This window comes from Paramisgurnus dabryanus, chromosome 19, assembly GCF_030506205.2.
Source record: "Paramisgurnus dabryanus chromosome 19, PD_genome_1.1, whole genome shotgun sequence".
NCBI lineage: Eukaryota > Metazoa > Chordata > Actinopteri > Cypriniformes > Cobitidae > Paramisgurnus > Paramisgurnus dabryanus.
This window is the reverse complement of record NC_133355.1, coordinates 24,529,040-24,650,469: the sequence shown is the minus strand read 5'-3', so window position 1 is coordinate 24,650,469 and position 121,430 is coordinate 24,529,040. Positions and strand designations below refer to the sequence as shown.

Sequence of the window (121,430 nt, the reverse complement as noted above, 5' to 3'; positions counted from 1 at the left end):
GTAGAGTGTAAAACATTAGTTTAAGCAAAAATCACCTCTCCGCGACAGAAAAACTTTATCAAACAAACATAATTTTCGAGACATGAATATAAAACTAGTCCATCCTATATATATATATATATATATATATGTACACAATATCTTTTCAGAAGTATTTAACTTAAAAGTACTAGGCTACTAATCTCTACAATGGTAACTTGTAAAAAAGTGAAGAATATAAATCAGAAAATTTAGTGCATTATTACATTAAACGTTATAATATAACACAATAATATTCAACAATTAGATTTATAGTGAAAAGATCCCCAAAATAGCACCTATAAGCTCGCGTTTGAGAATTTTATGTTTACATGAGTGGAGAGATGAAGCTAGGAGGTTACGGTTTCACTCAGAGACCCGCCGCCTTTGGTAAGTACATTTTAATATGCTACAGATGGACGTCTGTTATAGTAAAATTACCATAGAAAAAGTAGTAAAATTACTTTAGTAAATACTGTAGTGTTTTTGAACCATACTATAGTAAATGTACTACAGTAAACTGTATAAAAAATACTATAGTATTTTAAAGTAAACTAACTATAGGAAATAAAGTAAAATTACTCTAGAAAATACTATAGTATTGAACCATTCTTTAATAAAGTAAACTGTATTAAAATACTATAGCAATTTATGGTTGTGTTAATGACGGGTGGTAGAGGATAGTCAGTCAGCCTCCTTAATGGTAAAGATCGAAAACTGCTCTAGACGCATTCATACTTACCTGTGAGAAAACACAAAAATATGAATAAATGTTCCACTAACAGAACTGTGGTATACTAACAACATCATAAATAAATGTGGTACCTTTAAAGTTTTTGTGTGTGAATGATGGTTGGTTGAGAAAGTCAGCCAGTCTCCTCAATGGTAAAGATCCAAAATTATGCTGGACGCATTCGTGCTAACCTGGGAGAAAACAGACAAATATGAATTACTTTTCACTTTACAGAACTGTAGTATGCTCACAACATAATAAATGTGGTAACGTTACCTTTAAAAGGTTTTATGAGTGAATGGCCATCCGTCAGTCCTTACTGAGAGAAATTCAAATTTGCGCGGGAAACGCTTGTGCTAAACAGTAAGAAAACTCACACACACACATATGAATTAATTTTCCATTGAAAGAACTGTGGTGTACTCACAACATAATAAATAAATGTGGTAACGTTACCTTTAAAAGGTTTTATGAGTGAAAGGCCGTCCGTCAGTAATCAATGAGAGAAATTCAAACTTGTTAATTACCACAATGAACCAAAGCCTTATAATACAGGTAAACTAATATGCATTAATACATTATTAATTACAGCAATAGTAGTCTGTAAATTAATACAATTGCTAAATAATGAGTTAATAATGGTGTGCCTTAACAAGTAAAGTCACAACATAATGATATATTTGCAAACCATTAGCTAATGATTAATTAATAATTAATGACCATCACTAGAGTTTATAAAAGTTCGAAACGATCGGTTTGTGTAAAAAAAACGAATGGTATTTACATGATTTTTTGCCTCTAATACAACACTATCCAGAGCAACACGTGCATTCACTTCACCGTCTTATTCATCTAATGTTTAATGGCGGGTTACGAAACACCTTCATAGGTGCATACTGCCACCTACTGTATTGGGTGCACGGCATGAGGGCGCATATAAACTATACGGGGCTCCCGATACAGTAGGGGGCAGTATGCACCTATAAAGTTGTTTCGTAACCCACCATTAAACATTCGATGAATAAGACGGTAATGTGGGGTTAGTGTTTTATTAGAGGTAAAAAATTATATAAATACTGTTCGGTTTTTCACAAAACCGATCGTTTCGTGTCTTAGGACATCGATGTGTCATCATGAGCCGCAGGGTTTAATTTGGATTTGTTTGTGCATGTTTTATTTCTCTATCAGTTTGTTACCACTTTTACGACTGTCAGACTGAAACGGTTGGACTTAAAATTTCACATTTGTGTTATGTATTAGCACGGGTGCCAGATTAACACAGATAACTTTGCGGTATCTGAAAGTGTTGTCTAATTTTGATCAGTCTTCTTTTTCCAGTATATGAATATATGCCAAAAACTATTTATAGCATGACATATGTCACTAATATATGTGACATTAACTTATAAGTTGTCATATAGAGGGGATATATTATATTATTTAATTTTATATTATTTAAAAAAAAATGTTTTAATGTTGTGTTTAAATGTAGTGTGTTATGGAAATGTGTTTTTGGCAATGTTTTTGAAAACCAGTGTTAAATAAATAACTTTTATAAACTTTTATAAATTATTAATTAATCATTAGCTAATGGTTTGCAAATATATCATTATGTTGTGACTACTTGTTGAGGCACATCATTATTAACTCATTATTTAGTAATTGTATTAATTAACACACTACTAATGGTGTAATTAATAATGTATTAATGCATATTAGTTTACCTGTATTATAAGGCTTTCGCTCATTGTGGTAATTAACAAACTAATTAACAATATTAGTTAATAAAAGAAGTGATGATGGAATTAATCCACAATTACATATTTAATTAATAACAATTCATATATGAACTAATATATTAATCAGACAGACTCTTCATTAGTTGCTAATGAGGTAATCATTAATGAATAGATTAGATAATCATTAGTAATACATTAATTAAGTATTATCTGTGCATTAGTTAAGCATGAATTCATGCTGATTAGTGCACCCTTATTGTAAAGTGTTACCAATTTCTCTAACCGAGACAGTAAAAAAATGAAGAGTCACACCAAACAACATGTTTTTTGAAGTTTAACGATTTTTTAAAAAGTTTGAAAGAGTTTAGTGCTTACCTGTTAGCTCTTCATGTCTCCTAGCTGTTGCTTGCTGCTCTGTGAAACTCCGTGAGAGATGTGAGGGAGGGGCGCGTGTCAAAATTAAAGCCCATTATTTACTTCAGGTGTGTGTGAGGGAGAATGTGTGATTCAGTACTTATTCAGTTTAAGTTCATTTTTAATGTATTACTTATTATTAGTTTTTATTAAGTGAAATTAACTTAAAAAAAATAAGTTTCTTTTTTTAAAGTCATTTATAAACCAGACAAAGGAAGGCTTAGAACACCTCCACTTACAGCAATGAATATAATATTTAACCATCAGAAAAATCATATTGCCAAATCTGATATTGATGAATCTATATTGTCAATCTAAAAGAGTATGTGTGACAGTAGGAATATTATCCATCTTAAATGACAACCAATTATGTATCTCAGACCAAAAGCTGTTAGATACGGGATAAGTTAAATAAACTCATTTCGTTTAGTGACTTACACTGTCAGGTTTTACAGTGTATAGTATACTACAATACACTATAATTTACTGTAGTAAGAACTAAAGTATACTTACTACAGTTTATCAGTTTAGTTAATACTATGGTATGTGTAGTAAATACTATAATATACTATAATTTACTACAATACACTATAGTTTACTGTAGTAAGAATTAAAGTATACTATGGTATTTACTACAGTTTATCAGTTTACTATAGTTAATACTATGGTATTTGTCGTAAATACTATAATATACTATAATTTACTACAGTTTACTATAGTAAATACTAAAGTATATAACAGTATTTTTTCATGTGGGATATCTGGTATGTTTTGATAAAAAGTGCAATTTGTTTTTTTCCCTCCCAAATGTTTAAACTGTGGTTACGACCTGTGGTTACACACACACAGTAATTTACAGCAGTGCCAACCGAATTCTAACGTTACTACAGTACAAAATTAATTTACACCCGCAAAATGCAGGTAATAGTGACCGCGTTTTCAGAAACTCTGCAGTGTGTACATAACCGAACTGAGTTGTTGATGAATTATGTAATGTGCATCATGGACATGACAGGTCTCTTTTCTGAAAAAAAGCCTAAGTTAGAAGGGGAAAAGTTTTCTGTATGACCGACCGGTGGATAAAATAACAGAGGCACAAACGTTACTAGGGTTGCCAAATCTTGCATTCAAAAAGCGAACAAGAAAAATCCCATTTCACCCCAAATAAATCCAACTGCTTTACCTTAAACTTTAAAATATTGTGATTGGCACTTTTTCCACTTTAATCACACCAAAACCTTCATCGTTTCACGGGCCAAAACCCTAAGCGGTTAAGCGTAATTTATGTAACTTTAACGTTAAGCTAAAAAAAAGACGTGAACCTGGCAACACTGCAAGACACCTCACAAATGTGTACAACACACAACGCCAAGACGGAGGTTTATGGCAAAACATAACGCTGTAATATTACTTTTGGTCAAAACAGTGAATTCGCCACACGAGCAGGCAGAACGTTGCTATGGTTATATATATAAACTTTATTACAGGCTCTAGGCCCAACATCATGACATACAACATAACAGAGGGAATAAATACATACACACATAAAAACATACTTTGATTCATGAGAGTCTTAACAGGCACCCATACCAATGTTTCCACAAATATGATTGATATCTAACTGAGCTGTACCTGGGGCTTGTGAGCATCACTATAATACAATTTTGAGACTCATCAAGTCTGGACATGAACTTAAACATTAGGTTCCTCAAGAGAGCCTGTAAAGTGCTTAGCCCTGAGTCACAGAAGAGCTTACTTGCACTGCTACTCCTGGGCTTGTTCAGAAGTATCCTCAGGCAGTCATTATATGCTACCTGAAGTTTGCGCATGGTCTGCTTTTTGTATCTGACCCACAATGGGGCTGCATAGATAGGGGTGCAATATGCACGAAACAAGCTCACTTTCACATCATCAGAACAGTGATGGAATTTCCGGACTAACATATTTGCTTGAACATACAACATTCGTCTGTGCCTATACATATCTGCATCATCTTCCATCCTGTCAGTGATGATGTGCCCAAGATATTTCGTAGAGTTAGATACACAGAGGGATTGCCCTGACAGGTAAAACATTGGAAAATGTATCTTCTGATCCTCCTTGGCCCTACATATCAATACAACACTCTTTTTTGCATTGTACTGTACATCAAACTCAACCCCATACTCAGAGCATATATTTAACAGCTGCTGTAACCCAACAGTGCTAGGGGACATAATAGCCAAATCATCTGCATACATCAGATGGTTTAACAGAGTGTTCCCTATCAGACAACCTGTCTTACACTTCCCTAACTGATTCGACAGGCTGTCCATGTATAGGTTAAACAAGGCTGGAGACAGAAGCCCCCCCTGCCTTACTCCATTGCCTACACTAAAGGATGAGGATAGGCTGTTTCCCCATTTAACTTGCATATGTTGTTTGGCATACCAGTAAACCAGGATACGTATGATGCATCCAGGCACACCCCTAAGCTTGAGTTTAGTAAAAAGCTTATGGTGATTTACCCTGTCAAATGCCTTGGAGGCATCAATAAACCCTAGAAATATTGTAGATCCCTGCCTTCTGTAGGATTCAACAGCTTCTTTCAAGGCATAGATACATAGATCTGTACTGTGCTTGGCCTTAAAACCAAATTGATTTTCTGTCGTGTAAATGAACTCACTCAGTCTATCTAGTAGCATCTTTTCTAACACCTTTGAAAGAATGCTGGCTAAGGCAATGGGTCTATAGTTGTCCAAACTCCCTATTTTACCTGCCTTATCCTTAATAACCGGCACTAATGTGACTGTCAACATGTTGTCTGGCAATATACCATGTGTCATCAGCCCTGTAAAGCAGATGGACAGTAGAGCTGCTACCCTGGGGCTGGCTAACTTAAGGTGCTCCGCAGTGATGTTATCTTTACCACTAGCTTTGTTATCAGCTAGTTGCTCTATAACATGATAAACCTCACTGGGAGTAAAATTAATTACTTCCTCATTTAACTTGCCCACACAATAAGGCTCACTTTTAATACAATTAAACAGAGCTGCGTAGTGCTGCCTCCACTGCTCTGCTATATTGTCTCCACCAGATACCCCTTCAATGTGGCATGGCAGTACTGCTTTGGCCCTATTTGTAACTTTTACCTCTTTCCAGAAGTCAGTGACATTGTTACCAAGCAAGTTTTCAGCCATAGAATGAGCTCTTAAGGCTTGCTCATGCTTCCCAACAAAGCGCACTGCATATTTATATCTAGCATTTGTAAGTTTCTTATGCTCTAATTCTGGCCCCTGTCTGGGTCGACCGGCTATAACCCAGGCTCTATGAGCTGTCTTAGCGGCTTCCTGATGGGCAGCTACATACTTTGTCCAACCAGGCTTGGTTTTCTTAGCCTTTCTGGGGTGAGTGTGTAGAGGTCTACTGGCCTCATATATAGCACTCACTATACTATTGTACATTTCACATAGATCATTACAGTGAGTATCATCATTACAGTTAATATTTGTACATAAAATAGCATTCATGGGTAGCTGTACTTCCCTTAAGAGAACATCTGTTCTCTCACAATAAAACATGACATCCTCTTTAGATTGTTTAGCCCAATTCACTTTGACCCCATTGGCGCCATCTACTGTCGATCTGCTGCAACCAGGTAGGTTATCAACATTTATTGTCATAGAGACAGGTAAGTGATCAGTGGTAGTCAACCCATACATAATTTCCACTGTCTCCAGACTATCATGGGCATCAGCTGTACAGATTACATGATCCAGCCAAGATGTTGTGTGCCATGCTTCACTGATGTAAGTATAACTATCTACAGGCAGAAATTTCTTGCTGGAAAGAACCAGTTTACTGTCATGACAGAACTGCATCAAATGCTGACCAAAGAGAGATTTGTCATCAGAGATGTCTGCATTTAAATCACCCATCACAAATATATTTGCATATGTACATTCCTTAATATAAGAGTTTAAAAATGCCAATCTGTTCATATATTCATCTTCATTTTTATAGCAGTCATATGGGGTATAAACATTTAAAATAATAAAAACATTCATATCATGCATAACTTTAATTGCAATACACCAGTCCACCTCTAATCTGATAATACTGATAATTGGGTCATATTTCTTGCGCCAAAGAATGGCCACACCTCCAGGTATTCTACCACGTACCATTCTAGTGCTTAAATCCGTTGTGGACTCTCCTGCTCCATGGAAATCAATGTGTATAGAATTGAGTTTATCAAGGTCCTGTTTAGCTAAAAATGTCTCTTGCAAGCAGAGAATATCTGTGGTCTCCAGTAGCTGGTCAACAACAACACGACGTGCTCTGTCCCCAGCAGTCTGTCCTAGGCGCAAGCCTCGTGAGTTGTATGACACCACTCTGATCACCATCACTGTGGCTAGCACTAGGCATCATGTACCCCAGCCCCCATTAAAGGCACATTCATCACTGCCACTGGCCCACCTGTAGACTTGGGTTTGCGTGATTCATAAAATCGCCGCACAAAAGTGCCTTCAGGCCACAGCTCTGGATTATACATTTCACCCACTTCTTTGCACTCTGCAGTTATTTTAAATGAACTGAACCGGCTTTGTACAGTTTCTATCTTTTGACAAGTTACTTCACGCCCAAGTTTATCTTTCATGTAACTAGACAAAGTCTCAGAGTCTAAATCAGGTGAGAATTTTGTTACAAATACACTCACCAGCTTAGATTTAATGACTTGGATGTTTCCAGCAGAACCAGTCCCAACAATGCCACCAATTTTCTTCCCTTTGGGAGGATGCAGACGTGGTTTGGCCTTAACTGAAGCATTTTCAGGGACCTTTTTCCAATGGCTGTTGGTCCTCTGAACGAAGTTCCAGGGTGGGGTAGCTGCCACGTCACTCCACGTGACATGAGGGTCTCCCTTTGCAGTGCTGTTTGGCCCATCCAGGCCCAAGGAGGAACTCTCCACCTTCTGCATCGAGTCTTTCTTACTGGTCTGGCCCTCCATGCCAACTTGGGTCTTCTCACAGACCTGTGGAGTAGACGATCTCTTACTTGTTACAGGCTTGTTGGTTTGGAAAGTAGGCCCTCTCTCCAGATTTGGTCTAGGCTGCTCAATAGCACCCATGCGTTGATTTATGTCTGCGGTGATAATCCGCAGATCGTTACAGGTGTTTGTCTGCAAAGCCACAGCCTGTTTCATGATGGTAATATCTGCACCTAGTTGTTCAATCTTCCCAAGCAAACAGGAAACATCAAGGCTGTTAAAAGTCACAGGTGGTAGTTCATCAAGATGGTGAGAAACAAACCGAGGAACATTTTCACCAGCTTCATTAAGAAGCTTAAGGCAATTCCTTACATTCTTTGAGTCTTTTTGCAGCCCAGTATGGGCCACAAGCTTACGAGTAGTACCTGGGCACAGTTCAAATAGCAGTTTGGTGGAGTTTGTAATCCATTCTGATCCAAAATGATCCACAGCCATCAAAACAATCTCGTCCTGTTTCACAGTTTTGATTTTAATAGAAAGAAAGTTTAAAAACTCATCTTCCACAATCACTTTTCCTGTATCTGTGCGGTAGATTTCAGGTTTTGTTCGAACTCTACTTCTGGTTACTTCATGGCATTTTCGGGAGTGAGTTTTGTTATGGTTTTGTTCCGTACAAACATGAAACGATCATTAAAATTTTAGGGGATTCACTCACGCATTTAAATGCGGTTGTCACTTCCGAAAGTTTGCAGTGTGTACGAGAATGGTACTTTATTTTGTTGTGGGCTTTTACTCTTTTGGTACAACCATCATTCTAGGGGTTGGACAGACCAAATTCAGAGTTCGAGCTGTAAAGATTGGTGAAAAATTGGTCAGACTATCTCAGGGGCAGAGTGGCAATCGAGAGAGTCGGGACTTTTCCCGGTGGGCCGGTAGTGTTTTAAGGCCGCGAAGGCCGGTCTGATAATAGCCGTGCTCTCAGTCTTTAGTCGTGCACTCCGGCCACACTAAAAACTATTTATCATATATTTAATATGCTTCAGCGCTCAAAATGTATCTGACCGCATCGCTCTCTCTTTCAAGCCCGTCTCCCCTGGAGTTCTATCAGCCAATCAAAAAAAAGAAAAGAAAGAGGCTTCACAATAGCCAATCAGAAAATAGCACTGTTGTATCTGGGTAAGATTTAACGCAACAACCAATAAAAAAGCATAGCCTCGCACACCCATCGAGGAATGGAGCTCCGAGCATCACTTTGAGCAGCACAGTCTGATCTCCTGTTTTAATGTAACAACAAATGCACAACTTTCACACAAACAATGACAACTTGACTGCTGTTAGAGAATGTTTCCCAGAAAATCAGCATCAGTTTTTCACGAGTGTATGTAACTTAGCCAACAGTTTACAGCCTGTTCATTGACAACACCTGCTCAGAACACGCAAGTTGCGTTATATTTTCGTTATCACACGATGACTGACATTTTGTCACATAAAACATCTCTCTTCAAACAGGCTTAATAATTTTATAAGCAACTGCTTTGCAACCAGAGTAAGCTTAATCTTACCTAAAACTAGGGAACTGTTGTTGACTTTAAGATCTTTTAAATAATAGTTATTACACTTGGTATTTCATGTTGTTGTGCAGTCATTTTATTGTAATTTTAGATTTCAGCATTTGCTTATTTTTTTTTTTGACCATGGAGGGCTGGTGGTCTATGAAATTTCCCGGTAGATTTTTGGGTCCCACTCCGCCCCTGGACTATCTCACAAAGTAACCTGAATGTGAGTGACAGGAATGGACATTTTAATGGTTGTTTTACTTCTGACACGGTAAAATGGGAAATAGTGAAATGCTAACATTTGAATTTTAAACTGGTAAAAAATAAATTTATGTAATTTAGGGTCAGATGTAAAAACTAAGAACTTATAGAAATGTTACTACATTGTTGTATTTTAAGATTATTTGCTGCCATCTGCAAACCCCAATATGTCAAAGAGATTCAGTCATTTTTACAAATCTTTAACATATGGGCAATTAGGCATATTTTGCAGAAATCATGTTTCCTTTAATGTTTGCTTGTGTTTGGTCGTTCGTACAAAATGTATACTGTGATGTGGTGATAACTATGGTTATGATTTCTTTATTAAGGCTAAATCATGTTTATTGTTAAAAAATTCCTACTGTTAGAACTGGTTTGACATTCAAAGCCTTCATCTTTGTGGATTGTATGAGTACATTTAGATTTTTTCAGTTGTCAGACACTTCATTTTCCATTTACATATATATGTGTGTGTGTGTTTTAAATATATTTCAACTATCAGATTTCTGTGTGGGTTTCTGCTTATCTGTCTGTCTACAGTATCTGGGTTTTATATTCAGTTATTGTTCTTAATCACGCATGTACAGTGCACCTGTGAAAATACGGAATGCACAATCGTGTTTTTACCGCTCATTTACATGATGCGCGGTTTGTTTAAACCATAGACTAATAGACGTAGTGTCTGTGAAGTCACCCAAAGGTTTCTGAAGATTGTTTTTGAAGCTTAAAAGGATAGTTCACCTTAATATTTAAATTCTGTCATCATTTATTCTGCATGTTGTTCTAAACCTTTATGAATTTCTTTTTTCTGATGAACACAAAAGAAGATAATTTGAGAAATGATGGTAAACACACAGCAGATAGTGACTATTGACTTCTGTAGTAGGAAAAATATTTTGTAAGTATTGTGATAAATGATAAAGAAAATGTTACGGTTTTCAAAGAGGGAACCCAAGTGCAGACAGAGGTGGATGAACACAAACACTTTATTAAGATAAACAGAAAACAAAGGCCCACGAGGGAGCAAAACAACATAAACAGGACAACTAATATGACAGAATAAACACTTGACAGGAAACAAGACTAGACTAAGACACTAAACTGGAAAACTTCACAATAAACTGACAGAACACTTAATCTACAAAACACTGGATATGACTAGACTTACTTTGACAGAGTATACACAGGCATGAAGCAACAATGAACAAGCACAGGACAACAAACACAAGGACCTTAAATGGGGGAGAACTAATGACGACAACAGGTGACATGGGTTAACCAATAAGGATGGCAAGGGAGCGGGGTAAAAGAGACAAGACACAGGGAACACGTGGTCTAGTAAAACCAATACTAAGACCACGTGAACCCACACAAAACATGGGTCTGTCATGATTCTGCCACAAGACTAGATTAAACAAAGGACAAGATGGCAGAACCATGACAGAATCCCCCCCTAAAGGAGCGGCTACCAGACGCTCCCCAGGGGAACACTAGACACGGGACAAGACAGACTGACAGACAGACAAGAACCAAGAAAACATGACAAATAAACACAAGGGCAGACAAGAGTACACTACAAAGGGGTTGGGATGACATAATAAAAACAACAAACAAGGGAGGGGGGGCGGAGGCAAAACAGAGTTCATTTGAGGAAGTCCAGGTAGGGTGGAGCTGGGTGGGCAAGGGGTCTTGGGTTCAGGGGTAGTGGAGGGCTTGGGACGAGGAGTCCGGGCAGGTTTGGTGGGGAGCTTGGAGGCAATAGGCTTGGTTGGGGATGCAGGCTGGGAAAGGGGAACAAAAGGAGGCAAGGCAGGGTTCCAGGGCGTGGTAGGGATAGACAAGGGAGCAGACGGGGGCGAGCCAGGACTCACTGGGTAGGGGAGAGAGTTCAGGGAGGACATGGAGACAGTGGCAGGGGAGGAAGCAACAGAGGGAGCCAGAGAGACAGGGGGCGCTGCGGCCGGCAGCGAAGACGAGACAGGGACCGTGACAGGGGGCGCTGCGGCTGGCAGCAGAGACGAGACAGGGACCGTGACAGGGACTCGACTCCCACGAGACCCTCTGCTCTCGTTTTCCTCTGAGGTCAGGGGGCTGGGCAGAGCCTGCAAGAACAGGAGTGGAGAACGCTGGGTCCTCCAGCGTCAGAACTCCTACGGTGAGACCCTCAGGTATAGGAGGCAGAGGAAGTGAAGGCGCCGCCCTAGCTGAGACCCTGGGCTCCGGCCGGTTACCGATATAACGCACCATGTCCTTGAAGCCCAGGGGTCTCAGCATCCTCATCTCACTGGGAGTGAGAGGTTCGTTGAGGCATCGATTAAAAATTGTCTTTAACTCGTCCTCAGTGAAGATAGAGTCTCTTGCTGCTTGCAAGAAGTCCACCGCGTAGGGTAAGACCTCGGCCTCCAGACGATGGGCTTGGCGAGCTCGCTCAGCCGGGTCAACTCTGTCTGCTGGGTTAATTGGTGGCTTGTTCATTCTGTTACGGTTTTCAAAGAGGGAACCCAAGTGCAGACAGAGGTGGATGAACACAAACACTTTATTAAGATAAACAGAAAACAAAGCCCCACGAGGGAGCAAAACAACATAAACAGGACAACTAATATGACAGAATAAACACTTGACGGGAAACAAGACTAGACTAAGACACTAAACTGGAAAACTTCACAATAAACTGACAGAACACTTAATCTACAAAACACTGGATATGACTAGACTTACTTTGACAGAGTATACACAGGCATGAAGCAACAATGAACAAGCACAGGACAACAAACACAAGGACCTTAAATGGGGGAGAACTAATGACGACAACAGGTGACATGGGTTAACCAATAAGGATGGCAAGGGAGCGGGGTAAAAGAGACAAGACACAGGGAACACGTGGTCTAGTAAAACCAATACTAAGACCACGTGAACCCACACAAAACATGGGTCTGGGTGAAGCTGAGGTTGCTGGTTGCTGAAACCACACCCCCTAGCTCGACAGTGGCTGTTCAACCTTCACATATGGCCACCCCAAAATTCACCTCCCTCACAGCTGTCATGAAGGGTAAAATTAGCTATATACACCAAAATCACTTCTTGTACCAGGCTGTAAATATTTTATTTTCTAGTGTAAAGTTGGGCATTTTAACATGGGGGTCAATGGGAATTGATGAATTGCAGTTTAAATCGCGACTTCATCAAGTCAAGTGCCAAACGTGTCAGCACGACTCCGTTGAGTCCGTCCCAAATGTGTCGGCACGACTCCGTCAAGTCAGTCCCAACGTTGGCGACGCGGCTCCGTCGAGTCAAGTGCCAAACGTGTCGGCACGACTCCGTCGAGTCCATCCCAACTTTGCCAACGCGACTCCGTCGAGTCAAGTGCCACACGTGTCGGCACGACTTCGTCGAGTCCGTCTCAACATTCAACTTTGCAGACGCGACTCCATCGAGTCAAGTGACAAACGTGTCGGCACCACTCAGTCGAGTGCATCCCAACGTTCAACGTTGCCGACGCTACTCCGTCGAGTCAAGTGCCAAACGTGTCGGCACGACTCCGTCGGGTTTTTCCCAACGTTGCCGACGCGACTCCGTTGAGTCAAGTGCCAAACGTGTCGGCATGACTCCGTCGAGTCAAGTGCCAAACGTGTCGGCACGACTCCGTCGAGTCCGTTCCTACGTTGCCAAACCGACTCCGTCGAGTCAAGTGCCAAACGTGTCGGCACGACTCCGTCGAGTCCGTTCCTACGTTGCCAAACCGACTCCGTCGAGTCAAGTGCCAAACGTGTCGGCACGACTCCGTCGAGTCCGTCCCAACTTTGCCAACGCGACTCCGTCAAGTCAAGTGCCACACGTGTCGGCACGACTTCGTCGAGTCCATCCCAACATTCAACTTTGCAGACGCTACTCCATCGAGTCAAGTGACAAACGTGTCGGCACCACTCAGTCGAGTGCATCCCAACGTTCAACGTTGCCGACGCTACTCCGTCGAGTCAAGTGCCAAACGTGTCGGCACGACTCCGTCGGGTTTTTCCCAACGTTGCCGACGCGACTCCGTTGAGTCAAGTGCCAAACGTGTCGGCACGACTCCGTCGAGTCAAGTGCCAAACGTCCGTCCCAAAGTTCAACTGGCCGACACGACTCCGTCGAGTCCGACTCCGTCGAGTCCGTCCCAAAGTTCAACTGGCCGACACGACTCCGTCGAGTCCGACTCCGTCGAGTCCGTCCCAACGTTGCCTCCGTCGAGTCAACTGCCAAACGTGTCGGCACGACTCCGTCGAGTCCGTCCCAACGTTGCCGACGAGACTCCGTCGAGTCCGTCCCAACGTTGCCGACGAGACTCCGTCGAGTCAAGTGCCAAACGTGTCGGCACGACTTTGTCGAGTCCGTCCCAACGTCACGTTGCCGACGAGACTCCGTCGAGTCAAGTGCCAAACGTGTCGGCACGACTCCGTCGAGTCCGTCCCAACGTCACGTTGCCGACCAGACTCTGTCGAGTCAAGTGCTAAACGTGTCGGCACGACTCCGTCGAGTCCGTCCCAACGTCACGTTGCCGACGAGACTCCGTCGAGTCAAGTGCCAAACGTGTCGGCACGACTCCTTCGAGTCCGTCCCAACGGCACGTTGCCGACGAGACTCCGTCGAGTCAACTGCCAAATGTGTCGGCTCGACACGACTCCGTCGAGTTTGTCCCAACGTCACGTTGCCGACGAGACTCCGTCGAGTCAAGTGCCAAACGTGTCGGCACGACTCTGTCGAGTCCGACCCAACGTCACGTTGCCGACGAGACTCCGTCGAGTCAAGTGCCAAACGTGTCGGCACAACTCCTTCGAGTCCGTCCCAACTTCACGTTGCCGACGAGACTCCGTCGAGTCAAGTGCCAAACGTGTCGGCACGACTCCGTCGAGTCCGTCCCAACGCCACGTTGCCGACGAGACTCCGTCGAGTCAAGTGCCAAACGTGTCGGCACGACTCCGTCGAGTCCGTCCCAACGTTGCCGACGAGACTCCGTCGAGTCAAGTGCCAAACGTGTCGGCACGACTCCGTCGAGTCCATCTCAACGTTGCCGACGAGACTCCGTCGAGTCAAGTGCCAAACGTGTCGGCACGACTCCTTCGAGTCCGTCCCAACTTCACGTTGCCGACGAGACTCTGTCGAGTCAAGTGCCAAACGTGTCGGCACGACTCCGTCGAGTCCGTCCCAACGTTGCCGACGAGACTCCGTCGAGTCAAGTGCCCTACGTGTCGGCACGACTCCGTCGAGTCCGTCCCAACGTCACGTTGCCGACGAGACTCCGTCGAGTCAAGTGCCAAACGTGTCGGCACGACTCCTTCGAGTCCGTCCCAACTTCACGTTGCCGATGAGACTCCGTCGAGTCAAGTGCCAAACGTGTCGGCACGACTCCGTCGAGTCCGTCCCAACGTTGCCGACGAGACTCCGTCGAGTCAAGTGCCAAACGTGTCGGCACGACTCCGTCGAGTCCGTCCCAACGTCACGTTGCCGACGAGACTCTGTCGAGTCAACTGCCAAACGTTTCGGCACGACTCCGTCGAGTCCGTCCCAACGTTGCCGACGCGACTCCGTCGAGTCAAGTGCCAAACGTGTCAGCACGACTCCGTCGAGTCCGTCTCAACGTTGCCGACGAGACTCCGTCGAGTCAAGTGCCAAACGTGTCGGCACGACTCCTTCGAGTTCGTCCCAACGTCACGTTGCCGACGAGACTCCGTCGAGTCAAGTGCCAAACTTGTCGGCACGACTCCGTCGAGTCCGTCCCAACGTTGCCGACGAGACTCCGTCGAGTCAAGTGCCAAACGTGTCGGCACGACTCCGTCGAGTCCGTCTCAACGTTGCCGACGAGACTCCGTCGAGTCAAGTGCCAAACGTGTCGGCACGACTCCTTCGAGTCCGTCCCAACGTCACGTTGCCGACGAGACTCTGTCGAGTCAACTGCCAAACGTGTCAGCACGACTCCGTCGAGTCTGTCCCAACGTTGCCGACGAGACTCCGTCGAGTCAAGTGCCAAACGTGTCGGCACGACTCCTTCGAGTCCGTCCCAACTTCACGTTGCCGACGAGACTCCGTCGAGTCAAGTGCCAAACGTGTCGGCACGACTCCGTCGAGTTTGTCCCAACGTTGCCGACGAGACTCCGTCGAGTCAAGTGCCAAACGTGTCGGCACGACTCCGTCGAGTCCGTCCCAACGCCACGTTGCCGACGAGACTCTGTCGAGTCAAGTGCCAAACGTGTCGGCACGACTCCGTCGAGTCCGTCCCAACGTTGCCGACGAGACTCCGTCGAGTCAAGTGCCAAACGTGTCGGCACGACTCCGTCGAGTCCATCTCAACGTTGCCGACGAGACTCCGTCGAGTCAAGTGCCAAACGTGTCGGCACGACTCCTTCGAGTCCGTCCCAACGTCACGTTGCCGACGAGACTCCGTCGAGTCAAGTGCCAAACGTGTCGGCACGACTCCGTCGAGTCCGTCCCAACGTCACGTTGCCGACGAGACTCCGTCGAGTCAAGTGCCAAACGTGTCGGCACGACTCCTTCGAGTCCGTCCCAACGCCACGTTGCCGACGAGACTCCGTCGAGTCAAGTGCCAAACGTGTCGGCACGACTCCGTCGAGTCCGTCCCAACGTCACGTTGCCGACGAGACTCCGTCGAGTCAAGTGCCAAACGTGTCGGCACGACTCCGTCGAGTCCGTCCCAACGTCACGTTGCCGACGAGACTCCGTCGAGTCAAGTGCCAAACGTGTCGGCACGACTCCTTCGAGTCCGTCCCAACTTCACGTTGCCGACGAGACTCCGTCGAGTCAAGTGCCAAACGTGTCGGCACGACTCCGTCGAGTCCGTCCCAACGTTGCGACGAGACTCCATCGAGTCAAGTGCCAAACGTGTCGGCACGACTCCGTCGAGTCCGTCTCAACGTTGCCGACGAGACTCCGTCGAGTCAAGTGCCAAACGTGTCGGCACGACTCCTTCGAGTCCGTCCCAACGTCACGTTGCCGACGAGACTACGTCGAGTCAAGTCCCAAACGTGTCGGCACGACTCCGTCGAGTCCGTCCCAACGTCACGTTGCCGACGAGACTCCGTCGAGTCAAGTGCCAAACGTGTCGGCACGACTCCGTCGAGTCCGTCCCAACGTTGCCGACGAGACTCCGTCGAGTCAAGTGCCAAACGTGTCGGCACGACTCCGTCGAGTCCGTCTCAACGTTGCCGACGAGACTCCGTCGAGTCAAGTGCCAAACGTGTCGGCACGACTCTTTCGAGTCCGTCCCAACGTCACGTTGCCGACGAGACTCCGTCGAGTCAAGTCCCAAACGTGTCGGCACGACTCCGTCGAGTCCGTCCCAACGTCACGTTGCCGACGAGACTCCGTCGAGTCAAGTGCCAAACGTGTCGGCACGACTCCGTCGAGTCCGTCCCAACGTCACGTTGCCGACGCGACTCCATCGAGTCAAGTGCCAAACGTGTCAGCACGACTCCGTCGAGTCCCTCCCAACTTTGCCGACGCAACTCCGTCGAGTCAAGTGGCAAACGTGTCGGCACGACTCCTTCGAGTCCGTCCCAACGTCACGTTGCCGACGAGACTCCGTCGAGTCAAGTGCCAAACGTGTCGGCACGACTCCTTCGAGTCCGTCCCAACGCCACGTTGCCGACGAGACTCCGTCGAGTCAAGTGCCAAACGTGTCGGCACGACTCCGTCGAGTCCGTCCCAACGTCACGTTGCCGACGAGACTCCGTCGAGTCAAGTGCCAAACGTGTCGGCACGACTCCGTCGAGTCCGTCCCAACGTCACGTTGCCGACGAGACTCCGTCGAGTCAAGTGCCAAACGTGTCGGCACGACTCCTTCGAGTCCGTCCCAACTTCACGTTGCCGACGAGACTCCGTCGAGTCAAGTGCCAAACGTGTCGGCACGACTCCGTCGAGTCCGTCCCAACGTTGCGACGAGACTCCATCGAGTCAAGTGCCAAACGTGTCGGCACGACTCCGTCGAGTCCGTCTCAACGTTGCCGACGAGACTCCGTCGAGTCAAGTGCCAAACGTGTCGGCACGACTCCTTCGAGTCCGTCCCAACGTCACGTTGCCGACGAGACTACGTCGAGTCAAGTCCCAAACGTGTCGGCACGACTCCGTCGAGTCCGTCCCAACGTCACGTTGCCGACGAGACTCCGTCGAGTCAAGTGCCAAACGTGTCGGCACGACTCCGTCGAGTCCGTCCCAACGTTGCCGACGAGACTCCGTCGAGTCAAGTGCCAAACGTGTCGGCACGACTCCGTCGAGTCCGTCTCAACGTTGCCGACGAGACTCCGTCGAGTCAAGTGCCAAACGTGTCGGCACGACTCTTTCGAGTCCGTCCCAACGTCACGTTGCCGACGAGACTCCGTCGAGTCAAGTCCCAAACGTGTCGGCACGACTCCGTCGAGTCCGTCCCAACGTCACGTTGCCGACGAGACTCCGTCGAGTCAAGTGCCAAACGTGTCGGCACGACTCCGTCGAGTCCGTCCCAACGTCACGTTGCCGACGAGACTCCGTCGAGTCAAGTGCCAAACGTGTCGGCACGACTCCGTCGAGTCCGTCCCAACGTCACGTTGCCGACGCGACTCCATCGAGTCAAGTGCCAAACGTGTCAGCACGACTCCGTCGAGTCCCTCCCAACTTTGCCGACGCAACTCCGTCGAGTCAAGTGGCAAACGTGTCGGCACGACTCCTTCGAGTCCGTCCCAACGTCACGTTGCCGACGAGACTCCGTCGAGTCAAGTGCCAAACGTGTCGGCACGACTCCGTCGAGTCCGTCCCAACGTTGCCGACGAGACTCCGTCGAGTCAAGTGCCAAATGTGTCGGCACGACTCCGTCGAGTCCGTCTCAACGTTGCCGACGAGACTCCGTCGAGTCAAGTGCCAAACGTGTCGGCACGACTCCTTCGAGTCCGTCCCAACGTCACGTTGCCGACGAGACTCCGTCGAGTCAAGTGCCAAACGTGTCGGCACGACTCCGTCGAGTCCGTCCCAACGTCACGTTGCCGACGCGACTCCATCGAGTCAAGTGCCAAACGTGTCAGCACGACTCCGTCGAGTCCCTCCCAACTTTGCCGACGCAACTCCGTTGAGTCAAGTAGCAAATGTGTCGGCACGACTCTGTCGAATCCCTCCCAACGTTGCCGACGCGACTCCGTCGAGTTAAGTGGCAAACGTAGCAAATAATTTCAACTAAAATGTGGTTAAAATTTTATTAACCCGTTTAATCCCACATTTTTTCTTGGAATTTGAATACATGCAATTTACTCCTTAGACATCCCTAACACACAAACTTTATACCTTCTTTGATTTTATGTTGGTTAAGTTAGTGAAATATAAGGTTTTATACTCGGTCCCAAAAGTGACCGGTAGGAAACTATATTCGGCCTTTATTCAAATTAATTGAGACATATTTACATTAGAAACAGTGTGTTATACTACCGGTCACAATTGTAACCATTAAAAAATCATCAAAATATATCTGTAGTAGACCCCACCTACAAAATTTGATAGTTCTATTTGTTAATTAAGATGTTTTACTTCTTTTTGTAGTAGTCTGAGGTAGATATCTTCTTCTAGATGTGCAAGCAGGAAGATTTTTGTTGTTCCTTTATGCCCCGCCTTTTTGAAAAGCGACTATTTGTACAAAGCTCATCATTTTGAAAAAGCGCTGTGTGACCAGATTGCCAGATATCCGGTGCGTTATGATTGGCCGAATACCTCAAGTGTGCAAACGGAAATTTGACACGCCTTACCTTGTTTGGAAGAGACCTGGCAACAGGACCTGGCAACGCTGGTGAAAGGAGATAATATTGTCTTTACTACTTTATCAATACGAGCCCGAATCTGATTTAAAAAATGCAGATGAACAAGCTGATTGATTAAGCCAGAGCGACTAGAGCAGAACGTGAATGATCTGTAAGGTAAGGATATTAAAACATAAAGCCATGTCTGCATTTGTGATCGTAGAAACGACAACCAATAAGTGCTACTCTACACTGCCCAAAACTCTCACTTGAATCGTCAGTAGGAATGTTTTTAAATATGAAAACATAGGCTTCTTACAGACTGTGAATCAGAAGAGCTCGAGTGTTCTTGCAAAGTTGGAATTGCTCCACTTTTTAAACAAAGCCTTTGTGCACATCCAGTCCTCCAGTACTCTCCCATGTTCAGGAAACAGTCCTAAGTAAAATGCAAAGCACATAATCAAACATTTAAGCTTTATTGTTTTGGAACAGTGTTGTAAATAAAACTTAACCCATTTCTTATTGTTTCTTCTATTGAAAAGCCAAACAAAGTAGTTTGCCCTTTGCAAGGAAAACCACAGCATCTCCAAGACATGGCAGCAGCAACAATACTACACCTTCTTTATTTGTGTATACATTAGGGCGGTGTTATGCAAATGTTCCCTGCAGTATGACATCCAACGTCTTCACTTTTTAAAAGATCTTTTTGGGTTTGAAACTTAATATTTGCAAATGTACAGGTCTTCTATATGCACAGACAGCTTTTAACACTCTAAAGAGAAAGGAAAACATTAAATTATTTTAATGCATTCTTTGGCACCTTTAAGCTTGGCCGTGCACAGACAGTTTGAGGGACAGTGGCCCAAACCAAAAAAGGGCTAACGTTAAGTAGAGGGGGGTGGTACTACTAAAATGTTTTTAATAAACATATTATATTTCATATATAGTGTGTTATAGATTACTAGCATAAGTGGTTAATATGTTATAAACCTCCTAATACCCAAGCTTTGGTTTGGCTTGCATTTTAGATTTCTTCCAGCTATTTGGGGTTAGAAAGAACCAATAAATATAATAACCAAATATTTTTCTTTCAACATGAAGCAGTGTAATTGATTACGTTTGTGTACAACAGGTTCCAGTTACACAGAATTAAGTATTATGCTGCAAAAAAAAAATGTATGTGGAAGGGTGATTCTCACGAAACCATTGAAACACCACGGCACTAATGATTTTAGCTCTAAAATGTGTAATATAGTAATATTAAAAAGCATCAGAATTAACACAATACTGTGTTCTACCTTGCACAATGTGTGATTTCAACATAAGAATTTATAATTTGTCAATTTTATCTCATTTTCTGTTGAAATTCTCATTACCGCAATGTGTCCGGCTGTGTTTGAACATGCGTTATGTTGTAATTTAATCAAATTAACACAAAAATATTTAGAAAAAAAAATAAATGGATGTTTTGCTAGACTACTTCAGATGACAGAAAAAATATTTACTGAATATTCATGTATAATAATAATGAAGAAAATTTCGGAAAATGATGTGTCCATGCCTGATGTTCTCATCCTCCGCAACACTTTTTGAGAACAGTTTAAGCACACATACAGAATTTTAATAAAGTTTAATTTTGAGTGACCAAGCACATGGACCAGTTACTTCAAGATGGCTATCAGGTAAGATCATTTTTTTACAGTTAATTTGAAATATTGTCTTGTCAGAATGCTAACATGACATTTTGATAATCATTACCGCAACAGATGCTTATTAAATGTTAATTTAATTAATAGAAGCATAATACTTTGATTTTAAATGCATGTGCAGAATCTCCAAATTATGTTCTTTCAGGTTTGTCATGTCATTTTGAAAATATGTCAGTGTTGATGTTTTCTGACTGTTGCAGTAATGAGATTTTTTAGGACACATTTTTAAAGTTATGTTACAAAAAGTGTTATATGATAAGTAAAAGTGTTTAAATTAATGTTCCCATTTACTCCAGACTTTGTTTTTCAATGTCTGGTGGGAAAAAAATAAATTTAAGCAATTTTTACATTTTCATGCTTGACATTTTTAAAACCAAGTTTTCGTGAGAATCACCCGGAAACACCATGTCTTAGGAGGTTAATATAAATATACTTAATAACAAGAATTAAAGTTTGACAAACTGCTAAATGTTCTATTATATAACTTACCAGCTGGCTTGGTGGAGATTTGAATCCAGTTGAAATGTTGATTTGCCTTTAGCGTCTTCCTTATCCCTCTGTCTCTGTCTACATTTTTGTAAAGGCATTGTTGGTTTGTTTGTTTGTTTTGTATCTACAAACTGGGCCGACAACAACAAATTTGGTGTTATTTAAATAGATCCCTACTGAAAAATCCAGCTAAGACCAGCATAAGCTGGTGAGCTGGTTTTAGCTGTTCTCCCGGCTTGGTTTTAGGTGGTTTTGCTGGTGTAGCAAGCTGTGTTTTGGTCACTTTTAAGCTGGTCTAGATTGACCAGTTTTTCCAGGCAGGACCAGCTTAAACCAGCTGCTGCCACATTAAACCAGCTAAAACCAGCTACCAGTTTATGCTGGTCTTAGCTGGATTTTTCAGTAGTGATATGATCGGGTACATTAATTTGATTAAACAAGCTTTGTAATTTTAAGTGTGGATTTTTATTGTTATTTGCTTGCAAATTTGTTTTCACTTTTAAAAGACCGAGAGCAAATCATTACTACCAAATTACTAATTCAGCAGAACGACAACTGAAGTAAATGTAATTAACCTACCTGTTAACGCATCGAACTTCGGGAACTGTCGTCTCTCCACTACAGATTGAGAGACATGCTGCGAAGCGGTCGGGAAAACACGAAGTGGATCATCGGAATCAGTGGATCTTTAGCGGAGCGGCTGAGCCACCTGACTGTTTTTCTTCTTACCATAAAATAAGCCAACAGAGTGTAAACATATCGGTTACTACAGTAACCTCGGTTTCCCTAGAGACCGGACGTTCTATGTGACATTCTATAATCAATTATGTCATCGTGTCACGAGACGGTGAAATCCCTTATAATTTCAGCTGTACACTGTTTGGTTTCTTTGAATAGATATACACTATTATATTTATCTGAGAATTCATCTCAAGACCCTCACAGATTGTATCTTTGTCAGCCATTGACCTACGTTATTTACAGCCATTGACCTAAATTATTTACTTGAAAAACACCCTGAGATTTAAGAAAACATTTTAGCATTTAGGTGTTTAACTTTAAAGACGTCGCTTTTTTGTACGTTTTAAAGTTTTTGTGAATGCCATTTTACATTGTTGATATTTTATTAGCTGTTATTGAATTATCATCTGGTAATTCTCTTGTATTGGTACATAAAACGCATCTGTCCATTGTCCATTTTGTAGTGTTGTGTATATTCACATGCAGATTAAACAAGTAAAATATATTTGTTAGTAAGTGTTTGATTTAGATTTTTTTATGTTAAAATGATTTATTAACAATTTTATGATTTATTTGTTTTTAACCCCCTGCAATTTCCCCATGGACCACCAGAGGTTCTCTAACCCCAGTTTGGGCGGTGCGCGCGCCGACGGCGGGAGGTTTAAGTTTACTTGGCTAGTAGCCTACTGTAGATCATAATGTGGCAAATTATATAGTTAACAGAATGGGAGACGGAAAACCCATGGCTTGTCGAAATCCAGAGAAATGTGTATGGTAAGGTAAATTATATAGTAGCGACTAGCGATTTCAATGTAAGCCATGGTGGAGTTTACGACGTCAAGCACGCGTCCACAGAGACCCATCCACGAAACGACTGACAGTGAAGGACCTAAAGAGCAATTTCTATTTTTTCGTGTCACCTGCCAAAACATCACCTGAGGCTGATATGGTAGATAGTCAAATGTCAAAATGATGTTCTCCAAAATTTTGTCAGGTAAATATCATCGCAAAATTTTGTGTGTGTTTGTGTGTGTGTGTGTGTGTGTGTGTGTGTGTGTGTGTGTGTGTGCGCGTGCGTGCGTGTGTGTGTGTTCTTTTACATTTAGTACTATTTTCTACTGTCTACATTTATGAATATTTCTACATGCATATCTACATTATATCAGTTATTGTGTTTTGTTAAAAGTTGATCTTATCAAAGCCTATAATTCTTCATTACACGACAGCTGAGTTTTTTTTTAAATTGTTAAAGTGGGCTAACATTACTTTAAAAATCAAAATGGCAACATCCTATTTAAAGAACATAATCTGTTTCTTATTATTTGCAGTCACAATTCTATAGTCATACAGTTTACTCAAGCAGGTGCTTTATGTAATGTGTGACATAATATGCTGCAAAGCAAACTGTTATTCTGTTAATGAAACTGTCTATATGACTATATGATGGTTTATTCTAGCCAGCACATGAATTAAACTTAAAACAATGATTTTTGTAGGTATGATCTGTCTGTCTGCTGCTTTAAATGGGCGATGAATCGGCTGTTTTTATTGCTTTATACAGTTTTCTGATGTCTACTTGTGATGTTTGTGTGGTTTTTACATTTAAAATCGTCAAAAACAATAAGCAGTACCCGGGTGAGGCTGAGCAAGTTCTGGGCGGTTGTTATCTCAGAATAAAATACCTTGGAATGTTGCGACTGGCCAATCAGTACCAAGCATTTAACAGTGCCATGTCATAATAATAATAATAATAAGATGAACGAGGTGTCCCCCAGTGAAACATGGAGAACTCTCTCCATCTTCCACGTTTATAGATGTACAACTTTGAGTAAAAAGTGAATCAAAGATCTGTTCTTTTTCACCTCATGTTTATGAATGTGTCTTTCCTGTTTAGAGATGGAGAAGGTGTGCAGATGTCAGCAGTGAACACGGTACCACTCAGCGCCCATATTCTCTTATCTCCAAGTCTAGTCCGGCACTTCAGAGACATGATAACATTGTCTTTAAAGGGCTGTTGCATGATTTTTCTTCAATAATATTTTGGGAAACCTTTATCTAAGCATTTCTTATCACCGAAAAACCATTTATTCCAATTGATTTCTCTCTGTTTAGTGGAGAGTTTGTGCTTGGCCCAGAAAACCAAGTGTGATCTCCAATACTCTGAGTGCACAGATGTTAATGGGACCCTGTACTGCCAGTGTCATCCAGGGTACATCAAAACGAACCTAGGAGACATGACCTGCAGAGGTACAGCATGCACATTTCTCATTTCACTTCTCAAGTTGACTACTTCTACACGGGTGTTGTGTCGAGTTACTGTAGACATTGGTGCCCAAATTTGCCACCTTCATTTTTTCTACTGATGTTTTTTTTAGACTGGGGAGATGGACTTCAGCTTGTTAATGGAAACTGTGTTGAGTAAGTATTTGATTTGTAAATGTGTTTAAAATAACTATTAATGTAAACATGAATTCAATTAAAGGTGCATTGTGTAACTTTTAGAAGGATCTCTTGACAGAAATACAATATAATATACATAATTATCAGTGGTGTATAAAGACCTTACATAATGAACTGTATTGTTTTTTTAAAAAGGAGCAGTTTTTATGTACACCACGTGTCCCCTTACATGGAAGTCGCCATTTTGCAAACAGACAAACTGTCCTATAGCGAGCGTTTTGTCACTACGTTGTCTCAGAAGATGACATGTTTGTCCTGTTGCGGCTACCGTAGCTTCTCTATGCATTTCAAAAGGGAAGGGTGAGCTGTGGACTGAGCCATTGGTTGCAATACACAATCTCACAGCTAGATGCTGCTAAAAATCTACACATTGGACCTTTGTGTGTCTCTTATTTTGAAGTTCTGTTTTGTCACCCATATTTTGTAGTTTTGTGTAGTTCTTTTGTTTCATTGGTCCATGTTCTTGATTGTTTCCCAGGTGTGTGTTGTTATCTTGTTTTCACCTCAGTATATATTGCCCAGTGTCTCGGTTGTCTTTTGTCAGTCGTTAAAAGTTTATGTAATGTGTTGGTTTCTGGTACTTTGGATTTCTTTTGTTTTTTGTCTTTATTTAATAAACCCTTTTGTTTTGATCCTCTACCTCAGCCTGCCTTCCTGCCAGCATTACACATATATAGAAAGTGTTATTGTACTTTAATATTTTGAATATTGATTTAAAATGTTACGAATTGTGGAAAATTCTGGAGAGGAAAACAAAGTTGAAATAAATGTATTAGCATACATTTTTAGAACAATTAATCAAGTAACTGTGTGCATTGGGAGCTGAAATTATTATTGCACTGAGATGACGGGAACCATTTTTTTAGCTAAAGAAAAGTGCCTTGGGGTCATTTTGACCCCAAGGGACTTATAAGGGTTAAGTGTAACACATAGATTCAGATTTTTATGATTTTTTTTCTTAAAAACACTTTGTGCTGTGGGCAACTTATCTTTATGTTTAAGAAAAATAATATAAAATGATAAAGAACTATTTATTCATGCACAAAAAACAATACATATATCTCTTATTTAACATAATATCAATGCATATATATAAAAGACATGACCGACAGTTGCAGAAATGAGTTTATCTCTGAAGGGTCCTGAAACAGCAGTGTACATAAATGGGTTTAACTCAACACTAACAAAAGAGATTGGTATGCAATTTATATCTCAGTGAAGTAACAAATCACTTAATTGGTTAAAATAATGATCAGCATAAAATATGATTTTATCTTTTTATAATTTAATGTCAAAATTGAAAGTGGGCTTAATGTGTACACTTACCTTAAGTTTAAACTAAATGGTTTATACCATCAGTTAATGGATAAGGATTTATTTACTTATATGACAGTTTGGACCAAGGATGTTTCATGTTAGCATATTTTTTCAGATACTGTTTTGTTTTTTTCAGACCTTTGCTCTCCTCCAAGTGTTGTGGAAAACCTGCCAGCCTTGACTCGTGGGCCCAACAAACAACGTAGCATTGTGCTACTGTATTCCGTCACCTGGATCCCGGACCACCACAAAAATTAACCGCTGTATATTTGGGACGTACATACATCAAGAATCAGAGTATGAATCTCAACCATGGTGACAATTAAATGAAAAACTTCATGCTGCAATGCATGCTGGGTATAAACAAATTACAAATCTGATCCAGGAATGCACTGCAGCAATTTTTACAATTTTCTTTGTCACCATGGTTGAGATTGCCTGGTAGGTGGCATTAAAGGGACACTTCACCCATTTGCATTAAGTTTTGTATAGTGTGACAATTATGACCACCTGCCTAATATTGTGTAGGTAGGTCCTGCTTTACAACTTTAGGTTGAATAAAGTCTTAAATTAAGACAAATCTTGGAATGTTTAACTCAAACTTAAATTTAAGTGGAATGTTCCTTTAACAATTTTAAAAAGTTCATTGATATATATATCTAACATGTAATTAAAGATGCATGAAAATTATTAATGGCACACAGCCACTCAAAACACTAAGCCATGTGCCATTTATTTTCTCACCACCACCCCATTATTCTACATTTTTACATCATGTCACAGATTTCTGAAAATGTTAATATTGTTGTCACTGATATACCTGATTTATGTCTACCTCAAGTTTTACAGGGTTTTTTTGTATTTCTGCAGCCTGTTAAAATTTTTGCTCGTATTTGTGGAATGAGGTTAATGGGGGCTGAAATGTTTGAAACACTGTTATTATTTATTTTTCCACACAATACAAGGTGTATAAGCCATGACTTGCTAGCTGCTCTTTCTTGCTGCCTTGAGTAATGAAGTATTAAATAAATTGATAAAATGTAAAACCAAGTGGTCTGGCCATTATTTTTTTGTGTTGTTTGTTATAGCATATTATGATTTAGGAGGGTGAATGGGGGAGGAATACATACAAATGTATAAATGGTTTATTAGTAAAATACCTAAATGCAATAAGTAAAACTATTACATACATTTTATTCATACTGGTTTCATTTACATAACTGACAGATATCTATCATATAAAGTTGATTTGTTTGTTTGTTTTTTTAGATTAAAAGTAGATGGATGGACATTTTACATGTAATCAAAATACATAAATCTTATGAATTAGGCCTAAATATTTTTTTGAGTGGTGTTTGAAACCAACCCAAAAGGCTTAAGGCTAATCCTTGACTAAAATACATGTTTGAGATGTCTCAACAGAAAATAACTTGCACGTACAGATCTTAAAATATGCCATTGATTTGTCCCAAAAAACACACCAGTAACATATTTTTAAGATGCTTAAACATCTTAATTTAACGAATGCCTAGTCCTGGCTTTAGCTAAACCTTGTCTGTAAAACCAGACCATCATGTCATAAATGGCACTGATTCGGAGAAATTATCCTTTTATTTTTTTAAGTATACAGCACCGTCAGAGAAATGGTCAGAATTTGTACCCCAACTGTCACCAGGACTGTGCCCTTTTAGAAAATACACCTTTGCACCTATACAGAGTTCATATTCCTATCTCAGAGGTAGATATCGGTACCAAACAGTGCATAGTATCTCAAATATGCATATTAGTATCTCAAATGAACATACTGGTATAGCAAATGTATACATATTTGTACCTAATGGTGCATCACTGCCCCAGTGACTGACAGATGGGGGGAACAAATTTTGACCATTTTGTCTTTTAGGGGATAGAAGGTCAGGTCTGCTGTCCACATCACACACTTTTAGAAAAAAATCACTTTGTAATCGCAATACGTAACCAAATTCATGTTTATTTTGGCTAGAAGTGGGTCACTCATAGCGGGACTATATTAGTTCACCTAGATGGTGACATGACAACTGTTGCTTGCTGGGAATTTACCATGATCATTAGGGAGTTCATAATTTACACTGCATACTTTGCAAAAGTTGTGCTGACCCTGCACTGGAAATGTTGTTCAGGTAAAAAGTGTAGAAACCTAATAATAATATTGATTGTATACTATGCCTTCACTCATTTTTCAGTGCCTTATCTAACACAGCATTATTCAATGGTTTTGTAAGAGCTCCTGTGCTCTGTTTAGTCAAGACAACAGTCATCTGGAGTGATGAGGTAACCTTTTCACTTCCTTATGAATACCACAAAAAGCCAACTAAACTGGTCGGTAAAACCAGTTGTCATTTCTTTTGTCCTTTAGGCGGTTGTCTGACTGTGTTTTGTAGCAGTCACCTGGATTGCGTGTGACTTGGCGGAGTTATGGACCGGAGTTTTGGTCTTTCACTTCTCTTGGCCCTCTGTTCAATTGCTCAAACCGCACAGGTAATATGATTTATCATATAACTTATGAATGTGACAATTACATGTCTAACTGGAAAACTTTTAAGTGATTAAACAACACAACACAGTATGTTCATAAATAAATCACACAATTAACTCTAATTTTTTAACTTGTTAAGCTGTGTTGGAATTACATAAACTTTTTTTAAATAAGGGGAGATCATCTACTATAGTTATCACTTGGAAATGTTGTGTTCAGAGAAAGGAAGTATTTCAGGATCTGAATCAAAAATACAATTGTTTGCAATCAAAAATGTAATTGTTTTCTCTGGCAGTGCTTTTATATTATGGTTTTAAACAGTTATGTTGTCAGTTCTGTTTTTCAAACTACAATGCCAACAACATATTTTTGTAATAGCTTTCTGGAAAGTAAACACAATAAAACCACAATAGCATATACATACAATAGTAAAACTAGATTCAGGAGTATTTCTAAGTGGTTCCGGCCGGGTTAAGTTTAAAGCAGGTGTGTTGCACAAGATCTCGGGTTGCCTATGCATAGGCAGTTGATGGGCCCCCATGCCCCACCCCCATAATATATTACAGACTTTTCAAGGGCCATCACTTCCTTTGGGGCTCTGGTAATCAGTACTGGTTTCACCCACCCCCAGTCTGACACCCCTGGTTTTAAGTGCTATTAGATGAACAATCAATTTGATATAATAAGAAGAAATTGGTCATTTTGTAACTACAGAGTGCCTTCTCACTTTTTATTAGTTTAATGTATCTATTTTATTTTATTTACCATTTATTTTACCAGGTGATGTCCCATTGAGATATTCAAATCTCTTTTGCAAGGTAGCCCTGGAGCAACAATTACACAAATTACACAGAATCACAGAAACAGACACAACAAACAATACAAATGTACAGCCACATATAAAACAATTTAAAACACAAAGGGGTCATTAAAAACATGTACATGTTGAATAAATAGGCATGGACCTTAAAACTTTGCAAAAACAATAAAGCTGGTGGTGGTGTCCTAAGACTTTTGCACAGTACTATATATAATTTTTTTTTAATAAAAACATTTTTTATGGATGTTGATAAGGTACATGGATGCAAAATAAACCCTTTTTAATTTTTATCTCTTCATGCAATATAAAGACATTGCATTTTATATCTTTATTCAATTTATATTGTGGAAAAATAACTAAAAACTCCTTGTGCTCCTGAATAACTCCTAATTCGCATTGCGTTAGGAGTGCAAAGGTCATGGGTTCAAACCCAGTGGACACACATGCTGATAAAAATTGAATACCTTGCAAGTTGCTTAGGATAAAAGCTTCTGCCAAATGCATAAATGTAAATACAAAATACATTTTAAAACAAACTCTTAACATTCAGTCAATGTAGATCAAGGAGACAGATTTACAATCTTATGGATTTACATCAAACGTCTCATCTACTGCCGTCTCCTCTGTTTTTATTTTCTATTCCATTTGTAGCTATAACTTACATATTTCTTCATCACATGTGCTCAGATCAAACCTGTGGTTGCTGATGAACAGTTGCTATGGGTCCAGGGTCAAACTGGAGAAGTCCACACCTTCAGGATTCCCCTGCTCACCTTCACTCCTCAGGGAAGTCTGCTGGCTTTTGCAGAGGCCCAGAAGATGTCGGCCAGAGATATCGGAGCCAAGTTCATAGCCTTAAGACGCTCCACAGACAGAGGTGTGTGAAACTAAGTTAAACTCTGTCCCGCTTTGAGAGTTTCTCTTCACCGACCATCTCTTCTTCACGCTGTCAGGAACCACCTGGTCTCCCACCTCGTTTATTGTGGATGATGGAAGTCTAGCAGATGGTCTGAACCTGGGTTCGGTCGTTGTGGATGAGGAGACCGGTGCTGTGATACTCATTTACTCTGTGTGTTTCCACCATTACCACTGCAAGACCTCCATCACAATGCTGGTGGAGAGTCTGGATGACGGTCTCACCTGGAGTCCTCCACGAAACCTTAACCCTCAGCTGGGGATCAAGAGTTTTGCTCCTGGGCCTGGCTTTGGTATACAGGTATTTCATTTACAGTTGCCATCCTTTTTTGAACGTCTTGTACCACATTATACATCACGTCAAATTTCTCTGTTTACATCCTTGATATGCATAATGCACATTATTTCAAATAAAATAATTGCAATAACTAATCTATGAAACTTAAGCTAGACAACCTGTTTGCAAATATCTAAGGTTCTTTAGGCTACAAAAAGATAAACCCGAAATGGTTCTGGTTGTAGTGTCATCCATTCCTTGAGATTTGAACCCGAAACCTTTACCAGTTGACAATGCTTGATGTTTTGGTCCTGACAGAAACGCTATCCTCCTGCTGTTGGGCGTTTGGTGGTGTGTGGACATGGGTCCATCGCTGGAGATGGCGTGTTTTGTCTCCTAAGTGACGATCATGGACAAACATGGAGATACGGAGCTGAACTCAAGAGTATTCCCTACAACCAGCCCAAAAAGAACCTTGATTTTGAACCGGATGAGTGTCAGGTAAGAAGAATAACAAGGTGTTCAATGCAAAAATGAACGCTATGAATCATTCAAACCTGTGTCGTGTCTTTGTTCAAAGCCGGTGGAGCTGGATGATGGTAGCATAGTGGTCAACGTGCGAAACAACATGAACTATCACTGCCACTGTCGTATACTTGCCCGCAGTCTGGACGGAGGCGAATCTCTGCCTGTGGAGGAGGTGGTGTTCGATACCACATTGGTGGATCCTGCGGTTGCAGCTGGAGCTTTACACAAGGATGGAGTCCTGTACTTCACCAATCCTGCCAATGCTACACGCAGTACGAAAATAAAAACACACTATTAGGAAACACTTATGCAGTGATCATGCAAACAAACCAGAAATTAATCAATTTCAGTAAGCTTTGCAAAGTACACTGACAGGAAAAATGGTCCCAAGCTGTCAATGGTGCAGTAATCTTTAAAAGGGTCTTAATATGTACCATTTAGTAACAGATATGTATGCATTTGAGGTACTAATATGAACTCTTTAGGTGCAAATGTGTACTTTTTGAAAGGGTAACATCTAGGGACCATTTTTTTTGACAGTGTATATTGATGTTTGGTGGCTTGGTGTTCAATCTTAACATTTTTGCTTGTCCCAACTCTTTAAAGTTGAGATATGAATGACTTCATTCCATATCATTGAAAATATAAACCTGGATTATCTACTTTTCACTTTAGATAGTAATTCATTTGTAATTCATACAAATTCCACCAGGTAAAAAACGTATTAACTGCCACGAAACAGGTTGGTTTTTCAGTTCACTTTCCACTTTTTCAGTTTCAGAAAAGTTATGATGAGAAATGTGATGTAGACGCAGAGATTTTAACAAATTGAACTTCGAATGTTACTCTTGGCCAGTGATTTGAAATGTAACCTTTACAAGCAGTTTTAGAGAGTTTAGTGTAGATAAAACCATTACTTCTAATCTTCTGACTTGTCTTTAAATCTTAGTCCATCTTTATATAGTCCACAATCACTTTATGTACAGTAGCAAGAATGGCAATAATCTTGAGACATGGCAGCAAACTCTTCTTCTTCTTTTTTTCAGGAGTTAACCTCACCCTTCGCTGGTCTTTGAATCACGGTAAATCATGGGTGAAAGAAACTTTAAAGATTTGGGCCGGGCCAAGTGGATACTCCTGTATGACATCACTTAAAGGCAACGAAACTGAGGATCAAAACTATATCTTCGTCATCTTTGAGAAAGGCCATACAGACTGCAAAGAGTCGATCTCCTTTGTGAAAATCAACCTGTACAGTGACCAATAGACACTGGGATGCAGCGCTTTTATATGAAAGAACAAAAAAGCAAGAAGAGGACAGAAAATGTTGTTATTATAGTGATGATAGTTTCAGAAAAAAAATTCTGCACCTTTGGTCATACATAGGTTTCATGTGCAATAATTTAATGATCTGTTATCTTATTATACCCTCATTGGGGGCTGAGCCCCCCTAAAATAAAAATCACAGAAACAACCCCACAACACAGGATAAAGTCTTCTACCACAGAAAAAGAATGTATTTTTAAAGTATGTAGACTTAAAAAAATTGTTGGAGTTAATACATGACAATTAAAAAGTACAATAAATTAAATAAGCTGTCCGGCTGAGGTGTTGGATTAATCAATGATGAGTCAAGTCAATTATTTGCCAAGCTTTTTATTTTTTTTATAAGAGCACTTCCTGTATTATCTGTCATAACGTCAGCTGATTCTGCATGACAGTCTCTCATGTGCTTTGACTGTGTGCCAAAGATATGACCGCACACAATCGTGTCTGGGATGTAAAACTTGTTTGTGCTTTTTTCGACATGCTCATTTAGACATAACACTGTTTCTCTTTTACGTGGAGGAATTCTCCTTTTTCAATATGAAGAGGACTAGATTCATTTTGGGAAACCTTGACTTTACTGAACTTACTGTGCTGGTTTTTCTGATTGTGGACCTGACAAGCTTAGATGCCGTCACGTTTAATGTAAAGGTAAAACTATGTGCTTCGGTGCTTACTTAAACTGGCACAGAGTGAATTCAATTACATTTTTCTTATAACATGTCGCTAGTCTTGTGTCACTAAATGTCTTATTTAAACAAATGCAGTGTATTAACAATATTTATCTGTTGGAGTAAATATAGGTGGGGTATTTTGTCATCATGTGTGACTGATGTTGTAACATATACTCCAAATGATTGCATCAATGGTATTCATACTAGTTTTTTAAGAACTCACTGCTGCTTTTTAGACCTGAAAAACCCTATCTCTAGGTGTAACGATAAATAGCGACACGTATTGATATGCCTGTCCAATATCGATTGTGGTGCGCAAAGATACGATATTATGCATGCACAGCTCTTTTATGTACGTTACTACTGCTCTTTGATCAATAAAACGTCCTTATTAATCTAAAATCACAGTGCTTTTGAGTCGTTTATAACATGCATTTGAAAAAGCAATACTCGTCAAATATAATCATTATACATATTCTTTATTATCATGAAAATACCTGAAACGGTGATATCCGTGTGTTATGCTTCTTCTTCTGCGCGCATTTTAAGTTTCTGCACGAGCGCGCCCTCTGGCTTTTGGATGTAGCGGCATTTTAGTATAATTCTCTAATTCACTGAGAAGCATATAAGTAAATCAATCGCACGATTTATCGTTACACTCCTAAAATAATTAAGCTGGTGCCACACAAAAATTAAAAGAGAGAAACATTAGCTGTGTCCCAATTCTAAGGCTGCGACCATACCTTAAATAGAGAGTAAAAAGAAAATACAAGAATTAAGGGCAATATCATAAAAATCATATACATGGTATCAAAAGATCAAGCAGCTTCATTGCACTCTAACCTCTCATTTTATCAAGGGCTTTGGATATACACTTTAAATCATTTTTGAAGTGGGAGGGATTTAAAGAATCTACATTTATGAATAAAATATTTGCCATTATTACAATGTTATTAAGCAAATAAAAATGAACACAGCAGTCTTTGGGTATTCCAAATAAGATAAAGTAAATGCAAAACCATCAACAACTACCTCTTTTTCTATCAACCAGTCCTAAACTGATATCCAGAAGATTTTGGAAAAATTGCATTAAAAAAGACAATGATCAATGTCTCAGAATGGCTAATGCAGAAAGAACAGGGGACAATTTTGAAGTGTGTTTCTTTTGCTTTAGGAGGAATACGAAAACTTAAGTAAGCTGTTTTAAGATATTTTAAAGTTTTCTTATTAAGTAAAGACCTTCCTCCGGAGCAATGAGGAAAGCAAGAGCTGAAACGTTTGCTCGCCTTGTCTGTTTTTATATTCACTTGCACTTTGCACTTTATAAATAAAAACTATGCTTTTGTAGACTTTTTGTAGACTTATTGTCACAAGTGGATCAGTGTGCGGTTAGCCACTCTCTTTACCTAATTACTCGTTTGGCTCCATGCACCTGAAGTACATGGACTTATAATAACTAAGTACACTTCTTTGGTTGGAGCGCTACATATCTTCCTTAGTTCCAAAGTTTTCTTATTATACATGCGATCTAACTTATTTCTTTTAACTTAACAGGGTTTTTAAGAAAACCTGTCTTATATACTTGTTAGTACAATGATCACTAAGGCTGCGACCTTCGAAGGACGTATTCTAAGACCGATAGCGCGACTGAAGACTAGTAAGGCTGTCCCAATTCGAAGGCTGCTTAAAATGAAGCCTCACCCCTAATTTACTCACCCCCATGTCATCCAAAATGTTGATGTATTTCTTTGTTCAGTCGAGAAAAAAATTATTTTGTGAGGAAAACATTCCAGGATTTTTCTCGATTTAACAAACTTTATTGGACCTCAACATGTTTCAGTTTCAACACGGTTTATAATTGCAGTTTCAATGCAGCTCTAAACGATCCCAACTAAGGCATAAGGGTCTTATCTAGCGAAATAATTGTAATTTTTGGCAAAAAACAAAACTATATATATATATATATATATATATATATATATATATATATATATATATATATATATATATATATATATATATATATATAAAGGTACTATTAAACCACAACTTCTTTTCTTGCACTAGCCGTGTGACATGCCAGCCCGACCTTACATATTGAGTAATCACGTTATTTCAGTTCTCTTCATGGACTTTCAAAGACCGAGTGCTTGTCTTCTGAGGTTGCATCCTTATGCTCTGTAATAATCACACTGTGCAAATCAAAACTTCGCAAAGTTCATAGTTCTGGAGGAGCTTATATAGGCAGTCTGATTGGCTGCAGGAGGTGGCGTGATCAGTCCCAGGTAAGTGGCATGATTGGAAATGTAGTGAACGGGAAAGACTAATACTCTGGTGAAGGCGCCCTCTGTCGACCGTAAGGATGCGAAGAGGCGGGTTCATTCATAACAACTTGTAGCCAATCAACAGTAAGACGCGTGTCTACTAACCGACATCGTTGCCTGGGTTGTGTATGTGTGGGGCGGGTCTATCAAAAGAAGGTCCAGATTCTATTGGGATAGGGGCGTGCTTGTTTAGGTGATATCAAATGTCAACATTGGCTTTCAGAGATCATGCACCCCACCTTTAACTTCCAGTAAAATTCAATAACAGGTTCTTTTAGAGTAGTTTATTTCTGATAACAAGCAAAATAAACAAGAAGTAGATTACCTTACTTCAAATCATATTTAAAAACTACACTAAGCTAACGTTACAGTGTAAAATGTGTACTATATAATGCATACAATGTTAACAGATTGGCTGATCCATGATCGCGGCCTGCACTCATTTTTGGTTTAAGGACACATTACTAATGCATTAACATTTGGCAATTTCCCAAATGTCTTTATTTGCCGATCTTCTCAATATTTATATTTATTGCAGATTTCAAATAGTTATATCTCAACCAAGTATTGTCCATCATAACAACCATACATCCATGAAAAGCTTATTCATTTAGCGTTTATAAGATCAATTTTAGCATGCAGGGTCACTTTTCTTGTCAGTTTACTGACCCTCGGGCCCTTCGAGATGTAATTGACATTGTTTCTTCAGTATAACAGTAAAGAAGATTTACTGAGTGAGGATCCCCATTACAGCTAAAAATCTTTTTGTACCGTTCTAATAAAGAAACAACGTCACCTTCATCTTGGATAGCTTGACATTATGCTGCCTGTACATTACATATTGAAAATAAAATTAAAATAAACGCAATATTCATGTAATATTTCGACAGCGTCACACTTTCATCTTATGTTTTTTTTATTTTAAGCTTTGTTGGTTTGTTTGTGTCTCTACGCAGAATACACAGATTGACCCTATTGTCATGGATGAGCAGATCCTCTGGATTGGAGGTGGGGCGGGTGCGGTACACACATACAGGATTCCTCTACTCACATCCACTCCTTTGGGAAGTCTACTGGCTTTTGCAGAAGCCCGGAAGACATCTTCCACAGATATGACGGCCAAGTTTATAGCTGTACGCCGCTCTACAGACAAAGGTCACTTGTCGTGAATGTCTATTGATTATATAGTTGGTTGTGAAAAATAAATTTACTGTACATGCATTTTCCTAAAAAATTATAAGCAGCTGATGATGGTGAAAGTAGAAACTGAGGCAAAATGAAAAACATTTATATTCAATTATTTCTTTGAAAGTTAGCAAATAATGCATGTTTTTATATGATACTCTTTATATCTAGGAGCAACCTGGTCACCAACATCTTTCATAGCTGACGACGGCTCACAGACCGACGGGGTGAATCTGGGTTCAGTTGTAGTGGATGAAGAGACTGGAGCAGTGATACTCATTTACTCTCTGTGCTTTTACCGCTATCACTGCAGCCCTCCTCAGACCATGATGACTGAAAGCCTGGATGATGGCCTGACCTGGAGCGCCCCACGAAACCTCAATCCACAACTGGGGATCCACAGTTTTATCCCTGGTCCGGGCTTTGGAATACAGGTTTGAACGTTTCTTTCGCCACTTCCCAGACAGCAGACAAATCCGGGCCGGATCCGCACCAAGTTCACAGCTCAGGCTTAGATCCGGCCAGTCATCTGCTGTCTGGGACTGGGTTAGATGAAGTGTTTATTTGAGAGAAAATAACTAAATGGCTAGTTTTAATAGGTGATTTGGGCTTGCCTAGTGCAAGGCTTCTCAAACTTTTCAGCCCACGGCCCCTAAAATAACGGTACCAGCGATTCCCGACCCCATATAATTCGATTCTGTTGTTACAATTATGGATAAAAAGTATGCTATTTCTAATTGTTAAAAAACATTTGACTTCGGAAATTTATCTCGCGACCCCAATGGGGGTCCTGACCCCTACTTTGGGAACCACTGGCCTAGTGGATGTAGTTACGCATTTTTAAAGCCTGTAAGGAGCATTTCATGAACTGAAACATTGCTTTCTGCTAAATCTTTCAAATCTCACTTCTGTTTTATCAAATCCCAAATTCAACCTAGATTGAATTATGATTATACATGCAAAAACCAAGAAAGTACTTCACCACAAAATGGCAGATTCGAATAGGCAAGAGTCACACATTTTTGACTCCTTTTTGAAGATCTTTGCTATGATGGTATCCACAGAAGCGTCATCCCCCTGCTGTTGGTCGTCTCGTGGTGTGTGGTCATGGTACTTTAGCTGGTGATGGGGTCTTCTGCATCCTCAGCGATGATCATGGACGTACGTGGAGAAATGGAGCTGCGCTAAAGAGCATCCCTTACAACCAGAATAAGCTAAATCTAGATTTCAACCCAGATGAATGTCAGGTATTGGCAGTCAGAGCAAATGTAGATTTGTTGTTGTAGATTTGTCAAACTTTTTTGTAAGGCTGAGATGTCATGTGTAGGTAAAAAAACACTTCCAGTTTCTACCCAGCCGCAGTCATTTTCAGATTGCTTTTTTGAAACTTCTGCTTCTCCTTCTTTCAAGCCCGTTGAACTAGACGATGGATCTATATACATCAGCGTGCGTAACCAGAACCACTATCACTGCCGCTGTCGCATGGTTGTGCGCAGTCTGGACGGAGGCGAATCTCTGCCTGTGGAGGAGCTGGTGTTTGATACCACACTGGTGGATTCTGCGGTTGCAGCTGGAGCTTTACAGAAAGAGGGAGTGCTGTACTTTACCAATCCTGCCAATACACATAGTAGTAAGAAAAACATTATCTATATCACGTTTGCAAAGGGCGTGGCCATGCATTTTTTAGATATGTTCAATGTATGATTACTGTCATTTGCTGATCTATACTCTATAAGGGGGCAAATGCATGTTTACCATATAACTAACTGCCTATGAGGCGGTTTCCCAGGAGGGGCTTATCAAGTCCCAGACTAAAATGCATGTTTGAGTTGCCTTAATTTAAAAACACCTTGTTTTGACATGTTGACATATATTAGTGCCATTGTCATTTTGTCGTAAGGTATGTTTGTTAAAACTACTTAAATGTCAAAAAATGCCTAGGCCTGGATTAATCTAAAACCTATCCGGGACACCGCCCCTGTATATTTGAACACTGGTGTTATGATGCTGGACATAAAAATTTTAATGTTGTGATATTAATTCAGTTTACTCATTTTCTTCAGGAGTTAACCTCACCCTTCGCTGGTCTCTGGATTATGGAAAATCATGGATGAACAATACTTTTAAGATTTGGGAAGGGCCAAGTGGATACTCCTGTATAGCATCACTTAAAGGCAATGAAACTGAGGATCACATCTATGTTATTTATGAAAAAGGCCAGAAAGACTATGCTGAGACCGTCTCTTTTTTGAAAATCCATCTGCACCGTGGACTGTAAATGATACAGTTCTTATGGTGGAAATTATAAACTGTATTCTTGTGCTGTTCACAATTATATGTATGCCAGTATAGTATATAGTGTTTTTTACTGACTTGAATTATGACTGTTGATAATGATATAATACATTATGATGAGTAAATATTTTTTTAAATGACTTTTTTAAATCTATAAGATGTTTTCTTTCTATGGGTTGCAGATTTCAACAATTAAGTTATAATTACGTTTTAGTGACTTTAATTTCAATAAAGCTGTTTTTTAATGAACAGATAATAATGTTATCTTAAATTGTGTCAAAAAACTGTAAAACATAAACTGTAACTGACTGTCATATAACACTCTGAACGACCGCATCAGATGCCATTTATCATTGTTGATTGGCCGAGGTGCTGCACGCCAAGTTGACTGGTATGGATTATGGTAGAATAAACAAGTTTGATATCTCCCTAATTAAAGTATTTCTGATCAATCTTACTATAAATCTGTATTGGGGGTCTGGAATTTTTTTAATATAGTCTTTTATGCCCAGATGGGGAAATCTGTTTGATATACACATACATTAAAACTGTTTTGACATTTTTTTCTTTATTCTTTGAAATGTATTACACTCTAAAAACTATTTGTTGAGTGAAGAACCATTACTTATTAAAAGGACATTAAACTTTTTTTTGAAAATATTCATTTCACACTCATTTTCCAGCTCCCCTAGAGTTAAACATTTGATTCTTACCGTTTTGGAATCCATTTAGCTGATTTCCGTGTCTGGTGCTAGCACTTTTAGCATAGCTTAGCATAATCTATTGAATCTGATTACACGATTAGCATCATGCTCAAAAATAAAGAAACAGTTTGATATTTTTTCTATTTAAAACTTGACTCTTCTGTAGTTACATCGGGTAACTAATTAACAAGAAATATGTGTTATATGAACTTAAATATTTGAGTTCATGTTACATTCTTTACTTAAAAATTTAAGTACATAAAACACAGTTTTTTTGTTAATTTTAAGTAAAATGATCCAAGTTGCGATTACCTAAAAAGTGTAATGCAAAAATGTTGCATATATATTTTAAGTAAATCCAACACATAATTTTTTTGTTAAATTACACAGAAAAGGGTTTAAATAGGGCAAATAGTTTTGACATATTTAAAAATGTGTATCTGTTTGATATACACATGTTATTAATTTATTCATTTTATGAATAATAATGGTAAAAATAAAACAGGATTCGTAAGTTAAGTTAGCTGCAGCCATAAGCTAATTAGTAAAATAAAGTTAAACACAATTTGCATTTAACCTGTTAACTTCAACCCCTACTATTGAAAAAAAAGATGTCATAGCCAAACTAAAATAGATATAGTTTATGAAGCCTTTCCACTAAAAAGCATAAGGTTGGTCTGGTCTCATTTGAAAGCAGACACTTGGAAGTGTATTAAGAAGTCAAAATGAATTACTGTCATAATGAAATATTTTGTTATAAAGAGCTTAACTAACTAATTAATTTTTAATAACTCCACAAAACATATATTACATATTTTTATGAAAAACTAACTGAAACTGGCCTTGGAGCTATCTAGAAATGCACTTCAGATAAAGCCACAGGTCTGATCGTTCTGTTTCAATTCTGAAGATGATACGTCTAAAACTCTAAAATTTTACAATCAACTCTAAAAACCAAAACTAAGTTACTGGGTTGATCTTTTTCACATTTTCTAGATTGATTGAAGCACTGGGGACCCAATTATAGCACTTAAACATGCAAAAAGTTAGCTTTTCATTATATATCCCCTTTAACACTTCATGATATTGGGACTGTGGACTCACCACAATGATATTCCCTGTTGTGATTATATGTCATGATTAAAAGTATTGAGTTACTTTAACATCAACATACAGTATACACTTTTCCATAGACAATGGCAGCAAAAAAGAATCAGTAAAGTATATTTTACAATTTTGTCCTAATAATAGTTTTAGTTACTGAACTTTACTTTTCACAAAATGTAACAATGTCAAACAGACCACTGCACTCTGCTGCCATCTTTTGACAAGAATAAGTAGATCACATGTTCATATCTGCAACGTTGATTTACAATAGAGAAATTTATGTTATCTCATTTCGTAGAAATGTCTGACTTATCCCCATTAATCCGTTAGCTATGAGTTTGCATGTTTAACTTATTGTTTGCAAGGAACTTATTGTTATGGCAATTATTGAGTTACTTTGTGGTAAATCACTTTAGTCTGAAACAAAAGAAGCATGCCCTGAATCCTTATGACAAATTAAATGGGTTTTGTTTGTTAATAGTTTTATTATAGTGTTTGGATTGCTTTAGTCTATACAGTAAGCAAGCAATAATTGGCTATGGTAAATTAGTGTCATTAGTCATCATTTTTGTATATTAGCTCATCATTGTGTTTATAAATGGATAACTACTACTAAACTAAAAAGCAAATAAATACCACAATGTGTTACAACTATAAATTACTAAATAATCACCTGCATCTATTTATTGCAATCTACTCTATTCTTCTATGTTCTATAATTTCTATCATATCTGTATTTAAGGTTTTATGCCTCCTCCTCCTCTATGCATAGTCAATAAGTGGATAAATTTGCTGTCTATTATATGATATTTAATAGCTTTGCATTGTTTGTGCAGTTGGTGTTTTTTTTTTTACTTGACTTCATTACTTTTACAAATAGTTTAGCTCTTGTGTCTTTAGCACTGGGACTTAAAATTGTGGTTGTATTATTATGGGACAGTGATGGTATCAAATGGTAATACTGTGTTTACATGGTGCACCAAAGTACTTCAAAGAATATGGTATTACAATGGTACGTTATGGTTAGGAAAAAATAAATATACTTTTATATGCCTACTTAGCTTACAGCGGGACAAACTAAATCATCTTTAATAATAATAAAAATAAAATAATAATAATACTTATTATTATTATTAATAAGAAGATATTATCCAGTTACACCTCTTCGTGTATGCATTTATTTTTATTCTGTCATTGAGGGCGTACTTCCTAGCAATGCGAATGAAATATATTAAAATGTTTAATCTCATTTGCCGTTCGGAGCTCATTATGTTAATTTTGCCCCGCCCCCGATGCGCGCATCCGCCCCTCTCTGCGCTACCATCCTCAGAAGCCGTTGACGGCTCTAATAGTGACGGATCGAGTCCCGCAATATTATTTTATTTTCCCCTTTTCATTTGTTTTGTGGAAAAAAGGAAAGGGAGTACAAGTAAGCCTCATTGCACACATCCGTCCTCAGCAATCCCCATCAAATCTCTTCAACACATAATCCTGTTTTGAGCTTTTGTACGAGCTTGTGCTAACGGTAGCTAGTTCGCGATTATTGCTAATAAATCTACGATACAACCTCGAGACAAGTCGGGACAAGACCAGGTTAGTAGCCGCGTATAATGCTCAAACGCGTTAATAAGCAGGTTTTATTTTGTTTATGACCATATTGTTGAGCTCGCTGTCCTGCTTTTAATCGGTCGGTGCTAATGTTAGCATGCTAACAGCGTAGCTTGTGTGTGTTTCACATCCTGATGAAGATGTATCGTGTTTTTAAGGTGTAGTTGTGAGGTCTTGCAGATTACCAGTTATTTGGGAAGTTTTATGTCTATGTTGGGTTGGTGCAGTTTGCCGAGATGGAAGAAATCAACGGCGCATGTATTGAGGTAGTCTACATGTCCGACAAGTGGTTTGCCTTAATGTAAAATAGTAGAGGTCTGGCGGATTTGTTTGGCTGAACATGTATTAAATCGTACCTCAAAAACCTTAAACCCATAATAAATATGCAGTTCGAGTTGTTAAATCGTCTCAAATCCTGATGCTAGTGTGCTTGTAGCCCTGGCCTCGGCACTTCGCCGCCGCCATTTTGTTTTGTTCTCGCCGTCAAATCCGCAGCATCAATTATACGGCGCATTTCTTTTAGTGTGTTATATATTTCACCTCCAGGTTTATCTGGAATATGCCTTGCGTTATTGGGCTTGTTTTAAATGAATTGTGACGAGGGGGCGATGTATATTATGAAACAGGTTTGCCCCCTCCTCCCTAAACGAAACATGGAGGCCTCGGTTATATGAGCCGAGTTAACCTGTAAAAATACACAGTTTATGGGTGTTATAATATATCAGAATGTGGTATTTATGATCAGATATCTTGCTGTACGTGTTGTTTAATAAACGACATTTAGGTTTTTGTGAAAACACGCAGTGTCCCATTACGCCACGGTCAGTTGGCAAAGCGTGTAAAATAATCTGTACGCAGCTCCTTATGTTGCGCAGGGATTATTTTACAGGATTTGCCCAATTGACCATCAATTGACATGTTTAGGACATTGAGTGTCTGTTAATGTTTTAAAAGAGAATATGTAAAGGTGAATTGAAGAAGGTGGTGTCTTTATGATGTTTTTAAATGTATGAACAGTTTTAGGTAAAAGCTTTTTTAATTTTCTCTGACAAACCTTTGCCACAATAGATGTTTTAGGGGAAAATGCATTTCTTTAAACAGTGTAAATACACTTTCAAAAGTTTTGCCATTTTGGTAAATGTTTGTCTTATTTAATGATTTGTGAAAATGACCATGGTGGATAATGTAAAGTTGCCACAATTTGAGTCTACTTCGTTAACTGTAGTAACTATGAATTTTTGTCGAAAGGTTCGGTTGCCGTGGTAACATTGCTAATGCGGCCTAAGACATTAGAAGTGTTGTGTTTAGGGTGCATTATGCTTTATGGATCCAAGCCTCATATTGAACCAAAACTTGTACATCAGGTCATCTGGTGATTGATCATGGCTTGGATATAAAAAAGTGGTATGCATGAGTCGGGAGATTTTCTGTTGTTATCAGCCTCCAAAATAAAAGCAGAGTTTTGGGATTTGCGTTAGCTGGAGTCCATAGTCTTTGTTTGTTATTAGTGTGAGACTTTATGAATTGAGAGTGAATTTTACTGGCTAGCATTAAAACACAGCCCTGGTGTTGCCATGGATGCAACTCCTCTCAAAGCAGAGACAGAGGAACATCATTTATAATGCATCACCATGGTAACCCCAGTCTGCTTTTCATGCTTTTTTTAATTTGCACAGCAATAAAAGTCATTAATGGCTTTTATTGATTACTCTTACTATATAAACCAGAAATTAATGTATTTTAATGACTGCAATCTTAATGTAGAGAAAAATGCTGTGTAGGAAAGTTCACTCTGCAATTCCCGTGTTAATATTCCTAAATCTTCACATGAGTATTTTTCTAGGTAAATAAGATTGGCCACCATTCAGAGCAAGTTTGGGGAGGCAAAAAAATCACAACACATTAGGCTGTGTACAGTATTACTGTATTTCCTATATTATGTCTCACTAGCTATGTTTTGAACCTTATGCACATAATTGGAATATCGCATGAAACATTTGCAAATCAAGCAGCTTTTTTCATCCAGTGGGCTTAAGAGAGCAAGATCATAAGAAAGTGTAAAGTCACTTACCTCATTCATCACACAGCTCTTTGGTCCTAGAAAATACACGTAAGATTGGCAGGCAAGCTTCTGTGTGAACGCAAACACATCCTGTAAATGTTCTAGGATCGCTCCCGGAAAGAGGATCTAGTTACATTGCCGTAAGATACCCGGTAAGCCCTCAGTGTGAATGAGATGCAGAAACAATGCAGTAAGGGGCGTGTTGTAGTGAGGACGTGCGTGTCATGGCAACATGAAGTTATGGTTCAGCTCTTTAAAACGAGGGTTTTACATGCAGATTAACGAGAAATGTCTGCAAACTGGACTTAAGCAGATATCAGGAGCTCGTCACTCTCAACGCTGAAGCGGAGATCATTCAGCATAGGGGTGGGCGATATGACCAAAATCTTCTATCACGATAGGATTAATTTTATATCATGATAACGATATGTATCACGGTAGAGTTTTTTATGTTTTAATAAGGTTTAAATCTTTAATACCATAGAAATGTTCATAATTCTCACAAAAAACATATACAAGCATAGAAAGAAGATAAAAACAAACAAAACTCAAGCTCTCTGAAGATACACAGTCAATAAGAATGATAATAAATAATTATGCATGTATGTATAGGCCTATATATATTTTTATTTAAGGTAGAAAAGTGATTTAATCAGGAGCAGTGAGAGATTTTTTTCTCAATGCTGTTTGATTAACACGAGTGACAGACAGGAGCAAAATTAGGTAACTTCCCCTTTAAGACCAAAGTCCGGATCCAATACACTGTTACACATGCGCTTTCTCTTTTAGCTGTTTACTTTCTCTTAAGACCTTACTGGTCGTGTTTATGATGATGCTTGCAAAGACGGGAATTTTGACGCATAATGTGTATTTAAGGCCAATAAAGCGGGAAAAATGCTCACGAGCTTAATAAGCAGAGGTCGCGCGACTTGCGCGCTCCTCACAGACAGAAAGAGCAGCGGTTGCGCGACTTGTCCGCTCCTGACACACAGAAAGAACGCACGCATACAGATCTGTTGTCTGTGTTTCAATGGCTTAAAATAACTTGTTTTAAAACTGCAGTGCTTAAATACGTGTACAAACGTTACGTTTTCGCGACCACACGCACAGGAGCGTGACGTGGGCACGTAACCTCGATAGAAACGATAGTCCAAAATCTCTACCGGTTGACAAATTTCTACCGGTTAATTTTGTCTACCGGTTTATCGCCCACCCCTAATTCAGCAACATAAAAATAGCGTGTTACACGCTCATTTAAGCGTATAATAAACAAAAATGCCCGCACGTCATCGCAAAATGATATATTGTTCAAAAACGTTTTTTTTTTTTTTTTTTTTATAAATGCACTTGAGAAATGTTTGCAAACTGGACTGAAGTGAGCTCGTCAAATATCCACTCTGAAGCTGAGATTATTTACCAGCATACTAGAAGAGCACGTCATGCGCTCCTTTATAGTCTTATCATAAACAAAAATGCATGCAAATGGTTTCTGGAGAGAGAAATAATGGATAATAACTTAAGATACTGCAGAGGAAAAAAACTTCCAAGTGCAGAACTTCATGTCAAGTGTCTTTCCAGGATATTAACGTTAACTGTGTGACACAGATTCAGGCAAATCATTGGCAGTGAACCAAATGAACCAAAAATCGGAACAATCCCATTTAAATCCTGGATGGATTTTCTGTAATATCTGTGTGAAAATGTCTACTTTATGTAACCATGTTTAAACACCTCAGAAAGCACAGACGTACATAAGTTTAAAGTGATCCTCCCTGTCATGTTTACACCATTTAATTCACCTATTCATTTGAATTCTGAAAGCAAGAAAGGCTTTATAATCGACACCCTTCATCACTTTTCCTCATCGCTGTCTTTTCACTTTCTGTCTCTCTGTCTTTCAGTCTCAGGATTCACCATACTCAATGAGCGTACAGCGCAATGTCAGAGCGCTCTGGGCAAACGGCAAAGGGGAAGGATGGCAAATCCAAGTATGCGTCTCTCAACCTGTTTGATACCTACAAAGGAAAGAGCCTTGAAGCACAGAAGCCTGTTGGTGAGTTTGTGCTGAAAAAAATTCTTGTATTTGTGTTCTCACCAACTCGATTAGACCAATATGTACCTTATTGGACAAATTTTTGTCTTGTTTGTGATTACTTGGAATATGTTTTTGGGGTTATTGTGCACTTTTCATCAATACTGAACATTGAAGGTGGTCTAAGCGAATTCACGTGTTTTAGGCCATAACATTTTTTTTTCATAAAATAAACATCTAACTATCTGCTAGCTGCCCTGAACACACTGTAAAAAACACGGTCTCTGTAGACAGCGCAGGCTCCACAAACTGCAACAAAAACAGAGTGGTCAAACCTACCACCACGAAACATAACAAAGTGTTCCAGCCAATAAACAACAAGAAGGATTTGGGAGTGGGTAGGGGTGGCACGGTTCATGAAAAAAATGGTTCTTGGTTCGGAGCGTGTGTGCGTCGCATGGTTCGGCGGTTCATGGCATGCACAATGTATGTAGCCTCGTGCCCTGTATGTGACCTCAGATCTCAGAGTGTGTTTCCCTTCCAAAGAAGAGGTGACTGGTGTGGAGAGTGAGTGCTGCAGGTCATGTTACGTGTAGAAATGGGAAGTGGGAGAGAAAAGGAAGCCTGACCGGAGTTGGAGAATGCGCCAGCGTCGTATAAGTTTGGTGTGTGAAATTTTTTTTATTTCATGTTACCTATGATGACAGCGGAAATAAAACAATAGATAGAACCGCAGTCTATGGGTTGAATGTGTTCGAACAGCCACAGGAGACCGCCTTCTCTCCGACCATTTATCTAATCTGAGGTACTGAACACAATGTTTTTACGTCTTTTCTGACTTCTGCCGGGAACATACGGTGAACAGCGCTATTTTTAGCCTTTTATTGATAAAATGAAAGCGGCTGATTTCTGCGTAGTTTCATTTTGCTAGCGTGTAAAAGTTGCGCGATCTTATTTCATAAATTGCTCCTCAAAGTAATCAGGACAGAAGTGGTCAAAAGTGGACAAAAGAGATGGATTTAAATATTACAGGTGTAAACGTTATGTTTCTCTCTCGTCCACATATTCTCTCTGCAGTATTTAAGCAGCCTCTCAGTGATAAACCTAAGAGCTACACTGAAGTTGGCAGTTTGATAAATGCAAGTTATCTTTGTGTGCTAAAAAGGCACATAAGTTCATGTAGATGGCAATACACATTTTCTTTTTTTGCCAAATAAATGTAAAGCATGTTGAAATCATCAAAGTCTTCCCTCTCAATCTCACCTGGCTTTCCTCAGAGATGGTCCCAATAATGTGCTTAAAGTCAAATTCAGTTTGTGCATGATTATGGATAATTAATACATTAATAAGATAATACATTTCTGGAGTGTTAAAAATTAAAAGAAAAAATAACAAGAAGAACCGTGCAGAACCGAGAACCGTGACCATAACACCATGATACGAACCGTGCCACCCCTAGAATGCGCTGCTTAATGCACAATGACCACGGACCCTCCTGATGATGAAAATGATGTCATGCGGACAGCGCATACCTGGACGTCCCTAGTATACCTTCGGCTTTAGAATGCCTTTAATTAGACTATTACTTAACAGTACTTAGAATGACATTTACTGATAGATACCCATAGTTTTGCTTCAAAGTATTGTGAAATCCAAGAATGGCATCTAAGGCCGTACAAACAAAAATTCTGTTGATATAACATTCCCGGGTATGTTTGAAATTTAAAATGTCTATTTATTTCCCATTTGCGTGCATTAACTCTGTTACCAGTAGGAGGTTTGTTGTTGTTGCTTTAATTTTAATGTTGTCCGATAGTGGGAAAAATGCTTTTATCTGCCAATACTGATTTTGCATCGATTTATTAGTGCATCCTAGGGATGGGATGGTATGAAAATTTTATATCATGATTATGATGACTGAAGTTATCACGGTTATCAATATTATCATGGTTTTGTTAAAATGAGATGGAAATGTTTGAAAAAAAATGATACACACTGAAAACATTTGATCAAGTTTTATTTTAGAAAATCACAATTGAATATTTCATGTCCCTGAAATTATTTCTGTCTAATAAGTTTACCGTGAATGAATTCAATACATTATCCCTTAATTCCTTCTTGTGCAAAAAACTATGTTGCATGTGCGCACCTGCGTCACACTGATTCTGTCTGGACAGGATTTACCGCAAGTTTTAAAATCACGGTAATTAAACACGGTTGTAATGATAATTACATTTTAAACCATAATACTAACCATCAGGACATTTGATCGTGGTTAATCGTGAAACCGGTAATCATCCCATCCCTAGTGCATCCCTACAAAACACATTTGTCCTCAAAATGTTATTACTCACTATTTTATAAACATACTCATTTAGGGCGCACTCACATTATCCAAACCGCGCTCGGGCGCGTGTGACCCCCAAAGCCTGGTTTGTTTGACTAGTGTGATCGCTCTGTTCCGCGCCCGGGCGGTTCACTTGGGCTCAGGCGCGGAAGGCTGTGGTGTGAGTGCAATCACGCCTGAGCGCGATTAAAAAGGTGAAGACGTCACACGTGACAGATCAACTAAGCAATATGATGACATGTGAGAGGGCTGTCTGTAATCGCGCACCAAACGACTCCGAAGAAAAAACACAGACTTATCATTACGGTGGGTTCCAGTGTTAAGAGAGAGCTTTACTTCCTGCTTTTTTCAAAATAATCGTATCTTAATGACGAAAGCACGCCCGGACTCGGGTCGATAAAAAGTACAGTGTGAGTGCGTGAACCTGTGGGAGTAGGGAGTGATTAGTCATTTTTCTGTCTGACTTTGGCTTTACATAAGTTTCTTTTCATTACACACAACAATTGCATAGCAGATTGGCAATAATTAAAATGTTTTGCACATTTCGGCTAGTGATAGACCGATATATCAGCCGGCCGATATTTGCGAGTTTTATGTGCATCGGCCGATATGTGGCTGCCATGTTCGCAGATTTCTTTCCACCATTATTTACAGACAGAGTGCTGGAAGCCTAACCCTAACCCATTGCAGGTCATATGACTAAAAACAACCAACCTTTCCATGACAACATCAAAAGATGGTTCCATAGCACCCTCGCCTGTTTTTACTATTTGTTAAATACATTTTTTTTAAGTTCTATGTTACTTTTTTAAATTGAGACTTGTAACATTTGGCATCATCATTGTGTCATTTTTATGATGTAAATTGAGTGAGCAAAAGCAGTATCGGCTCCAAATATTGGCTCAAGAAAATTGGCAGCCTGTATCGGTCATCAGCCAAGGCTGATGAAACAAAAATCGGCATCGGCACTGAATAATCCATATCGGTCGATCCCTAATATCGGCAGAATATATAGGCCACTGCAATATACTATTAGTAAAGTTTTATTTACACATACTGTATGCATATTCATTTAGATCTTTTTAGGACAAGGCAATGTGTGGTTTGTTCCCCAGTGAAAATCCGGTTAATATGGGTACAGATATGAAAGTGAGACAAAACAAAACATGTCCTCAGAAAGGTCATGACATGTAAAATAATCACAAATGTTAGTTTGTCACTGCTGGCTTGTCACCACGTCATGTATGATAGAGGTGGTGATTGCCATGATAATAATGTTGATATAAACAGTATTGTTTGTTTTCTCAGTGCTATGCATCTCTACTGTTATGTGTATCTTAAATCTTAGTTTTTTGAAGTTATATAATAGGATTTAATATTTGAAGCATTTAGGATTCATGAATTATTTTAAAATTATTGGCTTTAGTAGATTATGGAAAATCCACCTTGATAAAAGCTTGTTATGGTTACATTTATTTAAGGGCACCTATGGTCCAATTGACGTTTTTACATTTCCTTTAGTGTGTAATAGTACATGTTAACAATATGCAAAAGGTACAAACCCCAAAGTAAATGATGACGCCAGTTATCGTTTCCAGCGTAAATCCAAAGGATTGTAGGCAGCAGTTTAATTCCTGGGATTGGTGATGTAGACTGACATAATCGTAATTCCTCCCGCTTCGGAATCGGCCTGTAAGTTTTAGATTAGCTGGCAAATCAGGGATACAGCGCTTTTCAAATCGATGAGTTTTGTACAAAATCAGTGCGTTTCAGGAAGAGAGTGAAATGTGGAGCTACAAAAATGTACGGGTACGTGAAAAATAATGTGCAAAATACACAAAATAACGTTAGGGATGCACCGATAGGATTTTTTTGGGCCGATACCGATTTAAACAGACAACTTCTGGCCGATACCGATATTAAACACTTGTATACAATACTATACAGTTGGTCTATTAGCTAGTTTATTTCTGCATCAAATTATTTTTACCTGAACACGGATTGGATCTAATTAACATTCAACTGACCAACATAATAAGAGAGGCACAAATTAAGCTAAAACAAATATAATAAGACAGCATGACAACCTTCAAAGGTGGTTTTTGCTATTCAGCATTTATTTTATTAACGACATTAACTTATTTTTTTTTTACATATAATGGATTTCTTTATGCAGTTAATTAATAAACAATCGGTATCGGCCTTTCTCGTGCTATTGCCGATATGCCGATGGTTTCAAATTCATCAAAAATCGGCCGACAAATATCGGCGGCCGATACATCGGTGCATCACTAAATAACGTTGTTTTTAGCAAAGAAATAGGTGCACTTTAATGGTCTAGTCACTGAATGTGCTGAAAATTTATTGTATTATGATTTTCTTTAGTATTGGTTTTCTGCAATGACCCTCATGGTCCCATTTAGTCTTTACCCAGTGGAGCTAGGATTGTCTGGGGCAGTCCGTTAAATTGCCAGAGACTGACCTCAGACAGAGGTCTATTTGTAATCATAGTTTTCCCTCCACGCATTCCCTGCTTATGTTTTATTCAGTAGTTTAGCTACCAGACCTAAGCGGCTGTCCCAGTTTTTCCAAGTACAATTCTCCCAGTGCTACAGGCCCCAGAAACAAACAAAGGGTTGATAGTAAGCACAGATGTACTGACTGTTTGTAACTTCCAGCATTATCGCCAGCTACTAAATGTATTTTTAATATTTCTGTCATGTGTTGAATTGATATTCTTTTTTGTCAACCACTCAAAACAGATCCATGTAAGTTAAATTTGCATCATTCACTGGCCAGCTAGGCAGTTTTCGAGCATTCTGTGTGAAGGGATTTTTATATTCTCACAGTCTTCCCAGCGTAGTCTTGGGCCATGTTCCTCAAGAGGGGTTTATGTTTCCGCTTTTGTTGTTCATTTACCCACTCCTGTTTTTTTTCCTTTTAGTTGCCCCTCGTCATGGCTTACAGTCTCTTGGTAAAGTTGCCTCTGCACGGCGCATGCCCCCCCCTGCCAACTTGCCTAGTTTGAAGGCGGAGAACAAAGGCAACGACCCCAACGTCTCGCTCGTTCCCAAAGACGGCACAGGATGGGCAAGCAAGCAGGAACCAGCAGACCCAAAGAGGTACACCCAGGAACAAGTACACGAGCCTCCCTGCACTCCATGGCCACATGGGTTATTGCTTATGCCTGTTGCTTTTTGTGATCTTTTCTTAGTACCGATGTATTGTCAGAAGCGCAGCCGGAATTGCAGCAGCCTGTGGTCTCACAGACATCTGCACCGAGCGCGCCGAGAACACCCCCAGCTCAAGAGGTGACACGGCACAAACATGACACATATCCAACATCTAAAGTCTAAAATGTTTTAAGCCTGTACCATGTAGCTTTAGTTGACCAATGACATCAATAAACCAGTGAATATGTTGGGTCTTAAAGGTATAAAAATAAGGATTTTGTTGCTTTCAACATCAACCATAATTCTGGTACTTGACATTGGTCTTTGTCTGCTAGGCCCCACCTCCAGCTCTAGCCGCAGGGCCAAGGTCCTGGGCTCAGGCCAGTGTTACACATGGAGTACAAGGAGATGGTGAGTTAATTTGCTATGATATTGACTTTTTAAAAAGAAATGTGACAATTTGAATTTTTTTACTTCAAAGCTACACTAATCTTTTCACACTAAAAGTTTTTGACAAGAAATTGCTACCCTTTTGGGAAAATAATGAATGTTTGTGTATGAGAAGTCACCTCTGTAATTCAATACTTCTCATATATCAAGATTAATCCCCTCTTGTGGTTTCTTTACAGGTGGAAAGGGATCAAACCAACCATCGCCATTCTCTCGCGAGGAATTTCCCACCCTGCAGGCGGCTGGAGACCAGGACAAAGCTGGCAAAGAACAGGCCACTGCAGATCAGTGGTATGGGCCCGGACCAAGCCTCCGCCCCCAGAGTAAGCATGCTTGCCCTATTGTCCTTTTAGTTAGATTTGTAATTATCTCCTCATGCTTTACATTTACTCAAACAACTTCTTACTTTGTGTTCTAGACGTAACAAGTTGGCGGGATGGTGGGGGCCGGGCATTGGCACCCACCCTGGCTGGGGAGGGAGTTGCAGAGGGTGGTGCTGGGGGAATCATGGTGATGGAGGGTACTGGTGGGGCCCCTCCCATCCCTCAGCAGAATGCGTCCACCCTTGGGCAGCCTAGGACCGCCCCAACCAGCAACCCCGCACTTCCCCTTCCTCAGCCACCCATTGGTGGCATTGGTGGCCCTCAATTTCAGGCTTACAGAGGGATCATGCCTCCATTCGTAAGTTCGAAAATGTTTGTTCTTAGGGTTTTTCTTAGAGGCATAAGTAGGGATGCAGCGAATGTACAGCAACCAAAATGATTCAGCAAAATATGTCCAAAAACCACACATTTTCAACGTTGGGCTGAACAAGTGATAAGACCGAATATATTTTACCAACCAAAATAAACTTAAATGGACAATTTATCACATTTATATTTACTTTACTTATTTAATTTACTTTATATATTTGTGATTTAGACATGAGTGCGTGGATGTGGAAAAAAACATTGCACTACATTAACTTATGTCTTTGTTGTGTTTGCTCTATTTGTTTATTGCATTCTTGTTTGCCTTTTTATCTGTAGATGTATCCACCCTACTTGCCCTTCCCACCCCCTTATGGTCCACAGGGACCTTATAGGTACCCACCCCCAAATGAGGCCCCCAGGTAAGATAAACGAGCAATATTTATACATCTGCTTTCTTAAACAATGTTGTGGCGATCATCTAGTTCTTTTTAACCTTCTACTGATTTGTTTCTCGTTTTGCCAGGTTTGCTCGGTCACAGGGTGGAGTAGGGCCAGATGGACGGCCCCCTGGAGGACCCCGGGGTGAGGTGGTGAAACGCCCCTCCATCCTTAAGCAGGATGACCTGAAGGAGCTGGATGAGCTGGATCATGATGGAGATGAGGGCTGGGCTGGTAAGAAGTGTTTTATTCTACTGGCACAGTAAAGCAGAGCTGAATGTTTAGTTTGAGAAGAATTATCAAAACTAAAAAAAATTCTAATGAGAATTACTGGATTACTATTTTTAGGAGGGCTTAAATTATGCCGTGCATTTTGTTTTGAGATGGCAACTTAAGGAAAATAGTTGACTGATGGTATTACATACCTTTTATCAAGCAACCAGATTTTGTTATTAAAACCTTTGGATCCGTATTAATTGGTAACACCATATGGACAGAGCGCAACACGTCATAATCTGAAAAACACGCCTACCAGGGGGAAAACAATCTATCCGTTTCCATTGACTTTGTATTGCGTCAGGCTGCCTCCTTGTCATTTCTGGCTTATAACAAAAAAACAGAACAATGCCTAAAAGCTGCTGTGTGACAGGGAAACACAGAAATACGTTTTATAAGCTGTCGACCCCAAAAAACGAGTGTTTAAAGACACAAAAGTTAATACAGGCAACTTATCAAAGTACTATTATTATTAGAACTACGCCCAGTGAATGGGAACGTAATCGGCGACAGGGTATCCTAATTACCCCCTTATCTTCCACTTTTAGGCCAAAAGTGAAATACTTTAATATTTACAACTATTTGATGGATTTTTAAACTAAAACAATGGTGGGACAAGGTGTTTGAAAGCTGTTAGCTATATTAGCTACTGTAGCTAAGGCACTCGCAAACATAACGTTACTTCCTAGTTTTTTGCTTTATCCACGTTCTAACAAGTTGCATACTGTCAAAATGCTATAGCTTAGCTTGCAGAAATATAACACATAAAACTGACATTTGGATGTTTGACTTAACAGTGACAAAATGTTTACTGCAGATGTAGGTATACTTAGTGACAGGATCCCATAATGTAGCCATTCTTCTTGCTGATGCTTCACGCCTTATTGCCTTTATCCACTTTTGTTTCCTAAATGCTGGGTTTTACGGCTCGGTAGCTTATAAAAATGTAATTCTAGGTTTTTTAGCTTGTTATCTGTACACCCTGTCACACAGCAGCTTTTAGGCATTATTCTGTTTTTTTGTTATAAGCCAGAAATGACAAGGAGGCAGCCTCACACAATACAAAGTCAATGGAGACGGTTGGATTGTTTTCCCCCGGTGGGCGTGGTTTTCAGATTATAATAAATGAGCTGTGTCTCTATGTCTTTCACAAGATAAAATATTATTAAATCTATGATTCGTACGTACAACACCACTTCAGTTTACACAGCTTGTATAGAAATCCCAGACAATATGCAGCATTGATCACAAACAAACACTCTTTGAAGCTTTAAATTAAGAAATCAATTAAAAAATTCAGTAGGTTACCATCTTGCTATTGTTGACCTAAAATTGTACTTGATATTTTACCGCTGTAAACATGTTTACTTCACTTCCATAAACAACTTTGTTTGTTATCTCTGTTATGTGGAGACTTGCTCCTAAGGTCTTATCCTGTTGTTATTACTCTTATCTCTCTTACTCTAATACTCTTTATCTTGTATTTTATTGCTGAGTATAAAAGCTCTGCTCAAAACATTTTTTTACACTCATACTGCGTATGCAGGCACAAAGGGCAAATAAAACTTCTAAATTTTGATGGGTTGCTCTGTCCTCAGGGGCACAGGAGGAAATTGATTACTCCGCAAAGTTGAAGTTCAGTGATGATGAAGGAGAGGATGATGGGGAAGAGGAAAGGACTGAGAACAAGAATGGAGCCCAGTAAATTTTTTAATTTTCTCAAGCTTTTAACAGCTTTCTTCTATTTACCTTCTACAGTTATATACACTTAAGTTCTTTGTTTTGCTCTATCAGTGAGTCAAGGGAGCTGCAGAGATCCCAAGATGGACCTGCAGTTGTTTCACGTTCCCGTGCATCTGATAGTGGAGGGGATTCGCGCCGCACCCCTCCTTCCAGTGCTGATGACGGCTCTGTGCCCCCCTCCAGCAAGCCAGCCTGGGCCGAGGAGGGAGAAAGTAGCTGGGGCAGTCAAACAAACACAGGATCCTATCAGGTAAGAAACTCAAGGGTACCACTGGCTTGTGCAAGGTGATGTGCAGTCACTGTGAGGACAGGAAAATGCATGTGGCGTTTCCTGGATGACTCGCTGATTGATGCGTGTACCCATATGCAGGGGCGTAGGCCTGGACTGGGTGGTCCAAGGGAGCCACCCTCTCCCCCACCAGGGCCACATCTTGGACAAGGGCCCTACTCCTACTACCGCCAGGTACATGGGGGAAAGGGTCCAAGATGTAGGACAACAGCGATATCAAGCTCTAACATGAGCATGTTGGTGATAATAGCATTTTGGTTTAAATTAGTCTAAGGTTTCTAAACTACTACTTCCAACAGGATCGGCCTTCGAATCAGTCTGCGATCTCGGGCCCCACCCTGGCCCCACAGAAGCCCAGCAGTGCCCAAGCACAGCAGCAGTCGGGGACTGTGCCCGGTGGGCAGACTCCTCCTCCATCCAGTGCCTTGCACCCCCAGCAACAGGGCGAGGATGAGGATGAGACATGGCGACAGCGAAGGAAGCAGTCATCGTCAGAGATTTCTGCAGCAGTAGAGCGTGCTCGACGGCGCCGTGAAGAGGAGGAGAGGAGGATGCAGGAGGAGCGGCGTGCTGCCTGTGCAGAAAAGCTGAAGAGACTTGATGAAAAACAGCAGCAGCAACAGACCATAAAACCAAACTCCCCTTGTGATGTTCCTGCCAACAGTCCAAGTCCTTCCTTGTCTGCACCTGCCTTATCCCCAAATGTCAGTCAGCCATCATCCCCCTGTGTGGACCTTGAAGAACCTCCCTTGTTGTCCCCAAGTGGTGCAACATTAGGGTTTAACATACTTAACAGACAGAGGGCTGGCAGCAACAGCAGCCATGATTCCATCACAGGTTCGTTTCTTTTGTGTCTACAGTTTTTAACACTGGTAGTTTCTTGCATCTTTATTTATTCTTTGGACTCTTTTGGACACTTTTTAATGTTTAAAATGAGTATTGGTAATATTTTAGTATATATGTAAGTTGACTTGTAATATGGTTGTGATTTTTCTCTTCATTTAGAGCCTCAACAGACTCTACAGCCTCAAGCCACCCAGCATCAGCAATCCCCTGATGTCCCAGTGCCTGGGGATGGCAAAGAGGAACATGTAGTGGTTGGACCACACATCCGGAACAGTAGAGGTGCTGATGATTCTTTGAAGGTGGAGAGTGTTGGTGGAACAGGACGGCAGGGAAGTGGTCCACCTGGGCAAGGCTTTTCCAAGTACCAAAAATCACTTCCCCCTCGTTTTCAGAGGCAACAGCAGGTTGGTGTTCAACACCAGTTTATGTACTCTTTTGAAATTGCTTCATACACAAAATATATTGGTTGGACTTCTTTTTCCTCAGGTACTGAAATTAAAATCTGTACTTAAGTATATAACTTGTCTCATTTGTGAACAGGAGCAACTTCTCAAGCAACAACAGCAGTGGCAACAGCAGCATAACCAGGTTGCCCAAAATCAGCTTCAGCCTCAGAATCAGCAAGGCCCCTCTCCAGGGATCACCCCACAACCTGGCCCCAAACAGCCAACCCTTTACCCCCCTGGCTCAATGGGACGTCCACCACCTTTGCCCATGAACTTTGATCCTCGCTGGATGATGATGTCTTACATGGCCCCTGGTTTGATGCAGGGACGTCCTCCAAACATGGATTATTATGCTCCCGCCATGCATCCCTCTGGTTAGTAAATTAATTATATGGTTTGTAAATAGTAGAAAGTGTTGATGTCCAGAGATGATAATAACATTTTGTTTTAGGAATGATGAGTCGAGAACGTTCTGATTCTGGAGGCTCTGGCTCAGACCCCTTTGATAGGCAGCAGCATGGACCCCCTCATCCTCATCGTGGTACACCCCCCATGGATCCTAAACTAGCTTGGGGACCAGATGTTTTTCCAGGGGGCACTGAGGGCCGTGGTCTAAGCTCCCCATTGCGGCAGAAAGCTGTAGAAGAGGAGGATGTTTGCAAAGGTCAAAGGTAACAAGGATGTTTTAATATTTTTCATAAACTCATTGTTAATATTGATATATGAACTGAAGTAAAAACACATTATTCACATGCATTACTTTTTTATGTTTATAGAAGCGACACTCCTCCAGTGCGTTTGCGAGAGGGAGGAACAACTCCCATTCAGCCGTCAAGTGTGGCTCCCAGCTCTCCATCTGGCTCATCCAACCAAACCCCACCACCTATGGGAATTCAGGTTGGGAACCAGAGTGCTAGCCATCATACCCACCATCAGCCCTTTATGGGTGGGCGAGGAGGTTATGGCAACTACCCTGACAATGGATCCAGAATGGGCGCCCACCTGCAGCAAAGGGCAAGCAGTGGAGGGACACTGCATGGGTTTGGTCATCAGGAGGGAGGTCAGCAGAGCCAGATCTGGGGGACTCCTCATCCCCATTATGACCGTAATGGCCGTTCTGATCATTCAGCCTTAGAGAACAACTCGCATCTTCAACACCATGGTCCACCCCCTCACCCTTCACATTTCTCTTCTCATCCTCATAAGCAAGAGAATGGCAGGGAGAGAGAAAAGGCAGGGGAGGCTAAAAAGAGTGACCCTTCACCTCCACTCCATCCCCTCTCCTCGTCCTGCTCATCTTCATCGTCATCTTCCTCAGCTAGAGAAGATGCCAGTGGAAAGCAATCCCAACATAATCAAGCCCCACCCCAGTATGAGCATGACACTGGGTCTGCTCATGCTCCTGCAAGGAAACAGGACAAAATGGGAAATATGCACAGTCAGCCCCCACAGCAGCACCACCACCCTAAAACCAATTCTCGCAGCCGTGAACACAAAACTGAGACTCAGTGGGGCCCAAGGCCTGGTAGTAATGTGAGTGGTGGCATAAACCATAACAGAAAGACAGGCTCTGGAATGAGTGGGAATATTGAGGAACCCACAATTCAGGTGGCTGAGAGCAAATCCTCTACTCAGTCTGGAGATGGATTCACAATAAAGCGTGCAGGTCCTATTAAACGACCAGTGCTTAAAGATATGAAAAGAGAAGGTGGTGAAGAGGCAGGAGAAAAGACAACTGGAGGATCAGGTAAAGATAAAGAACAAGATGTTAGCCAGACCACAACCAAACAAGAATCTGGGGCTCAGGCCTCCTCAGTACCCAGTGGAAAAGATGATGCAGTTGGATTAAACAAACCCAGAACTGGAGGAAAGGAGCGAGGTAACACCGGGGGTACTGGTAAAGGGTCAAAAAATGGAGAAAACTCTGCCCAAAGTTCTGGCTATTCAGCTCCTCAAACTAAAAAGGATAGAGAGCGGTCTCCAGATAGAGGAAGCACAACTTACCATGCATCCTCATCCAGAGGAGGCCGATCAAGTCGTGGTAGAGGAGAGTTCTATGGCCGAGGCAGAGGCTACAGGGGCGCTTACAACGGGAATGCAGGTGGTGGTATTAGCCGTGGCAAAGCAGGTGGCAGAAGCAGCAGGGACTATAGGTCAGTTGCAAACAGTGGCTACCACCATGGAACTCAAGAATTCAAGCGGGAGGCATCCTCTGGCAGTGGTAGACATGGACATGGAGGTTCTCAGCCAAATCCAGGGCGTGCTAGAAACCGTAGTGAGACTCGAAGTGAAGGCTCTGAATATGAAGAGGTGCCAAAAAGGAGGCGTCAACGGGGATCTGAAACAGGCAGTGAGAGTGCTGGTAGTGACCTTCCTCATTCTGACAAAGAAGACCGTAAGTCTAATACAAAGACTGGCACCGGAGTAGAAAACCCTGCAACAGGTTCTTCTTCCTCTTCAGTTCCAACAAGAAACTCCCAAACTAGAGTCTTCACACCAAGGGGTGTGCCATCAAGACGTGGCAGAGGGGGAGGTGGGGCTGGAGGAGGTATGCATAGAAGTGGAGGTGGTTCTGGATCATCTGGTGTACATAGGTCTGGACCTGGCTCTTCTTCTCATGGCTGGTCTGCAAAGTCTGCCTCTGTGCGAAAACAACAGACATCTTCACAGCCATCCCCTCCTAAAGATTCAGGTCGTGGAGGTGAAAAGAAGAAGACTCCTGACCTGAATCAGTTTCAGAGTCAAACTGTAAATCCCTTGGCACCCAGTCCCACTGTGCCTACAACCGTCCAACAGGTTTCCACTGAAAATGGAAACGTTGGAGCACCAAGTAATGTCCCATCAAATTCCACTGGCTCTGTTGCCCAGACACATCCTGGAAGAATGGAAGAAGATGGAAGAAGTTTCCCCGACAGAGGATTTGACCGCCCACCTCGTCGTAGGCGTCACGGACGATCCCAACATCAGCAGGACAAGCCTCCCCGATTCCGCAGGCTGAAGCAGGAGCGAGAGAATGCAGCCCGAATCAATGGAGGAAGTGGAATTATTGAAGTAAATGCCGGACATCAGCAGCCTGCTTCACCATTGCAAAATTCCCTGCAAGAAACAAATAGCGCTCCTACTGCATCTGCAACAGCTGTCGCAAATGCAAACCACAGTGTCTCAGCATCGTCTAATAATAATAATAATAGTGGTCACGCTGGGGGTGGAAATCAAAATTTGAATACTCACCACCACAACCACCACCACCATCACTACCAGGGCAACTCCCAGTCCCACCCTCAGCACCATCATAACCATAACCCAGCAGGGGGGGCTAAATCTCCAGATGTCTCTAACCAGAACTCTGACCAGGCAAATGAGGAATGGGAAACAGCCTCTGAAAGCAGTGATTTCACTGAAAGAGAGGGTGGAGGTGGTAAATCCTATTCCTCCCACCATCACCACCACCACCACCATCATCATCCTTCGGGAAGAGGTGGTGGAGGCGGAGGTGGCGAAAGAGAGATGACGGCTAAAGAATTGGCCACCAACAAGAGAAGCTTCTCTAGTCAGCGCCCTGGAATGGAGAGGCAGAACAGAAGAGTAAATACCGGTGGCGGTGGAGGAAGAGGTCCCAGGGGTCCACCCAGTGGTGGTGGAGCTATGGGTGGACAAGGCAATGCTGGGGCCAATCGTGGTGAGAGGCGTGGCAACTGGCCATCTCCTAAGAACAGGAAGTGAGGTTTTTTTAATTTGGAAATGCATCCCTAATTTTCAGCCACTTTTTTTGTAAGACCTCATCATCCTTAACATGTTAACACTTTATTATTGTTAAAGATTAGTAACCAAGACCATGTTCACAGTCAGTCTAGCTCCCATGGTTTATTGCTTGTTTTTGTCCTGTTGTAAAAAATTCACAATCTGTGCTTTTTCACGTTCCCACAAATACTAAGCTCTACATATTCTGCAGCATTTTAATGGTGGCATCTGAAAATGCATTCACTCATAATATACCCATTTACGTTTGCATATACAAGCACAATGGCATCAACCTGACAAAGATGTGCTTAGTTTGTGTATACTGGGCATGCTGTGTTTATTTGTAGAATTGTGGCTTGAAGCGTATATTGAAGGCAAAGGTTGATACTTGTATATTCCCAATACTTAATTTTGGATTGGATATTATTTTTTCCCTTATGTTTCGAGTTCTGGTTTGTCCTTTACATCAAGTTTTTATTTCAACCCCCTCCCTCTGTGAAATACGAGGATATATATATTTTGCAAAACCAGGTCATTAAATACATTTTTAAATCAACCCCCCATTCATTTTCAGTTTTGAATTCTTACTGCTGTGCTTGGTCACCCAATACCATACTACTGCTTAGTACATTTGAATATTACTGTCATGCCCCCATTTCCAGAGTTAAGTTTTTTTCCCCTTTATTTTAAAGTCATAGGTCTTCTCTGCTCATTGCTTTGGTTGTTCCAATAGTTGCATTAGATGTTTTTGGCCTCTGCATGGAATTGTAGTCTAATAGTGCATACTTTTATACATTTATATTATTAGACCAAGTGATCTAAAGTGAAGGTCATTCAAAAGTTCCCATTCATTGATCACTTCATCTTTTGAGAGCTCTTAGCCTTACTGTCAGATCCCCATTAAGTTAGAGTTTATATTTTGTTGAAAGCATCCGTTAAAGATTTTCTTTGTCTTGCACTTACACCTTTGTTTAAAACTTCTTTAGATTGTTCAGTGTTGTGTGTTTCTTTTCCTCCAAATGTCATCTTTTTTTTTGTTGTTGACAAGGTGTCATACTGCAGTTCCGGGTTTTTGAACATCAAAAGTTAGTATTGTATTATTATATTCAGTTCTTTGCAGCTCTCTCTCCAAACCATCCTCTGCATTGTAAAATAACTAAGGAGGATAGACACAAGTCCCTCAAAACATGTCTCAGAATTACGAGCAACTTTCGCTCATATCCTTCAATGTACTAGTCATCACACAAGTCAATGCCAAGGAATATGTGGCCCTGTTTGAGTAGTGTTACAAAGTGAGACATTGGTTCGATGTGCAATATGCTTAAATTCAAACAAGTCTCAACCATCAACTCATTCTAATGGACACTAGAGAACATTTAAGTAAAAACGGATCAAAACATTTTTCCCCCCTCATCCTGACCAGCGTTTCTATCCTACTGGTAAAAGTTGGGGTTTGTTTTCTGGAAATGCCTTGATCTGATCGGTAGCTTTGAAATCATTTGTAGGGCTTTTGAATGATATGTATGTTTGAGTAGGGCATTTATAAAGTATGTGTGAACTTATCTCTGATCTCTACATGTAATGTGCTCTTTTGAGGTTAGAATGTGTTGTGAAAGGCAAACACAAGTCCTAATTGCCCAGTTTTTCGACACTATTAGGATGTTTATTTTATCTAGGACTTTATTATATACATTAAAATGTGTGTATATGTTACTCCAAACGAAGTGAAGTGGACAAAAAAAAGTTAAATCGTTCCTTTCTGTCTTCTAAGGAAATGAGACAGAATGGGTTTTACTTTTCGTACGGACGTTTTACCAAGCACGGTGACATCCTCAAATACAGCTTGGTTGATCTGTTCATTGGTAGCCATTTTCTTATAGGCTTCCGGTGCTGTTTATCATCCCTCTTAATCTATTGATGTGGTCACATTATATGTACCAATATTTCAATAAAAATGAATAGAAATGTGTATTCCTTCAGATACTCAGAGATTGTATTATACTTCTAAATATACCAAGGTACCTGAAGTTGTTATTGCTGTTCTAGCATCTATGGCTTGTTATTGGAACCTTGATATACACACGTATGTATATTGGTATGCATCTGAGTTTGTCTGCCCCAACTTACATTCCCACACACACGTGTTGCCATTTTTAAGTTCAAGGGAGCAATGTACAAGCAGAGAAGTGTCTTATAATAAAAATATACAGAGAAAAAGTTAAATAAAAATCTTTTGTTTTAATGGAAGATGTGTGGCTTGATTTTATTTCATTGTCATGATGTGAAATGTGTGAAAGTATTAATAAAATAATCATGAACATTTACCTTTAAAGCTTGCATAATAAAATCACAATGTATGTTTTTTGGCTTTCTGTATCAATATGTTAGGGTTATCTTTAAACTAATGCACTTTAACACGTTGAAGAAATTTGCTTTTAGAAGATGCAAGCATTCACAATTTACATTCGCACTTCTTCCAATACAAATCAGTGATTTTTGTGACATCTTTCTGCACTTAATCACTCTTAAAGTGATAGTTAACCCCAAAATGAAAATTAGCCTAGATTTTATTACCAAAGAGCCATAAGTGTTTGACTTATTTCAGCCAAAAACAGAGTTGTATTAAAGGGGACATTTCACAAGAATTTTTTAAGATTGCAGAATTTGTTGGTGTCCCCAGAGTACATATGTGAATTTTAGATCAAAATACCAACAGATAATTTATTAATATATCATGTTAAAACAGCCACTTTGTAGGTGTTAGCAAAAATGTGCTGTTTTTGGGTGTGTCCTTTGAATGAGCTGATCTCTGCACTAAATGGCAGTGTCGTAGTTGGATAGTGCAGATTAAGGGTAAGTATTTATCCTCTTCTGACATCACAAGGGGGGCCAAATTTCAATGTAATTTTTTTCACACGTTTGCTGAGAATGGCAAAACTAAGTAACTAGGTTGTTCTTTTTCACATTTTCTAGATTAATAAAAGCATTGCCGACGCAATTATAGCCCTTAAACATGGAAATAGTCAGTTTTTCATGATATGTGCCCTTTAAATAATACCCTGGCTCTTTTCAGCTTTTTTAATGGTATTGGATAGTGCCAAAAATAGTTATTAAATGTCTGCTTAGGTGAATTATATAACACTTATTGCGTGAACTATTCCTTTAACATTCCAGGCTATATGGGAAACTAAAGTTATTATGTATTTTAAAAGGGGAGGAGCTATAACAAATAAGGACCATTTATGTTTACAAAAATAGCCTTTTCTGTATATCTATGTAATATGTTTATTTATAATTGTGAAATCAATTACATGATGATGTTCATATATGTATATTTAGTAAAAAGCAAATAAAACTTTTCAGTAAAGGCAGCTTAAAGTGTTAAATTGACAGTGCCCCAGAAGGTTACATTACATATGAAAAATATTGTTTTCAATTATAACTAGTTTTGTCCAAAATATGAATTGATGTGGTGCCAAAAATATATTACTGCCAATTGATGACTTTCCTTATTCACTAGTATGGCTGGAGTTAGGATTAGCTAATCAAGCATCAGTTTCAAAGAGGGTAAGCGTAATCCACTGATCTATATAAATGACTGGATTGCGCATGACGTCACACTTGTGAAGCCACCGCGCCGCCATGTTGGTATACCCAAATGTTCTATTAAATCAATGGACGTTATCAGATTTTAATGATAAAATATCACTTTACTCGTCTTCGTTTTTATATGTGAATTTACCCTGTACATTATTACAACACAAACGTCCAAATCATGTAAATAGTTATTTACTGAAAGTTGTACATTTTGCGTTTTAATCAGTTATTATACATTCATCTTTATTACAGTATCAGATCAGCAGACAGACCGCAGCATATTTAGTATTAATGACAATTAACGTGCTCATTCTGAAATCTATATAAATAATCATGCTTTGTACCGTATGTGCATGCAATAATTTGCTAGTTTTAAATTATGTTATCTAAACTTACAAGTTACCTAAACTTATTTAGAGAAATAACGCTGACCGTCACAGTGTAGCTGAATGTCAAAAAAACTTTATTTATACCCGTGTCATTAACAAATGCAACAGACACACTCACCTTAACGGTTTTTTATAAATCCATTATCCTGCCCGATTAACACATAAACATTGCAAAAAACACCAGGATTAACAAATAATTAACGTACACATATCCTAAAAATTAACCTTGGGTTACTGATACGCTGTAAAGGGGGTAAATTTTGATCATGATTTTGAATGGAAGTCAATGACGCTCTCTGGCGGTTGGGTATACCAAGATGGCGGCTCGAACTCTGCGCTGGCTTCACGTCACGCAGTTACGTCAAGCGTTCTATGCGCAATCCAGTCATTTATATAGATCAGTGGCGTAATCCCTAAATTCGGCACAACACCACATTTCTTTAAAATGTTATACTTTTTCTACTTTTAAATATACGGGTAAGGTAACTATGGAAGCCGGGATTTGTTTATACTTAATATTAGGCACTATAAATGAGGAACATTTAAGTAAATGTTATTAAAAATGCTGACGTTCATTCGGTGTTTATTAGACACTACAAAAAACTACAAATCCCTCCAACCGAACTCCTGCAGCCGGAAGTGACCTGCCTTATGGTCACGTGATCAAGCCCGGAACACGCCAATCAGCGTTCGATTGTGTCGCTGCGGCTAACGTCGACTCGGGAGATCCTTGAGGTAACACGAATAAACGTTTTAATGAAAATTAAACATTTAACAGTTTAGATAGTTATCCAGTTTTGGCCTAGTTCTGTACATTTATTGCTAGTTTTATGAATAAAGACTCTTTCCGGTCGACAGATCTTTAGATACAGTTAATAATTTATTGCGGCCTAGTCTGACGTGTTAGCTAGAACCGATATGCTAAACCAATTTTGCGTTATTCCAGTACCATAAACAGTACACATAAATGTACATGTCTATTGTTTCCAAAATCCAATGTTAACGCAAAATCGTCTATATTCTTGGTCAAAATGTAAGTTACCTCATTATTTGAATAATTTATTGCTAAGGCTAGAGAGGATAACCAGCAGCCTATCTTAACATGCGCCAACACAGGTCGGGTCAATGTTTACGCGGCTCTATACTTTATATATATTTAACTATCGTAACCTTTATATTTCTTAAAACATAGTTTATTACCTGTAACGTATTAACATTGTTGTATGTTACCTATAGACGGTGCTTTATTTTGTAATGTTACTCTATTTCTCTCCCCAGTTTCCCAACATGAGTAGCTCCGAGGAAGTATCGTGGATTTCTTGGTTTTGTGGTCTACGGGGAAACGAGTTCTTCTGTGAGGTTTGTGTTAGTTTTTGGTTACAGCCTTTTCGTGTACATGTATTCATATACTGTTTCGTTATCACTTAAGTAAAGGGGGTGTATGCTCTCTCAATATTGTGTTGTATCTAAAAAGTAAGGGATAATTTATAGGCAGCATAAGTCTTGTATCACACTAAAGGGGCTTATTTCGCGATAACGACCGGCTGCCTGTACCTTATCCCGCTTACACCTTATAAGTAAATTATGGAACAATAAATATTGATTTTAAATATTTTACTAGATAATTGGCAACAAATGCAGACCTTTAACAAAATATTTCGGGTTTTAAGACGTTTAAATGCCAATAAGCACATTATTTGGTTTAATCATTTGTAAATATAATGATATTAAAAGACATATTTATATTATATTGTTTTATTTTATTGTAATATTAAACTGTAGCATCCGGTGTTTACCGTGTTATTTGTTTTGAGTGGTTGTTATCTGGGAATAACAAACACGCAGATGTCACCTTATTACTTATTACTCTTATCTGTCATCGTGCATTACAGGTGGATGAAGACTACATTCAGGACAAGTTTAATCTTACAGGACTCAATGAGCAAGTTCCCCATTACAGACAAGCCCTTGATATGATCCTGGATCTGGAACCTGGTCAGTAATGTTTTGATGTCACACAAGTCTTTTTTTCCTCTAAAAATGGGTTTATCAGAATGGTTTGTACTACCACAGATTACCACTGTACAAACAAGAAGACATGTCTTAAAGTCCTTGCTAGGGTTGGGCCATAAATTGCCTGCGATTTTTTTTTTCATGCGCATGTCATCAGTAAAGCTGGTTTTGTGATTAGTAGTAAATTGCCATCACCTGCTTTCAAATGAAGCTGCATTTACTACACAGCGCCGTATTTCACAGAGAAGCTTGGCAAAATCGCAATGATAATCGTGGATAAATCGCCTCCGATAATGAATGCGATTTTGCTTAGCTTCTTTGTGAAATACGGCTCTATGTAGCACATGCCGCTCCATCTGAAAACAGGTGATGGCGATTTACTACTAATCACCAAACCGGCTTTCCTGATGAGAATCGCAGGCGATTTATCACCCACCCCTAGTCCTTTCCTTAAACCTAATGCATAAATCTACCACCTCTGAAGGAAAATCAGTTTGTTCTGCTTATCTGCTATGTATGTATTAAGAGAGAACCTGTTTATTTTTTTCTTTGCTGCTTTCATCATTTGACGTTGACATTGTACCGCTAAACACTGTGTTTTTATATACCTATATTATGAAAAAAATTTATGATTTTTTTTTTAATGTAACAGATGAGGAGCTCGAGGACAACCCAAATCAGAGCGACCTGATAGAGCAGGCTGCTGAAATGCTCTACGGACTCATCCACGCACGGTACATCCTAACTAACCGCGGCATTGCCCAGATGGTACGTCTCAACTTGACCAATTTCTTATTTAATTTGTATTATTTCTAAGAGCATTGTAGCTGTCAGAATCAGTGCTGCATTGTGAGGATGTTTGTTTTGCTTTTTGATTTCAGCTGGAGAAGTATCAACAGGGTGACTTTGGCTATTGCCCTCGTGTTTACTGTGAGAATCAGCCAATGCTGCCCATTGGTGAGTATTTAGTGCATACTTTTAATCCTATGTTCTGTGCTTTTACTTCTCAATATGGTAAAAATATATTTGCTTAATCAACACAAACTCTGTACACTCTTTCCCTGCCATTCGTCAATTAATAATAATGAAAATAATAAAAAATGCTGGCGGGGAAAGAGTTAATGAATAAGCATTCATAGCAATGTTGTGCACAATAATGAATGCTTGGATAGTATTATAAGCCAAGGATGATTTTGGTGAAGCAAATGAAGCCTCTGTGCCAGTAACAGTCAAGTTGAGTGAATATGATGTCTTTTTTTTTTGTTTCCAGGGCTATCCGACATCCCTGGTGAGGCCATGGTTAAGCTATACTGCCCTAAATGTATGGATGTGTACACACCGAAGTCATCCAGGCACCATCACACTGATGGAGCCTATTTTGGTACTGGCTTCCCACACATGCTTTTTATGGTGCATCCTGAGTACCGGCCAAAGAGGCCCGCCAACCAGTTTGTGCCCAGGTTTGTGTTTTCTTTATTTAGCAACTGTCTACTGTTCAACTTGAATCTTCAAAATCTCCAAATTGCCTTTAGGTACACCGTATTGACTGCAAAGCTTAATAAGTTATTTTATTCTCTTGCAGGCTGTATGGTTTTAAGATTCACCCAATGGCTTACCAGCTACAGCTGCAGGCAGCCTCCAGCTTCAAGAGCCCTGTCAAAGCAATCCGTTAAGAACATGAAGACACGGGAGGGGGTGGGATCGGGTGGGTTGCGTGCGTGTCTACATTGTCCCACTCTTCTACTACAGTTTATACTAGATTTGACCGACACACATTGAAATGTGGAGAGAGTAAGACTGTATTACACACTTTGGGGAGAAACAAAAACCTTACCTCTGAGACTCTGTACGGACAATGGGGTGTTCCTTGTAAATCAATTTGAGTTCTTAACCTTAAGATAGAAATTAAAGTTATAATTAAAGATAGATACATGAATGTTGCTCTTGTAAGACGGCTCTGGTCATGTTTATTTTAGATCATCAAGGTCAAGTAATGCTACCATTCAATATTATCAGGAATTGATATGGTTGATGGGGTTGACATCATTCATTCCCCTCTTTGATTAGACCAGATATTTAGCTTACTTTAAACAGTTGTTGCATGGAAAGGCAGAACATTTCATTTAAGTATTTAGTTTTAATGATCAGTTTTGCATTCCTCTTCAGAAGAGAGGCGACCTGCTGAGTTCCTCCAGCATCGAGATTACTTACGAGAGATTTTACTACAGTAAAGGACGTTTTTATGTTCGGTATGGGCCCAGGTTTTCTTCCCTGTATTTTTTGTGAGTGCTTTGTTTTTGTGTGTTTTCCCCCTTTTTTCTTTTACAGCTGTTTAGGAACCAGGGTTCAGAATTCACAATAAATGTCTTTTCCTATAACTAGTGTTGGTGTTGTCCATGTCTGTAAGGGGTTTGAGAACATTAAAGATATTGACGCTTTAGGATATTTACAGACAGAAGCTTTTGAGAGCTTTTTAAGAATAATTAAATTCTCTGTGAATGTCATGAAAAAGCAGCATTATGTTATAGCATTATGTGTCCTATAAAATATTTACCAGGTGACGAAGTGTACGAAAATGCATGAAATGCATTTTTAATCTTTGTTAATGTTAGTTAATATATTTTTTTTTAATTGTTCTTGTTAGTTCACGGTGCAAATGTTAACACGGTTTTGATAAAGTATTAGTTATTGTTGAAATTAACATTAAAAAAGATTAATAAATGCTGTATAATTGCAGTTCATTATTAGTTCATGTTAACTAATTTTGTTAACTAATGAACCTTATTGTAAAGTGTTACCAAAATAAGTACTATAGCGCACTACATCACCACTGACCAGAATCATGTAGGGTTATATTATTTACTGTTGCGTGTTATGTTATTATTAGTTTGTAGCTTGCACGTATAAGCCCATATGCCAAAAAATAAATTTAAATATATACATTTTAAAGAAACTAATGCATAAATTTATTTTTAATTTTTAAAATATATTTTTAGTTTTATATAAAGTGTGTATAAAATGTATACGTATGTATAAAATATAAAAAAGTATATGTTTGCAGTTGAAAATATATTTAGTTTAAATCTTATGTTTGCAGGTTTGTTACATAAAAAGTTTTTTTTCTAATGCGACATGAATATAAATATTTTAAAATATATTAATTTTTTTAAATGGCCAAATATATTGGTGAAAAATACATTTTTGTAAACATACTTCAAAATATATTTCAGCACATATTTTTGAATGTTTTTTGTACATTTTAAATTATATTAAAAAAAATATTTTTTGCCAAATCCCATACTGGATTACATTTGAAAATTATTTTCTTTTTCATTCAAAAACGAATAAATTTGCCTGAAAACCCAAAATAATTACAATGAACATTAATAATCAATCAGTATATATTATATATATTTTTATATACACTTTTACTAGGCCTATTTTAGACTGATGACACATTCTGGCATTTTAGCACAAATATATTTTGCTGGTGAATCCAACAGTATTGGAATAAATAAAAAAACAGCCATTAGCAAGTCATTTCTCTTTATTAGCAAAGTTCAGAATTTCTTTCGTTTAGTATTTGCTTGTTTAGCATTAAATATCAAACTCAGCTGAACAGAGAACTTTAAAATGTCAAACAAATGACCTACATAATAAATCTTAAGGCAGAAGTTGTAGAAAACTTGACAACAACAATTTACTGTAGGCTATAAACTACAGCATCCATCCTGCACCCAAATGCCACCAACAGTTAAATACCTTAAGCGATTATGTTCAACCTATTTGTCACAATAGAGCTCATTTGCTTACTTTTGATGAACTAAAACATTTATAGAAAATAAGGCATCATGCCATTTGATCAGTTCAGTAGCAAATCAGTGGAAATTACCATCCAATGGCGTTGAATGACTGTATCCAAATAGACACAAATAAAAATAAATAGTCACATAAATAATAAACAACAATAATAAATGCAGACTGACCAGTAGTTGCACAGATTAAAAGTCAGTAAAGCTCATGCAGCAGATATTAACAATAAACATCAATGATAAAACACCAAAACAGGGCTATACCATAAATAAGTAACAGTCTATTTTCTATTAAGTGGACAAGTTGAACCTTATATTTTAAATAATACATTGTTTTCATTTCAAATTTTCTTTCAATTTAAAGTATTTTGATGGCTAAACTGATTAATCTGCGCTTCAGACTCTGGAGTCAAACTAAATTCACAATTTGTACATCATACACCCTCAAAAATAAATAAATAAATACATTTCATAAAAGCCTATTTATAATTCCTCCTTCACTCCATTTAGCACTAGGGAATTTGACGCCTCTCGCTTCAAAAAGTTGATGAAGTCTTTCACTTCACGAGCTCCCTGTAAACAAATCCATTAATGTAACAACAAAATGCAATAAAAAAATGATAAAGATATAATGATGATTCATGAACACAATTCATATGCGAGTTTAAATGAGTTCAAGCAACTTAAAAATATAAACGTTACAAGATACATAAATTGTACCTCATATCTCTTTGGCTCATCTTTCCGTCCAGCAGGGGCAAAATATATGGTGGGAAAACTGTAAAAAATAATAAAACATTACTTTTTGTGCTATATTATTGAGCACATAAGATTTGATGAGTGATGGTAAGATTTGAACACATGCCCTTGCACATCATAGCCCTGCGGGACATCATTGGCTGTCGCATCCATCTTGGCGATTACAATACCGGGATCACTGTATAGCTGAAAGACCAGAACGATTAGAAAAACGTGACATGATTCATTAGATAAAAGAGATCAAAGGTACCATGATGTTTCTGAGGGATTACCTGTTCTCCAAGCTCTTTATATTTGGGCTCCAGGTTTTTACAGTGGCCACACCACGGAGCATAAAACTCAATAAGGACGTCCTTCTCCGGATCATTTACTATCTCTTCAAAAGTATCTGCCACAACTACCTGTCCACAAACACAAGCTCATTGTACCATTTATAGTGATGCTGTTAATCTCCACAAATCAAAGTTGCACCACTAACCTTGACCGGGCCATCGTTTTTGGCAGGCGCAGGCTCTGATTTAATATAACGTTTAAGTCGCCCAGCATAATAGTCCTCTAGAAAACTCTCTAAAGACTTCCCGTCTCGTCTGAAGATGGATATATTTATAGTTAAACACAGAAAATTAAACGGATTACAGGGCGTTGACTGTAGCGACATAAGTCAGGACAGATGCTACAATTGAAGGACAGTCATTAAAAACAATTCTTTTTTCGAGGGCGCTCGATGCCAAGTTCGTCACAACATGTATGTAGTCCGTTATGTGTGTTGTTCATCATTTCAAAATATGTGTCCTGCACTTCACGTGTCTTGTCAAAATAAGTGCCTGCTACAGACGCGTCTAAAGGGTTTATGATAAAAGAGACGCTCGCGTTTGGCAGATACTCGCATAATCTCATGCGTAATCAGAGTTTACTGTTAAGGGAGTGTCTTGCGTGTACAAACGGTTTTGACGCGTGTGCAGCAGGCACTTATTTTGACAAAACACGTGATGCACATTGTTCACATGATGCAACAAACACATATTTTGAAAAAGCAAGCAACACACGACACTCCGAACACTCCGAATTTGCACCCCTCGGATGAGCAGTCACGAGCCGCCACTGTTACTTACGTAAACTCCACCCTCATGGTGTATTTGTGCCCGGTTCGTGTTCTGATGGTGACAAAGGGCAGCTCGGCTCCATCTGATGTCCCCAGACCAAATTCATCTTCAAGCTCTTCCAGAAAGTCATTACGGTTAGCCACCGAGTACAAAAGACCTTGAGAACTGCACTTCGATGCAACCTTTAATACTCTAAACATAAACAAGACAGAGAAAATCATATAGAGAGACAGAATGAACAGCTCAAATGTAAAAGATAAAGCAAAGGGAGACGACTCCGCACCGGACCTGCACAGGAGTCGCCGACTTCGGCACGCATCCGGCCCAGAGTGGTCTGTTGTATGAGTATACACATTTACCGACTCACCTGTTTCGCCAATAGTTTGAGCCTTTAGGATTGCGAAGGTAATCCAGGTCATAGTATGCAGTCAGCAAATCCCTCTTCCTCAAAGCATCCTTATTTTCTTTGGTCAGGTGGGGACAGAGTCCAAAACTGCAGAGCAATACTAATAATTACATTTCTTGCACTTATCTTATGTGATGGTGTATGTATGACGTGCATGTGTCCATATATGAATGCATAAGTCATGTTAAATTTCTCATGTGATGTGCATGTGTCTGCTCACATGTTATCTCGAATGAAGCGCCGCAGGCCTGTGATGGACAGGGATCCTCTGTGGTGCACTACACTCTCTTCAAACTTACTGCTCAGTCTCGGGGGTCTGAAGAGAAGCACAGACCTGTAGGGAAAAGCATTCCCGTTAATACACTCGGCAGTAAATGTTGCTCATATTCTCTCCTCCAACCCAGCCGTCAGAGTCAGAGCACTTTAGGCTAAGCCCTGTTTCATGTCTTTTCATTCAATTTCTTTTGAATGTTCGCTCTTACTCTGATGTGACGTCGTATTTGCGTCCCAGTTCGAGGTCTGTGGTGTGGGCAAAGCGGAAGCTGTCTCTCATTAAATTGGCTCCTTTAAGGAACTCGGCCAGTTGAGAGCTGTCACTCCCTGAGAAAAACCCTGAGAAACAGATGCATGAGGCTTGACAATCAGGTATAACTTTACATTAAATACATGAATACATTTTCTACAATGAATGATAAAATCCTGTGAAAACACCACACAATAAAGAGATTATATAATATACAAAAGCCAATCAATAAATCACCAATTACCAACTACACTGGCATCAAAGTTGTTAATGAAGTTTTCCAGGTCATATTCACTGTGTAAAGGGACAGAGTCCGGTCCTGCCTGTTTCTTCATATAGCTCACAATTCCATCTGCAAACATTTGGACACTGAATCCACAATCATGATAATAATACCACATGCATATTTCAACTTATAAACATAAGAAACACATAAAGTAAAGCGCACCGGCTGAGCGTGGCCCATCGTACGACGATGATTCATGTCCATTTCTGAATATTTTGAGCGTTGGGTATCCGGTGACACCATATTTCTTACACGTTTCTGTACTGGCAGTACAGTCCACCTGAACACAAGAATGTCACGCATCTTATAATCAAATATATTACTCAATTCATTCATCTTTATTCATGCACACCCCTAAAAGCCAATTTGATGCTTTATCAAATTTAAACAATAAACAGATAATTCATGAGTTTGCATTAACATGTAATAAATAGGTTGGAATGCTCCCCACTCTTTAACTGGGATAGATGTACAAGCAGAGAGGGAGGTGATGGGGTGGAGGAGGGATGCTGCAAAAACTGTCATTGTAGAGAGGTGAGTGACAGCTATAAAGACCGCTTCGTGAGAATTGGTTGGATTTCATGACCATGCCCCTTAAATAAATACCTAACTTTGTAAGACTACTCCAAGCAGTTTGCTAAAAACGGCAGCAGATCCTTTTTGGTTTGATAATTATGCTACATTTACATCTAAAGCATTCACCTTAGCCAGTGTTACTGTTCCCTTCAGTCGAGAAGCAGCACTTTCAAACTCTGGGGCAAGTTTCTTACAATGACCACACCTGCAAACAACAAAAAGAAAACAGAGAAGATAAATCAACTGCTGTAATAATGAGGTAAAGGATTCAGCAATAATACTAAACACTACAATCGACATATGGATAATAATGTACCTATTTTTAGAATTTTCCTAAAAATGATAAAGTTATGCTTATAAGATTATATATAAACATTTCATCAATTATAACAAGTATTGTGAAAATACAAAGCTCTTGCATCGGAAGTCAGCTGAATTCAGGTACCATGGACAGCTCACTATACCGGAACAACAATACACCGCACAATAAAAGCGCAGCGAATGCATGAGAAATGACATTCTTATTTATATTATAACACATAATGTTAAAATTTGCATCGCTATATTTATAAATGTATTATCAGTCACTCACCATGGAGCATAAAACTTCACCAGCAGGGTCTCGTGCTCAGGCGCGATGTAATCGAAGTCCTCGTCTTTGAGCTCGACCACATTACTCCGCGCACACAATGACGAGCTCAACATACACAGAACTAACACAAAATTGTTCTTCAGCATGGTTAGTGTGAATAACGTCATGACTGTAAAAACACAAAGTGAACTACAAAAGAATCGTATACGATCCTAACCGGGCGGTTTCTACCGTTCTTTGCGTGCCCGTGTAGGGGGCGGGATGAAAACGGAATGTGTCACGGAGGTAGGCGATGATTGGCTAGAATTCTACAGCTGATGAGATGTAAATCAGCCATTGGTGGATTTCTCTGTCACTCATAGCGCATCCCGCTGTGTGTTCCTCACGGAAGATTCTTTGTACTACTGTAAGTGTTTGAACTAAAATGAATATTGAGATAATGTTATAGTAAAAAACAGTTAAATAATTTATTGGTTACACTCCTCCACATCTGAATGCTATTATCCTTCAATTGTTTAAAAAAAAAAACATGAATAATTCGAACATACTCGTTAACAAAACAATAATAGACTCGCCTCTTGCTTTTAAGGCAAATGTATATTTTTCCAACAACAACAGAACAATGTAAAATAATTAAACAGCTATTTCACCATGAAGGATTTTTTTTTAAGTGCAAAATGTCTTCATCAAGATTCTTCCTCACAATTACACCCATATTAGAGTTCATACAAAATTCATATATAACACATAACATTGATTCTACAATACTAAATGATATTTGGCTTTGTTCAAGTATTTCAGGAAATTATATTAACACTGATGTCCATTTTTGCAAATAAATCAGTTCAGAAGGCAGGTCCAGCCTGCACTCATTTATAATCACAAGTTAAATAGTTCAGGTTTTTATTCTCAGTCTGGTTCATCTTCAATTGTATTGGGATGCTCATCTGTGTATGATGGACCTGTGTGATTTAACTTGCTTGATCTCTGGAACAACTTGATGAGATCTTGAAATCGTTCTGAAACCTACAAAGAAAAAAGTCAAAAGTATATCAAGGTTTCAAATTGTATATTTAAAGGGCACATATTGTACCCATTTTTACATTTGGTGTGTACATAGTATAACGCAAATGGCGTGTTCTGCGCAAATTGAGCATTGTTACGGGGAACGCGCAAGTTGAAAAATCAAAACTTTGGCGGATATTCGCGCCACGTTAACCAATCATGAGCTTGCTCTAGTAGTGACGTGATTACAGGGAGCAAGCGGAGTCGCAGAAGCTCCTCCCATGATGCGAATTTCTGAGTGAATGTCTTGAATAACTAGAATTTCAAGCGCGAATGAAGCGAGTAAACTCAAAATGTTCAAGCGCCCAAATACGAGCGAATAACACTTTTTTGCCGCCTCTACTGCGGCTGGTGTGAACACACAAGTTAGCGTGATTAATTTCTTCGAGACTTGATTTTGAGTTAAAATATGACATGGACCCAAATATTGTACAGCATGAGGTATTTATTTATTTTAGCCTGTAAATGTCAAAGAAAAGTGCTCAAACCTCAGTTGCCGTTTTGTTACCCAGCTGGCCTGCAATGGCACGAAAGGTTGCCATCCTGGCTCCTCTCTGCTGACAGGTGGTGAGTATAACACGGTCGGCCTCCCTTTGGTCACACAGAAAAATTTATTATAAACCATTATTACACCTCTAAATGTGTTGGCACACAACCAGCAAAGTGTAAACGAATAAAAATCTTTTTAATATTTAACAGACAAACAAAAGGATTAAAAAAGTAAAACAACATACCTTGTCCAGAGCACTACTTTTTTTCCATTTGGGGTATGTGAACTATTTTTGGCACATACTGAGGCTTCTGTGGTCCACTTCTTATCATCCGCTGAAGAATCTTCATCTGCCATTTTTTCCATCTCAGTGCACATAGTATTCTTTGCATTGAGCTTTCTTATTTCATTCATCTAAAAAAAGATAAATATTGAGGGTTAATGAATATAAATGCAAACTGAACTGCAAGGAGAGTTTCAATGATCTCTTCGTGTGATACCTGGAGATGTTTGTCTCTCTTTATCCTGCGTTTACTGGCGGTTTTGTTGTCTGGTGAGCGAGTTATGGTGGGGCAACATGGTTGGCTTCCTTTGGAGTCCTTAAGAGTCTGCACTGTGGACTCTGCATCACCATCATCATCATCCTCCTCGTCAGAGCACCACTGCACTTGAGGATGAAGCTGCCTAAAATATACCCAGAATTCCTCCAGCAAGTCGGTGTGATCATGAAACATCAACTTTATCTGTGCTTGAATCTGAGAAAAAGAGAATAAATGCAAATAAGTACTGCAAAAAATAGATGACAAACTCATCTAAAAGATAATTAGGAACACCATACTAATACTGTGTTTGGCCCCTTTTGCCTTCAGAACTGCCTTAATTCTACATGGCATTGATTCAACAAGGTACTGAAAGCATTCTTTAGAAATGTTGGCCCATATTGATAGGATAGCATCTTGCAGTTGATGGAGATTTGTGGGATGCACATTCAGGGCACAAAACTCCCGTTCCACCTCATCCCAAAGATGCTCTATTGGGTTGAGATCTGGTGACTGTGGGGGCCATTTTAGTACAGTGAACTCATTGTCAAACCAATTTGAAATGAGTCGAGCTTTGTGACATGGTGCATTATCCTGCTGGAAGTAGCCATCAGAGGATGGGTACATGATGGTCATAAAGGGATGAACATGGTCAGAAACAATGCTCAGGTAGGCCGTGGCATTTAAACGATGCCCAATTGGCACTAAGGGGCCTAAAGTGTGCCAAGAAAACATCCCCCACACCATTACACCACCACCGCCAACCTGCACAGTGGTAACAAGACATGATGGATCCATGTTCTCATTCTGTTTACGCCAAATTCTGCCTCTACCATCTGAATGTCTCAACAGAAATCGAAGCTCATCAGACCATGCTACATTTTTCCAGTCTTCAACTGTCCAATTTTGGTGAGCTTGTGCAAATTGTAGCCTCTTTTTCCTATTTGTAGTTGAGATGAGTGGTACCTGGTGGGGTCTTCTGCTGTTGTAGCCCATCCGCCTCAAGGTTGTGCGTGTTGTGGCTTCACAAATGCTTTGCTGCATACCTTGGTTATAACGAGTGGTGATTTCATTCAAAGTTGCTCTTCTATCAGCTTGAATCAGTCGGCCCATTCTCCTCTGACCTTTAGCATCAACAAGGCATTTTCACCCACATGACTGCCTGATGTTTTTCCCTTTTCACACCATTCTTTGTAAAACTCTAGAAATGGTTGTGCGTGAAAATCTCAGTAACTGAGCAGATTGTGAAATTCTCAGACCAGCTCGTCTGGCACCAACAACCATGCCACGCTCAGAATTGCTTAAAGGAACAGTATGTAGGATTGTGGCCAAAACTGGTATTGCAATCACAAAACGTGTGGCTAAAACTGGTACTGCAATCACACAGCTGGTGGCCAATATACCAAACGACAACATAAACATCAGTTGAGGGCTGCAACTCCACTTTTTAAATGACAATATCCTGGCCGGACCGCTGTTGTGAGTGATAGAAGTATTTGAAATTAAAATGATTTCTTAATGTCTAGTGACATTTCAGGGCCATTTAATGATTAATTGATATAAATTTCTTACATACTGTTCCTTTAAATCACCTTTCTTTCCCATTCTGACATTCAGTTTGAAGTTCAGGAGATTGTCTTGACCAGGACCACACCCCTAAATGCGTTGAAGCAACTGCCATGTGATTGGTTGATTAGATAATTGCATCAATGAGAAATTGAACAGGTGTTCCTAATAATCCTTTAGGTAAGTGTATTTGCTGACTACTTGTCTTTAGGTTTAGGTTTACCTCTTTGGACCCAGCATGTGATAGACTCCCTTGCAGAATGCACACAACTTTTCTGTAAAGGGCTGACTGCTCTCCAAAAGTATCTTCTAGTTGCCGTAGAAACCGCCTGCTTCGCTCAAAAGCCTGCTGCTCTGCCAGCTACAAAGACAACAGTTCAATACATCAAGATTGTGCTGATGTGATGCTATTTTCACACGCTATATGTGGCTGTGCAAATGAGATAAAGCTCTAATTACCAGGCCACACTCCTGGGCTTGATCTGGATGCAGGAAGGCAGCGAAATCTCTAAGCAGTTCAGGCCAATCACTCAGCACGGGTTCGAGTCTCCTCAGAAGCTCTAGAGAGCTGTGACTTTCTGGGTCTCTCTCAAACTCAGATAGGACTCCTAAAAACTCCTCTAACTTTCCTGGAGCCACCTGAAGCGCCTCATACACCTAAAGACGGAAAAAGTGAAATTCTCAAAATTATGAAATGCAAAATAGTCAAGGACTTTGCTGCGGTCACATGGCTGCAGGAGGCGTAGTGATATTACGCAGTGTCCGAAAATAGTCCCCTTGGTAACTTTCAATAGCAAGGGACTATTTTCAGGCGCTGCGTAATATCATTGCGCCTCCTGCAGCCATGTTACGACAGCAAAGTCCTTTATTATAACGCCAAAATGAGAGTATAGTTCCTAGCCATATCTGCCTAGAAAATCACAACTTTAAATTTTCTATCACTCTTAGTACACGATGCAACTACAGAAGAGTCAAGTTTTAAATAGGCAAATATTTTTGAGCGTGATGCTAATGGTCTAATCAGATTTAATGGATTATGCTAAGCTATGCTAAAAGTGGTACCGCCAGACCCGGAGATCAGCTGAATGGATCCCACACTGGTAAAAAATCAAATGTTTAACTCTAAGGGAGCTGGAAAATGAGAATATTTTCAAAAAAAAGTGGAGTGTCCCTTTAAGATCAACAACATAAACAAATAACTTTTGTGGCCCAAACTTAACTTCCAGTAAACTACCGCAAAGAATCAATGTGACTCTAGAGTAGTTTATTTCTGATACAAAGCAAAATAAGTATCAAGTAAATTAAAATCATAGCTGTTCAACTTCTGACATTACTGTGTAAAATGAATGTATACATTTACTACAGATCCATGCTCGCCGTCTCCCCTCGTCTTTGGAAAACTGAAACATTTGTATTTTTGACAAGGTATTTGTTCCAGAGGTCAGTTTAGCCACTAGCCACACCAATAAACAAGCACAGACCGGAAGTAAACTTCGGGCCAGGTACGTAACTTTGGGAACGTGTGCGTCTGATGAAACGTCTATAATACACCTCTGATTGGCAGAAAACATTATCTTAAGGCTTAGGGGTTGTGTACACCAAAAGCGTCTGAAAACGCCTGGACAACGCCGAATGCCAGCTGTTTTTGAGCTGAGTGCCAGCTGTGAGACGGTTGGTTGCTGTGCTACTTGTCCCGCCCCTCCTTCACTGTGATTGGACGGCCGCGTGAGAACTGACATTGACGAACGGAGCTTTTCATCCAAAGTTGAACATTTTTCAACTATTGGTGCTCAGCGCTGAGCGCGGAAAAACCGTCGGGCGCCGGTTTTCAGCACGGTAGAAAACCGCTAGCTGCTGGCTTATTTGAAAAACGAAGAGTTTCCATTGGAAACAATTGAAAACATGCGCCGGCCGCGGGTGTAAAAGCTTTGGTGTGTCCAGCCCCTTATGGGTTTCATTAAAATAAACATTGTCACTCAAACTAAGAAATATTTCTTGCCTTCTGCAGGTAAGCCTGAGCAAAGGCAACATCTTTAGCGTCTCTGTGGGGATCATCATCCAGTGTGTCATTGTAAAGGACAGACGACGTCTCCAAACCATGGTGCTCACCTGTGAGATCAAAGAAGTTAAGTGACAACTTAAAAAATATAACAGGTGCCAACTGAACAGCACAAAAGTTTTATCTCATAAAAACATAATCCAACCCAAAATCACGAAATATTAAGTGTTAAGAAAATAAAGCTTTTTTTAGGACCTTTAAAATGTTTTGCACTGCCACATTTTCATGACAAGCATATTTTCCCCCCAAATTCTTTCTATGGTACTATAAAAAAACATATTATAAGTAAAAATATATTTTATTTAAAATAAAACTGACAAATACTACTGTATTAGTTACTTTAATAAAAAAACTAAAAAACATTGTAATAATAAAGTCCCTTTAGAGAAGTCACACCACTAGGCGGCCATGTTTGCAATTCCTCTGGGCAGTTATTTCAGTCATCCAAAGCCCTATTCGCACGGGATTGGTATTATCTGGTGACTGTGATCTTAATCCCATGTCTGCCATCTACCATTTTTCGCTGAACGCCGAGGTCCTGTGATAATATTAGTCCCATGTGAATCAGCATCTCTGTAATTTGGCAGAATCATATATCATTTTTTCAAGGCTGTGAGCTTTTTTATTTAGTTTTTCTCAATTTCCGCACCTCTCGCACTGCAGCTAAGGACCGCAGTGCACAAACATACTGTAAGAGCCGATTCACACCGGATGCGTGGCGTGAGCGTCTCAGCTGCGTGGCGTGTCCGTTTTATTTAGGCTCCCATGTTAGCAGGTTTTTTTCCCACCACAAGCAAGCGTCTTGGAAGCTTCAGGTCAGTTGATCAATAGGAAACATACATGTATACAGAGTAGGCTAGCAGCAGCAGTTCCACGTCAGAAACGCTTCTGGTAAGCAAGGGCATAGAAAACGCCACGCAGCTGCCATGCGAAAGACACGCAACAGACACGCCACGCATCCGGTGTGAATCGGCCCTAACAAAGATCCAACCTTTAGCTTCTTATGGAGTTCCATGTGAAACTTGAGGGTTTTGATATATATTTATATATGCTCTTAAATGTCTAATCTCTCCTTGTTCATATTTGATTATTAATATTCAGAATGTGCAGAACTTTCATTAAATGAGATCTCTGTACAGGCAGAGTTGCGGCATTACATGTACAAGACATGGTGTTACGCAAAACCTCAACATCATATCCGGGGGAGATAAGTCTAAAATTTGTAAATTTGTCTAAAATATCAAAGCTTGCTTATCCTGTGTGATTGGGCCACACGAAACTCAGATGTAGGAGGCTGATTTCTAAATCACAATAGGTTCACAGATAATACTTATCCCATTCGAATAGTACTTAAAGGGACACTCCACTTTTTTTGAAAGTATTTTAATTTTCCAGCTCCCCTAGAGTTAAACATTTTTAAAGATTTTTGGAATCCATTTAGTCGATCTCCGGGTCTGGCGGTATCCCTTTTAGCATAGCTTAGCATAATTCATTGAATCTGATTCGACCATTAGCATCACGCTCAAAAATAACCAATGAGTTTCGATATTATTCCTATTTAAAACTTGACCCTTCTGTAGTTACATTGTGTACTACAACTATACTCTCATTCTGGAGTAATAACTAAGGACTTTGCTGCTGTACCATGGCTGCAGGAGGCGCAGTGATATTACGCAGTACCCAAAAATAATCCTCTGATATTAAAAGTTACCAAGGGGACTACTTTCAGGTGCTGCATAATACCATTGTGCCTCTTGCATTTGTTACGGCAGCAAAGTCCTTGATTGTTACGCCAGAATGAGAGTATAGATCCTATTCATATCGCCTAGAAAATAATTTTTTTAGTACACGATGTAACTACAGAAGAGTTAAGTTTTAAATAAGAAAAATATTGAAACTCTTTGGTTATTTTTTAGCACAATGCTAATGGTCTAATCAGATTCAATGGATTGTGCTAAGCTATGCTAAAAGTGCTAGCGCCAGACCTGGAGATCAGCTGAATGGATTCCAAAACGGTACAAATCTAATATTTAACTCTAGGGGAGCTGGAAAATGAGCATATTTTTAAAAAAAGTGGAGTGTCCCTTTAAGACTAAAAACATATCTACATAAATGGGGAAACAAACAAAAGTGCACTATTAAACTATATATTTCTTTAATTAAATTAAACTTGGCGAGAAACCTGACTGTACAAAGCCCCACCCCAGAGGATCATCAGTATTTATCAATTGATGATTGGTTCTTTTAACTGGAAGGCGGGACTGTCGCCGTAGTTCACACAATAGCAGTGATCTAATATTTATGAACCCCAAGGATTGACCCAAAAAGTTTCCTTCCATTAACACAAAGACTAATCTTACCTAAAGATTGATGGCTTTCTGAATTTGGTTCCTTTTCAGATTGTGTCTTTGTGTCCAGCTCTGACAAGTCATCCGTAGTTTCCTAGTTTTTACAATAAAAGGCTGAATTAATAAAATGCTAACTTTTCTGTCTTATTAGATAAACCCATAAAACAGATATCATAAAAAGAAAACAAAAATATTTTACCTGAAGCTCTGGAACAAGCAGGACTTTTGAAACTCCATCTGTTTCCTCCTCCAACGTCCCCCTAGAAGAGCCTGTCTTTTCTGTTGCTTCCTGCTCTTCTAGTTTCTCTTCGCCCATCTCAAAGTCATTGTTGTCTTCTATGTTAGGTTCTGGGCTCCCAGAGGATTCAGAAAGTGTGAGAAACAGGTCTCTTGAGTCACACTCTTCCTCTCCAGTGTCTTGTGTGGAGTCAATAATGGTCTCTTGAATCACTAGTGGGCCACCTGCGGCCTTTACGGGGGTTTTCTTCTTCATGATCCGTTTCATCCTTGTCCTATTTGGAGCCCGTCTAAAGATTTGTCCAGGTTTAGTCATCTGACTCTTGCTTGCAAACACATAGCCAGACGGAAGAAGAAGACATTTTTTTAGATGTTTCTGAGATACTGATTGAGGAGCAACCAGACCACCAGTGGACTTCGGTATAAGTTTAAGCAGAGCGCCATAGCTCTGATTTGTATTCAGTGGGACACCAGCTGAAGGTTTTATAAAAATAGGGGTGGGACAGATGAAAGGATCATGGGGTGGAGGAAGAGTTATAATGAGTCCACCTTGGTGGTTTGGTGCTGCAACATTAGGAGCAACCACTGGTCCAGGATGCGAAGGTAGGGTAATAAATACTTTCCCCTGGGTTACTCCTTGATTTTGTCCCACCAGAGGCTTTGAGGCTATTATTGGAGTTTTAACTGGACAATTGATAGCAATAGATTGGCAAGGGTTTAGTTCTGGACTCAATGAATCTGCTTGCATATCAGGGTCCACACCTTGTGGGAGATGATGGGGTTGATTAAGGGATGGACTAGTGATTGTGGCTGCTTTCGGTAAAATAGCTGGCATATGACTAAGAATTTCCATTTCCTCGGTTGATAGCACAGGTTTTGAGGGCTTTTGAGCAGCCTTTTTCTTTTTGCCGCCCCTTACATTTTTAAGTGTCTCAGCCAGGTCTTCAGGAAGGTTGGGAGGAAAGCTACGCTGTGGTCCTGGTAAGGCACTCAGACGGACATTGTCTATCACTGAAGAAGTAATTCTTTCTGGAAGTTTGGTAGTTTGGGACGAAGAGTCACCAGATGGACCGGTTAACGTTATTGCATGCTCGCAAATGAGCTTAAGGTTTTTCTGTGAAAAAGGTTTAATGCATTATTACTAAATTGGTAACCATGTCAAAAGTGATATTTAAAAGTCAAGAAGGTTATTATTACCAAGAGCCAATGAGGCATAAGGCTCCGTTCTCTCTCCACTGGTGGACGCTGGTCACAAGGACTGACTTTTTTACAGGCCAAAGGCATCGGAGGACACTTTCCCTCCAGGAAGTATGTCTGTAACACATGGAAAATACTATAAATCCCTTTTGCTGGCAAATGTGACCCAGTCTATTTAAAGACCCAGCTTTTATTAAACTTGAGCAACTTTGCACTCCACCCATAAAGTGAAATGCATGGGAAACCTAGCATGCTGATATTGACGCGTTGCTAAACTTTGTTGTATTAAATGAATACTTAAAGTAGAGTGAATTCAGGTTGATAAAAACACAATAAGTCATTGATAGACTGACAAAAATCAACCCGAATTCACTCATTTTAGCATTCACTAAAATGCGTTTCTCTTCTTGACTGAAAATATTGCAATGCATTCTTGGATTGCCTTCTTATGTTATGTATTGCAATGTTGCATTAGCATTTGGCAACCGATTTTAAGGCCAAACAAATGTGCTCTATATTTCTACACTTCATATTGGAAACCTGCCGAACATACCTTAAAGGTGACATAGAATGATTGAACGGGGTATTTATCCTTGTTCTGTGATGTGACATGTAGACAAAAAAAAGTTTTTGTTTGGGTCTGTAATGCCTAAGAAGTTTCCTAAAAACCTCTCTCAGATAGCTCTATTAGGGTGGAGGATTTTAAACAAGTGGTTTTGCACCTATTTGGCTCCCCCTACTGGCTTAACTTGCAATCTCATTACTGATTGGCTGACTTTGCTGCCACTCAAAAAATGTAGCCAATTATTTTAAAGTGGAGGGGCAGTGAGATGCCTGTGATGTCATAAGCATCAGTTTTTCAGATTGGGCCGTTTTCTGGCTGACATTTCTAAAAGAGGAATTTCTATGAGACTGAGATGTTTAGCATGTGTATGTTTGTGAATGCGGGTAGACTACCATTATTCAACAAAGACAAGATAAAAATGCTTTTTCATTCTCTGTCCCCTTTAAGCCCAGAATAAACTGGACGATTTTTGGCTATCACAGACCAAAGATTACCAACGTGATACAATTGCAGCGATTTTTCTGATCGTGACTCTTCATCGGCTGTCCTATGTCTTACAGTGATAGAGGTTCAAAGACGGACATTTTCTTGGTCTTGCGTCCAAAGACAGCCTACGATTATTTTCTGACAGTGTCAGAAATCAGCATGATAAATGCACAGTGTGTTTGCTGCTACGACCTGCGTACCGGTATTTGTTTACCACGAGCGCATGGTGGTGATGTTGCGCTAACGTGAGTCGCAGCTTTCACAGCCTACAATTCAATAAGTGTCATCATCACACAGTCATACCCAGATTTAAACGATCCATGTCACACAGTGTGATAAAGTTATATGTTTGCAAAAATCATGCAGTGCATCCCGGGCTTTAAAGGTGCTGTGTGTAGATTTTAGCGACACCTAGCGGTGAGATTGCGAATTGCAACCAACAGCAATTTCATGTCCCTTTCGTAGTACATAAAAAGCTACGGTGGCTGACAAAGATGTTGTCGTTTGAGACAACATAGTGATGAAATGCGCTCTGTAGAGCAGCTTGTCGGTTTAGGGCTAATGTAGAAACATAAGATAGTGGTGCAAAATTGTGACTTTCCATGTAAGCAGACCTGCGATGTAGTTAGAATTGGCTCAATCTAAGGTAATTAAAAACAATACAGTTCATTATGCACCGTCTTTATAGACGGTTTCATCGGACGCACGTGATACACGTCTGGATCTGAACCTTACTTCCGGTTTCGTTTTTTTAATGGTCTGACTAGTTACTAAACTGATCTCTTGAATGAATGCCTCGTCGAAAATAACAAATGTTTTGGTTTCCTAGGTAATCTATGTGTTGTTTTGTTTGCTTGTTATATAAATAAACTATGTTTTTAAGAACTTTGTTGTTATTTATTCTTAGCGGAGTTTACCTGAAGTTACGTGCGGACGGCGACAGCCGCTTGTTTATGTTGTTACTGCTGAAACGGTCTATACACCACTGAAAACACAATCATATAGATTATAGTGCATTTCTGTCACTATGATTTGAAACGGAGCCATTGTGTTAATTCACCTTGATGACATTATGAAAAGGCTTTTGACACGCGTCCTTGATGTGCGTTTTCACATAGAGATAGCTTCGAGCGGCCAGCAGATAGCGGCATGTCATCTGCAGCGGGTGTAGGGTGCTTCTCATGTGCTTATGACCTAGAACCAAAAGACTGAAGAGGGAACGTGAGGAAAATCAGTCACTATGCTTATGCAAGCCTTACTTAACAATAAATAATGAATAAAGTTGATGCAAAATCGCATTACCTGTCTTCCGCTGACGTGAACGGGCCTTTGGATCGAAAAGGACGCAGTTGGGCTACAGGAAGCAGCTCTGGATAGAGAAACACTGACCGCGTTGCCATCATCCAGGCCAAATGAGCAGGAAACTGAGATCCTAGAGAATGAATCATGAACAGTTATAGCTTCAGTTGGCAGCAGTGCATGTTTGCATTTTCTGAAGGAGTTTTAAGTGATGCTTTGGCAAGCAAAACCCAAAGGGACAGAGGAAGCATACATTAAGTATAAATTACCAGGGAAGCATAAAGTGTGAAGTGTAGGTGATTGCGTTAGTTCCTCCAACAGGGACAGAGCACCATGAAGGTTACAGGCTCTGAAGATGCTGGTGAAGCCTGGCTCTATTAAACCACGCATGTGCTCCTCATGCTGAGCAAACATCTGCAGTTCCAACTAAAAGAGATGGAGAGAGAAAATAAAGATTTCAAAACATTTTCTCTATACGGGTATTTCTATGTAGCATTTGTGTCTCACCAAAAACTGTTTGCTTGTTGAAGCCTCGGCCTCCAGACCCTTGACTGAAGTGCTTAACATGTTCACCTGCGTAAGGAGCTGCACATGCTACAGGACACAACAAAAAGTACAGACAACACAGTGAGAAAGAGTGAACGACAGAAACCCCATTCACACAGCACTTTGGTCCCAGAAAATTTCCGTTAACACAAACACGTCCAGTGAATCTTCTGGGATCGCTCCCGTAAAAAGGACCTAGTAACATTCAAGCATTCTGTGTGAACAAGACGCAGAAACAATGTATGAAAGTCCCTATGAGTCTCTTTGTATGAAAAGTCTGCCAAATGCATAAATGCAAGTGTAATATAAATTCACGGGTTTAAGTTTGACCTGCAATGTGTCGCAAAACAAAAATTATCCCTTAACATTTTCATTATTTTCATACTTAGTACAGCGATATCTACAGTGTTGATGCTGTGCTCTTGACCTGCTGGATCTGCTGCTGCAGCTGGAGTTTCTGAGCCCTGCTGAGGTTCATGGGAGTTAAGGCGCTGGACGGGTTTCGAGGGCAGGGCGGGGGAACAGGCACGCCTTTGCTTTCCAGCAGAGCCTTACGTTTCCTCACAGCCTCCAGCTGCTCTCGGACCGTTCTATAGCGTTGCTTCAAGACATCTGCCATTGGGTCCTCTACACATCTAAACAGAAAAAAATCACTTTAAATTGTACGTTGCATATTTTAATTACCAACTAAACTCCGCCCCCACGGTTAAGGTCGGACATACTGAATACTGTCTAGAATGGCAGGCGGCTCCTGCGCAGAGATCTCCTCTTCCTCTTTCTCCTCTTCTTCTTCATCCTGACCACCCAATTCATCCTGAAACTACAGGAGGTGGAAGTTTTCAGTACAGTGAAAAACATCAGCTAGCCAGCCAAGATAGAAAGTAGACAAGCAAATCTTTACAGCACCAAACAGCTCCTCCATCAAGGCGTTCACTTCTTTCTCTGCAAAACAAAGAGAAGAACATGATTAACTTTCTGCAAACATTTTCATTTGCACTGTAAAATTTACTTTACTTACTGGTGATGCGCACTGCCTTGTCATTTCTATAGTCCTCAACATCCGGCTCATCAATGTCTGCCAGGAAATTATACTCTGGGTCATCTTCATCATCACCCTCCTCTGGCCAGAGCATGAGAGAGGTCAAGACAAACATTTAAAGAGAGAATGTGACTTGACAGCATGCAAGTTACACTTTTCAGAACTTTCTTTACCATCGTTCTCCATATCTGAAGTCATGAGGCCTTGCAGCCACTGTGTCCATTCCCGATCTTCGGGGGCGGAGCCATACATGTCTGGAGTAATGTCAGGAGCGTGTAACTCCGCCTCCAGACGTCCAAGAGGAACATCCCTCAAGGGACGTTTAGATCGGGTTCGAAACGAAATCACACTCTCATCTGCGTTAGTGCTGCTAAGACTCTAGAACCACAAAAATAAATTATTTATCTCGTCAATCAAGAGAAAACGCTTCCCCGCCAATGACGAGTTTTTCCGTCTTTCCGCAATATTATCCACTAGGTGGCGCCCTTGCGCAACTTTTTAAACCCGGAAGTATTGCCTTATGGCAAGCGCCTGCATGTCCGTGTCTGTTTTAAATATCGCTCTGAATGGGATCTCTATGAAAAGTCCGTCACAAAAATGGAATTATTTCTGCTTTTTGCTCAAAATGTGGTGTTTTTGCAGAAACCTACCCATATTCAAAAGCTGATTACAAAAGAACTACTGAAGGTAGGATGAAACGTCTTTTTTTTTTGTTTGAAAGCAGAGGGTCTGTTCTTTGATTTGGTATATTGTATGTTTATATATTTGAAGAACATTTTCTGGAAGACATTAAACTTTTGTGAAAATAATGAAAAACGCTGGCGCTGGCTGGCAACTTTTTTTAAAAAACGCTGGCGGTGAAAGAGTTAATTAAACCCCATTCCCTTAAATTTTCTGGAATCACTCATGTAAAGAGAACCTAGTAACAATGCCGTAACATTTACGGAAAACGCCTTGTGTGAACAAAAGGCAGAAACAATGCCGTAAAGCGTGCAAAAGTAATACCGCAATTATCCACTAGATGGCGCACATATCCAATTTATAAAAAAAACTTAAGCAAAACAATAATTTACTTATTTTAAACTCTGTGTATGTTTTAATAATCCTTCTGAATCTGATGTCTAACAAAATTCCTTCACAAAAATGAAATTATTTCAGCTTTTTGCGGGAAAAAAAGTATTTTTGAAGAAAAATACCCATATTTAAGAGTTTATAAGTAGAGAAAAAAAAAGTATTTTTCCTCTTTTGTTTGTTGTTTCTGTTCTTTCATTTGATATATTTGTATGTTTATATATTTTTAGAAAAAAAAATCCTGAAAGGCATTTTGTAAAACTTTTGTGAATGCATGCACAGATTCCAGAAAATCATTGTCAATGTGGATGAAACAAATCAAATCATCCGGGGAAAATTTTTCCATGTATTTTCTGTAATCCGTGTCTAAAAGGGATTTCCAGTTTTATGCTTATATACGCAAATACCATTTTTATTATATTTGTTTATGCATATATGTCTGTGTATGCATGTAAATACATAAAGACAAGTGCTTTGCAGCTCATATTGTTCACATGAACATCCAAGGGATTTATAATATCTTAACACAAAATGAGGAAGTGTACCTGATACGGCTCCATGCATTGGGGGCCAATGGCCAGCTCCTCATCTACTGCATGGAGTTTCTCCAGGAAGCTGCAATCCGGTGCTCCAGATGGAGCCGGAGGGGGTGGTGGGGGACCCATTGGGGCAACATCCACTGTCAGGTGCCTGGATCTGCGACGACTCTAAAAAAGTGATAAAGACTTGTCACAACTTGCAACACTGTTGAAGTTCCTTGTTGCACTTAAATGTTTGAGTTTAAACAACTTGATTGACTAGTTAGAAGTTGCTATAAAAAAAGAAGTAATACCTTAAACCCATACAACTTTATTTTTTATTTTTTTATTTATACCAACCTCACTAGTTAAGAAAGTTGAAATGACTTGTTTAAGTCAAGTTGTTTAAACTTAAAAATGAAGTGCAATGAACTGAAGTATTTTATTTTAATAGCTTACCTGATTTAAACCTCATAACAACACATTTTTAAACCAGTTCAGTGTAGTTTCATAAATAAACATTAAGATAAATATTTCTATATTCTGTATATATCAAGCTATAAAATGTTGATCTATTTTAAAATATATTTTTTTAACAAATATCACCCAGCCCTTGTTCTCTGTACAGATCTCTTACCGTTCTGGAACTACTATCATCCTCATGTTCAGATTGTGATCTGTAAAGTTTTCCTCGATTGCCTCGTGGAGAAGATACCGAACTCTCCAAATCACTTTCCGGAAGAGTCTACAAAACAAACACTTATGATCTACAAATATTCGACATTATAGTATGATCGACATCGTTCAAGAATTACTCTCCCTAACCTCCTCAGCCGTCTCATCTTCCTCCTCTTCATCAGGCCGATACTCTTCATCTGAGGAGTCTTCCTCCTCTAAAGGAATATCTACAAACTGGGGTCCCTTCTGAAAATGCATAACACACAACATTCAGCATTTACCGCCACATTATTATTGATGCACTGCAGTTTCACGTCAACTCTGATGTTTACCTTCCTTCCGGTCGGCTTCTTGATCGGCGAAATGTTCCATGCAGGAATAACCTACAAAAAAGATTACTATAAAAAATCGTATAACATAAGCATAGCTATTAATCTATGCGAACTTACAACTCCTTTCTCCACAACTTCTTTGAGTTTGGAGCGAGTCATCTTGGGTTCCTGAGAGAGAGAGAGAGAGAGCGAGAGAAAGGGGGTACATTTAAAGCATGTCTACGATGTCTTTATGAATTTACGATGTCTTTGATGCAACATTGACACTCACAAAAACAGGAACAGGCTCCAATTCATTGATGGCAGCTTTCATCATGGCAACGACATGCTCATTGGTAATGACTTCCTGCAGGCAAGAAGTAAATAAAAATACAGCACAAACATTTAGCTGTGCTTTCAATATAGTCAAAGAACCATGTAGTTAACTTACAAACCCATGAAATGACAATGGCAACTATTGACTTGAGGTTGATGAAGCAGTTCACACTCACATGAATGATGTTACGAACATTGGCGGAGGTCAAGTTATGTTGTCGAGATTTATTTTCCAGTTCCCTATCCAGATCGGGATCGATCTCCACCTCTGGCTGGATTTCATCTTCACCCGTCTCCTGTTGAGCGTCTATTTGACCAGCTGCTTCCTTCTTTCTCTTTGAGCCTTTCCTTCTCCCCACCGGTCGAGTTACACCCTGTTCCTTATCTGAAAGACAGCACTGGCCTTCTATTTCTGCACATTCACGGTTTTGCTTCTGGTCAATTTACATTTTCACTTAATAAATCATTACAAACTAATTTTTAAAACAGAAAAATGTGCAATCTGAAGTTCAGGCTCCTGGTACGGTTTTTTTTTACTTACCAAATGTGATGACCAAAGTCCTATCAGCATCATCTTCAGGTGTATGGGAACATCCAGCGTGTTGTTCTTGATCTGATAACATTCATACAGACAAAGACATTTTTAAGCATGTTTAAGGGTCAGTGGCCCTTTATGTACTGTAGGTCCCTAGGAGGAGCTATAGTTTTAATGCCTTACTGTTATAACAAGCAGTGTCAAACTGAGGACTGGAGGCTCTGATCTTAGTGAAGCGCCTGTTTGATCCTTTACTGTCATGTCTGCTGTCATCTGGCTCTTCGGGTCTCTGTACTTTACAATGAGAGAGCCCAGATCTCTTGGTGTTTAACCTCCGCTTGCGGTTCTGATCCATCATTTAAACCTGACGGGAAGATATATGATCAATACAAACAATCAAGTATAACGAGACATAGTTAACAGTGAACGCATTAATGTCTTATAAACTCTAAATATTAGAATAATTGTTTTAATAACAAATATTATTGGTCGATGAGGGCTAATATTTAATTGTGCATTTGTTTTATAGGTAGAATTATTGCATATGATATGGTGTCCAATGTTTTTGCTCACTTGTTTTTGTCTCCTGCACTGAAGTAACGGTGTTTGAAGAGACGCAAACATTACCTTGAAAGGCACTGCCTTGTCAATAAAGTCTTCCGATTGTCATTTTTAATGGTTCTGTCAGGTTTTTATAGAAACATAATGAAAAAAAATGAAATAAAAACCCAACCCGCCAACACATGAATCGGCGACGCGATGACGAAATGCAAAACAAGCTCGTCACTTCCTGTAAACCGAACGGTTTCCCCCATGTTAAAATAAAAGTCTTGAAATGTAAAGCGTGAATCAGTTACGACCAGTTACGACGACTGTAAAATAGCTTACGACAATTTTAATGATAATTTTATTTATGTTTTTTTCCTTATTTACATTTTATATATAAACTAAATATAGCATACAATTACAAAACATATACATATACTTCATAAAAGGATACACAAAACAAATAACAAATGAATAAAATTAACATCAGAAAAAAATATAATGATAATAATAACAACAACAAGCTTGTAAGACAAGCAAATACAAAAAAAACATAACGCTTGGTATAAATGAATAAAAAATAAATAAAATAAAAAATTAATAATTCTAATGTTTTATGTTTATTTTAAAGTAAAAAACACACACAGAATTACACATTATGCCTTATACTGAAATTAAATTAGTGTAACCAGATAGTTTGATGTAAGTTTACATGTAACATTTATTTAAGTGCTTTAAAAAAACGGCACGTTTTTGTTTACCTACATGACGACGTTTTATGATGTTGGTTTTTGCAAACTTGTGAGTGGCATTAATCGGGATAGTTCACTTTAAAATGAAAATTCTGTCATGATTTACTCTTCCTCATGTTGTTGTAAACCTGTATGAATTTCTTTTTTTCTGATGAACACAAAAGAAGATATTTTGAGAAATGATGGTAAACACACAGCAGTAAGTGACCATTGACTTCCATAGTAGGAAAAATTTTTTTGGAAATATTGTGATAAATGATGAAGAAAATATTTTGATAAATGATGGAAAGCACACAGTTGACGGTTGACGGTACCCATTGAATTCCATCATATTTATTTATTCCTACTAAGGAAATCAATGGACACTATGCTGTGTGTTTACCATCATTTCTCAAAATATCATCTTTTGTGTTCATCAGAAAAAAGAAACTCATACAGGTTTAAAACAACATGAGGATGACTATCCCTTTAAGGTTTCAGCCTGTTCAATTATGATACTCGCCTCTTAATGGTTTTCACCTGTTTCTCATCAAATGGTATTTAAGTCTTCTGACAAACGGAGCAAATGTCATTATCTTGCTGAAAATTCAGTCAGACAGTTGGTTAATTTGTCAAGTTTCAGAAATGTTTGCTTTTGGAGGAAATGCATCAACTTTAGGGAACATAATGACACCCAAAGGTCTCTCCAGGCAAAACCTTGCACTAACTCCAAGGAGAATTCCTAAATTTACCATTCCTCCAAAATTAACACTGTCTCCCCGTGTGAGCTTTCAACTCCTTCACAATGAGGAGGACACAGAAAAGCTGATATCTCCAGAAAGTCCAGAGAAGCGGTCTCCAAGACGTCTGCCATCTATTGGGTCACCGTATATTACTGCCAAACTTCGCTTCACTCCTAAGAAGAAACGTCTGCAAAAAGGAACCTCAGAAGACCTGTCTGACCCTTCAACGCGTGCTGCCATGTCTTTGGAACATGTTGGAAAGGTGACCACACCCTACGGCTTTCGGACCTTAGCAGCCAGTCCCAATGTCAGCCGCAGAGAGTCATTATTTCACAAACGGGGACGCTGTGCAGACAAGAGAGCAGCTTTGGATGCTGAGATTTCACCATCTGCAACATCGACAAGCAAATACAGCTCTGCCAAAACATCTCAAGATGGCCCAAGTGACAACCATTCACCTCGGATGTCCAAAAGAGAAGGCCTGGAGATGTTCCTCACCAAACCACTGACTGTCCTGAAGACTCTTACTCCCAAAAGGAGAAGTACTCCTATGAAACTTAAACTATAAAATAGATTGACGTATTGCAGTGTTGGAGAAGACTGTCATTTGTACATTTTTGTTCGAAAACAATAATAAAATGTGTTTTTATTCGAAGCAAATGTATGTTTAATTTGTAAGTTAAATGTCTCACAAACTTTTGTCTTTCAACTTTAAAGCAACACTAAAGACTTATTGCTCTTTGCTCCCCCTACAGGTTAGAAGCGTAATTGTTCATTAGCACTGTCGTAAATACTGCAGCATAGCTAGCTCTGATTGGATTGTAGGTCTGCCGTAAAGCAAGTTTTTGTAGTTTTCACTCGAACTACAGGACCACTACCCGACGGTTGGAAACTTCTTTAGTGCGGTTTTGGCCGATAGAGGGCTGCAAAGCGATATTTTAAGTTAAAAAAAACTTTGGTGTTGCTTTAATAGATTCAACTTTAATCTACAATGTGAAGTTAAAAACGCATTAAGTGTAGGTTTCAAAGATTAATCCAGGAATAAGGGCTTTTATAAGGACATTAAAGTAGTTTTTACAAGCATACCTCGCCCATTTTATTCCACCGTAATTCCAAAAGCATTAAAATAAGTTAAACAACCAAAAATCTCTATATTTCTCATTATTTGGTTATTTTTGTAATGAATATACTAGTCATGCCAACATGCTAAATAGTACTTGTTATCATACAGCGCTATATAGCACCTATGAAGAACCTTAATACTGTAAGTGGTGCTAAAGCATGACTATAGCACCACTTATGGTTCAATATAGCATGATATGGTGCTACATAGGTGATGTTTAGCACTAAAATGGTTCCCCTATGGTTACGAGCCAGTGAACCACTTTAGGTGCTCTAGAACAGTGCTTCCCAATCCTCGTCCTCAAGGACCCCCTTCCAAAAAGTTTGAGATTTTCCCTTATTCAAAACACCTGATTCAACTGATCAGCCTCGTTACAAAATGGTAAACATGTCAAGCTGATGAGTTAAATCAGGTGTGTTAAATAATGAGAAATTTAAAATGTTTTGGGAGGGGCTACTCGAGGACCAGGATTGGGAAGCACTGCTCTAAAATATTCTAGAGAGGGGGGTCTCCAAATACTTTTTTTGGGGCCTTGAAGTAAAAAAAGGTTAAGAACCACTGACCTATAGCATTAACTAGCACTAACTACGCCTAGAAACAAAATTACTTAAATACTATTACAATGAAACTCTTGAGTAACCACTCAAATTCAGTTTGCTTTTTAAGCGAATACCCTTTTCCATGAAAGAAATTACCAAGATTTACTTGATAAATCAATTTTCACTGCAGTAAGCACAGACAATATATCGGTTTCCCCCTAGCAGGATAAGAGATGAGACAATATTGTCTATATCGGTATGGTCTGCTTTACAACACAAGCTCTGGTAGACGCAAGCTTTTCAACCATCTTGCATGTTGTGCAGCTGTATTTTTTCTAACATGAAGGAAACCCCATGTCTTTAGATTTTATTTGAATCATACGCTGTTTAGTAAAGGTGATTGTGAGGCTTTGACTTGCATGTAAAATACCAAGAGATTTACTGTATATCACCATTCATAGCCAAATGACCAAGATCTGAATTTTGGTCAAGATCACCCAGCCCTACATAATATACCATCATGGTCAGTTTATGGTGTTTGTCGTGCACCGTTCAGACTGCATTTCTTTTGCTGTGGAACAAAATGTTAATCTTAATATTCCTGAAGAAGTGCAGGAGTGTGTTAGGTTTATGTGAAAACTGAGTTTCTGGAAGACAGTAGGAAAACCAAGCAAACTTTTTCCAGCATTTTTTATTAATATCATAGTCCTTTAACATAGTTACAATCTGTTCTTATGAAAATAAGTCAGTAGAAAGAATTTTTTAAAAAGTCCAACAAGTCGAGTCCATCATCTGTACAGTCCAACTTTCTGCCACTTTGTGCATTGAAATCATGAGATAAAAATTAGGACACGGAAAGTTTTTCCCTCTGTAAAGTCCCAGGTGCCATTCTGAAGTGCCACAGCATTCAAACAGGACAGAGCGTCAATCTTTATTTATAATGGACAGGGGAAACATGAAAAGATAAAAGGCTCGAACGTCACGTTCCTTATTTGATTCTTCAATTCCAAAATGAGCTTCCAAATACAGTAAAATCTTTAACCGGTTTAAGATTCATGTATTTCACATTACAATCTATAGTTTTGGTTAACTGTCATTAGTTTGTGGGCGCTTTAAAGCACATGAATTTTTATGGGGCATTGAGTAACCCTACACTTTTTAAGGCAGTCTGTCTTGTATGCACATCTGTCAATCTATGCCGGTCTGGATCTAGTTTTCCAGGCTTAGCCGCCCCCACTGCGTCCATCCTTGCACGTTTACCAAACTCTCAGGCTGTAAATAGTCCAAGAGTCCAGTGGTTAGACAATCGAAGGGGCTTGTCTCTCAGGCTCGTTTGAGTCCATAGTTCTGCCCCTACAATAGTAGAGAGTATGTCTGGGCAAGCTGCCCTCGAGTGGCAGGTAGATGATTGGCAGGTAGTCTCCAGTGACGTCACAATCGCAGAGGGGGCCGGATGCTGGGGTGTGGTTGGCGTGGAGACCGGAGTTCGTTCTCTCAATCACTGTCAGAACCAACTGCGGACGAGCCTTTCCGTTTCCTCTTGGGTGCTTTGGGTTTGGAGTCCTCTTCCTCCTGGAGATGAGTCAACAAAGACCAATTAAAGCAGATGACAACAGTACATGCCATTGTTATGATGCTACATCATAAAAGAGGTCATGCTGTGGTTGTGCATTTACCGAAGCGCTGCTGGATGCGCTCTCCTCATCATTGCAGGGTTGTGGAGCCGCGCCCTTGCGGGATCTTGGCGAGGTCGCCGGGGCTTTGCGGCGAGATTTGATAGGTTTGGAGGAATCCTCGTACTCTTCAGCCAGTGAGAAAAGATCACTAAACCTGCCAAAAAAAGAAAGACAACTAGTCAGAAATAAAATAGCCAAGCGTTTCAACAAATTTACTTTACAATTTTGCAGTTAAATTCTTTTGAAAAATGTTTGAACAAACATTTTTTTTTAACTTTCACAAATTCTAAAACTTCTAGCGATGTCATTATATTTTTTTACATTTTCTCAAAGAAATCGGAGTGCACAATGCATTGCTAGTTGGTAGCTTCAAAAAGCTGCACAATATTATTAATGCCATTTGCACAAACTTTGCAGGATGAATTATGCGCTACAATATACTTTCTTCACAAGAGCAATGATCATAACGTTTGCTTTAATAAGCACTATTAAAAACAACATACCTCATTTTGTGTGCCTCATCACAGCTGGCCTGAACATGCTGCAGAGCTTGTAATATGGGTGTCTGGGAAAAAACTGACACGACAACAGAAGATCTTAGTGTGAACTAATATAAACATTATAACATTAAAGATTTGTGCAAAACTAGCGCTATTTAAAAAAAAATGTCAACAAAAGACTATATGCGAAATGACAGTGTTTCCATTAACCAATATCATGCCGCAAACTTAATTTTCTTCTCATACGTTACAGACCAACATGCATATGACATCAAAATAGCGAGAGAGCGACTTGAAAATGCATGCATTTTCTGTTGTTGAATCACCATAATTTAGGTAGGTGTTACGTTACAAGGGAAAATTATTTAAAAATCATTTTGAGTTACCCAAGCCTAGTTTTGTAGCTCCTTAAAGGTTTTAATGTAGCCTCCTTTTTGTGTTCAACTGTAAGTAATGGGACAAAATAAATATTTTTGATCTATAAAGGCTTGACTATTATTGCTTTTCACCTCTTTGGAATCGAAAACCAAGAATTGTTAGGAATCGGAATCAATTTAACCCCATTCACACAGACCTTTGGTCCCAGAAAATACAAGTGTCTGTGTGAACACAAACACGTCCCGTATATCTTCTGGGATCGTTGCCGGAAAGAGGACCTAGTCAGATACACGGAAAACCCTCTGTGTGAACAAGAAGCCGAAACAATGCCGTAATGGGCGTGTCGTATATGGTTCAGCTCTTTAAAACGAGAGATTTCCATGTATATCAACATTCACGACGATAAATGTTGCAAACCATATTGAAGCAGTTATCAGGAAATGATAAATGAGACGCATAAACAATGACGCACGTGCTGTAGTGAGGATGTGCGTGTCATGGCAACATGAAGTTGGTTCAACTCTTTAAAGCTATAATAAACGAAAACGCCCGGCGTCATCCCAACAAGATATATCGTTCAGCTCCTCAAAATGCGGGTTTTAAATGCATATAAACAATCACGATGAGAAATGTCTGAAAACTGGATTAAAGCAGAGATCAGGGAGCTCGTCAAATATCCACTCAGAAGCTGAGATCATTCACCAGCATAGAACTGCGTTCACGCGCTCCTTTATAGTCTTATCATAAACAAAAATGCACGCGAGTGGTTTCTGGAGAGAGAAATAATAAATAATATGCAAACTTCAGACACTGCGTAGAAGAGAGGGCCGGACTTTCAACAGGTCACGTGTCTTTCCGGAACCTTGCAGATGCCGGCTAATCATGGCAGTGTGAATGAACAAAAAGTCTAAAGATGCCAGAAAAATCCAGGATGCATTTTCCGTGTATTTTCAGGAATGTCTGTGTGAAAAGGCTATAGGCGGAATTAAAATCGATAAATTTGGAAATTTCCTTGCAGCTTTGCGATATTTTTCATTTTTGAATCGTCTGAAAAACCACCTGACCCGAGCGCAAAAACGTTTCTGCGATATATAGTAGTTTATGCTTAATTGCAGTGTTTTTAATTCAATTTGCACAATTTAAAGGGTAATGGAAACGCAGCTAATTAAATGGTCAATCATACAGCTAAACATTTAGTGAAAATTTGACGACGGTGACCGAGAGAGGAACTCACAGTTGTTCTTGGTGTTGCTGAGGTTGAGTCTCAAGCTGTCCAAATGTTCCAGCATCTGCTCCAGGGTCAGCTGGGCCAGTTTACTGCTTGAACTTCTCAAACTGCAAAATAAATTAATTGGAAGTACTGTTTTATGCCTTTTGCCAATTTATTGATATGAATAGTCAAGAAAAGACAGGAAGCAATGAGAAGAGTAGGGGGAAATGGGGTCAGGAAATACCTACACTGCCTAAATAAGCATCACAGCTCATATTGGGAGCACATATACTATCTGCTAGCTCCAAGCTCCTGTATGTATACTACTTTATGTAATTATATACGACTTTTACGGCTTAAGAGGATTTATTTATGAAGCTGACCTCTGTCGCTTGCGAGGCATGTTGTTGTTCTTGATGAGTAGTGCTTTGACGTGTTCTCCCAGCAGATCGTCGTGTTTAGCAGCCCAGTGACGCAGGATGCTGGTGGTAAACTGGTCCTCTTGGTGATAGGGTCGGCTCAAAACCATCTTTACCATCTCCTCACTGGGCCTTCGATACAAAACGGCAAGATATTCAACTACGGCAGAGGTCTTAGTGAAAACCATCTATACAAAACAAGCACTTACTTTTCTCTGCGTAACTGCAGGAGCAAGCAGGACAGAGCCTCTGGATGCTCTGTGAACAGAGAGAGGAGGATTATGGGAAATGTGTGAACCAGTTTGAGTGCATAAATGTGCATGTTCACTTTTACTCACCCTTGTATTTGAGGTGCTGTAAAATGGGAATAATGGTCTCAAGGGGGATACTGTGTGCCAGGAAAAGCTGCCATGTGCTGTACTGCTCGAACGTCTCCCAGTCCAACGACTGAACTGTAATAAACAGTGCGACAACAAGATAAGAGTTTACACGCTGAGGATCGTGCCACACATACAGACGTTTTGCTTAAAATGGGACATTTCACGAGACTTTAAGATCGTCACTTTGTAGGTGTGAGCAAAAATGTGCTGTTTTTGAGTGTGTCCTTTAAAATGCAAATGAGTTGGTCTATGAACTAAACGGCAGTGCCGTGGTTGGATAGTGCAGATTAAGGGGCGGTATTATCCCCTTCTGACATCACAAGGGGAGCCAGATTTCAATGAGTTATTTTTTCACATGCTTGCAGCGAATGGTTCACCAAAACAAAGTTACTGGGTTGATCTTTATCACATTTTCTAGGTTGATAAAAGTACTGGGGACCCAATTATAGCACTTAAACATGGAAAAAGTCTGATTTTTATGATAAATCCACTTTAACTTACTAAGAATGTTGAGGACAGAGTCTTTGCGAAACATCACTAGATTGCCCATCATCACATGACACATCAGCTCCTGAAGCTGTGAGGGGAAGGAGAAAGAGAGGAATAAAGGTGAAATTACATTTTAAAGACCCGTAAAGGACAGTAAATCGATAGAATCAATGTATTAGAAACCTGTGTAGAATCAATGACAGCCACGATCATGTTCAGAAGCTCTCCGCTCCGCAGGGTCTCATCTGGAAACTGTACAGGACAGACAGAAATGGTATTTAGAGTATGACTAAAGACTCATCAAGCCAATTTGAACTCTGTGAATACACTGGGAATGTTCAGGGGCAAGTACAGCTTCTATGAACTAAAATGGAAAACTACGAAGAATTCCTGATAATGTTGAAGTGCTATAACTATACATTTACTAAATAAATACTTGATTCCAATGGAAGCATGCCGATTTCAGGCGACAGTAGTTGTGTTTCCATTAACTGTTTCACCGCCATTGACGAGATATCTCGTCAATTAAGAGAAAACGCTTCCCGCCAATGACGAGATTTTCCGTCTTTTTAAACCCGGAAGTATTGCCCTATGGCAAGCGGCCGCATGTCCGTGTGTGTTTTAAAGATCGCTCTGAATGGGATCTCTATCAAAAGTCCTTCACAAAAATGGAATTATCTCTGCTTTTTGCTCAAAATGTGGTGTTTTTGCAGAAACCTACCCATATTCAAAAGCTGATTACAAAAGAACCACTGAAGGTAGAATGAAACGTTTTTTTGTTTGAAAGCAGAGGGTCTGTTCTTTCATTTGGTATATTGTATCTTTATATATTTAAAGAAGAACATTTTCTGGAAGGCATTAAACTTTGGTGAAAATCATGAAAAACGCTAGTGCTGGCTGGCAACTTTTTTTAAAAACGCTGGCGGTGAAAGATTTAAAGACTTGTGCAAAAGTAATGCGTTATTTTCTAAATGTCGACAAAAAAAAATAAATAATGCGAAATGACAGCATTTCCATTAAGTTATGCGACTAAAACATAACTTGGAGGTCTCACGATAAGTCAATCCAAAAATGCCATACGGCACTGCGCAGACCGGCATATGCGAATTACATCAAAATATCGTGAGAGCGACTCGAAAGCAATACAGAGCAGTCGGCTCCCAAAACGCTCTCGCTGTATAGACCCTTTGCAAACACGTGACCTAGACCACGTGACGACGCCATGCTGGACGGCAAAATCACTGGCGCACTAGGTTGATTAGTAATAGACGAGCGGGATTTTTGATTAGTTTTAAACAGTTTAAATATATATTACACTAAAATACATGGCTTCTTATATTAAGGAAGTTGTTGTTCCGTTATCGGTCGAGGTAGGGCATTTGGTAGGTCCTCACAAAAAGCGCTATTTAGAGAAGTTAGAGATAGCGGGACTGGATACCGACCCTTACCTTCTTCCTCCTTTAATTTTCACGGACCTCATTAAATCGCCGAATCTGCCCGACTTCAGCCCGCATGATTTGTACCACTGTGTGGTAAACGGGATATCCCCATACACTGGTGCTGATCTTAAGGCTTTTAAAAGTCTGCAGAGCTGCCAACTTCTGAGTCCTAACCATTTGCCAATTGATAATAGTGTGGATTTTAGCTATTTCTGTGTTAAATAGTTGGAAAAGACTGCGGTAAAATGGTTCACATTACAAATCGAATCATATTTTAGAAATTAAATTGAAATAAAAGCTTTTACTGAGTTTAAATGCCTGAGATTAGAGTCTTTACTATTATTTTATACACTTCTATTATGCTTTTCTTCTGATAAAATCTAATGAATGGGCTACTGGTCTCTGTAAAATGTATAACTGCAGATAACAGCAGCTTTGATTCAGTTTATCCACTGAGAAAGAGAAGCGTAAAGTGATGATTTGTGATAGAGGGACTGTCAAAATCAAATAAACCAAATGAGTAGTTTATATTAAACTAAAGCAACAGATAATGTGTATGTCAAGACCATATAATTATATTTCGTATATTTTATTGTTTATAGATGTCAAATATCAATTGACTTTTTTTTTATTAAAACCTGTCACCGCAAACATCACGCAGGCTTGTACTGCTTGCAAACATGCACACGCAAGTGATGGTTGCTTAAAATTGCTGTTTTCTGAGGGTATCTGCGTGCGTGGAATCCGGGCAGGTCTCTGCTTTTCATCCAGACCTTGACGCTTTGTGTGTTCGACTGGTGCGGAGCTGACTGATCGGCGTATGACATCAGAGTAACGCGAGAGCAAAGGTAAAGGCGGACCCTTTTGTAACATTTCGACTTGCTCTCGCGGTACTCTGATGTCCTCGCTGCCGAACTTCCTGCGCAGCGCCACATAAAGTGAAATGCTCTTTGACTCTTTGCAGCAAAGTACCAGCAACATGAGAAGTGGTGGCACGCAAAAGACAGTGAAGGTACGCTTAAATATAAAAGTGTCAATACTGTGAGCACTGGTTTAGCTACTTACATCGTGAAAATGGATGTGTGGCGTGAGAATGGGGTCAATTGCGATGCGTGGGAGTTAGCAGCTATGATTTATGGTGTCACTGCAGCATTAAACAATAACATTCATGTAAAAATAATGTATTTATGCCACTTTTCTGTAATGGTAGGTGCATCATAGCAACACGAAATAACCATTTTATGACCCTAACGAACACAAACACGTACTTGTTCGGCTTGCTGTCCGTCTACAATATAGCACTTCCGCCGTCCGTCATGGCGTCCATAATTCGCGCGAGTAGACCGTGACGTCACGTGCAAAGGGTCTATTTTGATGTCATGCACTTGTGACGCCACATGAACACGCCTCTTCTGTCTTCTTGTCCTCCAATCAAACATACCACTTCATATTTAAAAAAATGATCATGACTTTTACGCACGTCAGGTGACCTGTAAATGCGAAAAAAACTGTTTCCATTGCAGTTTTGCAATATATTCATTTTTTCGAATTGCCTGAAAAAACACCTGACCAGAGTGTAAAAACGTTTTTGCGGTATGTGTAAGGTTATGCAAAATTACCGTGTTTCCATTGGCCGTATTTTCAATTCACGCAATTTGAAGGGTAATGAAAGCACAGCTAGTGAGCGAATTTCGGGAGCGCCTTCTAATGGGACCGAAGTAGTGGAGTTTACGTCATTTGTCACGTAAGTTACCGCAGGCAACTTGCTTGTAGGGGTGTGCCGGTTTCAGAATTGGTGATGACGGTTATGACGTGAGTCAAATGTGACGGTTCATAACATAACCGTCGGTGGGGGGCGTTTTGCTCGTTTAAATGTTTGTGGATTGACGCGAAAGTGTCATTTTACCATAAAATCATGAATGTGATGCCAAGTGTGTTTTTAACAGTAATGACTTTAAGCAATTTAACAGAAAGCAATGAAATATTTAAAAACACACTGTTGACAGAAGACTGCGCTGTCACTCTCTGCTCAGAATAAATGAATGAATCCTCTCTCATCTATTTTGATAATCTTCAGAGAAACAGATTTAATTGTGTCTATATCTGTCATTACATGGACCAGAATGTGGGTTAAAAAGCGTCTTGAAGAGGTTTTGCTCATAAATGCATGTAAAGTAAAGTAATATGAACTTGAGATTTTTATACTGTTACTAAACTGCACAGTATGCGCAGCAAACGCAGCCGACAATGGCCACGCGCGGCAAACGCTCTCCACATACAGTACGCGCTGTTCAGTGCTCACACTTGCGAAGTAAACCGGCGTTTGAATAAACAAGACACTGATTAGCTACTTACTCTACGTTTATTTAAAATTAACAGCAAGACAAGCAGTGAATGTGCTTTCAGGAGAGTTAGTAGATTAGCATGGGAGAATTTGAACTTGAAAAGCGGAGTGTACTGACGTCTTTCCGCGGTTAAGACAACATTCCTTCTTATGGTCATTCATGTTTATTTGATGCTATAAATTAACTAGAAGGAAGAGATGATTTGAAAGGTGAGACTTTGTTTAATATGTTTAATCTCAAAAGTAACCGAAAAGTAACCTGGTCTGTCCTGTATGTCAGCACGTTGTCAGTGTCTGCTCCGCTCTGTATTTTTCACTGCGTGAGAACATGGTGGGGCGTATAACACAGACTGTTAACAATTGTTTTAAATAGTATTTAAAAATTCTGTATGATACATTTTTTTTAAAAATATTTTAATAACACGGTTTTGCCGGTTATAGAGTTCTAATGACGGTGTTCAACTATAACCGTCGGTCTCACGGTTATATAATGACCGTCACAGCCCTACTTGCTTGTTTATAGGACAACCAGAATTAGGAATTCCTCCTAACCTCATTGAAAGAGACGAGCAACACACAGCAACAAAATCACTGGCGGTGTGCATTCAGCTTAAAGCCCGAAGTATGGTCTGTTTTTATGTGTACTAGTGCTGCCACTAACAACTAATTTTCTAACGACTAATCTTTTGACAAATTTTTCGATTAGTCGACTATTCTAAACGACTAATAAAAAAACTCAAGTGTTTGTTATTTCATTGTGTTTTATTTTGAACTCACCGTGTCATAAACAATATAAATAACTTAAATGTTACCAAATAAAAAATTACAATGTAAACAATATAAATAATAATAAAAATTCCAGTGCAAAGTAGTTGCCTAACAAAAATATGAAAGGTTTCACTTCTACTTTTTATCGATCACATTATATTGCATTTTAACACAACTGAATGCTATTTTTACATATCTGTTCTGTTGTCAGACATAAAACGAGTAGACTATAAAATAGTGACTAAACACGACCCATTACACCTTGTGTTTAATCCAACCAGCTGTTCCTTTAACTGCTGCTAAAATCCTGATTTAGATACGCGTCAGATAATCTGACAAAATCACTATACATTTACATAGTAGCTTTAAATGCTGTTGCTCTTCTAATAATTGTTGTTGAGATTTGAGCCATTTTTTGATTTCTTTTAAATGCGAGTGATATAGCGCAGACAATTCGGTGCAAATTCAGAAATATATGAGAATACACTGTTGTTGTTGTTGTTACACAGACTACAGAACACGTGCACGGGCATACAGCATCATAGGGAGGGAGAAAGCTTGCACACAGACTCACACTACTGATAATCTTTCTTCAAGTCATGTTAACTCGATCAGTTGTCTTTGTCAGTGACATCCTTGACTGTTGACGTTTACGCAAAAAAGAAAGTATACGGAGAAACGTATATTGAAAACAATGCCACCTTTTCACTGTCACGTGAGAGAGAGGTGCTGAGCACTTGCAACAATGAATTGAGCCGTTTAAAATAGTGAAATAAAAATGTAAATGTAAATCATGAAAAATCTATTATTGAAAATAAAAGCTTATATTACACAAAAAGCTGATATTACACATCTTTCTAGGAGGTCCAACTAATGCCCATTTGTGTTCTAAATTAAACAATCAGGTGATCGCCTCTGTAAGGCAGGAAAACCATATTTAGCATTCCCATTTATATCTTTTAGACATCAGAAGAGTCTGCACCTGCCATATAATGTCTCTCTTTGGTATGACATAGTCAGTAGGATAGTATATCACTGAAAGTATAAGGTGTGTGTGTGTTACCTCTGAATAGATGGACGGTGTGAGGTAACACAGCAGCCTCACGTCATCCTCCTGACAGGCCTTCATGTCCATCATCAGACATGTGTGCAGGTCGCCCAGAGCCGTAGCCTGAGCGAACGACTCATACAGACTCATCTTCCCCGCTGCTGCTTTACTGCACAGATAATAAAAAATATAGTTATGAAAACCAGAGCCTTTTAGGAAAAAAAATCTTTCATGTTAAAATAACAGGCATCAAGTTTTTAGAAACAAAGCAATCATAACGCATTTAAAATGTTGAGCTCCTATGAAGCTCAGCGGTACAGCATTGCGTCAACAGCGCAAAAGGTCATGGGTTTGAACCAGGATACACACATACGGATAAAAAATGTATATACCTTATAAGTCGCTTTGGATAAAAGCGTCTGCCAAATGCATAAATGTGAATTTAAATGTAAATGAAATTGGAGTGATGTTGAGCAGGATGCTGAAACACTGGGACGACACGAATAAAAATACAAACCTAGTTAGCAACAAAATGTTTATGATTAAGAGTTGCTACTGGACAGAAGAACATGGTTAAACATGAACGAGACAGGATTGATCACATTGTGCCTGGTACAAAGATGCAAAATTGTAGATGAAACACCATTTACCTGGCTTTGAGGTAGTAGAGAAGGTGATAACCGATTTTGGGTTGTTTCTGATAGAGCTCAGCGAGCAGATCCAGCAGAACAGAGAAACCGCTGTTATCTTCCTGCATCTGACATAAGTTCCTGAAGATGAGACACACCGGCTTACAGACAGACTCCTCCAGTGACCTGCAAAAAAACACCCAGAAAAAAATTGGTCTTATTACAGGCCTAAAAAAAAAAGAATAAGGACAAAAGAGGTAATGGGATTGAGACACAATTCATTCTTACTCTTCTGTGATCTCCTCAGGCAACACATCCCCTCTGAAGTGACTCTTAAACAGCTCAGCCAGACAGGAAGCTAGCGTGGACATCTGCTCCGAGTCGAAATCCTCCTGATAAACAAAGAATTCAAAAAACATGCGTGACATCAGCTGTTTTTAAACCTTTATATCAAATATTATCTGAGCTAATCTCACCTCTAAAATAAGGTCCACTATTTCCTGCATGACCTCGCAATGAGTCTCCGTGTCACTAAGAAGAGATAACAGAAAGTGAGATTTGTGCAGTTAAAATAATAATTTAACTTATTCACTCATAATGCGAGTCCAAACGCACCTCCCTTTCTGCAGCTGTAAAACCCGCTCTTTAAGTGCCTCATCTAATTGGTCCACAAAAGGTGTGATGTCAGCAGGTTCCTCAATGTAGGTCTCCTTCAGCTGGTGGAACCTAAACTCACGCTTTTTACCTTGGGACAAAAGCGACAGTCTATATATAAAGACACAGTGGCTGTTTACACCTCGTATTAAGTGTACAATGCTTAATAGAGGTGTCAAACGGGGTGTAAAGCATTTTCAGCTCATTCACTTTCGACTGCATTGAGAGGTAGTCAAAACACATTTGAACTGATTGCTTTTGTAGTCTAGACGCTTATGTGGTCAAATGTGTTTGAACAGACACAAAAGACCGCCTAGGCTCTGATGTGTAAATAAAACTAAAGAGGCTGCTGTCCTCCTCTTTCCTTTTTGTTTCATTTTGCAAGTAAAAATTGCGTAAGCCTATTTCATCAATTGCTCTGAAATATATGAGAAAGCCCTTACATCTACATTGCATGCTTACTAACAACATAAGCAGCACTGACATAATTTCAGTGTGCGTCAAACCAATAATTTATCCCGCTCGTGTTTTAACGATCCACCAATAGACCATACCCTCGAAGTAATCAGGACCGAAGTGGTCAAAAGTGGACACAAGAGACAAATTAAAACACCACGGTAGGGTTGCACCAGTCGTTCGTAAGTTCTTACTTAAACTGGGACGTAATGTCCAAACTAGAGGCTTAGTAACTCTGTACTTTATAAAGGTTTTACTAGGCAAGGCTGTTACTTATGCACAGCTGGTGCAATTGGCCCCTGGTGTATACGGGAATGTGTCTCTCTCATTCGCTTGTGATCCAAACCAAAACTACCAGGGGTAAACAGAGCCATAATGACGTAAGCTGCAATCTGGGTCAATAGCACAGATCTAATAATTTTTTTAAATGAATCCTTAATTTATGATTGCTTAAAGGGATACTTCACCGATTTAGCATTCAGCTTTGTATCTGTAGAAACCCGGCAGTATTACTGAATGACCATGTTTCCCTCCCTCATTTCCCCCTGAGAGGAGAGATATCTGCATTTTGGTTCTGCAAAAAAGTCCTCCGATGATGTAATATGACGATTTTTGCATCATCGGAGGACTTTTTTGCAGAACCAAAATGCAGATATCTCTCCTCTCAGGGGGAAATGATGGAGGGAAACATGGTCATTTAGTAATACTGCCGGGTTTCTACAGATACAAAGCTGAATGCTAAATCGGTGAAGTATCCCTTTAATCTAATGTATCTAACACAGTGTTGCAAAGTATCCTACCCTTATTGTTTAACTCCTCCTCGTCGTCACTGAAGGTAGCATCTGTGTTGTCATAGCAACCATCCTCCTTATCAAGCACATGATTGTCCATCTCCAATGGAACCGATTCCTCCATTTTTACTACATAAGTGAGAGCAAGTGTCCAATGTCAAAACATGTCAGGCAGGATTTCAATGCATAATTTCAAATTTTACATTCAGGCTGCATCCCAATTTACAAACCTCTTCTATGCACTATACGGACAGGAAAGTAAATACTTCAGAATAAGACTTAAAACTGCATCTTCTTAATACACTTTGTTGTGTACTGTCTGGGTATATGCATTTGGATCAAACTATTTTTACTATACTTGGGAATCAGTATGAAAAGAATATAAATTGGGGTGGAGCCTTTGATGTGATTGGCTATTAAACACAGGGGGATGGATCATTGACCTTCTGTGGGTGGGGATGGGGAACTGCAGAACTCTGGGAAGCGTTCTCTCAGCATGGACCGCAGCTCGCGATCTAGTTTAGGGTTGTCAAACAGTGGTGCTAGGTGACTGAGAGAGAAAGAGAGATAGAGAGAGAGACATACAGGAGGTTATTGTCCAGACATCACATCAGAATCAGCAGGGAACACACACTTAATTTAATGTCTGTATGAGAAACTTACGCCAGGACTCTCTTTTCCATGATGAAGTTGAGCGAGTTAAAGACACCCTGCCGCACTTGAACCTCAAGAGGTGGGAAAAAATTTGGGATGATCTAGATTACAACGAGATAAAAGGTAAAAGTCAAATTCAGCAACATGAAACAGCATGTTTATTTTTTATAATGTGAAACAGAGCACTCGGTGAGAAACAATATTGGGTGGCACTTCATTTTATACATCAGGTGTGTCCCAAATCGCATACATATGAACTATTCTATACCATTTTGTAGTATAGACAGTGTGTGCACAAAAAAAGTACCCGGATAACATACTCATTCAACTGAATTAATGAAGTGTGCAATACTGGACACTTCGTCGTGCACTCAGCGGTCGCAGTTTTGCTTACGTGGCGGGAGAGAGGCGGAGCTATCAGACACCCTGAAAGTAAAAGTCACTTGGGGACATGTTACATTTTAGTCTGGTGATGACTGAGGTTATGTTGGGAAATACAAGATAACAGTAACACATTGAAAGAATTTGGGACTATACTACTATTCTAAATTCATACACTTAAACGGTGGATTACAGGGTGCATATTTTAAGTGCATAAATATAGTGTCATTTGGGACACAGCAATTATTTCATAAGCAGAGTTATTTTAAGTAAATATTATGAATATTTGCTTCCTTACTATAACTAATCTCTGCACAAAAAGACAGCAAAAAGCCCAAATTTAGTTATTGATTTTAATTGCGTAATAATAATATATAATAAAAATAATAATAATAATATGCATTTACTTTATTTGAATTTTATTTATTTATGCCAGTACTATCCATTAGGGGTGTAAATTGGACAGTTTATTACGATTCGATACAAAATAATTTTTCTCCGCTGGCGATGCGATTTTTGCCGATGCATCAAACACTTCTTCGGTACGATTACGATTCGGCTGATTTAACGGGTTTTTTTTTTACGTTACGTGCCTAGTTGAGTGGTTAAATTTTTGCTTACAAATGCAACCAAAATTCAACATGAACATTTAATTAAAGTCTTTGAAAATGGCACAATCTCTGTCCCAATTGGAACATTTACAACAACAAACAAACAAAAATAAGCTTTTTTAAATAAAGAAAAATGAATAATGTCGCATAAAATCAAGCTTATGATGGCAACAGTCAAAGTCTTTCAGAATTTTGTGCCAAATTGTGCAATAGTGACAATAACTGAGGTAGCTTTGGCAAAAATGCGTAGATGGACGTTACGTCAAGGAATGAGGAATTTGGAGAGTGTCAAAATAAAGGTACCTCAAATCAATTTTTTACATGTGGCATCAATGCATCAGATCGTTAGAAATAAAATCGATGTATCGATCCATATCGATGTATTGTTACATCCCTACTATCCATTAGGGCTCTAACTAATGAATATTTTCATAATCATTATTTTTCCGACTAATAGACTAATGGGATAAACATTTAAATATTTACTCATGTTTCATGTATTATAAGGCACTAAATTAGGCTATTCACATGTAAAAGTGTACTTCTAAAATTGTAAAAGCCTTACACTACTATAGAATTTTACTAATATAATATATTGTAATTAAAATATTTTAAAAGTTTGTGTAGCTTTTAAATAGTAAAACATCTTTAAAATGGCAAAATGTAAATAAAACAGAAGGCATTGCATTGTAATCTTTAGGGATGTGTGGTTGAGGAAAGTTTGCGACAGATTAATAAACTTATTTTAATCTTAAACTTAGTTATTAACAAAAGAAATAAGCTATATAATATGACGTGTGATGATGTGTTGTTACAGTAATAAAAACCTTCATTTCCCCTTAATTTCAAACAGATGCTCAGTTTGTGATTCATTACTGTTTTATGAAAACCCAACAACAATTAAACAAATACAAACTTACTTAATAAAACCATTTGAAAACGAATTTCATAACTGAATATTATAAATTTTATCGATTAGCTGTTGCAGCACTACTACCCATCTAATGTGTATAAAATAAGCAAGCTGCTAGATTTGGTTGATAGAAACGGCAAGAGAGAGATTCTCACCCGACACATAAAGTCCAGCAGTGTTGCTGTAATAGCAGGATGAGGCTTCATGGAGTGATGCATTACCAAAATGGCTGGTTCTGAAACGAGTAAAACAAAACATAAAAAAACAATAATTAAAATTATTGAATAAATAAATGATCAATAAAACAGAGGTGAGACTGAATCAAGGCAAACCATGCGGTTTGTCCCAGTTTATGAAGTTTGAAACCCTTGCGTCTCTCTTACCAATATTCATGATGCTGTCTTTCTCTGGGTTGAAGAAGAGCCAATCGTAAAACAAAGCCAGTTTGGCATTGGATGCGGCAACATTAGACTAGAGAGAAAGAGAGTCAGAACTATCACACTTGTACATATTCAACTCATATACAGAGATTATATGTGACCAGGTCTGTGAAAAGCCAGCTTAGTGATTTATTGTTTTTTACATCAAATGATCCTATATCCTGTCAAGAGCAAGAACTGTGAAAATATAACTTTTATGTCTTTAATACTGACTGTGTAAGAGATTGAAATCAATGAATGAAATCAAACTTTGGTGCTCCAAATCTCATAATTAACTTGATTTTACAGACAGGGTCACAAACAAAAAAAATCTGGTCAATCATTTTAAACAAACTGTAGTTTTAAATATATACAAGTTTACCGTGCAGGTAGTCAGCAGCCAGCCAATAATGGCCCAGCGTGGCAGAATGTCGGAGCTAAGCACTTCATTGGATGGATGAACCACACCGCATATATAGCGTATGAGGTCACAGCGCAGCGATTGGCTCTCGGCAGTGGACAGATACTGTCTCTGAAACCAGTCTTGATAACGCTTCTGCTGCCCAAATCGAACCTGCAGCCATATGCGTTTATAAATTTAACTACAAGAAAACAAACAATATTGATACTAAAATCATGATATGTTCGTGTGTGCGGTTACCCGTGATGTCATGAACAGTAGCTTGGTCTCCATGTCAGGTGTGAGGCGGCAAGCCAGAAACTTGCGTGAAGTTCTAGATGTGAGGAGCTGCAAAATGCCTGCAAGGAGAAATAAACTATTTATCTCTGCGCACACACACACACACACACACACACACACACACGATTCAACTGTACACAACTGCTCAACACTAACACAAACCTGTGAACTGTGGGCTTAGGGTTTGAGGATTGTGCAGAAAATCTCTCCACAGTAAATCCATCTCAGGAATACGAGCCACATTCTGTAACAGCCGGACAAGATCTCTGCCGATGATAAAACACTCCATGAACTGTTAAAACAAACAGTGCGAGCAAACAATTAAACAAACAAAAAACACCATTTACAACAAACTTAACTTCTGTAAATGTAACAATTTTTGACAGAAAGTCCTAGATACTATACTGTATATACAAAGATTTTATTCATTGTGATTCGATTTGGACAAGTTATTGGTTAAAGGCACAATTTGTAAGATATTTGCAGTAAAATATCCAAAAATCACTGGTCCAGTGTTATATATTTTGTCAAGCTGATTACTAACAATATCTCTAATGTTTTCAACAAAATTGCCATTTTAAACAGTGATACGGGGCAGTGCAGTCACCCGTCAATGACGGTAATATCCACGTTAACCTTTGTACCCCACTGTTTACGTAACGGTGTCGTGGACAAATGCGGAAGTAGCGTCTGTCGAGCTATACTCGGGCTTGTTTATGGTAAGTTTGTTAATCTGAACACTTAATTATTCTGTGTAAACCCACCATTGAATTGGACTAATACTGTAACATCTATGACTAACTATTTCGTTTTAAACATTACATGAAACCTTACATAATGAAATAAACACAACATTTATAAAACTTGAAGATCTCATCAGTTAACATGATTTCTCATTCATGTCTGATTGATGGCCATCAGCGGTTGAGACAACAAATCCCATCATGCCACGTTGCTTCAGAGCGTCATTAATCTACGTCAGTGTTATTGTTTTGATCGTGCGCCCTCTAGCGGCGGATTCTACAAATTGCATCTTTAATGTTAATTTTTTCTCCATTATTTCCTGTCATAGCTCTATGTTTCTAATAACTGAAAAAATACAAAACGATATAGTTCATACGTGAAAATAAATTTTAAACAAAAGTCAACATAAAAAAAATGTTATGCTAATTATACATTATACAAGTTATCGGTCCAATAGTAAACAATTCAGTGGACATAAAGAATTTAAAAAAAGTATTGTAATGTTTCATAAAGTATAAAACTAATTTTTTTTTTACAAAATATTATCACAAAATAATAATTTGCTTCCCCCTGAAAGCATTTCCTCTCTCATCCTGTCAAATGGAGGCAGCTTTTAAAGGAACATGCCCACATTTTTGAAGCACTGCTACTGGGCGGAGAGATTTGCTCGCAGCACCCAAGAAGCCCTCTGGTGGGGAGCAGAGAGTTCGGTCAGAGTTGTGCAAATCACTCCGGCCACGTAGCAGTGTTTCGCCTTCTGAGAATATATTATGGTGAATAAGCTAAATTACTAAAATGTGGGCGTGTTCCTTTAAAATTCCAATTAAATATCAATTTCACCCAAAAATCCCCTCCATATTGCACATTTATTTCACTACTTCTCCAAAGCAGGTTGCAAATGCATTTTAATGTTGACTTCAAGTCCCACTGTGGGGAAAATCAGGTTTTTATAGTTGTCTATATGTCTATGTGGTGTTTTAATATGTTTTAAGACAAGCCATGTGCAAAGTCATAATTTAACACCACTGCTGAGTATTTTCTTCATATTAATATTAGAGACAGTCTCATTCCCGCAGTTTAAAATCACCTTGGTTTCCAACGTCACAAACGTGTAGCCAATTATATCAACACAGTTGAATGCATGGATCAGTAGTTCATAGATAATATGTTTGGATGCCGCATAGACTGCTTTCCTGCTTTAACTCACACATACAGGGTGAGTGTTGTAAACAGCAGCGCTTAAAAATTAGTGCTGCAAACACGCAGTTCACATATACATTGTGTGAAACCGAACTTAGCAGTTATGTGTCTGAAACTGTCAAATGTAGCATCTATTTACATATATATCTATGGTCTGAGGTGGTGCGAAAGAGTGGCGGTGGGGAATAATTTGCATATTCATATCTATGATCCGAGCTGTGCAATTGAGTAGAGACTAATTTGCATATTCATAGTTCTGTGTATACTAAATGAGGCAAGGGTGTAGAGTTACATTTAAGCTGTTTTAAAGCATGAAGAAATTACTGTGACCGGTAAAACTTTTATACATGCTATTATCATGCATTTTAAATTATCATCTAAAATCTACCTTGGCCTTCCCCATCCTCTTTCTCTCCCAGTATCACTCACCCTCTCTCTGAGCAGCCCGATGCAAAAGTCCACCTCTCTCTGTCTGAGTGGCAACAGGGTTGTTGTCCCATGATCCACTATGAGCCTCAGATACGTGTAGACAGACATGGCTACCAACATCCCGCTCTTCAGCACCAATTCCCTAGATGTCAGACAAATTGTAATGAAGCAACCTAATAATTCACCATGTATCTGATGTCACAAAATGCATAACACCTCTAACCTCTGTTCCACTAGGATATCCAACACGCTTTCTGCTAACCAAATGTTTTTGCTAGAGATATCTCCTCCTGTAGATAAACATAGGTCAGATACAGTATAAAGTTACATTATATACTCATGTTGCACACGGTGTTGTATACGCACCAGCGATCTGTTTCATGAGCGTCATGAGGACTCCGTCTGCTCCGATGACTCCGCCCTTCACCAGCTCTCTGACCAACCACACCAGCTGCACCACACAAACAGAAGATCATCATAAACCACACATAAGACTGCTTTTCAATACATAAGAAAGTAGTAGAAATGTAGCTGGGCAAAAAGAAATAATATCAGACCTGCTGACGGCACACGTCCTGTAGTTTTAGAAACTTCTCCATGAGGATCTGGTTGATTTTCATTAATATCACATTCATGCCATCCCGATTCACGAGCGCCAGGTCTCTGTAGCACTGCAGGACAAAACATGACACAAAATATAAATGGAAAAGCTTCCCGAAGGGTGTGCGGTTATGTCCATGTGTGTCAAGCAGCGTTGTACCCTCTGTGCTTGTGAAGTCTCTGTGAGCAGAAGTGTGAAGAGACCCAGACACACCTCCTCATGCTGCTGTGGACCCTTACACACCTACGAACAAAAACCATGATCATAACATGACTTCCTATTATCAGTATAATCAACATTGCTGTCATCAATAATGGCATTTTATTAAATATTTACACTATACAGAAATGTCCCTTTCAGGCTATTTTATTTTATACAGATAGCCTTAAGAGAGAAGCGGAAAGAGTGGTAAATAGGATCATTAAATGGTGCAAGCCTAATTTGATGTTACAGTTGTATTTTAGATCATCTTTATCTTCACATTTCATTTGATTGGACAGCAAAATACAGGACATCTCTCATAAAAAAGGCAAAATAATAATTTGAAGACACTGGATTACACCACTCAAATGTATTATAAAGAAGTCACAATAACAGCACACACCACTGTTTTGAGACGTCACATTAATGACGTCACATACAATTTACATAGTAGACATTATAAAATGTTATAGCACTTAATAAAAATATTGTGTCTTTAATATGTAGTAAGCCTTTTATAAAAGTAAAAGCAAACAAGGTTGTGACATAATGTAAATATAAATGACGCTGGTACACAAAACCAGTCATAAGTCACATGTGTCTATTTGTAGCAATAGCCAAAAATACATTGTATGGGTTAAAATTATACATTTTTTAAACCCAAAATGCATTATTATATGAAGTAAAGAAAGATCATGGTTCATAAAGATATTTTGTACATTTCCTATCATTAATATTTCAAATAAGTATTTATCATTAGTAAAATGTATTGCTAAGAACTAGATTTGGACAACTTTGAAGACGAATATTTAAATGTTTTTGCACCCTCAGATACCAGATTTTTACATTGTTGTATCTCGGGCAAATATTGTCTAATCCTTACTAGCTTTCATATGATGCATAAATCTCAATTTTATTTTTTGTGGTCCAGGGTCAAATATAAGATGTGTCCCAATTCGAAGGCTGCGACCTTCTAGGGATGTATTTTAAGACCGATTGCGTCACAGCAGCGCGACTTAAGGCTAGTAAAGCCGTCCCAATTCGAAGGCTGCTTAAAATGAAGCCTCAAAATGCGTCCTTATTTCTCCGCCCTGATAAGGATAGGATGAATGGATCCTTAACAACTGAGGCTATTCCAAAATTTATTGCGCGCCGGTAACTGCTAAATATAATGGCTGGATATTTTCAAATAAATATATAAACAAATAAAAAAGTGTGTATTTAGCAGAAAAAAAGTTTTAGTATTATTTGTGTTAACATTGTTCAGTGCATGTTGCGTTTATTTCTAAGGTTGATTCATTTAATATACTGTTAATCCAATTTTATTTAATTGTTTTAAAGCAGCTTTACATTAATAGATGAAGGAGAAAACACAGAAAACAATTTATGGACAACATAAGCAGCAGAGTACAGCGGCTAAGATTAAACCGTACTAGCGAGCATAGTAACAATGTAATGTATAGAAGAGGTTGCTAAATTAAGCCAATGTCAGCTGACTCCCCAGGGGCTGAAAAATGGGTTCTTTTAATCTACATCAACGTGTCATATTTCCTAAAATAAACTGATATTTTTCTGGTTCCATATTTATTTTAATAAGTCAGAAACGTCTTGCGTGTCCTGTCGACAGGCGCGGTGGGTGCATACAGCAGGTGACGCAAATGACGGATCCTCATTTCAGTTCTCTTCAGGCTGCCACCTTCAAAGACCGAGTGCTCGCTTTATGAGGTCGCGTCTTTAGAAGGTCGCAGCCTTCGAATCGGGACAAACATTACCTTTGTTGCCCCTGACAACGCCCCATTTACATGCATGGCAGCATGGATGCTACTGTAGATGTCTTAAAGTGGGTGTGACTGACAAAAACACTCACATGAGCAGTGAGGGCATCATTGGCTTCTCGCTCTGACAGTCCATTGGTTATTGACGTGGTGATGCTTACACACCTCTCCAGGCGCTATAACACACACATAGACGACAAAAGGTGAGGTCATGTCAAACTAAAATAATACAACATAATACTGCAAATTCAATCAAAGTTTAATTAAGTTTACTTCTTTTGCACGGTTGCATACATAGTAAAAACAGTAATGTTTTTGCACGGTAGAAACTTGGTATGAGCACTTCTTGTACTTTGCCTCCTTATGATATTGTTTCCTAATTTTGTAAAATGCTTTGCATTAAAGCGTCTGCTAAATGCCTGAATGTAAATGCATACATATTGACCACATCCTTATATAATGAATGGATCAGACACTATAAGCTACTGTACATAACATGACAACATCAGTCAGTGCATGTGATCAAATGCCCATGTGTCAATTCGGCACTGGTGTGTTTATACTGATAGCCTGTATAACAAAATATGTCAACGAGCTCCATCAGCTTCTTATTTACGAGATTAAATTAAACCATAAAACTAAGTCAACTCCTGCAAATCTAGTAACATGTCAACTTCTCCATCCTGGTCGTTCCATTGTTATTATACGAATTTCCCCTTGGTTTTCCTTCACAAAGGTGCGTTAGGGAAGACGTTACGACACGTATGTGTTTGAGGCTGATGGGAATGAGTCGATCCCTACCTCCTCCAGCTCATCTTTGGCATCCAGGCTGGTGGACACCAGAATGCGACCCTGCGCTTTACCCTTAGCCGGCGAGGGCTCCATCTCCTCCCGCCTCGCTGCGCCCACACACTCGGGACCTCGCGGGGGTTAGGGCGCCGTTTGAAACCCTTTTCTCAGTGTTTACGTGGGTCTCGTGGGCTTATGGGATAGTTAACCCTCTCTCCGCCCAGTCCTGGGTGCCTACAGTGTGCTTGCGACTCTTTATTCGCCCCCTTCGCGCGACCACTTCAGTGTTTTCCACAGTGTCCGACTGAAACAATTCGACTTCCGCAGGGCATGGTGGCCTAGCGGAAGTGTTCCGAACGCTGAGGGGAGGGCGGAGCAAAGACACGAATTTATACCAATGGCGAGCGGAGTCGTTTGATTGACGCAGCAGTTGACCAATGGCGGCGATGGTAGCGTCTCAGAGACTCGTGAAACAAAAAGAAGCCCGTGTACTTGACTGCTTCTTTGCAAACGTGGTTTAAAACGCAAACTTGACTTAGTAAACATTAAGAATTGGTTGCAACAAATGACAAATATATGATTATATCATTAGTTTAAAATACGTTAATTAGAAATTTCATCGCACGAGGGCAGCCTTTGATTACATTTCATGATCATATATTAAACAATATATAATTCGTCTTTTTATATTAAGAAAAAATATTTTGATATATTATAATTTAATATAGCCTACTTTGTTTTGTTTTTTGTTAACAAAAATCATGTGCAAAAATATATATTTTTTATTTTTTTTATGACAATAAAGAACAGCACCCCTTTTGATATTTTTGGAGTGAAAAAAATATTACTGTAATACAGTAATAAAAGACCCAGACACAATTATTATACATTCATTGTGTTACATAACAATAAAAATCATAGTACACAACATCTCTAAATTATATAGCCTGGTATATTTACAAAGATACTGACATAAAATATAATCACAGTGTTGTTACAAATGTACTTTGTGATTATAATAATAATAACATTTTTATTAAATATATATATATATATACACACACACACACACAAAAAATATACAATTTAAGTGAATTTGTGCTTATATATAATATATATAAAATATAATATATAAATAAAATATATATACAAAATAATAATATTAAAAATTATATATATTATTATATATTAATATTATATATATATAGCCTGGTATATGTACAAAGATCAAATACTGACATAAAATATAATCACAGTGTTGTTACAAATGTACTTTGTGATTATAATAATAATAAAAATTATATATATATATATATATTTTATATATACAAAAAATATACAATTTAAGTGAATTTGTGCTTAAAACAAGCACAAATATCTGCCAATGAGGTGAGAGAAAAAATCTTGAAATAAGTTTTCTTTTTTTCTTAAACACTTAATTCAAGCATATGTTTCTCACCACATTGGCAGATATTTTTGCTTGTTTAGGCAACAATTTCACTTAAATTGTATATATTTCTCTACAATCTAGACTTATTTTCTTAGGTCATTTTGCTCATCAAGATAATACATCTTGATTTAAGAATTGCTAGATATTTCTACTAAAACAAGACCAAAATACTAATAAAGAAAAAAAAATTTTTTTGCAGTGAAAACCCAATTTTGTCCCAACACTTGTAGATACAATGTGCATTGCTGTGTTGACACAATCATTTGTTGAAACGACTCAGTGGTATTTATAAGTTATTGTTTATTTTACATAATCTGTCCCACCCACCCTAACAATAACAAAACACAATCTTCTCAAAATGCAATTGAAGACTTTGTAATAATATATAACAATATCAGCCACAGACCCAGCAGCTATCCAAATAACACAGATAAGACAAATACCACAATGCAATCGTAACTCAAACCCTCCCAAATAGGAAAGCAAATAAAAGACTGTAAAGATCTAATATTATCAATCAAGATCTCATAACACAGGATGCCAGTCATCATTGCTACAGTTTGACTGACAGATGTCACAACATCATCATACTGGTGTGAATACGTGACGAGGAAAAACAAAGTCATTTATTTACAACTAAGTGAAATATACATTCATTTTTATTTAAAAAATATAGCGTTGTGAATTGTGAAGCTTTTAATATTATCAGAAGATTGATGTAAACAAAAATGAACAGTTTACTGTTACGATGAAGTGTATGCAGCATCCGCACAAGAAATGGATCCAAGAGCTTATATTGAATAACAGCTATGATTCGAGACAGATTTTGTCTGAGACTTGATGACACAGCAGGTGTCATTGCAAAACTGCTTGTTACCTCAGCTCAGACATAAAATGGTATGGCTGCATAATGTATAGGGAAGCAACAAATCGATCAGAACCTGGCATTTCCTTCATACTGGCTGGTTTTCAATGATTTGACAGATTTTTGAAAAACTGTGAACTGGCAAGGATCTGGCAGGATGATGTGTAGATGTTGTTGGAATAGGAAAGCTAGCACAAAACTGGACCTCACATTTATACTCATGTGTCTATTGATCTGAATCAAAAACTGCTATCGTGCTTATTCACACCTTACTAAAGAAGACAACATGATACCAAAAATAACCCTATTATGCATACCATTCTGCATAAAGGTTTGTTCTCATTATCTTTAATATTTAATTACTCCACTTTTGTAGTTTTTGTTGTCTATAACAAAGGCAGTGTGGCCAGTAGAAATACTCCTAACCAGAAACATCCCTTTATCCCACTTCTTGATGAATATTCAGTTTCACTGAGAAATACAGTGGCCCTAAATAGCATTTGTGAACGATAACGGCACTTAAAATACACTGCAAAAATGACTTTCATACTTAGTACTTTTGTCTTGTTTTCAGTACAAATATAAAAAAATTCTTAAATAAAAATGCATTTTCTTGATGAGCAAAATGACCTAAAAAAATAAAGGCTAGTTTTTTTTTATTTAAGTGAAATTGTGCTTAAAACAACCTTGAACTTTTTTCTTAAACACTTAATTCAAGAAAAAAAAATCAAATTTTTTTTTTTACACCATTAAGTAATTTTTTTTGCTTGTTTTAAGTACAAATTCATTTAAATTGTATTTTTTGTCTGAAATGTTGTACCGAAAACAAGACAATTATACTAAATATGAAAGCCATTTTTTTGCAGTATAAAGTTATTAAACCAATGTATTAACAATGTATTAAACAATTCACATTTCTATTTTATAGT

General features: G+C 39.3%; 8 protein-coding genes and 1 long non-coding RNA gene across 11 annotated transcripts in view; 5 read left to right on the top strand and 4 right to left on the bottom strand.

Moving 5' to 3' along the window:
* The first annotated feature begins 24,261 nt into the window (after positions 1-24,261).
* Positions 24,262-26,368, top strand: LOC135784031 (uncharacterized). Its single transcript, XR_010545971.1, has 3 exons — positions 24,262-24,622; positions 24,751-24,793; positions 26,289-26,368. It is a non-coding gene; the product is annotated as an uncharacterized lncRNA (long non-coding RNA).
* Positions 26,369-28,511: 2,143 nt separating this feature from the next.
* Positions 28,512-32,581, top strand: LOC135783477 (sialidase-1-like). The gene is made up of 6 exons (XM_065294215.2): positions 28,512-28,669; positions 30,175-30,364; positions 30,441-30,703; positions 30,998-31,180; positions 31,260-31,479; positions 32,254-32,581. Exons 1-6 carry the CDS (start codon positions 28,607-28,609, stop codon positions 32,472-32,474), a joined length of 1,140 nt encoding a protein of 379 aa, XP_065150287.1. The 5' UTR covers positions 28,512-28,606; the 3' UTR covers positions 32,475-32,581.
* Positions 32,582-32,927: 346 nt separating this feature from the next.
* LOC135783459 (sialidase-1-like) lies at positions 32,928-39,671 on the top strand. Its single transcript, XM_065294193.2, has 6 exons — positions 32,928-33,184; positions 36,488-36,686; positions 36,888-37,150; positions 37,781-37,963; positions 38,127-38,346; positions 38,780-39,671. The coding sequence occupies exons 1-6, from the start codon at positions 33,074-33,076 to the stop codon at positions 38,992-38,994; spliced, it is 1,191 nt and encodes a 396-aa protein (XP_065150265.1). The 5' UTR covers positions 32,928-33,073; the 3' UTR covers positions 38,995-39,671.
* Positions 39,672-42,117: 2,446 nt separating this feature from the next.
* prrc2a (proline-rich coiled-coil 2A) lies at positions 42,118-63,212 on the top strand. Of its 3 annotated transcripts, none has more exons than XM_065293554.1 (17): positions 42,118-42,251; positions 46,394-46,545; positions 51,816-51,993; positions 52,086-52,182; positions 52,380-52,455; positions 52,674-52,817; positions 52,913-53,175; positions 53,523-53,605; positions 53,710-53,858; positions 55,499-55,601; positions 55,695-55,893; positions 56,014-56,106; positions 56,232-56,769; positions 56,938-57,182; positions 57,319-57,598; positions 57,676-57,895; positions 58,001-63,212. In XM_065293554.1, exons 2-17 carry the CDS (start codon positions 46,431-46,433, stop codon positions 60,945-60,947), a joined length of 5,730 nt encoding a protein of 1,909 aa, XP_065149626.1. In that variant the 5' UTR covers positions 42,118-42,251; positions 46,394-46,430; the 3' UTR covers positions 60,948-63,212. The 3 variants fall into 3 exon arrangements, with proteins under 3 accessions (XP_065149626.1, XP_065149635.1, XP_073668871.1); XM_065293563.2 differs by having other exon boundaries at positions 42,133-42,415; XM_073812770.1 differs by lacking the exon at positions 56,014-56,106 and having other exon boundaries at positions 42,133-42,415.
* A 2,380-nt stretch (positions 63,213-65,592) lies between these two features.
* Positions 65,593-69,342, top strand: csnk2b (casein kinase 2, beta polypeptide). The gene is made up of 7 exons (XM_065294457.1): positions 65,593-65,686; positions 66,230-66,310; positions 66,844-66,946; positions 67,617-67,732; positions 67,846-67,921; positions 68,235-68,424; positions 68,547-69,342. Exons 2-7 carry the CDS (start codon positions 66,239-66,241, stop codon positions 68,635-68,637), a joined length of 648 nt encoding a protein of 215 aa, XP_065150529.1. The 5' UTR covers positions 65,593-65,686; positions 66,230-66,238; the 3' UTR covers positions 68,638-69,342.
* Positions 69,343-71,188: 1,846 nt separating this feature from the next.
* Positions 71,189-75,316, bottom strand: pdia8 (protein disulfide isomerase family A, member 8). The gene is made up of 13 exons (XM_065294017.2): positions 75,022-75,316; positions 74,556-74,634; positions 74,016-74,133; positions 73,812-73,919; positions 73,527-73,656; positions 73,265-73,378; positions 73,006-73,131; positions 72,648-72,830; positions 72,014-72,122; positions 71,808-71,936; positions 71,642-71,721; positions 71,497-71,554; positions 71,189-71,349 (listed from the first exon to the last, which is right to left on the bottom strand). Exons 1-13 carry the CDS (start codon positions 75,186-75,188, stop codon positions 71,260-71,262), a joined length of 1,491 nt encoding a protein of 496 aa, XP_065150089.1. The 5' UTR covers positions 75,189-75,316; the 3' UTR covers positions 71,189-71,259.
* A 154-nt stretch (positions 75,317-75,470) lies between these two features.
* gon4la (gon-4 like a) lies at positions 75,471-92,680 on the bottom strand. The gene is made up of 29 exons (XM_065293587.2): positions 92,480-92,680; positions 92,090-92,270; positions 91,913-91,984; positions 91,548-91,756; positions 91,328-91,402; positions 91,174-91,224; positions 91,057-91,107; positions 90,872-90,970; positions 90,684-90,791; positions 90,074-90,235; positions 88,631-88,835; positions 88,437-88,538; positions 88,320-88,360; positions 88,141-88,238; positions 87,846-88,053; positions 87,380-87,466; positions 87,142-87,298; positions 86,876-87,005; positions 86,634-86,781; positions 84,523-84,639; positions 83,288-84,439; positions 83,101-83,182; positions 80,681-80,790; positions 79,141-79,338; positions 78,905-79,042; positions 77,077-77,331; positions 76,821-76,990; positions 76,575-76,677; positions 75,471-76,047 (listed from the first exon to the last, which is right to left on the bottom strand). Exons 2-29 carry the CDS (start codon positions 92,262-92,264, stop codon positions 75,931-75,933), a joined length of 4,620 nt encoding a protein of 1,539 aa, XP_065149659.1. The 5' UTR covers positions 92,265-92,270; positions 92,480-92,680; the 3' UTR covers positions 75,471-75,930.
* A 3,590-nt stretch (positions 92,681-96,270) lies between these two features.
* Positions 96,271-118,530, bottom strand: ints3 (integrator complex subunit 3). The gene is made up of 29 exons (XM_065293684.1): positions 118,199-118,530; positions 117,490-117,573; positions 115,581-115,664; positions 115,378-115,491; positions 115,187-115,271; positions 115,044-115,110; positions 114,821-114,962; positions 112,610-112,739; positions 112,409-112,506; positions 112,130-112,321; positions 111,712-111,799; positions 111,484-111,563; positions 109,433-109,524; positions 109,213-109,319; positions 108,779-108,898; positions 107,484-107,613; positions 107,345-107,399; positions 107,157-107,260; positions 106,890-107,054; positions 106,255-106,408; positions 100,824-100,892; positions 100,653-100,728; positions 100,110-100,223; positions 99,981-100,029; positions 99,736-99,903; positions 99,377-99,477; positions 97,768-97,840; positions 97,265-97,418; positions 96,271-97,160 (listed from the first exon to the last, which is right to left on the bottom strand). The coding sequence occupies exons 1-29, from the start codon at positions 118,280-118,282 to the stop codon at positions 97,083-97,085; spliced, it is 3,057 nt and encodes a 1,018-aa protein (XP_065149756.1). The 5' UTR covers positions 118,283-118,530; the 3' UTR covers positions 96,271-97,082.
* A 1,389-nt stretch (positions 118,531-119,919) lies between these two features.
* npr1a (natriuretic peptide receptor 1a) overlaps positions 119,920-121,430 on the bottom strand; it is a 98,494-nt gene continuing 96,983 nt past the window's right edge. The window contains exon 22 of the mRNA XM_065293660.2: positions 119,920-121,430. This exon is cut by the window's right edge and continues 2,216 nt beyond it. The gene's annotated coding sequence lies outside the window, so the exon portion shown is untranslated.

Excerpts from the sequence above, each read along its gene's own strand:
- gon4la (XM_065293587.2), bottom strand. The coding sequence starts at position 92,264 with ATGATGGATCAGAACCGCAAGCGGAGGTTAAACACCAAGAGATCTGGG. Across the intron at positions 91,757-91,912 it reads GACTTTGGTCATCACATTTG|ATAAGGAACAGGGTGTAACT; the intron begins GTAAGTAAAAAA and ends GCTGTCTTTCAG. Across the intron at positions 76,991-77,076 it reads AGAGAGACAAACATCTCCAG|ATGAATGAAATAAGAAAGCT; the intron begins GTATCACACGAA and ends ATCTTTTTTTAG.
- prrc2a (XM_065293554.1), top strand. The coding sequence starts at position 46,431 with ATGTCAGAGCGCTCTGGGCAAACGGCAAAGGGGAAGGATGGCAAATCC. Across the intron at positions 51,994-52,085 it reads GAACCAGCAGACCCAAAGAG|TACCGATGTATTGTCAGAAG; the intron begins GTACACCCAGGA and ends ATCTTTTCTTAG. Across the intron at positions 57,599-57,675 it reads TCCCGCCATGCATCCCTCTG|GAATGATGAGTCGAGAACGT; the intron begins GTTAGTAAATTA and ends ATTTTGTTTTAG.
- ints3 (XM_065293684.1), bottom strand. The coding sequence starts at position 118,282 with ATGGAGCCCTCGCCGGCTAAGGGTAAAGCGCAGGGTCGCATTCTGGTG. Across the intron at positions 115,111-115,186 it reads GCTCATGAAACAGATCGCTG|GAGGAGATATCTCTAGCAAA; the intron begins GTGCGTATACAA and ends GTTTATCTACAG. Across the intron at positions 100,224-100,652 it reads CTCTGTCCTCAACATTCTTA|TTCAGTCGTTGGACTGGGAG; the intron begins GTAAGTTAAAGT and ends TGTTTATTACAG.
- pdia8 (XM_065294017.2), bottom strand. The coding sequence starts at position 75,188 with ATGACGTTATTCACACTAACCATGCTGAAGAACAATTTTGTGTTAGTT. Across the intron at positions 72,831-73,005 it reads TCAAACTATTGGCGAAACAG|AGTATTAAAGGTTGCATCGA; the intron begins GTGAGTCGGTAA and ends GTTTATGTTTAG. Across the intron at positions 72,123-72,647 it reads ACCATGAGGGTGGAGTTTAC|ACGAGACGGGAAGTCTTTAG; the intron begins GTAAGTAACAGT and ends ATCCATCTTCAG.
- LOC135783477 (XM_065294215.2), top strand. The coding sequence starts at position 28,607 with ATGGACCGGAGTTTTGGTCTTTCACTTCTCTTGGCCCTCTGTTCAATT. Across the intron at positions 28,670-30,174 it reads CAATTGCTCAAACCGCACAG|ATCAAACCTGTGGTTGCTGA; the intron begins GTAATATGATTT and ends ACATGTGCTCAG. Across the intron at positions 30,704-30,997 it reads GGCCTGGCTTTGGTATACAG|AAACGCTATCCTCCTGCTGT; the intron begins GTATTTCATTTA and ends TGGTCCTGACAG.
- LOC135783459 (XM_065294193.2), top strand. The coding sequence starts at position 33,074 with ATGAAGAGGACTAGATTCATTTTGGGAAACCTTGACTTTACTGAACTT. Across the intron at positions 36,687-36,887 it reads ACGCCGCTCTACAGACAAAG|GAGCAACCTGGTCACCAACA; the intron begins GTCACTTGTCGT and ends CTTTATATCTAG. Across the intron at positions 38,347-38,779 it reads TCCTGCCAATACACATAGTA|GAGTTAACCTCACCCTTCGC; the intron begins GTAAGAAAAACA and ends CATTTTCTTCAG.
- csnk2b (XM_065294457.1), top strand. The coding sequence starts at position 66,239 with ATGAGTAGCTCCGAGGAAGTATCGTGGATTTCTTGGTTTTGTGGTCTA. Across the intron at positions 66,311-66,843 it reads GAAACGAGTTCTTCTGTGAG|GTGGATGAAGACTACATTCA; the intron begins GTTTGTGTTAGT and ends CGTGCATTACAG. Across the intron at positions 67,922-68,234 it reads TCAGCCAATGCTGCCCATTG|GGCTATCCGACATCCCTGGT; the intron begins GTGAGTATTTAG and ends TTTTGTTTCCAG.